Source organism: Schistocerca cancellata, chromosome 4 (genome assembly GCF_023864275.1).
Source record: "Schistocerca cancellata isolate TAMUIC-IGC-003103 chromosome 4, iqSchCanc2.1, whole genome shotgun sequence".
NCBI lineage: Eukaryota > Metazoa > Arthropoda > Insecta > Orthoptera > Acrididae > Schistocerca > Schistocerca cancellata.
Genome location: NC_064629.1, coordinates 780,985,926 through 781,107,821, shown reverse-complemented (window position 1 = coordinate 781,107,821; position 121,896 = coordinate 780,985,926). Strand labels below are relative to the sequence as shown.

At 40.2% G+C, this 121,896-nt stretch overlaps 1 protein-coding gene across 2 annotated transcripts; it reads left to right on the top strand.

Moving 5' to 3' along the window:
• Positions 1–11,811: 11,811 nt before the first annotated feature.
• LOC126184767 (probable cysteine--tRNA ligase, mitochondrial) lies at positions 11,812–121,472 on the top strand. 2 transcript variants are annotated; one of them, XM_049927321.1, is made up of 12 exons: positions 12,163–12,293; positions 28,711–28,793; positions 36,413–36,708; positions 45,461–45,674; positions 60,153–60,286; positions 66,122–66,253; positions 91,186–91,322; positions 91,411–91,536; positions 105,471–105,569; positions 118,905–119,021; positions 120,909–121,004; positions 121,259–121,472. In XM_049927321.1, exons 2-12 carry the CDS (start codon positions 28,729–28,731, stop codon positions 121,331–121,333), a joined length of 1,491 nt encoding a protein of 496 aa, XP_049783278.1. In that variant the 5' UTR covers positions 12,163–12,293; positions 28,711–28,728; the 3' UTR covers positions 121,334–121,472. The 2 variants fall into 2 exon arrangements, with proteins under 2 accessions (XP_049783277.1, XP_049783278.1); XM_049927320.1 differs by lacking the exon at positions 28,711–28,793 and having other exon boundaries at positions 11,812–12,293.
• Positions 121,473–121,896: the final 424 nt, after the last annotated feature.

Sequence of the window (121,896 nt, the reverse complement as noted above, 5' to 3'; positions counted from 1 at the left end):
TTCCGCCAGAGCACTAGCGATAGTTAATACACACACACACACACACACACACACACACACACACACATATATATATATATATATATATATATATATATATATATATATACTTTTCTGTAAATGTCACCCAAAGACACTGCAGAGTGTTGAAGCTATAGGCACCAGCACCCACCACTAGGCTAGGCCCCTTTGGCACCAAACATGGCTTTGCATGCTGGCAGACTGTAGACAGAACATTATGTAATATTGTTTTGTTATTCAGTGATTGCAACTGACTGACACGATCGCCAGTGGAGAAGATGGAGTTAGCTCCTGCCTAGACAGACCATGTCTCCCATGAATGTAACGCTCTGTTGCCTTGGTGGATGATGGTTTTGGACGCTTGTTTCTGTCTACAGTTTATTTTACTGCTGTATACTGAAAAACACTGGAGATTTTGTAGGGTTCCAAGAGAAAAATAAGCTGCAGATGGAAACCCATGATAAGGAACTTCTGCACAGCATCTGGCTTCACATCCTCTATTGGCATCACGTCATCAGTCACGATCACACAATAACAAACAATATTGTGAGATGTTCTGGCTATGGTCTGTCTGTGTAAAAAGTCACTTTTTTTTTTTTGGTCATCAGTCTACTGACTGGTTTGATGCGGCCCGCCACGAATACCTTTCCTGTGCTAACCTCTTCATCTCAGAGTAGCACGTGCAACCTACATCCTCAATTATTTGCTTGACGTATTCCAATCTCTGTCTTCCTCTACAGTTTTTGCCCTCTACAGCTCCCTCTAGTACCATGGAAGTCATTCCCTCATGTCTTAGCAGATGTCCTATCATCCTGCCCTTCTCCTTATCAGTGTTTTCCGCATATTCGTTTCCTCTCCGATTCTGCGTAGAACCTCCTCATTCCTTACCTTATCAGTCCACCTAATTTTCAACATTCGCCTATAGCACCACATCTCAAATGCTTCGATTCTCTTCTGTTCCGGTTTTCCCACAGTCCATGTTTCACTACCATACAATGCTGTACTCCAGACGTACATCCTCAGAAATTTCTTCCTCAAATTAAGGCCGGTATTTGATATTAGTAGACTTCTCTTGGCCAGAAATGCCTTTTTTGCCATAGCGAGTCTGCTTTTGATGTCCTCCTTGCTCCATCCGTCATTGGTTATTTTACTGCCTAGGTAGCAGAATTCCTTAACTTCATTGACTTCGTGACCATCAATCCTGATGTTAAGTTTCTCGCTGCTCTCATTTCTACTACTTCTCATTACCTTCGTCTTTCTCCGATTTACTCTCAAACCATACTGTGTATTCATTAGACTGTTCTTCCGTTCAGCAGATCATTTAATTCTTCTTCACTTTCACTCAGGATAGCAATGTCATCAGCGAATCGTATCATTGATATCCTTTCACCTTGTATTTTAATTCCACTCCTGAACCTTTCTTTCATTTCCATCATTGCTTCCTCGATGTACAGATGTCACATTTGCTGCCAAAGGGGTGGCCTAATAGCAGGCGTTGGCACTAATTAGTTCGACACTCTGTAGTGTTTTTGGATTTATGTCAGGCAGTTGCCCAAGAGGCGTGGATATCACCTCAAGGTAGGGTAGGTATCTGAGCCATAACTGGGCCTCATGTACTTGGTGTTGGAGGAAGAAGGTGCATCTGAAATGCACAAGACGCAATTGCCTGTTTCCTGTTCCCAAATTAAGCTGTCACCCTACAATTAATTAGACTTCTAAATAAAAATTTATTATGTCAAAATCACCTTATAATTACTAAGTTTACATCACCAGTTTTGGCAGTTTATTGATTTTGAAAATGTGATTAATCCACTAAAGGCTTCGTCATGATAGATAAAAATTCAGGTCATGCATTCTGAACATTATGTAACGGTACAAAATATGTCAATGAATTATACATCATATCACCACATGTGTCAACACTCATGTTGAACCCTGCCATTTACAAAGAGCATCTAGTATTTTCAGTTCATAGCTGGCTACTGATTGCCCATTGAAAAAAGCTTAACATTTTTTTCAGCTGTTTCAGCTTCTGTCTTAACACAGCCTAGGGAATTTGCTTTTCTGTGGTTGCAATTCGTGACATTGCAGACTTGTGGAAATGGATCTGTTTTGAATTAGAAGAAACACTCTTTTGCTGTAGCATTCTTCTCTTGTATGTTGGGAAACTTGATGTATGCAGGGGCATGGGATGGATTATGAGACTTTTTCAGTTGTGCTGCTGGCTGTCTCCTTGTCAGTACTGACACATCGAAAAAGTGTGCAGAAGAAAAGTATCTGAGATTCGCAAGCAGCTGATTCATTGGCCAAATAGTCAGTTATGAAAAAAAAATTACATGTGACATATTATGTGAAAACTGAAATCTGATGTTTCTCAGAAATAAGTCAACATTAGTGACAGAGCTTACAGGTTCCTCTAAGCCCTTAAATTGATTTTGACCGAAAGTGAAGATATGTCCTTTAAAAGTGAAAATACTGTCAGACTGATACACAACAATTTGTCCCAAACACCAGAATATTTGAAAATGAAGGTAGGTAAAAGATAATCTTGTTGCCTTTCGACATTTATAAGACTGTTAACTTAATATTTCCACTCAATGAGACAACTCTGTTCCAACACTATCAGGGAGTCTACACAAAACACAACCACTAAAGGTCAAGGGATGAATGATAGTTTCTGCTATAAAAATATTGTCGTTCTAGTAACACAAGAAATTACAATAATATCATAAGGGGAGGGAAAAACTAACATGGTCTATCCTATTATAACTCTTGAACAATTTTTTTCAGTTTGGCTATGCCTATTTAGGCACTGTTTTTGTTACTTAAAAAGAAGTATTGCTTTCCAATACCTTTACAATGATAACACAGGGATACAAATACATTCACCAGCAATTAAATTTAACTTTCTTTCTGTGTGATGGATATTCTTCTTCTTTTCTTCTTTTCTTTGTGCCTTTGTCTGGCATTGGTGCAAGGTCAGCAAGGTTATTAATGGATTTGGTATGATTAGTTAAAGGAGCAGTTGGATGCCATTCCTGTCGCCACCCTCATTACACCCGGAATGGAATATATGCACCCCAACTGTCTGTGTGTAGTGCTATTCATGTGAAAGTGAGCAAAAGTTTTCTAAATGTTTGGAAATCATGTAACTGAGGTGCAACTTGGGTAACAGCCTGGTATTCACCTACTGGAATATGGGGAACCACTATAAACCACATCCAGGCTCGCCAGCACTCCGACCCTCGCCATTAATCCACCAAGTGGATTCGATCCAGGGCCAGTGTATCTCCCAGCCCCAGAAGCAGCACTTTGACATACGTGCCTGTCTGGATAGGTCTGGAAATGGACAGTCTCTCAGCATAAAGCAACCAAATGTACTGATTTTCACTATATTATTGAGGAATAGCATGACGTTTTGAACTACCAGTAAGGAAAAATGCATGTCCCAGTTAATGTCACATACTACAAATAAAATAGGCGAAAGAAGTATGCTGAGGCTCAAGTGTAGACTAACCTGTCAGTCATTTGCTGCAGTTTCACATTCAGAGGACTGAATAGGCTGAATGAAGTTTCCTTCAGCAGGTGATATGCAATTATAAATTCTTCGAATTATTTGACCTATATCTCATTTTCTTACATCTTTTCATTTATGCCAACAATTCTGCAAAACCCTGTCATCACTGCATTATACTACAGTTATTTCTGCCATACTCATCAAGCTTATCCTCCAAATTACCTCTCTTACACAATATGAAACCGCAGATAGCATATCCCAATTTTACATTCCTGTTAGGTGCTATTATACTCTGATACAATGCAGTCCTCATACTTTTCCAAGAATAAAGCAGTTATCCTGAGTTTGTACAATCTTCCCTTGGAGGATAACATGAAGCTACTGAGTAGTCAGAACAGCATACTAGCACTCTATTTTCTACAACGTTCGCCAGTAGTCAAGATAAATAAAATAGTGCCTTAAACTCCTGATACTTCTCAGTAGAAATCAGTTAGAATAGTTCATGACTCCTGAACTCATGTTTTTAAGAACAGTTTGCAAGAGATAACCCGGTATGAAATTTATAATGAACCAAAGGGTAAAATAAAATTTGATCTATTCCATGATGCCACTGTTTGTCATATAGTGTACACACACTACAGAGTAAGAACCAAAGATGATTGCTACAGGAAACCAAACGAAACAGAGATATAACTCATACTACTTCATACATTCAGTACCGATTGTCATTGCCAGTACATATTTCAGAACTTTTTTGACACAATGCACAATTATAAAACATAACTATTACAACAACATGGCAATTCAGTTGTAAAATTGTACTATGGAAAATACAAAGAAATAGTGAAAAAAAGCTAATACATAAAGATTTGAGAATCATAAAATCAAACTGATTCATAATACGAGTAAAGTGTAACAACAACCAAGTTGTACAGAAGACTGGAACATCACGCAAGTGCACAATATATGTATGAGCACTTAGCTTAAAAAGATATTACAAAAATTGATGTCACGTGAACTTTCATAGCAATATTATCAAAACAGGTCAGAAAATATATGACCTCACAGAAGCTTGAGCTAACAGTTATAATACTAATTTCACAGTACCCTCAAACAAGAGTTAAACCTGAGAAAACAAACTTTCTTTATAGTAAGCAAGATGCATTATATAAGTGCAAAACATGTGCATAAGTAGTGCAGCTGAGTATTGTAAACAGAACATGTACATGCTAATTTCATTAATAGCCTATTAATCATGAAATTCGGAAGCAAATTTTCGAAAACCAAAATGTCAGTTTCTCATTATTAATCACAACCTAAAACTGGAGTTTATTACTCTACAGTGCAACACGATTTTTTATTTTGCTTGATTTTCATTGTTCTTCAGATACTTCCTGTGCTGTTTTCCGATCTGTTATTGGTTTTTTTTTCTCCCACATACAGTTTCTTCACAAATCAAGTGAACTTATCTTTCAATCAAACCTAAATTCTATGGAGGGAAATTTCATTGCATTTGAGGTAAACTTTTTTTAGTAAGCTGGAGTAGTTGGTCACACCTGTCACACCCACCTGGTAGTTAGGTGGAACCTTTAGTTCACTGCTGACATACCATAGTATTGTGAGGTTAAATGTGGTTTTACAGTTATTAGAAATGAGTTCCCACAAGTGTTTGAATAATCCAAATGTATACCATTGTGCTTATGGTACCTACATAATTGCTAAGCAAAGAAAGGACATTAATACTTTTGGGCTAAGTATCTAATACACATACTTTGCTATAAGGCTTGGTGATCATGACGAAAGCTGGGCACCACGAAAGGCATGTAGTACCTTTGTTGAGGGACTGAGACTGTGGAAAAATGGGAAAAGGGAATCATTGTTGTTTCAGTTTCCTGGGTTTGGAGGGAGCCACAAAATCATGTATATGAATGTTAGTTTTGCATGATTAACATTGAATGTCATCACACAAAAAGTGAGAAGGATTTAAAACATCCTTACATTTCTTTGGCCTTATGACCAGTTACGTATAGTGAATCTCTCCCTATTCCTATTCCACCCAGCATTCTTGAAGATTTGCAACAGGAGAGCAGTTCAGACAGTGAATGTTATGATAGTGATAACTCCAAGCTGGAAGAACGTTCTGCACCAGAATTGTTTATTCATAATGAACTAAATGATTTAACTCATGACTTGAATCTGGCAAAAGATGCAGTTACATTGCTTGTGTCAAGACTGAAAGTATAATATCTTTTATATCCCAGAGTATCGTTCTCTTGGTACAGGGCCAGAGAAAAGGAAGTAATAAAATTCTTTAAAGAAGAAGACTATATAGTTTTTTGTTGTAATATTGACGGTTTATTGAATTTCATTAATGTCACTTATGATTCAAGTCATTGGAGGTTGGTTGTAGACCTATCAAACCGTAGCCTGAATGGTATACTTTTACTTAATGGAAATTTTTTAGCTGAGTCCTGTTGCTTATTCAGTACAGTGTAAGTAGACATATTAAAAATTCAAAGCTGTGTCGAAATACGTGGAATACGAAAATCATTTTTGATCAATATGTGGGAATCTAAAAGTAGTTGGAATGTTACTTGGTTAATAATCCAGCTAAACAAAAGTGTCATGTTTCATTGTGAGTGGGACTGCCAAGCTAAAGACATGCATTATAAGCCAACTAATTGACCTGAATGAAACACCCTGCAACTCAGTTCATGGAATATAACAAATGAAGCAGTTGTTCAACCAAGCAAGATACCATTACCTCCTGTTTACATCAAGCTAGGATTAACGAAATCTTTCACTAAAGCACAGCAAAATGTTGGTGGCTGCTTCCTGTTCTTGGTAACACGATTTCCCAAAGTATTTTATGAGAAACTTGAAGGAGGAATCTTTGTAGGTCTGCAGATCAGAAATTTAATGAAATACAGTTTGTTTGAAACTAGAATGAACCCAGTGGAAAAAAAAACACTTCGTTTAAAGAAATAGTGACCTACTTTTTCTACAAAAACAATCATCTAAATTATAAAACCATAAGTAAAACAATGTTGCAGAATTTCAAAACATGAGGATGTAACATGAGTGGTAAGCTTAATTCTAGACATTCACATATTGATTTTTTCCCTGCAAACCTTGGTTAAGACAGTGAAGAGCAAGGAGAGTTGCACCACCACCATGTCAATGACTTGGAAGAGAGATATCAAGGAAGGTGGAATGCAAACATGATGGCTGACTATTTTTTTATGCTAAAGAGAGATGGTACTGGTGAAGAGAGACAATCGAGGAAGAGAAGTTTCGACCCAGGTCAGAACAAACTTCATGCCGTGAAATCAGCAAAGAGAAATTAAATTACCACACATGTGCTATATTTTTATAATACTTATTAAATGGGTCACTGTCAGTATTGACAGAGAATGTGCTGATGTCAGCATCAGCACTTCCTTACCTGCAGTGTCATATTACAGCAGAGACAACTGCACATTTCATAGCAGCATCAGCACTTCCTTATCTACAGTGTCATGTTACAGCAGAGACAACTGCACATTTCATAACAGTATCAGCACTTCCTTATCTTCAAGGCTGTACTGGGTATCGCATCCAGACACATGCCAAGGGCATGAAAGGGGTGGGAGGGAGGGAGGGAGGGAGGGAGGGAGGGAGGGAGGGCCTCCACACCCCACACAGCCCGCCACCCCATGTATGCCAAATACAATAAAGTATCTGAATTTCCTAAAATACCAAAAAGTTTATCAACTATGTTTGTATTATTGACTTCCAAAATTCGTTTAAGGACTGGCTCACAAGTCACCTTGGCAAATTTCATTTGAAGCTATACATCATTTGCCAAAGAATATTGGAATGGATAGATGGCATATTTCCTATATATACACTCCTGGAAATTGAAATAAGAACACCGTGAATTCATCGTCCCAGGAAGGGGAAACTTTATTGACACATTCCTGGGGTCAGATACATCACATGATCACACTGACAGAACCACAGGCACATAGACACAGGCAACAGAGCATACACAATGTCGGCACTAGTACAGTGTATATCCACCTTTCGCAGCAATGCAGGCTGCTATTCTCCCATGGAGACGATCGTAGAGATGCTGGATGTAGTCCTGTGGAACGGCTTGCCATGCCATTTCCACCTGGCGCCTCAGTTGGACCAGCGTTCGTGCTGGACGTGCAGACCGCGTGAGACGACGCTTCATCCAGTCCCAAACATGCTCAATGGGGCACAGATCCGGAGATCTTGCTGGCCAGGGTAGTTGACTTACACCTTCTAGAGCACGTTGGGTGGCACGGGATACATGCGGACGTGCATTGTCCTGTTGGAACAGCAAGTTCCCTTGCCGGTCTAGGAATGGTAGAACGATGGGTTCGATGACGGTTTGGATGTACCGTGCACTATTCAGTGTCCCCTCGACGATCACCAGTGGTGTACGGCCAGTGTAGGAGATCGCTCCCTACACCATGATGCCGGGTGTTGGCCCTGTGTGCCTCGGTCGTATGCAGTCCTGATTGTGGCGCTCACCTGCACGGCGCCAAACACGCATACGACCATCATTGGCACCAAGGCAGAAGCGACTCTCATCGCTGAAGACGACACGTCTCCATTCGTCCCTCCATTCACGCCTGTCGCGACACCACTGGAGGCGGGCTGCACGATGTTGGGGCGTGAGCGGAAGACGGCCTAACGGTGTGCGGGACCGTAGCCCAGCTTCATGGAGACGGTTGCGAATGGTCCTCGCCGATACCCCAGGAGCAACAGTGTCCCTAATTTGCTGGGAAGTGGTGGTGCGGTCCCCTACGGCACTGCGTAGGATCCTACGGTATTGGCGTGCATCCGTGCGTCGCTGCGGTCCGGTCCCAGGTCGACGGGCACGTGCACCTTCCGCCGACCACTGGCGACAACATCGATGTACTGTGGAGACCTCACGCCCCACGTGTTGAGCAATTCGGCGGTACGTCCACCCGGCCTCCCGCATGCCCACTATACGCCCTCGCTCAAAGTCCGTCAACTGCACATACGGTTCACGTCCACGCTGTCGCGGCAGGCTACCAGTGTTAAAGACTGCGATGGAGCTCCGTATGCCACGGCAAACTGGCTGACACTGACGGCGGCGGTGCACAAATGCTTCGCAGCTAGCGCCATTCGACGGCCAACACCGCGGTTCCTGGTGTGTCCGCTGTGGCATGCGTGTGATCATTGCTTGTACAGCCCTCTCGCAGTGTCCGGAGCAAGTATGGTGGGTCTGACACACCGGATTCAATGTTTCTTTTTTCCATTTCCAGGAGTGTAGTTAAAAACCAGCATTTGCTTACAAAATATTAACAATGGATTAGAAATTCATATTTGTTGAACATGATTTTTACCTTAAGTACTTTTACACAAACCCTGAAAAAATGAAATAAAATCAAGTCCTGTTTCACATTCAACTTGCTCACTGTCACCAACAGATGGCTGCACTGTTGAAAAAAAGCATACGTTGAAATTTGTACCACAGTTTCTTACTGTCGCCAATAGTTAGCTATACTACAGAAAACATGCATTGTTCGTTTGTTGTATCATGAGTTTACACTGTCACCAACAGTTGGCTGCACTGTAGACAATAATACCTGCAATGATTAAAACAATAATTGTTCCTTTCTAAGTACGATGCTTGCTTTAAGACGCAACACAGTAGCAAATGAATACTTTTCCACATCTGTGATACTTCTCAAATGCAAAAACATTCTTTCCAACAATTCTCCACATCAATGGAGTTTGTCAAGTGTCACAATATTCTAAACTTTCTCCAAAGTACATCTGTAAGTTTAAAAAAAGTGTGAATGCCTAAGGGACTAAACCGCTGAGGTCATTCGTTCTTAGACTTACACACTACTTAAACTAACTTATGCTAAGGACAACACACACACCTATACCCGAGGGAGGATTCAAACCTCTGGCGGTAGGGGCGGCATGATTCATGACAGGGCGCCTCTAACCATGTGACCACTCTGTGTGGCTGCAAGGTAAAGAAAGTAAAGTGTAGTAAATTTATTTTCCACATATACATAGTCGTCAAATTAATACCCAAAAATCTAAAGCATGTGCTCCAATGCTACTTTTCAATACCTAATAGCAGTTGATGTTTCAGAAGGTGAACCTAAGTTATCAATTTTTTCTCATTAAATGATTTTTCTATGGCAAACAATACTGTCCTGTATTTTTTTGTATCTGTGACAGAATTCTAGGAACTGTAGATTAGTGTTGTGTTTTTGTAAAGAACTAAGAAATTTAAGTGTCTTGAGGGAATTTCTTTCTGGTAATATAAACCATAAATATAAAATTTTAAATTAGATTTACTTAAAAGTTATAGAAGACTACCTACATAGTGAAAAATGCAGGGTATGTGCCGTGGTAGAAAAATGGTTTACTTGTATCCTGTACAAAACTAAAACATCATTATAGTATTATGAAAGATCCACATAAGTCTGACATTGTGACAAATTATGTAAAGCTTACAGACTCATAATAAGACACCAAACGCTGCAAAAAAATATAATTGCTCAGTCACTAAACAAAGCCAGGGGTATATGGAAAAAAATCACAAAAGAAACAGGGAAATCATCATACAATAATAGCAGAAGCCTAAAGATCAAAGTAGACAATGAAGAAATAGTAAATCTTGTAACTGTTTGTAGGTCTTTCAACAAATATTTTACCAACATATGCCAAATACAAACAAAAACTTGCAAAAGTTGTCCTCTACAAGCCCTACTGCCACTTAAAAATAAACAGGATTTTACCATTCACTTGTGTCAATTGTATCTTATGACAAAGCAATGAATAGTAAACGTTATAGAAAAATTTGATAATAAAACCTCCACTGATATAAATGGTGTTCAAATTAAATTTTAAAGTTAATGACAAATTAAATGGCCAAACCACTTTGCCACCTAGTCGATTCACTTCTGACGAAAAGCAATTTGTAGTGAGATGGAAAATATCCAGTTTAGCACTATACATAAAAGGACGCCTATAGACCAGTTTGTCTTTTATCCATTTTCTCAAAATCTCTTGCAAAAAAATATAAATTAAATTTATGTCCAATTTTGAAAGAAATTGATCATAAATGGTAGAGAGTTTGAATTGCAGGAAAGAAAATCAATAGTTTCAGCTGCATATGATTGTATAAATATCGTGTCAGTGGGATTACATCAAGGCCGTAATCCTTTTGGTATATTTTGTCATTTGTCAAAACTTTTGATCTAGTTAAATGTGAATTTTTTAATAAGAACACTTGATCACTATGGAAATAGAAGAACAGCTCTCACTATCATTAAGTCACACCCACAAATTAGAATAAAAGCAAAAAAATACAGTTCAAACAAAACAAATATCTCTCAGAATTTTAACAAATAAGTCACATTGTACCACAGGGTATTATATCTGGAACCCTGCTGTTCCTGATGTATATAATAAACTATTTGCCTGTTAATCATGAAAAGCCGTGATTTTTCTTGCAGATGATGCCACAGCATAACTACAGACAATAATTTACAGGATATCACAATGAAAAGGAAAACGTACTTGATTCTACCACACAGTTTCTTGGATCAATAGGCTAATTCCAAATATTGAAGCAACTGAAGTAATACTCTTCAGTAACAATATGAGAAGAGGAATAGCGGGATCATCCCAATTACAACCATAGGATATATATATGTATTTAGAATATAAAAATGTTAAGACTCACCACAGGTACCTGCTTATTTGTGCTCATTCTGTTGAGAAGTTCCACATCATAATGTTGATCATGAATTTGATCAATGGAACAAGTAAGTAAATAATGAACTTTGGTAAGACCACGTTTTTACAATCACTAGCAAATTAAATTGAGTTATATTTGTTCTCCAAAATATTTAAATACTTCCAAAATATTAACTCGTAAAAATCATTAACAAACATTCTATAGACTAATAAAATAACGATATGCAATTTCTAAGAATTATTTGTCAATACTTTCAAAAGAAGAAAATAAATGTTTAATACTTTTCGAAGCTTTGTATACATAAAATATACTTTTGAATGATAAATAGCTAAAAAGTCAAGGTTATTGCAATAATAAAATTCCTGTCTCCACTTCACAATAAAATTTGGACTGAACAGCTACAGCAAAAAGTATGTGTTTGGTATTGTACCAACCAAAGTTCTCATTGTTAGCAATGAAGATTTAAATATTAACTTTGGAAAGGTACTTTGGTGACCATAATCTTTGGTAACAGTTGTTGACAAACATTTGCGAAGCCGGGAGGCGTTGTTGCCAAGAGGCGTTAAATACAGTGTATCTGTATCATGTTCTGATAACAATACAGTAACGTTTGACAAACTTTGTTGTGTTCTTTTACAGTACGAGCGTAATGATGACGAAAAGTGGGACAACAAGTGAACACATTATATAGTGGAATGTAGTATTCATAGGTGTGACGGAAGTTTAATTTTGTTGATTTACTTTGGTGTAGGCCACCATGAAAAAGAAAAATCTTATTAAAATTTATGGAGTGCTTCGACAGCTGCGAAGCTTTTCGCTGAGTGCGACATCTACGAAATGGATTGAACCATCTGGATTTCGTACCCCAGTCAGTGTGTATAACTCTTTAACAAAGTGCAAGGTTCCCTTTATAACTAGAAACAAGAATTTCGTGTACTGGTATTCGTGTGGACCAACAGTATACGATTCTGCGCATATTGGACATGCAAGGTACTTCAGCCTGTTACGCTAATAGTAACAGAGAAGTAGAAGTAGTCACTGACCTTTCTTTTTTTTTTTTTTTTTTTTTTTGTTTTTATTGTACAACACATTACTTCTTTTGCTTTAGAGTCCTGTAGTATTAGTTGTCAGGTATCTCCTGACGTATTTGAGTAGCAAGTCAGCATTATGTGTATCGTAATAAGGTCCATAATCTTTTTTCCACTGCTTTGTACGTTGAGCGTTGTTAGTGATAGATCCCCAAGACTAGAACATTTTCCTGACTACCACAACCAATTCATTCTCTATTCTACCACAAACTGGTTGGAGATTGGTGTCTCATAGAGCTTTTCTCGCTGCAGCTGAACGATCCACGTACAAGTCGTAGACATATGTCGTAAATGATTTTGTTTCAATCACTATTTGGTTTTGAGTAAAAAGTGAAATTTATTCAGTGTGTCGAATTTGTACCCTAAATGAATTTCTCTAGCTGATGCCACTTGTGAACAAAACAGATGAATACTGTGTTCAGTATTTGATGTACATTAAGATAATTTCATTGCAAAGACACATTTAAAAACAAAAGAAAAGAACTAATGAAGACAAGAGAGACGTGGTCATTCTCTTCATGAAACTATTGTTGTTTGTAGATATGCAACAGTGTCACTACACACAACCACTCATGAATTATTGTGGCCATCACCAACACTCAGCCGACAGTAGGAGTCATCATGAGTCATCAAGCTTTATATTATTAGTTTGAGACTACACTGAATTGCAGATTTATGAATGATGAGTCACTGAGTAGAAGTTACATATCAACACAAAATCGTAGAGATTGTTGCAACTTGTGCCATGAGCTATAGGCTAACAACTGAATGCACAATGCAATAGCTACATTTAGCAGCAGCATACTATTTGCCACAGATCTTGCTGCAATGCATAAGCCGTACAAATCATACGTAGATGTAGCCCTACTTGTGGAACAAAATAATAATCTTTACTTGCAGTGATTCCATCCTGTGTAACCACTTAAATGAGTTAATGCTTCTTCTGATCATTATGTCAAAAATGGGATGAATATTAGGAAACAAGAACAAAGATATACAAAATATTAATTATGTAATAATAAAAATATAATTACCAACTCTAGGTACTGTTTCTTCTCCACTGTAGTTTCAAATTTTGAACAATGCAGTTTCATTTGGTCTTAACAGTACCCAAGTAACTTCTCCCTCCTGTGGGTCTTATAAATAACCTGAAGCATTAAAATATTATTAGAGAGGGAAACTGAAACAAGTAGCGAGATTTATATGTCTAGGGAACTTGATAGAGGGGCAGTAGTGACATATCTAAATCAGGAACTTGAAACATTTACCACTGAACAGTAACATGGAGAAGAACTGTGGCTCTAGTTTAAAAGTACAATTAACCATGCATTTTATACAGCTGAAAGTTACATTGTGGGCCCTCCTTGTATTTTTCACAGTATATGTAAAATATACCTGCATAATATGCGTCAAAATATCCATCGAAGGTGTATGCGTCAGCTAATATAGGTTTTATAAATTTACTTTGCAGTTTTAGTTTTATGACAAGAAGTGCATTAAATGTGAAGCAAACATAAACATCCAGGAGTGTTGTCCCAATTTAATTCTCACACCACTGCAAAGATAAGTGAAATAGATATTAGTCCCAGGGACACTGAGAAACAGCAGAAATTATTAAAAGCAAACAAACTGCTAGGGCCTGGTGGACTCTGTATCACTTTCTATATAAAATTTCTGGCAGAATTAGTCCTTATTTTAATCATAAAAAACTGTAGGTCCCTCGGGGGGGGGGGGGGGGGGGGGAAAGCAATGCCCAGTTGCTGGAAGAAAGCGCAGGTTACGTTTCTCCAGAGGTTCCCTGCTAATGACTGTTCAAACTCAATAGTCATACACCCCATTGGTATGCAGCGCACTGTGAGGTTGAGGTTTTTATAACCCTCAAATGGGGCCACCAATTTTTGTAACAGGAGTGGGCATGCTGTTGGCTTTGTACACATTTAAAGAATATTTGTCTCCATGTTACCAAGGTAAACATGAATTAGCAAAATCAGTTTAATCTTAATTCAATTAAGCAACAATAAAATAAAGTTACATTATATGACCTAAGTCAGTGTTTAATTACTAAATAATGAAATATATTTTCATTATATTTCTCTGATGCTGTGTACAAGTTTTACCCCACAGTAACAACTTGCTGAAAGTGTTAAAACAGCCAACCCCTTAATAGGTTGCTAATTATCTCATACAACTGTCTCATTATGTGATGGTGGCAGTAGCTGAGAATCTCGGTCATTTTCTTGCATGGATCATATATTTTTTCTCATCTGGCATGTAGTTTATTTTATATTACTGCTGATAACTTGGACGAATGACAGCACAACTTAGCACTGGGTTAGCTGAAGCAATAATGAAGGAACCCATACCATGGGCTTGCACTTGTAAAGCGACAGTGGAACAGTACAAGACAACATTATCTGTGGTTGGTGCACTTTATATAAATGCGCCTCCTTGAGTTTTAGTAGAAGTTTGTACCATCCTTCCAATCTGGGTATTTAAGGCAAGACCTCCTAATCCCCTGTGACACACAGTGTTCCACCATTGTAGAAGTTTGTACCATCCTTGCAATCTGGGTATTTAAGGCAAGACCTCCTAATCCCCTGTGACACACAGTGTTCCACCATTGTAGAAGTTTGTACCATCCTTGCAATCTGGGTATTTAAGGCAAGACCTCCTAATTCCCTGTGACACACAATGTTCCACCATTGCCTTTCCGCATGGTAGTCACTGAGGAATAGCCAGCCTTACCATTATAGAAGACTGGCAGTACTCAGCATATCCCAGCTCAGGTTTTTCAGACCCTGCCAGGGAAGACTAAGCACCTGGGGGTGTTCACCATTTAGCAGAAGTTGTCAAGAGTCTCTTGTTGACAGGAGATTTGTGTCTTAAACTGGATATGAGCAAGCGTATGCGCTTTACCACTGCTACAGAGTTGTTTTTTGCCATCGGTCTTTCACTTTGCTCACCTGCTTCCCTATTCTGTGGAAAGTAGATCATGATCTACATTCCAGTGACCATTTCCTGATATGGATACAGCTGCCAAAAAGAGTAGTCCTCTAGAGATGGCTGCCATAATTGGTCCTCAGCAAAACAAACAGAAAGCTGTATAGCCTGCTTGCTGTATTTGAACATTGAGATGGCATCCAGAAAGAGGTGGATCATGTCACCAGCATGATCGACCACACAACTGGAGCATCAATTCCTAAGTCCTCAGGACAATTAAGAAGACAGTCTGTTCCATGGTGGGGTGCAGAACGTTGCTCTGCAATCATGGCCCTGCTTAGGTTTAAGTGCAGACCATCTGTTGTTTACCTCAGAGTTTTCCAAGTTGAGAGAGCAAAATGTTGCTGTGTTATAAAAGAGAGCAAAAAATGATTATGGCAGACATGCCTGAGCTCCCTAAATGTTTCCACTAAGTGATTGATTGTGTGGGAAACTGTCAGAAGGAATTTGGACAGAGATCAATGTATGTACAATTACTCTTTTAATGAAGATTGGTACCTTCCAGAACAGCAAAGGAGATATTGCCCAGAATAAAGTGGAACATTTTGCTCACATAAGTGCACTGTGAGACAGGACCAAGCTTTCCATCAGTGTTGAGTAATTGCTGAGAGGGGAAGCATTGACTTTAATTCTATCAGTGTTGAAGGTTACAACTACACTTTCTCAGTTTGGAAGCAGGAGTTGGCTATGTCGGTGTCACATGATACATAACCAGGTCATGACAGCATTCGTTCTACATCTACATACGTACTCCGCATGGTGCATGATGGAGGGTGCCCTGCAACACTACTAGTCATTTCTTTTCCTGTTCCACTGACAAATAGACGATGGAAAAAGCCTGTTTGTATAGCTCCTTACGAGCTGTTATCTCTCTAATCTTATCTTCATTGTCATTACGTATAATGTATGTAGGCAACAGTAGAATTGTTCTGCAGTCAGCCTCAAATGCTGGTCCTCTAAATTTTATCAGTAGTGCTCCTTGAAAGAAATCTCAGCTTCCCTCAAGGGATTCTCATTTGAGTTCCTGAAGTGTCTCTGTATTACTTGCATGTTGTTCAAACATATTGGTAACAAATCTACCACCCCACCACTAAATTGCTTTGATGACTTCCTTTAATCTGACCTGGAGCAGATCCAAAACACTTGAACAGTACTCAACACTGAGTCACACAAGTGTCCTATTGCAGTCTCCTTTTGCAGATGAACCACACTTTCCTAAAATTCTCCGAGTAAACTAAAGTCGAGCATTTTCCTTCCCTACTATAATCCTTACATGCTCATTCCATTTCATATTGCTTTGAAACATTACACCTAGATGTTTATTCAGTGTGATGTGTCAAGCAGATCATTATTAATGATGTATTTGAACATTATGGGTTTGTTTTTTCTACTCATCTGCAATAACTCATGTTTTTCTATATTTAGGGCTGGCTGCCATTCATCATACCAACCATAAATTTTATCTAAGTCATCTTGTATCCTCTTACAGTCACTCAAAGATGACACCTTCCCATACACTACTGAATCATGACCAACAACAACAGACTGTTGCATACCCAGTCCACCAGATCATTTACATATAAAAAGAATAACAGCAGTCCTATCACACTTCCCTAGGGCAACCCTAATGTTAGCCTATCTCTGATGAACACTCACCGTTGATGACAACATACTCTGTTTTGATACTTAAGAAGTCTTCAAGCCAGTCACATACATGGGAACCTATTCTGCATGCTTGTACCTTCGTTAACAGTTGGCAGTGTACCACTGTGTCAAATGCATTACAGAAATCGGAATGTGGAGGACAGAAGCCATTCACTCTCAAGGACATTTATTGTATTCAAACTGAGAATATGCAGCAAACTGATTTTAAAAATATTGGTCCATAAAATCGGTAAGTGGGTCGAACGCTTCTATTCGGTCACTCTTTGACAAATCTGGTGTGGCAGTAGAAGATAGCAGAAGTAAAGCTGAAGTTTTAAATTTCACATTTAAGAAATCGTTCTCGTAGGAGAATCATACAATCGTGCTGTCATTTGACCATCACACAGAGTCCAAAGTTGACGAAAAAGCAATAAGCATTCCTAGTGTAGACCAACAACTGAAAGAGCTGAAAGCAAATAAGTTACCAGGTCCTAATGGAACCCCAATAGAAATGTGAAAGGAATCCTCCTTGATTTTTTAAACTTTTTTTTGAAACAGAAAAATTCACTAACTCATGAAAAGAAGCTGTTATAATCCCCCTCCTCAAACCTGTAAATAGATGCGTGAGTAGTATCAGTGTTTCTCTCAGCAGCTGTGCAGGGAAAAACTCTGAGCACATGATCAACCTCTGTCATGTATGGATCTTAGAATTCAGGCAGCTATTTAGTCACATGCATTATGGTTTCAGGAGATTTCATTCTACCTTGATAACTGGACTATGCTGGAAGCGGCAGCTTTGCTGCGCAGGTGCCATCTAATTTTTGACGTAGAGAAGGCCTACAATATTACTTAAATGCATAATATCCTTGAACAACCTTATGTATCGGTCTTTTAGGGGTGTATTACAGTCCTGCTACGGTCCTTCCTTTTGCAACATTATTTTAAATATATAGTTGGTAATGTTCTATCAGATTGTTTTATACAAGAGAATGGTGTCCCACATGCCAGCATTTTAATGTGATACTTTTTTTAATAGCAACTAATGGTATTGCATCCATAGTAAAGACCCTGTGTAGTGCACAGTATTCATGGATGGTTTTTCAATTTTATGCTCTTTTTTCCAGCCTCCCAGTGACCTTACAGTAGTTGCAACTAATTCTTAAGAGGTTACAGAAGTAGACAGGCAATAGTAACTTACTAGTTTGGCCACACAAACCACAGTCGGCCTTTAGCCTCACCAGTCAGCCTCCTCCATCTTTCTCAGTCCATGTATTCTTCTCCAGCTTGTCCCATCATACTCATATTTTCTCTGATCCTATCAGTCCTCTCCAGCAGTAGTCTTTCCCTCAGTCTGCTGCCTCTGATGTCTTCTTCCACCAACTGCTTGGTGATCTGGCCTTCTCAATGCATTATGTGCCCATACGACTTTAGTCTCCTCTCGCTAATCACAGAAATTTGTACAACTCTTGCAATTCACAGTTTTTCCTTTTTCTCCAATGAATTCCACCCTTCACTATTCCAAGAATATGTCTCAGAATGCTGGCCAGGGTGGCCAAGCGGTTCTAGGCGCTACAGTCTGGAACCGCGCGACCGCTACGGTCACAGGTTCGAATCCTGCCTCGGGCATGGATGTGTGTAATGTCCTTAGGTTAGTTAGGTTTAAGTAGTTCTAAGTTATAGGGGACTGATGACCATAGAAGTTAAGTCCCATAGTGCTCAGAGCCATTTGAACCTCCCCCCCCCCCCTCCTCAGAACAGCATCCTCAAATGTCAGTAGTTTTCTTTTTGTCTTTGTCTGTGGACAATACTGGTTTTAAATTTTCTTCTGAAAAATCTGTGTGTGTTTCTTTTAACCATTCCAGAAGTGCTTTCAGATATTGAAATGAGGGACATGATTTTTAAATTTTAATTTGTTGAGTTTTTTGGGCTTCATTTTATACAAAAACAAACTTGGTTGCAACACTTGAGACATCTGATATCACGGCCTCTCAGAGCACTCAGTATTTGAAAATATGTAATCCACGTAACATGGGGAGTGCACAGAACATGTTTACTTTAGATTTATAGAGCCTTTGTGTGATACTGCCTTGATTATGGTTGTACAGGGTATGGCCCTGTGACTCTGCTCTGCCATCACACTTGAAGATTCTCACTTTAGTCAATGCAAGGAAATCAGGGTTGCCACAGGGACATTTAAGACCAGCCCTATTTCCAGCATCTGTGTGTAAGCCGGGGGACCACTCATGATGCGGCAAGTGTATAAAATCTATTCCATACCGCAGTTGCTGAGCAAAGAGGTGAAATGGTTAGCACACTGAACATGCATTCAGGAGGACAGTGCTTCAGATCCCCATCCAGCAATTCAGAGTTAGGTTAACCTTTAGTAATCTGATCTTGTGCTCCACCTCTAATGACTGGGCTGTTGATGGGATGTTAAACTCTAAATCTTCCTCCCTACTGCAATCATCTGTACACCATATCATTTCTGATCCACCAAAGAAGCCCAATGTGGCAGCTTTTTAATAATTATATGAGAATAATGAGGTCCTTTTGGAAAGATTTTCTATTTTCTCACATGCTGAGATTTTAGTATTGTTAAGAATCACTGGTCCATCCATTTTTTGCCATACCACAACGGAGGGGTATCTGTTGAGAGGCCAGACAAATGTGTGGTTCCTGAAGAGGGGCAGCAGCCTTTTCAGTAGTTGCAGGGGCAACAGTCTAGATGATTGACTGATCTGGCCTTGTAACACCAACCAAAATGGCCTTGCTGTGCTGGTACTGCGAACAGCTGAAATCAAGGGGAAACTACAACCGTAATTTTTCCCGAGGGCATGCAGCTTTACTGTATGGTTAAATGATGATGGCATCCTCTTGGGTAAAGTATTCCGGATGTAAAATAGTCCCCCATTCAGATCTCCGGGCGGGAACTACTCAAGAGGACGTCGTCATCAGGAGAAAGAAAACTGGCGTTCTACGGATCGGAGCATGGAATGTTAGGTCCCTTAATCGGGCAGGTAGGTTAGAAAATTTAAAAAAGGAAATGGATAGATTAAAGTAAGATATAGTAGGAATTAGTGAAGTTCGGTGGCAGGAGGAACAAGACTTTTGGTCAGGTGAATACAGAGTTATAAATACAAAATCAAATAGGGGTAATGCAGGAGTAGGTTTAATAATGAATAAAAGAATAGGAGTGCAGGTAAGCTACTACAAACAGCATAGTGAACACATTATTGTGGCCAAGGTAGACACGAAGCCCATGCCTACTACAGTAGTACAAGTTTATATGCCAACTAGCTCTGCAGATGATGAAGAAATTGATGAAATGTATGATGAGATAAAACAAATTATTCAGGTAGTGAAAGGAGACGAAAATTTAATAGTCATGGGTGACTGGAATTAGAGAGTAGGAAAAGGGAGAGAAGGAAACATAGTAGGTGAATATGGATTGGGGGTAAGAAATTAAAGAGGAAGCCGCCTGGTAGAATTTTGCACAGAGCATAACTTAATCATAGCTAACACTTGGTTCAAGAATCATGAAAGTAGGTTGTATACATGGAAGAATCCTGGAGATACTAGAAGGTATCAGATAGATTATATAATGGCAAGACAGAGATTTAGGAACCAGGTTTTAAATTGTAAGACATTTCCAGGGGCAGATGTGGACTCTGACCACAATATATTGATTATGAACTGTAGATTAAAACTGAAGAAACTGCAAAAAGGTCGGAATTTAAGGAGATGGGACTGGATAAACTGACTAAACCAGAGTTTGTACAGAGTTTCAGTAAGAGCATAAGGGGACAATTGGCAGGAATGGGGGAAAGAAATACAGTAGAAGAAGAATGGGTAGCTCTGAGTGATGAAATAGTGAAGGCAGCAGAGGATCAAGTAGGTAAAAAGACGAGGGCTAGTAGAAATCCTTGGGTAACAGAAGAAATATTGAATTTAATTGATGAAAGGAGGAAATATAAAAATGCAGTAAATGAAGCAGGCAAAAAGGAATACAAACATCTCAAAAATGAGATCGACAGGAAATGCAAAATGGCTAAGCAGGGATGGCTAGAGGACAAATGTAAGGACGTAGAGGCTTATCTCACTAGGGGCAAGATAGATACTGCCTACAGGAAAATTAAAGAGACCTTTGGAGAAAAGAGAGCCACTTGTATGAATATCAAGAGCTCAGATGGAAACCCAGCTCTAAGCAAAGAACGGAAAGCAGAAAGGTGGAAGGAGTATATAGAGGGTCTATACAAGGGCGATGTACTTGAGGACAATATTATGGAAATGGGAGAGGATGTAGATGAAGATGAAATGGGAGATATGATACTGCATGAAGAGTTTGACAGAGCACTGAAAGACCTGAGTCGAAACAAGGCCCCGGGAGTAGACAACATTCCATTACAACTACTGACAGCCTAGGGAGAGCCAGTCCTGAGAAAACCCTACCATCTGGTGAGCAAGATGTATGAGACAGGCAAAATACCCTCAGACTTCAAGAAGAATATAATAATTCCAATCCCAAAGACAGCAGGTGTTGACAGATGTGAAAATTACCGAACTATCAGTTTAATAAGTCACATCTGCAAAATACTAATGCGAATTATTTACAGACGAATGGAAAAACTGGTAGAAGCCGACCTCGGGGAAGATCAGTTTGGGTTCCGCTGAAATGTTGGAACACGTGAGGCAATACTGACCTTACGACTTATCTTGGAAGAAAGATTAAGGAAAGGCAAATCTAGGTTTCTAGCATTTGTAGACTTAGAGAAAGCTTTTGACAATGTTGACTGGAATACTCTCTTTTAAATTCTGAAGGTGACAGGGGTAAAATACAGGGAGCAAAAGGCTATTTATAAATTGTACAGAAACCAGATGGCAGTTATAAGAGTCGAGGGGCACGAAAGGGAAGCAGTGGTTGGGAAGGGAGTGAGACAGGGTTGTGGCCTCTCCCCGATGTTTTTCAATCTGTATATTGAGCAAGCAGTAAAGGAAACAAAAGAAAAATTCGGAGTAGGTATTAAAATTCATGGAGAAGAAATAAAAACTTTGAGGTTCGCCGATGACATTGTAATTCTGTCAGAGACAGCAAAGGACTTGGAAGGGCAGTTGAACGGAATGGACAGTGTCTTGAAAGGAGGATATAAGATGAACATCAACAAAAGCAAAACGAGGATAGTGGAATGTAGTCGAATTAAGTCAGGTGATACTGAGGGAATTAGATTAGGAAATGAGACACTTAAAGTAGTAAAGGTGTTTTGCTATTTGGGGAGCAAAATAACTGATGATGGTTGAAGTAGAGAGGATATAAAATGTAGACTGGCAATGGCAAGGAAAGTTTTCTGAAGAAGAGAAATTTGTTAACATCGAGTATAGATTTAAGTATCAAGAAGTCGTTTGTGAAAGTATTTGTATGGAGTGTAGCCATGTATGGAAGTAAAATGTGTATGATAAATTGTTTGGACAAGAAGAGAATAGAAGCTTTCGAAATGTGGTGCTACAGAAGAATGCTGAAGATTAGATGGGTAGATCACATAACTAATGAGGAGGTATTGAATAGAATTGGGGAGAAGAGGAGTTTGTGGCACAACTTGACAAGAAGAGGGGACCGGTTGGTAGGACATGTTCTGAGGCATCAGGGGATCACAAATTTAGCATTGGAGGGCAGCGTGTAGGGTAAAAATCGTAGAGGGAGACCAAGAGATGAATACACTAAGCAGATTCAGAGGGATGTAGGTTGCAGTAAGTACTGGGAGATGAAGCAGCTTGCACAGGATAGAGTAGCATGGAGAGCTGCATCAAACCAGTCTGAGGACTGAAGACCACAACAACAACAACAGTGTAGCAATATGAATAATAAAGTTGAAATTGTGAGCTAAGGGATTTATTCAGTTGCAATAGATATGTAGTACATTATAGCCGACAAAGTGGATTGTTTGTCTGGGAGGACAACAGTACTTACTGGAACTACGTGACATGCAGTATGTTCATGTTTTTTGTCCTCCTCCTCATTATTTTTATTATTATTATTGTTTATGTAGTGAGTCTTATAGACATTAGTAACTGTGAATTCAAGAAGCAATTAGTCTCTTAATTGAGTGGACAGGATAGAGTACCTGTTAGATTCTATATCAGGATTATAAAACAACTGGCCCCTCTTAGCACAGTAATTTGTTTATTTCCAAAGCAATGGAGTGTCCTTTGTGACTGGAAAAGGTGCAGGTGTTTCAAGTTATCAAGAATTGACAAATGACAGATTCATGGAATTACAGATTTATACCACTTATGTTAATTTGTTGTATGAGGTGCATTCAAGTTCTAAGGCCTCCGATTTTTTTTCTAATTAACTACTCACCCGAAATCGATGAAACTGGCGTTACTTCTCAATGTAATCGCCCTGAAGACGTACACATTTTTCACAACGCTGATGCCATGATTCCATGGCAGCGGTGAAGGCTTCTTTAGGAGTCTTTTGACCACTGGAAAATCGCTGAGGCAATAGCAGCACAGCTGGTGAATGTGCAGCCACGGAGAGTGTCTTTAATTCTTGGAAAAAGCCAAAAGTCACTAGGAGCCAGGTCAGGTGAGTAGGGAGCATGAGGAATCACTTCAAAGTTGTTATCATGAAGAAACTGTTGCATAACATTAGCTTGATGTGTGGGTGCGTTGTCTTGGTGAAACAGCACACGCGCAGCCCTTCCCGGACATTTATGTTGCAGTACAGGAAGGAATTTGTTCTTCAAAACATTTTCGTAGGATGCACCTGTTACCATAGTGCCCTCTGGAACACAATGGGTAAGGATTACACCCTCGCTGTCCCAGAACATGGACACCATCATTTTTTCAGCACTGGCGGTTACCCGAAATTTTTTTGGTGGCGGTGAATCTGTGTGCTTCCATTGAGCTGACTGGCGCTTTGTTTCTGGATTGAAAAATGGCATCCACGTCTCATCCATTGTCACAACCGACGAAAAGAAAGTCCCATTCATGCTGTCGTTGCGCGTCAACATTGCTTGGCAACATGCCACACGGCCAGCCATGTCGTCGTTCGTCAGCATTCGTGGCACCCACCTGGATGACACTTTTCGCATTTTCAGGTCGTCATGCAGGATTGTGTGCACAGAACCCACAGAAATGCCAACTCTGGAGGCGATCCCCCAAAACAATTTTCTCCACTTTCTCGATCATGTCGTCAGACCGGCTTGTGCGAGCCCGAGGTTGTTTCGGTTTGTTGTCACACAATGTTCTGCCTTCATTAAACTGTCGCACCCACGAACGCACTTTCGACACATCCATAACTCCATCACCACATGTCTCCTTCAACTGTCGATGAATTTCAATTGGTTTCACACCACGCAAATTCAGAAAACGAATGATTGCACGCTGTTCAAGTAAGGAAAACGTCGCGATTTTAAGTATTTAAAACAGTTCTCATTCTCGCCGCTGGCGGTAAAATTCCATCTGCCGTACGGTGCTGCCATCGCTGGGACGTATTGACGATGAACACGGCCTCATTTTAAAACAATGCGCATGTTTCTATCTCTTTCCAGTCCGGAGAAAAAAAAACGGAGGCCTTAGAACTTGAATGCGCCTTGTATAATTATGGATCATGCTCTGTATTCCTGTATGATAATGTTTTCTGAGACCGAAATACTGTTCAGCAAGAATCATCATAAATTCATGAAGTTCTGAATTTGTGAAGCCCATACACTCTTGTTGCCAAGACCCAGAATTCTTTGATAGTGTTATGCAAGTTGATGGCATGTTGTTCAAATAATTTATAGGAATGCATCTGGGTCACATCTTCAACAACTTTTGATATTCTGACAGGTGCACACCTTGTCATTTTCAAGGCACAAATGCAGCAAGGAAGTACTGTGCAAGGGAATTTAAAACTTCAGTTTGCAGATCATATCCAGAAAGATGCTACACACACACACACACACACACACACACACACACACACACACACACACACACAAAAGCATCACTACACAACCAAAGATGACCAATGTAAGAAGTTAGTAGAGTAAGGTTTCAGTGTCCATCGTCATTTTTGTTACATGTCATGATGATAATATTGTTCCATTTGCCATAGTTGTGCATTGTATTAACTCTCCTCCTGCCAGTTGCATCAAGCAATATGCTGGTTTCACACATGTTCTTAAAAGGCTCCAATACACTCACCGGAGTTAGATTTTATTTCCAAGGAATTATTTTGGATTCATTTAATGATTGCTTCAAAAATTTTTAAATTTTATTTTAATTGGTTGGTCAGTACTTCATGATTGCAAGTCTGTATGGAAATTTCCTTCTTTAACTGCTCAGGGTGCAAGGGAAAGGTTTAAATTTTGCACCAATGCCCAAGCATTTACCAGTTGTTGGTTTTATAAGTTCTGTTGAACAGGCTGTTTTGAAACTACCTCCTGATGCTGCAAAAGAGGTTAGGATAGCAGCATGCTATGTGTTGACTGGGGCACGTCCACCTAAGAGTAATGCAATGGCAGCTGAGAGGGTTGCTTTATGTTCTCTCACAGTAGATCTGAATATTTCTATTTTACCCGCAGACAAGGGCAGTGCTACAATGGTGTTGGACAAGTAGGATTACTTTCCAAAGCTACAGTGTTTACTGTCTGCTTCAGCATATCGTTGGATCAATGCTGACCCTGCGAAAAGTGTTGAGAGAAACACTAATAAGCTCCTGAAGAAAAGTTCCTTGTTACAGGAGATTATCAAAAATCCTAATTATTATTGTTGTGTCCTCCTTAGATGATATGGTCTTCCAAGATCCATTAGGAAGGTGTTCCTCGCAGGCCAAGTGTGAGTAACGTTGATGCTCTGACATATCATGTACCTTGCTACTCTGTTAAGCTGACACCACCGAGGATATAAGGCCTGCCAACAAATTTGTGACACCTTGCTTGGTGGCCCACATAAACTGATACATCCTTATTCCTGCTGATGCTCATTACTCAGTCATAAAATACTGCAAAGAAATCGTGACTGGAGTGCCTAATCACTTTGCTTGAATTCTTCATTTAATGTTGATAAATTGTACTTAATGGCCCACCTTCCTTTTGAACTTGGTTGTTTATATAAAAGCAGGCCAGTAGTGAATTACTTAACAGAGATGCAGTTTTGTTTATTAATATGAAAGGTACTGATTATACCCTACAAATTTATTCCCATGAAGTAATGAGTGCTCTCGACAAGGGATCTCAGACTGATTCCATATTCCTAGGTCTCCAGAAGGCTTTTGATACCATTCCTCACAAGCGACTATTAATCAAATGGCATGCATATGGAGTATCGTCTCAGTTGTGTGACTGGATCCATGATTTCCTCTCATAGAGGTCACAGTTCGTAGTGATAGACGGTAAATCATCGAGTAGAACAGAAGTGATATCTGGCATTCCGCAAGGTAGTGTCATAGGCCCTCTGCTGTTCCTGGTTTACATAAATGATCTAGGTGATAATCTGAGCAGCCTCCTTAGATTGTTTGCAGATGATGCCGTAATTTACCATCTACTAAAATCATCAGACGATCAATTCCAATTACAAATTCATCTAGAGAGAATTTCTGTATGGTGCAAAAAGAGGCAATTGGCACTAAACAAAGAAAAGTGCAAGGTCATCCCCATGGGTACTAAAAGAAATCTGATAAATTTTGGGTATGCGATAAGTCACACAAATCTAAGGACTGTCAATTCGACCAAATACCTAGGAATCACAATTACGAGCAGCTTAAATTGGAAAGACCACATAGATAATATTGTGGGGAAGGCGAAACAAAGACTGCGCTTTGTTGGCAGGACACTTAGAAGATGCAGCAAACCCACCAAAGAGACAGCCCAAAATTACACTTGTCCGTCCTCTGCTGGAATATTGCTGCACAGTGTGGGGTCCTTACCAGGTAGGACTGACAGAGAACATCGAAAAAGTGCAGAGAAGGGCAGCTCGTTTCTTGTTATCGCGCAACAGGGATGAGAGTGTCACTGATATGATACACAAGTTGGGGTGGCAGTCACTGAAACAAAGGCAGTTTTCTTTGCGGCGAGATCTTTTACGAAATTTCAATCACCAACTTTCTCTTTAGAATGTGAAAATATTTTGTTGACACCCACCTACATAGGGAGAAATGATCATCATAATAAAATAAGAGAAATCAGAGCTCGAACGGAAAGTTTTAGGTGTTCCTTTTTCCCACACGCCATTCGAGAGTGGAATGGTAAAGAAGTAGTATGAAAATGGTTCGATAAACCCTCTGCCAGGAATTTAAGTGTGAATTGCAGACTAACCATGTAGATGTACTAGCCATATTTTCAGAGGGGGGAAGAAAATATAAACACTGAGAAATTTCCTGTACAGCTAATTTCTCTGAGAGTCAGGATGCATTAATTGCTTTTCAAGTAAGTTAGCTGTACAAGAAATTTCTCAGTGTTTATATTTTCTTCCCCTCTCTGGACCATAAGTGCAGCAATTATTCAAAGGAACTCTGACAGTAAGTTATCTTGGGCTGTGCAGCTTGACATTGTAATTTCTTTTGAGCACATCTGGAAGTATGAGTATATGGTATGTGGTAAACAGTGCTTATTAAGTATTCAACAGGAAGTGTATGTCAAATTGTGCCAAAAAATTCAGAGTTTTGTTTCTACCATTTTCAGGAGATTGTACAGCACTTGCACTTGATGTGACACCTCTCACTGGGCACAGTATCATACATTTAAAGAGTAAAAACATTTTAATCTGGGCTCATCTGGAGGCTAGTGACAGGTAGCAAGCAATGAATGTTAAGTAGTAAAACGAAATATTGTCACCCTATGCTCAGAAAAATTCGGATCTTTGTTTCCCAGCATTTTCAAAACACTGTACGCCACTTATGTTTGATTTTACACTGATCACTGAACACATTATGCACTTCATTGAAGAGTAAAAACATTTAGCATTCAGGATATGTGGAAATATGCAAAAGGCAGTAATAAAGCAATATAGACAAAGATGAAAATAAAAAATTATTTCAAGTTGTGGCATAGTGTTTGAAGCTGCTTCTTATTAGAGCCTTGAAGAGGCTGTACAGAAGTTTCATTATTTTTCTTTTTGTAAAAATTATTTGGTACAGTATTTAGTGGTCTATATAATTTTCTTGTACATTTCTGGCACAATATGTCAAGAACAACAATTTGCACACATCACGTCATTATCCATAATTATTTTCAAAATGAGTTCAGCTGCTACTGCTCACTGATTCAGCAGCTTCATGAAGAGATGTGTTACCAGTAACCTTCACAGAGTCAAGAAACTTGTGCAAAAACTGTCACAGGAAATTCATATGGGAATTTAAGACTGCCTCTGTCCAATCATCTAATTAAATTTAACTGCTTATAAATTGTTGTATACCTACCAAGAGTAAAAAAATCTGTGCACTCTGTACACTGAAGTTTCCATATCAATGAGTGACAAAAGAAACCAGCAATGTATGTTAAAACTGGATGATCAGATTCAACATTTTTTTTTAATTACCATAAGTAATACTAAACTTAAAAAATAAGTCACTAACATCACACCCACTGCTCTTGGTATTTTCATCGCAGATACACATCTCTACACTTCCTCAACTTCTTTTGTGGGTACACATTTAGTTCTAAGTTACTCATGAGCCTTAACTTCTTTTTCAGTTTCCAACAACTGCCTAAATGAGATACAACACTGACGTCCCGATAATTATCTATGACGACCAACTTTTGCTTCCAGAGAACCAGTATGGAACTTGCTTGGCAATTTATAACATATGTTTAGTTCCTTACTACATTATTCAGTTACCTGCATTAATCCATAATTAGTAAGCCAAAATGTGAGTTTCTAGGGACAGTTGATACTATTCTCTGAGCTTAAACTTCTCCATTTGTCTAACCAAGTAATAAATGTGTCCAGGAAACTATAATACATGTCTCCTGCTTTATTGATGAGAGGCTTCTGCATTTCTTCTTTATGCTGAATTCCCTTCAGAGGTGTTTCAACATTGACAATGCCCATCCAGATCCTAATCAAATTTATAAATTTAGCTGTACCCTCCCAGTTCTGTGCACCATGAATTGATCGCAACTCTACCAAGCTACTTTCAACATAATAACTGAACACTTGAGTATCCAGTTTAACATTTTGCCTCTCTGAAGTGGAACGCCACACAGCTTTCACTGACATTACATAACTGTATTTTAGCAGCTTTTGGCTTTCTGTATCATATACTTCCCTAATTGCAGCAAAAGATGCATATCTAACAGTATTAGGATTATCAAGGATTAACCAAATCTGGATATCAAAGTGTTTCTGTATGGTTCTTCAGATTTATCCAGCTCTTTCTTATGCACTTAAAAATATGAACAGTGTTGGGCAGAAAAAAAACAGTGGTCTTTTTACTATCTGTTGGAGATGGGTACACAAAAATGGCTTGTGGTCTTGTGGTGGATTTGCAAAATGTGTAACACATTTTCTATTGATGGGATTGTTATCTGCAAAAAGTGAAAAAATTTGAAAGCCAACAGCTTCTACACATACTGCTAATACCCTTACTACATGAAACAAGCTTTCTACATTCTGTTTCTTCACAGGCAATACATTTGCCTTATTGAAAGGAAAAAGAATACCCTGAACCATGAATACATGTGCACTGTTTGCTACATTTACAGTATCCAAAGTCATTCCAGTAATATTTCCTGCTTTCGAATCTACATACGGCTTGTGTGAATCTCATCTAGCATAAGGGTCATGAACAGATCATGTGGTTCCTAATGTGAAACTTCTTCCGTTGAGTAACTGAATAAATTAGGATTACTTGGGTTCACATTTATATTGCAGCTAAGCTCCCTTAATGAATTTGGATGAGGTTCAATGACAGAACCAGCTGACCATAAAAATGTGTAAACATGTGGAGAAAGACTAAACAATATAGAACAAAGAATCAAAAGCTCATAAAATTTATGATGAGCTTTCAATTAAAGAGACAGTGCAGTTTGTGACTTCATGAATGAAACAACCTCCTTCTTACCTTCTTTGACTGGTATCATTTCAAGAAGGGATAGTATATCTGGGATGTGCAAATCACTCTTTCTGCTAATAATTAAGTCTGTACATAACTTCAGTACATTTTCAGCTTCAGTTACACTGCTTATGGTCTTTCATAGTGTGTTGGCAACAGTCTCTACATCCTTCATATACAGTTTAACACTGAGGTTTCTGCGAACTGTTATATACAAATTATCATGGAGAGTTTTCTTAAAGCTAAAATACAGGAACAGTACATAATCTTTCTTCACAACTTTACTCCACAGTTCATTCACTGTAACATTTTCACTTTTTCTCACTATTCATCATAATCTTGAAAATTATTTTTCTTTTCCCCCTTGTTTGCAGAAGCTCTTGCTATGCTTTCACATATAGCCACTTCCAGCCCCTGTCTTCTTTGCCTTGGGTGTTCTTGTTGAGCATTTTGTCTTGAGCTCAAATAACTGGGATAGTTTGCTAATATACAAGAGACAGCAATTTCTTTAAACTGTGGTTCTCCAATTGCAGTGCTTTGATGAATTAGATTACGTGAAATAAAGTATTCTTGATAAATCTGGAAAGAAAGAAAAAGAAAATAATTTCAGAAAAAAAATTTTAATCAAATAATTGTACTTGCACATCATTTGACTGTAAAGATTTCACATTTGTGAAAGCATGCAGTACACCTGTGATAGCAAAGCACTACGACTTCCTTAAAAGTATTTTGTTATTCATGATGCAAAAAAAAACTATTCATCAAACAGAACATTTTAGGACCAAAATGTAGGTATGCCAGGATTACATTTGTAATTACTGTAGGGAGTTTTCATTAAATAAGTTGTTTACAGTGTCACATATAGTTGTGGGGTCCTGTCCACTCATCTATTACTGGGTGCCTAAAGGATGCTGCTTTTCCTGATAGCTGTACAACAATTCAAGCAAATCACATTAATAGTTTTTATTACAATAAAGAAGATTGACAACACTTAACTTTGGATTTACAATGAGTTGTCGCAAGTGAGGGGCAACATGCGAAAAAGTCAGTGTCCTTCACTATCTACAATGTCCGTGCAAATAATGAATATGGTTCACTAATAACAGCTCCACTAGTGTCCGTCTCCTAACTGTCCCAACAAGGCTGGCGGGAGTGGCACTTATATTCTCTTTGTACAGAGGCTGCTCCTGTCGTAGTGCAATCCTAGTCAGCGGGCTATTGGCCATTGTCATATCACAGCCTTCTCTGCTCATGTGTTCATTTTCATGCTGTCGCTTGTCGATACGCTGGAACAATAGTCTTATGTAACTTGTGTACTGTAAAGTTGACACTTATTGAAACACACTAAATCTGAACTATAGAAGTCATTTGCACAACACTTTCAATGGAACTGTGCAGTGATAATGGAGCCTTTGGGGTTATGATTTATTGTTATGTACAACTCATATACAATGAAATTAACTTTGCTTTCTTGTTATAAATATAACTTCATAGTGATTACCACTGGATTGAAGTTCTCCTGTCAAATAGCATGAGTCCACTTCTTTGTCAGTGTGGTGTTCTTTGAAAATTTGAACACAGATATTTTTTACCCAAATCAGTAACTGTCAATACAGCCTTTTACACAACACTTATTTGCCATAGTGTGATGGAAAGCAAGTATTTTCTGCTGGTGGAAAAGATCTATAGTAAGAACAACAGTTTCAGTGACGTACAGCTCAACAGCAATCCACTCACAGTAAAATACTATTCCCTTATTACCAGTATACTCTTTAGCTGTGGGCTGTTTGACGTGATGTCGTGATGATGTAGCAAAATTGTTGGCTGGCATTGTTTTCTCAGAGGTGTCTGTTGAGTCCACTGATAGGTCAGTGTGAGCATCACATTAAGAACTTGGCAGATTTCTTATCTCGATTAGAGGGACTGTGCCTGAATGATTGTGATGTTTCAGTACAAGACAGAGGAATTATAGACATAGGCATGCTGTTGCACCTCAACTGGCCCACTAAATCTCCTTATCTAAACCCCACAGAAAATGTGTGGAAGTATTTAGAACAGTGGGTGAAATCTATCAGTCAGTATTCCATCATTTTGGTGGGTCTACAGGATCTAATCGTCAGTGAGTGGCTTCAACTGGATATGGCATACCTGAAAAAACTAGTGCTTTCTCTTACTTCTGAAGTTGAGACCATTAACAAAGCTACATGGTATTGGTATGATGTCCTCCGAGGGTGATTTTTCTGGTGTTCTTACATTTACACATAAATTTACAAGTAGTACTCGTTGTGTGTGTGTGTGTGTGTATCTACACAAATGAACAAGTGCATATGTACATTGTTAGGCCTGTTTGAGTAGTGATAAAGCCCATGTTTGGAAATGAAAAGTCATGAGATTGAATCCCTAGTTTTGACCTCTCATCTGTGTCAAAATTCACCGGGAACAACGTGTGATTCAGATTCCATGTTATACTGACCTACTACACTAATTAGAATTTCCACTTGTAACTGAAGTGTTTCTATTTTCCTCACTACTATTGTCTACTTCATTATTGTCCATATTTTATTCCAAATTAAATCTAAGTTGATTAATTAATTTCAAATTAATTTGTATTTAATTTACCACTGCTGCTCATTCCCTATAATTTCATTTTTCCTTTTTTTGCTTTCCTTGGAAACTGATTCAGCTCATTGAATAGTGTGTCCCTTTTCCACACTTCCCTTTAGCCAGTCATTCATTCATCAAAGCCTGCAGATGATCGTTAACAAATGTTGTAAACAATCAGAAATTTGACCATCCCTGATAATACAGGCCATAGAGGCCCTTCCTGGCAGCAATTACCAGTAAAACAGCCAACCCTGTGGGCAGCCATGCTAGGACATACCCCAGAGCTGTTTGTCACTCATCCCAATGTGCAATCAAAAACACTTAATTCTGATGAATTTTATAGCATGTTCTATCACTGAATGCCTGTGTTGTTGTTATGTCATACATGTGTCTTAAACTCAACTTCTCAGATTCTGTTCATCCCTCAGGTTGTACCTTTCTAAAGGCTGAATGAATAGTTTATCAAGCCAGTGTTCAAGAGCTTATGTTTGCTCTGATTTAAAATCTAAAATATTAAGTACATGGGACACAAGTGAAAGAGAAATAGAAGTCTTTTGCTAAGTAAATACAGTGAATCAGACAGTTTTAATCTCAGTCTTCAATAAATCACCCAAAATCAGTGTGGTTTCACCTTCCAATCAGTCTTGTGTCAGTGTGAACCTGTTATCATTAAAGAGAAATTCTAATATAGAGCTACATCTAAAATATTGCTCTGCAGCAAATTTAAGGAAACTGTTTCACTCTAATGACGTGAGTATGATAGGTAAAATAGTCCCCCAACAACAAAACTGGCAATTTGCAGTCTGGGGCATGGAATATTAGGATCTTTTAATTTAGTATGTAAATTTAAAAGGAGAAATGGATAAGATTAAGTTCAATATTGTGGGAATTAGTGAAGTGCAGTGGTGTGGAAAACAGGAATTCTGGGTCTTATGAATGCAGGGTTACCAACAGAAAGTGATATAGTGGTAATACGGGAGTTGCTGCAATAATGATCAAGAAAATAGGAATGCAAGTAAGCTACTATAACAGCATAGTGAATGCATTACCATAACAAAGACAGACACAAAGCCAGCACCCACCACAGTTGTCCAAGTATTCATGCCAATGCCTTGCAGATGCCAAAGAGACTGAAGAAATGTATAATGAGATAAAAGAAATGATTCAGATAGTGAAGGGAAATGAACATTTAATTGTGACGGAGGACCGGAATTCTACAGTAGAAACAGGAAGAGAAGGGAAAATTGTAGGGGAAACAAATGTAAGAGAAAGTTGTCTGTTAGAATTTTGCTCAGTAAAAAATGTAATTATCACTAGCATGTGGTTTAAGAACCGTGAAAGAAGATTTTACATGTGGAAGAGACTGAAAGACGCCAGGACGGTTTCAGACGGATTACGTAATGGTAAGACAAAAGATTTCAAAACTAGATTTTAAACTTTGAAACATTTCCCGGGGTAGGTATGAACCCTGGCCATAATTTATCCAGCTTAAAACTGAAGAAATTGAGAGAGTTATAAAACGAAGGTGATGGAACTTAGATAAATGGAAAAAAACACTATTTGTGGGAAGTTTCAGTGGAAGCATTTGGCAGCAATTGACTGATACAGGGGAAAGGAATATGTTATAGAAGGTGAAGCGGTAGCTTTGAAAAATGAAATAGTAAAGACATCAGAGCATCAAATAGTCAAAGAGACAAGAGCCAGGGGCTTTAGGTAACACGTGAGGTATTGAATTTAACTGAAAAAGGGAAGTATATAAAAATGCAGCAAATGAAGCACACAAAATTGGTACAGATATCTAAAAACTGAGATTGATAGAAAGTGAAAATGGCAAAGTAGGAATGGCTAGAGGAGAAATGTAATGCTGTAGAAGAGTGTGTGACTGTGTGAAAGATAGCTGCATCCAATAGGAAAATATAAGAGTTCTTTTGACAAAAGAGAAGCAATTGTGTGAACATCCAGAGCTCAGATGGCAAGCTAACACCAAAGAAAGACAGTAAGGTTGAAAGATGGAAGCAATATATGGAATGGCTATACAAGGGAAGTGAACTTGATGATAGTCTTATACAAAGGGAAGAATCAAGATATGGTGAGAGATATGATGCTGTGATAAGAATTTGCCAGAGCACTGAAAGACCTGAGTTGAAAAAAAAGGCCCCTGGAGTAGATGACAGTCCTTCAGAATTATTGAGATCTTTGGGACAGTCAGACATGAAAGAACTATTCTACGTGGTGTAAAAGATATGAGACAGTCGAAGTACCGTCAGACTTCTAGAAGAATATACTGGCAATAATTCCGATTCCAAAGAAGGTAGGTGATGACAGGTGTGAATATTATCAAACTATCTGTTTAATAACTCATGGTTGCAAAATACTAACATGAAATATTGACTGATGAATGGAAAAACTGGTAGAAGTTGACCTTGGGGAAAATCTGTTTGGGTTCCAGAAACATGTAGGAACACACAATGCAATACTGACCTGATGTCTTATCTTAGAAAATTAGTTAAAGAAAAGTAAACTTATGTTTATAGCATTTGTAGATTTAGAGAAAGCTTTTGGTAATGTTGACTAGAAAACACTCTTTGAAATTCTGAAGATAGCAGGGATAAAATGCAGGTTTTCTGCAACTTGTACAGAAACCAGATTATAGTTATAAGAGAAACAGTAGCCAGGTTGTAATTTATCCCCAGTGTTAATCAATCTGTACAATGAGAAACCTGTGAAGGAAATAAAGGAGGAACTGAAATTTAGGGATTTCCATTGACATTTTAATTCTATCAAAGATGGCAAAGAACTTTGAAGAACAGTTGAACAGAATTTATAGTGTCATGAAAAGAGTTTGGAAGATGAACAATTATAAAAGTAAAAAGAGGACAACAGAATCCAGTAGATTTAAATTAGGTGATGCAGGCCAAAATTACAGTAGAAAATTAGACACCAAAGCAGTAGATAGGTTCTGCTATTTGGGCAGCAAAGTAAGTGAATAGGGCCAAAGTTGAGATAGAAAATGTACACCGGCAGTAGCAAAAAAAACAATTTTTGAAAATAAGAAATTTGTTAACCTTTACTGTAAATCTAAATGTTAAAAAGACTTTTCTCAATATATTTGACCACATTGTAGCCCTAGAGCATAGAAGCTTTTGAAATGGGGTGCTACAAGAGAGTGCCGAAGATTAGATGAGTAGATTGGATCTCTAATGAAGAATTAAAATATCAGAGTGGGGGGAAAATAAATTTATGAAGTGATTCAACTAACAGAAGGGATCATTTGGTAGGATACACCTTGATGAATCAAACAATCATCAATTTGGTAATGGAGGAATGTGTGGAGGGTAAAAATTGTACCCAAGAGGATGTTGTCATCATTAAACTGTACAGTAGAACTGCATGCCCCCAGAAAAACTAACAACTGTCATTTCCCCTTGCATGCTTCCATTCACAGTACCAACATAGCAAGGCAATGTTAACTAATGTCAGTCAATGATCCAGACTGTCACTACTGCAGTTACTGAAAAGACTGCTGCCCCCTCTTCAGGAATCATATATTTGTCTGGCTCTCCACAGATACCTTACTATTATGGTTACACCTATGGTATTCTGTTCTGAATCATTGAGGCACTTGAGCCACCCAAACTAGGATTTAATTTACAGCTTACAATTCTAACAATCCTGTGATTTTTATATTGTACATAATTCCAGGCATTAAACACTGACTTTTTTTTCTTTCTTTGCAGCTGTTACGTGAGGTTTGATATTGTACGAAGGATATTAGCCAGTCACTTTGGAATGAACGTTGTTTTTGTTATGGGAATTACAGATGTGGATGACAAAATAATTAAGATGGCGCTCTCGCAAGGTGAAGACATTAAGACACTGACAAGGCACTATGAGAATGAGTTCTTTGAAGATATGACAAAGCTGAATGTGCAGAGGCCATCAATAACAGCACGTGTTACTGATTATATACCTCATATTATTGCATTTGTCGAGAATCTTGTAACAAAGAAGCATGGCTATATCACCAGTGATGGTAATTTATTTCCAAAGTAAACATTAAGCACTTATTTTTTATGAATAATGAAAGAAGTAAAGGTAACCATATGCCGCATGCTTGAGACATTTAACAGTGGACCAATAGAGAAACTAGACCAAAGATGTTACCATGCTTTCAGACATTTTTCTCATTTGAATCTCTCTCTCTCTCTCTCTCTCTCTCTCTCTCTCTCTCTCTCTCTCTCTCTCTCTCTCTCTCTCTCTCACACACACACACACACACACACAGATATATATATATATATATATATATATATATATATATATATATATATATATATATAATTTTTTTTTCCTTGATGACTTCACTGTCCTAGTACTGCTATCCAATAGAATGGGGGATTATGTCAGGTGAAGTGGAGGGAAGGCTGTAGGGAGTAGATTTTGATGGCCTGGAGAGGAAAGCAGCAAAGAAACAGAGTAGGAATGTGGCATCAGTGATTCTGCTCTGGGCAGGCAGAGAAAGTTGCTTATAGAGGAAGTAATAGAGTGGGCTACGAGCAGAGTGGTAGGCAGGTGGGGGAGGGGGGGCTTGAACAGGGTAAGAGGGAGACCATGTAGACAAAAGTGTGACATTAGATTAGTGTAATGAAGTGGAAGGCATGTGAACATACCCATGAGAAGGGGGCTAGTGGAGACAGAGTACAGGAGTAGGGGGATTCAAGAATCAAGGGATGTGTATTAAGGACATTTCTCATCTATTTAATTCAGAGAAATTGGTAATTAGGGAGTAGGTAGGAAGATGGGACACTTCAGATGCCACAGGTTGTGACACAGCCGTTGAAGTCAAATCTCTTGCTCTTCCCAACTATTCCCTCACCCTAGTCTGGCTACAGTGCCAGGACAGTGTCATCAGCTGGGACAATATAGCAGTGCAAATGTATATGTGTTCTTTGTTAACACTGATGAAAGGCACTGTCCAAAAGCTCGGCAATGTTTTCAGTGTTATTTATGTGCTTGCACGTGATGAAAGATGTAGTGATCACCTTTACTCCTTCCATTATTTGTCTTCCACTTAGGGCTTTACAGTATAATTTTAATTTTTTGACACTGATTACATTAATAATAATTTTCATAATTCATCTCCTGTTGAATTCCTACACAGTTGGTATTATAATAATTTGGTTTCTGTGAAACCAAATTATTTATCCACATTACGTAATGAGCACCACGACAATCCAGAAACTTCATAATTATTTCCTGAAATATACATATGGCAGCAAATGTATCTTTCATTAACCAGTGTCATATGATATCTTCATCGTGTTTTTGTATAGTACAAGTGACTGAAGTGAATGCTTGTTAGTGTATCATTTTGCATTATATTTCATACTTACTCTTACTTTAATATTTACTGTCCTTGAGGTGTACTAGTTAAACATACTGTAACTAGTCCTTGAATGTATTTAAATTCTGTTGTCTTACAAAGGCAGGAGGTGGCCTGTAAACATGACTGCACTAGGCACTTTACAGTAGTTAAGGAATAACATTAGCATCTGACCTCTTAGCTGCCACTAGTTTTAAAAAGGACACTGAAAAACTGTGGTATACTAACAAAATGTTGTTAATTATTGAAGGACAGTTTGGCGAAGAGCTGACCAGAGAAAGAATAACAACTTGCTGCTACTTCCACTTCTGCTTATGCTAAAAGCAGTGATGGTGATGATTTTATCCACATTACATAATGAGCACCACGACAATCCAGAAACTTCATAATTATTTCCTGAAATATACGTATGGCAGCAAATGTATCTTTCTTAACCAGTGTCATATGATATCTTCATCGTGTTTTTGTATAGTACAAGTGACTGAAGTGAATGCTTGTTAGTGTATCATTTTGCATTATATTTACTTTATAATAATTAAATTTGGAAATTAAATGAGGAGCAGATAATGCTCCTTTTGGAAAACACTGCAAGTGTTGTCACTCTTTGTATGCACTTCTGATGCTCAAATCTTTCTGAATTGTGATTTAATTGAACAAGCATATGTGAAGCACTGAACTCACCTTTGGAAGTGTGTGTTTCAAATCCCTACCAAGCCATTCTGATTTTCTGTATTTTCCTTAAATCAACTAAGACAAACTGGCAAACTGTGGGGGTTGGTTTCTTTGGAAAGAATGCACTCCATTTTGTTATGATTAATCTTTAATAGCCTCTTTGTTAACTGAATGTTTAACTGTAATCTTCCTTCATTCTTCAACAATATTTTATGTCCATCCTTCATCTTTAGAAATATTTTCTTCTTGACACATCATGTAAGTGAAAAACTTGCTGATTATAAAATTTGAGAAACCACCTTTCTTTTATTGTCAGCCAAACCCAGTGATGACAAGTTTTCTACAACTCAAAAATCAAACTAAGGTAAATTACAAACATTTTATTACGTTTGTAAAAGATGACATTTACTGTTATTTCTGAAGAGACATTTGGTGTCAGATGCTCAAGCTGTAACAATATGCAAGCTTTTCCTCAGTGTTTGATCATGAAGCTGAGTCTTTTCTACATTTTTAAAATTTTATTTTTTTCATGAAAAAGAAAATAGTTGTTGTGACATAACACTGTCCCAAACTTAGACATGATCTGTGTCAACCTTACAACTTATTTTAAAATGTATTTACATGTAGCTCACAAGAAAATAGTAATTAGTTAATGGTTCTATAATACCTATCTATTAGCATATTCAAAGATATAGTTTTTGGTGGAACCTAAACCAAAGTTGTAAATTATTTCATTTTGTATTCTGTGTGTATAGAACCTCATACCCCGAACCCTGTCTTAAAAATTGGATAAAGCTGCACTATGCTCTGTTGTGTAATACACAAAAGCTTTATGGTGTAGGTAACTTAAGTAATGGAAGACATATTCTGTACCAAGCTGTTTTCCAGCAAATGAAGTTTATACATGAATGCGTCAGTCTAACCATTCATGTAAATCATCAGTAGATCCTTGCTTTGGAGTGACATAGTAGATCCTTGCTTTGGAGTGACATGTGGGCTTTTAAGCGCCTTTTTTTATATACAATGTGACTCCTCAGATTGGAAAAAGAGCCTAGAATTTTGCCTTACCAGATCATCATATTGCACAATGATAATACGTACCACCATATCATGCTTAAACATCTCACTAAAAGCCTTTGAAATGGCAGTTATTCACATTATGGTGTCATACAAAATACCACAATTTACTTCATGTGCTCAGGATGCCTCAGGGGCAGATTATTCTACCCATCTGCCTGGGAGGTATGTTGTGAGTACTCGTGGCTGAATGTGCCCCAGGGGGGACAGTTGGAGATAGTAAAGCAAAATGGGTATTTGTCTGTTATTTTTTATCGTATTTTTCCTGGGCATAGTCAGAACATTATATGACAGCACAAATAAGTCAATGAATACTAAACTTCCCTGGAAGATTTGCTGATCACTGTTGAGGTAAACAAGCACGACCTGCGGCAAAACTGATGAGTATATCATTTGTTGTCAGCAGTCCGATATTTGAGGTCATTCCACATGATAGGTTGACCATATTGGGGCCAGTCTGTGGAGGTAGGACTGCCTAGTAGCTTGATGCCAAGAGTCTGAAGTGCTACCCAGAGGGAGCAAGTTTTCAGAGTTTCCAGAAGGCTGCCCAAATTTCTGATGGGCCATGGAACAGAAGATAGCAAAAGTATAGTGAGATATAGAGAATACATACAGTCTAAATTATTATGAAAGAAAATATTGGAAAATCCTGGATGCAAGACAAGAAATGGTATTGTGAAAAACAACCTCTGAAGCATTGAGTAGCATTCACGCACATAATAAGGTGAAAGTTAGCATAGCTCAGCTATTAAAGTTTGTGTTCTTCATCAGACTGCAATCATACACACACACACACACACACACACACACACACACACACACACACACGTTCACTCACTTGCTACACCTGATTACATTTGGAAATATTTTTCTGTTTTTAAGTTCAACACCCTTTCAGTTATTTTTTAAATAGTATTTCCTTTTTAATTATATGCTGCACAATTCCAAGTTTTTCAAAGCTTTATTGCACAGTAGTCAGTTAAATTATCAGCTGCTCTGCAACATTTGTAACCTGATTTATTCCTGTTTCCTTCCTCTTATTCTGTGTTTGCCGCAACACAGCAGGATTAGTTGATGTTGAACAGTTGCCCATATATGATCTGGCTGTTATATTTTAAATCTGTAGCTGTATCTCTTTCTGGATGTTGCTGTCAATTACGCTTATTAAAATTTTCTGGGTTATTATGCCTTGGTCGAATGAATTTCTTTGAGAACCCCCAATTCTTGTTCTCTTCTGTGGATAAAAAATTGGCGCTTGGAGGGGTGGGGGCGATGGTTCAAATCCCTGTCCAGCTATCTGGTTTGCTTATATGCTTGTCATAGGTAGATTGACATCCACCCATCTGTATTTGCAACAGAGACAGTACAGTATTGTTACCTTTACATGACTGATTTTGTTAGCCAAATGTGCCTACAGGGGTATATATTATTAGGTCAGAAGACAAGTGAAGAATAACTTATTTCATTGGGTAACCCTGAACCCAGAAACATGTGAAAAACAGAATGAGGAATGCGGTAAGAATATCTCAATCATCAGTTGAACAATCACCAGAAGCAGGTCACACATAGTGCTACGTCCTTCACTGGCTGGGTAACACAATATCTGATTACACACATCATATTCAGACCTCCAGTGAGGCAAACCTCCAACTGGACCCTTGCCTCCAGACCAGTATGACAGCCAGTGAAACACAACAAACACAAAGAAATGCAACACCCACCATTGCAGCTCTTATACCTGGGCTCTTACATGATGACACCATCATCAAACGGAAACTCCCATGCATGATATAAAAACAGCAGGCATAGATACCAAAAATAGTTCAGAGCTAACATGGAGACTTCAAACCCAGATGTTGCACTGGACTATATAAAACTACAGAGAGAGCTATGAATCAAAAAATTAAAGTCTAGGGACATATTACAAACCGCACAGAGGCACAGAGACTTATCATAAGACTCAGTCATTCAAAGGTCTGATCAGTATGCTTCCTGTTGACCAAACGGATGGAATGATATGAAGGGCTGAAAACCTATCAACCGCTACACTAGAATTGTGTAATTTGCTATGAAGACCATGCACCAGAAGGTCTAAAGGCCTGAATTTAAATTTAGATCTACAAGAATCTGATAAGATATGATGGTCATCTGTACTTCAGTCCAGCAAAAACTGGGAAAGAATGTTATGTGTATACCAAATAGTCATGAGAACCTTATAGTTAAATGCTCACAGGAAAATAATGTTAATGCAGAAATCGGTGAGCTAAGACAGACTACAGCAATAATAGGGGCAGTGAAACAAGATATCAGACACTTTTATTAACTACTAAAAAACAACATTGGCTGAACACATACTGTAACAGGTCAAATGTTGTTCTTCCGCTGTGGTAGAGGTTGGGATGGCTAAGCTGCACCCTATGCAGGTATTTTAGGTTGGAACAGCAGACTTGGAGGACAGTAGCCAATCAGCCGGATGTCACGAACTGAGTAGAATACTTGTATTAACCACATGATTTTCTGTACATTGTCTGAGAAGAGTAGGCACCCAAGACTTGTGAGCACAGTCTGGTGTTGACCTGTGAACTATGCAGAACAAGGCAGTGAAGGCATATCACAGAGCTCACTCTGTGGTGTTCGACCTGGGCGGCAGTGCTGGGCTGGCAATGGCTTGTGCTAGTGCTGCAAGGCATGTAAGCTCCTACTGTGTTGTAGCAGTGATGGCTGGCAGTCACAGCCATGCTGCTCTGGACCACTTGCACAGCCCTTAGTGCTGGGGGAACAGTGGAGAGTCAGGGTGGCATCGGCAGCTCTGAACTCCTGACCTTGACAATACAAGTGGTGGTTGACAAAGGAACAACAGTTACCCAGCGGATGCTGAAGAGATAAATGATCCAGGCCAATGGCAGCCCAATGTCCCAACTGGGTGATGTCTGTAGTGGATCCCTGGACTGCACGATATCAGTCTGACTACAGTGATCGCCAGCTTGGTTGATGCATTCCAGGACTGTGATGGTAGTCTACTTACAGTTGATAATGACTTAATGCTCATGTGGCTGGATGGGCATATATAAATAGTGCCTTGGTGACTGCTTGTTTTCCTGTTGATACTAATTCCAACCTTTTCTTTTTTTTAATTCAGAATAAACTTTTCCGTGTTCTATCAGGACAAATATCTGTCCTCTGTGCTCCTTGATACTGTATTCACCTGCGTAAGCTGCAGGGTCATAGGAGAGCATCAATGCGTACTTCATGAACCTCCTGTTACAGCTACTCCAATGAAAGACCAACTCACACTCATCATATGTTGCACGCTATTTGACCAACCTAGGGAACATTTGTTGCTCATTTTGGTTTTTCTCACTATCAGTGATGGGATTATTTACTCATTTGGCTCATACCTGAGACAAGCCTTTCTGACACATGCCACTGGTGTAAGTTGACATTACTGTTGTCTTGACATTTGTTGTCACAAGAAACATCAGTGCTTTGTGCAACACAGTTTACAATGATTGGCATGTTACTTACTGTGAGATAAGAGGTGTCCTCAGGTATATCAAAAACTGCAGTACATATGTTTTTGCGTGAACATTTAGCTATGAGAAATATGAGTTCTTTATGGATTTGGCTCAGTTTAATCAAACTTCAGAAACAGGTTCATGTGTGTTAGTGCAAGGAAATGTTCAAAAATTTGACTGAGGAAATGTAACATCCATACACTACATCATAACAGGAGAAAAAACTTGGATATAGTCATATGAACCAGATACTAAGCAACAATCAACTGTTTGGGTGTTCAGAGATGATCCAAAACCAACAAAAGTAATTTGTTCACCAAATGCTTCTGAGGAAATTATTGCTGCTTTCTTCACTTACACTGGATGTGATGCAGTCATTGCTTTAGAGGATGAGAGATGCCAAATAGTATTCAACAATTTGTGTGGTGCAAGTCATCTATGAAATTGAGAAAGAAAGCAAAAATATCGCATCGTTCATCATGATGATTCCAGTTGTCACACAACACATTAGATAACTGATTATTTTAGACCTGAGTTTCTCCCAGTGTATACAGTGTTCTAATAACTTACAGGATTGCAGCCAGTGCTGTGCAAGAGAATTGAAAATGTTAGTTTGTAGAGAGCAATTCTGAAAACACACACTCACTCAAGTCACTCAATCACTCTGTAAACACTAGCGTGTTTGTATAAGGTGGCTGTCTGTTGTATTCCTTGCAGCTGTGGAATGTCATATTTGGTCAAACTATCAGGACTGTGAAGGACTGGTGTACTGTGCATAAGCATCACATCACACTTACAACAGCTGAGCAGATTGGCTATTGCAGAACATTGTCATTATCTGTATGCACTGTGAATGTACATTATACATTTTGTTGGCATCTTCGGAAATGCCATTTTTGACTTTATTATGTTGGTTTGAAAATGGGTCTCAGCCCGAAACTAGTCATCGAATGAAAAATAAAAAAATATATGCAACCTGAACTGGTTTTTTGTTCCATTGATTGTCATGACACTTGGCATTCTGTGGAATATAACAACATGAAGATTCGACCATGCAATTCCAGCTATTGGGATAGTGTTACTAAGAAAGTAGTTGAAATTAAATTAGCGAGTTACCTTACAAAGAGATGCAAGTTTCTTCTTAAATTCTGCATGGAATCCTGCTCACATACACACACACACACACACACACACACACACACACACACACACACACACACACACAGAGAGAGAGAGAGAGAGAGAGAGAGAGAGAGAGAGAGAGAGAGAGAGCATGTGTGTCTGTGGGTCATCTTTCCAGAACTGCTCTGCAAACAAAAGTTTTAAATTCTCTTGCATAGCACTTACTTGCTGCAGTTTTGCCTTGAAAATGATGGAGTTGTCACCTGGTCAGAATATGGGTGGTTGTCAATGACATCACCCAAGTAAATTCTTGTAAGTTATTTGAAAACAGGTTATTTGATGGAGAAAACATAGAATTAATGTCTCACGGCCTGTGTTCACTTGGCTTACCACGTTACAACTTCTTTTCGTTCCCATATGTCAAATAAAAAATGCGCGGACAGTGATTTTCATCATCTCGAGACCCTTTTGAATCCTTACAAAATCATGTTTTTTATGTATCAACATCAGATTGGACAAAATGCTTCCAAAATTGGTTGAAATGCATATAAAAGTGTATAAATCTTAAAGGTAAATCCTTGGAGAACCAATAACACAATTTATGCGGAAAAGTGTTTTCCTTGCATTGTTTTTGTAAAAAGTTAAAAAGAAGGCCCTTGTAATATTTCCATTAATTTGAAAACTCCAGGCAGTCATTTATTTTGTACTCAGTCTCTCAGGATTTTTGTATCCCGTATTTCATGGAGAGAAATATTTGGTTTCTTGAAGATGTACTTTTAACATGACAATGAAGACTTATTGCTGTGTTACACAAAAATGCACTTGTAAATCCATAGTAATAGATGTGACTGGTAGAAATTAAATTATAAATAATAAATAATAAACTAATGTTAATAGTTCCCACTAATGTCCAATGATTGTTGTATAATTTTCTTTGTACTTGTAGAAATTCATTACATGGTTGTCCCTTTAAGAGATCGTGGAACTATTAATGTTAATGCAGGTTTTTGTTTCAGGTTCTGTGTATTTTGATGTTAAGAGCTTACCTGGTTATGGTAAACTTGTTCAGGTTGTTATTGATGAAGCAGAAGAGATTTCTAATTCTATGGAGAAAAGGTCTCCTCAGGACTTTGCTTTATGGAAAGGGTCAAAGGAATATGAACCATTCTGGCTAGCACCATGGGGAAAAGGTCGACCTGGTTGGCATATCGAATGTTCAGCAATTGCAAGGTACTCTTATAATATACTCATTGTCATTTGATCTGACTATAATATACTGTACTGCTCGGGTTAAGACAAAACTGTAGGGAAAGTTGTAGTAAAGGTCTTGAATCAAATTACACACCAATAAGTGGCTTCCAGATGTTCAGAGCAACTTTATATTGCTTACATCTAATGAACACATTTTGAATTGCTTTTGAATATGCAACATAAAGCTGTGGAGTCTGAATGGGTCATGGTAGAGGTGCCAAAACATTCTGTTATGGATTGGGGGTTGGTACACATGGATAAAACAGCAGTCAAGTAGACTGGAAGTAATAACACATTTATTCAGGGTACAGTTACAGGAAGAGAGAAGACTAGCAGGTAACTGTACAGTTCAATATTGGTTACAGGAAGAGAGAACACTAAGCAAGTAACCATGTAGGGAGTTACTAAAGGAGATAACACCAGGCAGGTAACTTGTTGAAGGAGCCTTAGGAGTGAGACTTAGAATGGGGCGTAGATCTGTGAGTTGGTTTCTGCTGAGAGAAGGATTCATCAGTTTGGCAGATGTCAGCACTGGTCAGGAGTTACTCCAGGTGAGTAACCGCAAAGAGCTCTTTGTATGTATCAAAACATGTGGTGTGTGGTAGAAATCTTCTCAGTGACAAATCTAAAGTGTTCAGTGAGAAAAATTTATGTGTGCTACAATAAGAATGCAGTAGAAATGTATTCACATCTGTTGGACGAATGCTATGAAAACAAACTCTCCAAACGGACATTTCACGACAATTAATCTATAAAAAACACACCACATGTCATAAAGAAAGCGTGTAAACCGTCTGAGGATGAATCACAATGATTCAAAACCAAGTAATGGTACCCTTTGAATAAAGGATCTGAAAGTAAATTTATGGCTGGTTGCTGTCCCAACACCATCAACATTTGTCTTCAAACAACAGCCACGGTCTCCATCATGTCACTATATGACAAAATTGCAGTCTCTTGCGTGTTTATTGCCAGAGTGGGCATAGACACATGGAAAAAAAGGGCAGAGCTCCAGAGCATGCATAAGAGCCCAGAAGGGAATAATGGTATAAGGAATGAGGAACGAATAGTCCCGTGGAGCTGAGGCAGCCAGCAGGACGATGGCGGTGAACCGGACCCATTGCAGGCTGGCGGAGCTGTGAGTACCAGACGACCCTGTAGGCCAGAAGACCCCAGAGGCCGGATGACACCAGAGATGGATGGAGGGTGACTGCAGAGGGTCTGATGCAGCAGAATTGAGCTGGAATCCCTTGGCCAGCTGATGTCTATAGCTGTGCCACCCTCGAGATGAGGGCTTGCTATGGCTGTTACATGCATGTGCAACAGGAAGCAGAATCATGTAGCGCAAGGAGGGCTGAAGGTTGTAGCGCAAGGAGGGCTGAAGGTGGATGTGGAACAGATATCAATGCTGCTGGAATGTACTCCAACCCTGTCTCCCAGAAGTTGGAAGACATAAAGAGTAACAGGTGTGAAGATCATTCAGAAAAGGCACAAGAGAGTAGAAGCCATACTAGATCAAGGGAGAAAAACAGTCAGAGGCAGACCAAAGGCAAACAGAGAGCTTGGTGTGAATAACTGATGAACAGAAAAAGGCAGCACTAGAGCCAAACAGGCAAAAGTTGGCAGACTTAGTCAGCAAGTAGAATCTTCACTAAGCACAACTGATAACTAAGCACAACTGAGGGTGAAAATGAAGCTATCATCACCAAACCATGTAAGGGATGAGTCTGGGAGAAGCAGCGCTGGAGCTAGCGAAAAATTCATGATCACGCAGCTACTATTTCTGTCTGAAGAATTACCACTCTCAAGAAGGCAGTATGCACAGCTATAATGTTCTAATGCAGCAGGAAGCAGCATTGGGTGGCTGGAGAGGGTGGCAGCTGGATGGCAGAGGAGACTGGGATGCTAGGATTGTCACCAGTTCTGTTACATGGACAAGAATGGAGCAAAGAATTTGGTGACCCATGGTGACAACAATGAAATGGACAGAGCATCATGGAAACTGTGTTGCCAATAATGAAAAGAGATGTCACAGAGAAGAGTTTTATTCTAAGTGCCCATCTGTTACAGTGGACATGCCTACAAGCCTGTGAGAGTGATCCAAACTTTATCCTCATTGCCAATCTTCAAAACAGTGACTCCATCGGAAAAATATCACCCATGGCTGCAACCTGTAGAGCAACAGGAAGCAGCATCAGAGCAGGGAGGCAGTGGCCAGATGGTGAATGAGAGGAGAATGCTGTGGGGCTATAACTATCCTCGTCACCAATCTATTATGGACTGGGTTTCAGTACATAAAGATTAAACACCAATCAAGTAGACTGGAAGTAATAACACATTTATTCAGGATACAGTTACAGAAAGAGATAACATTGAGTGAGTAACAACACAGAGAGCTACGAAAGGAGGTAACATAATGCCAGTAACTCTGTTGAAGGAGTGTGATGGTGCCCTAGCTGTGAGGCATAGCACGGGCCTGGGTCTGCAAGTTGGTGTCCTGTGAGAGAAGGATTCATCAGATCAGCGGAGGTCAGTACTGGTCAAGATTTACTCTGAATGAGGAACCACAGAGCAGTTGGTGCAATTGCCCCGCGTAACTCGTAGTGAATATTGGCATAATGAAAGACTTTGAACATAGCTGCTAAGGTTCAGTGACCATGTCAGAATTATATTAGAACAAATAAGCCCTCGGTCACAAATATTAAGTCAAAATTGACAAGGTTTCGATGCTACTATGAGCGTTGTCTTCAGAATTAGACTAACTGTTCTAAAACATATTAGGTATATAATACATTAATAAAATTGAAGTTTGTATTGACTGGAAAAAGTTGCAGTACTTACAAGTCACATATTAAAAAAAGATCTAAGCCAGAAAGGCGACGTCATGAATAGTTGTAAGTAAGATATGTTTTAGAACAGTTAGTCTAATTCTGAAGACGACGCTCATAGTAGTGTCGAAACCTGGTCAATTTTGACTTAATATTTGTGACCGAGGGCTTATTTGTTCTAATATATTGGCATAATGAAGATGGCTTCTTGGAGGCCATGCACTGGCCTAAGTACTGCTGAGGCAGTGTGAGCTATTTTCACACACTTGGTTTCTGGAGGGAAATAGTCCCAAGGTGGCTGCACCTGTTGTCATCGACAGGGACGTCACAAGGTGGCAAAAGCAGTGCCTGATGTGGTGGTGTCCTGCATTCCCGGTGATAACAAGCCGCATTGTATGTGTTGTTGTTGTTGTTGTTGTTGTTGTTGTTGTGCTAGGAATTGTTATCATTGAGCTGGCTTGCCAATGCCTGTGCAGGAAGTGGATGATGCCTAAAGCTTAGGCCAACTATGTGACACAAGTGTGCATGCGTTGCCGTACGGTTGTAGTGCAGATGATGTCCCGCACCCGGGTTCCCGGGTTCGATTCCCGGCGGGGTCAGGGATTTTCTCTGCCTCGTGATGACTGGGTGTTGTGTGATGTCCTTAGGTTAGTTAGGTTTAAGTAGTTCTAAGTTCTAGGGGACTGATGACCATAGATGTTAAGTCCCATAGTGCTCAGAGCCATTTGAACCATTTGTAGTGCAGATGTGAATACTGCATCCCTTCTTCCTTGGGGAGAAGGTGGTGGAGCCACTGTGGCTTATGTAGCAGCAATGCAGCATTGGAGTCAATACCTGCCAGTATAGTCATTGTTTGCCAATGCCTACTGTATGGCCATGGGCAATAGTCAAATGAAAAGTGTCATTGCCTGTCATGATGTCAGAATATAATTATGTACCAGATATGTTTCTGATAGGTCTCTAAGCTTCAGTGGTATACAGGGAAAGAAGATCCATCCAAATGTCTATCAGTATCAGAGTACTGGAAGAATAAACTTGTCTATGGTTATGAAGTTGTTTGCACTATGGAGGAATTTAACCACGTAGATTGGCCACGTGATGCATAATACCAATTGTTTCAAGCTTATGGGAAGATTTTAATATGAAACTCACAGCACAGATCTATGAAGGTTCTTACTGGACTGCTGGTTTTTCCCAGAATTAATAAATTAACTCATTTAGCATATGGCTTGGTGCAAACATTTTGTCATTGATGCAGGTTGGGTGACTTACATGTCTGATGTTTTAAGTGTAGCTGTGTCTCAAGTGTCTTAAATGTAACAGTTTTGTATAGGTGAATGTAATGAGTGTGTGTATAGTGTAGTGCTGTGTTTGTATTATTGGTAATGAGAGAAGGGAGAGGGTGAAACAAGGTGCTGGCACATAGCCTACTCATCTCACAACCGAACCAAATGTCCCCAGCTGATAGCTGGATCTCTGACAATGGTGTCACGTGCCCTCACTCCATAAGACACTGTAGAGAGGTTTGGAATTAAACACAGGACTTTGACATAAAGTCTGGTGATCAGGAAGTCTATACCATCGCCTCTCCTCCTTTTGCCAGCCAAAAATTGGTGATGAAATTTTTTTCACCACCCTATTTCAAACCAGCTACCTCATAGTCAGGAGAAACTGCACAAGAGTGCATTTATAACCTGAGCTACAGGTGTCAAGGGCAGAGGGAAAAAAGGGCCAAGGCAAGTGCCAAGGGAAAAAAACCTCTGCAATAGTCTGGACGGGATAGTAAGAGCAGTAGCAGCTTACTTGCTGCCTGCGACAGATCATGCAAGGGTAGGTTATGTTAGTAGTGGGTATCATGCATCGATACTGTGTCAGAGCTAAAGTTCGTTATTGTAAAGGCAATCCAGTGCAGCAGTGCAGTGTGCTGCAGTGAGTCTTCTACCATGCCATGTTGGTGGAGACCTGGCATAACATCAAGCTGCTATTGATCACTGATGTTCGGCATCTTCTGTTTACTGCGTGGTGCAATTCTGCTGGAGTTTTTCCTCAAGCTGGGCCACATGGTTTCTGTGGGGATGTCTATGACAACCTTTTGCACATTGATGATGAGTGCTGCCTTCCTATCTACAGTCTTGACACTGTCTGTCCCCTTAGCTGCTGGCTTCACTGCCATTGCCACAGGGACGAAGGACATCTTCATGGTGCTGTTCTCCTGCAACACTGCTGGCATGGTCACAGGGGCAGGCACGCTAGGAATCTTCTGCTTGTAGGCAGTATTCTACATAGGTGCAGGAGTGGTCGTCGGGGGTTGGCATCCCTGCTGCTGAACATAGGCATTGGTGAAACACTGTACACAGTCACCTCAAGGTCTCCTCGTTCTCTACAGAGGTAGCTGTTTCTGCTGCCATGAGGGTCACTGTGGATTCCTCCATGGCAGTGCGGAAGTTGATGCTGCTGTTCTTCTCAGGGGTGTGAGCTACATTTCAACCGTCCGCCATGGCGGTCATACCCGTGGCTGGCAGGGGGAGCTGCTTCTGCACTGTCCCTCAGCTGTGCCGGGCTGGTTTGTGCTCATCGTCAGTGCCGTCATCGTTGTCTTCTTCTTCTCTGCTGCATTGCCGCAACCACGTCACTGCCTTTGACACGGTTGTGGCTTGAAAAAGCCTACCAGCTGTGCCAGCTGGTGACTTGTAATCCACCACACTGGGTGCAGGTTTCATGCTCGCCAGAGCACTTGACGCACCGCGCTGCGTTGCGGCACTACTTGGTGACATTGCCCTCACGCTGGCACTTGAAGCACTTGGGCTGAGGGTCCATGCCAGACAGGAGAGCTTCTACCATGACAAGGAAGTCCAACAGGTTCCACAACGGGAAGCTGTCAACCTCGCCATCAGCCGTTTGCACGGTCACGGCATAGAGTAGCAGTCTCCTCCTGTTCGTCCAGTTATGCAACCTTGCAGCCGCTTTACCGAGACTGGCATGCAGCAGCCCTTCTTGGAGCACTGCCTCATTGCAGCACCTAGGTAGCCACCTCAGAAATGCCTTGGTCATCTTCGTTCTTCCGAGGGAAGGCATCTTGTCACACGTCGGTGGCGCGTCGACGATATGGGCGGCCACAGTGCTCTTAATCACCCTTCTATTGGCCATGTTCACTGCCAGCACAGAGATCAGTGAGCCTGAATCACCAGTCTTGTAGACCACCTTGTTCTTGGCACAACTTGTAATTAAGTCAAACAGTGCTTTCCACATGCCTCTGCATTTGACATACGTCAAACAGTGCTTTCCACATGCCTCTGCATTTGACATACAAATGGGGGACAGACTATGACTTGTTTTCGTGAGTCTTCTCCCACTTTAACTGAATCAGTGCCACTTTAAATAGTGTACTGTGGAGCTAGACTCATACCTGTCCCACAAGTTCAGCCTTGTGCAGAAAAGAAACTTCTGTAACCATGTGAGAATAGTGGATTTCACTGATGAAATCTTCTTTTCTTGTGCTCTGAGTCACAGTGTCATTTTGGAGCAGTTTTTCAACAATTTCATACTCATCCAATTCAGATTTTTAAAGTAATGGTTTACTTACCTGTGTTACTCATTCTCTAAGAGGATTACATCATGTGTTCTTCATGGTTTATAGGAAATGAGTAAATGTTTGCTTGTTCTGTGGGGAAGAAGGTTTGGGTGCTGAGAGTCAGCCAAGATTGAGACCAGGTTATTATGGAAATGAAGGATGTGTTGCAAGTTGTTGTTTACAAAAACTGGCACTGTGGGGAAGAATACAGGTGGCACAGGCTGTGAAGCAGTAGCTGGAATAGAGCATATTGTGCTCAGCAATGTGTTCCATTACTGGTTGGTAAATTCTGTTCTTAGGCACAACTTATGAGTGACCATTCACTCAATTGGGTAATTGACTGGTGGTCACGTCCACTCAAAATGCTATGCAGGAATTGTAACAGAGCACCGCCATGACTTAGCTGGCTTCACAATGGGCCCTGCCCTTAGTGGGATAGGATGATCCTATGATAGGACTGGAGTTAAATGTGCTGGGTGGGTGAATCAGGCAGGCCTTGCATGTAGGTCTTCCACAGGGGTATGACCCATGTGACAAGGGACTGGGAGTGGGTGTGGCATAGGAATGGACCAGGATATTGTATAGGTTGGGTAGATAGCAGAATACCACTTTAGAAGGGATGGGAAGGATTGTGGCAAGGATGTGCCTCATTTCCAGGCACAATGATAGGCAACCAAAACCCCAGTTGTTCCAGTCTGGGGTGATATTGAGTGATGAGGAGGGCGCTACTTACAAGGGAACCTCCCCATCGCACCCCCCCTCAGATTTAGTTGTAAGTTGGCACAGTGGATAGGCCTTGAAAAACTGAACACAGATCAATCGAGAAAACAGGAAGAAGTTGTGTGGAACTATGAAAAAATAAGCAAAATATACAAACTGAGTAGTCCGTGCGCAAGATAGGCAACATCAAGGACAATATGAGCCCAGGAGCGCCGCGGTCCCGTGGTTAGCGTGAGCAGTTGCGGAACAAGAGGTCGTTGGTTCAGGTCTTCCCTCGAGTGAAAAGTTTACTTTTTTTATTTTCGCAAATTTATGATCTGTCCGTTCGTTCATTGATGTCTCTGTTCACTGTAATAAGTTTAGTGTCTGTGTTTTACGACCGCACCGCAAAACCATGCGATTAGTAGATGAAAGGACGTGCCTCTCCAATGGGAACCGAAAACATTTGACCACAAGGTCATAGGTCAACAGATTCCTCCACAGGAAAACATGTCTGATATATTCTATACGACACTGGTGACGGCATGTGCGTCACATGACAGGAATATGTTGTCGACCCACCTAACTTGTACACTTGGCGTATGGGTAAAAAGATTCTTCTACCTTGCCCGATTTAGGTTTTCTTGTGGATGTGATAATCACTCCCAAAAAGTGATGAAAACATAAGAGTTTGTCACATAAACTGCAACAAATGAATGCAACAGTTTCACAGGCGCACAGTTTTCCCTGTGCTCTGTCAAAACATATGTTTTTAACGTTTTCAAATTTTTCCGTGTGTAGACCATCAAATCCTGCATATGTCCAAGCAATTCTGAACATGTCCTGGAATTTTGCACAGCGAAGTTGATTATATAAAAAATTAAACTTTTCACTCGTGGGAAGACTTGAACCAAGGACCTCTTGTTCCGCAGCTGCTCACGCTAACCACGGGCCCACAGCACTCCTGGGCTCACACTATTCTTGATGTTGTCTATCTTGCACATGGACTACTCAGTTTGTATATTTTGCTTATTTTTTCATAGTTCCACACAACTTCTTCCTGTTTTCTTGATTGATCTGTGTTCAGCTTTTCAAGGCCTATCCACTGTGCCAACTTATAACTAAATCTGAGGGGGGTGCGATGGGGAGGTTCCCTTGTTAGTAGCTGGTCCTTAGGTGTGGTTGGAGGGCTAGAGTTGTGTGATCATAAGGTGCAGAAAATCTATTTATGGACTAGCTTTTGAGGATATTGTTTGTCTAGTGAGACCTTCATCATACTGGGTAAGGGAATTTTCAACACGGCAGATGTGTTGTTCATACATGCTCAGACAATACGGAAGTGTATTTTTGGTGTGGAAGGTTTGGCAGCTATCGAAATGCAGATACTGTTGATGTTTACTGGGCTTGATGGGGACAGAGGTATGGATGGAAGCATCAGAGAGGTAGAGGCCAGTGTCCAGCAAGGTACACTTCTGTTTGAGGAGGATCAGGTCAAGCAAAAGGGAGAGTAGTTTTAGATGCTGTGTAGGAATGAGGGTTGGGTGTCTTGGTTTTGGGTCCAGATCATGAAGATATCATCAGTAAACCTGAACAAGGCTAGGAAGGTTTCCTCTAGATGGCTCATAAACAGATTGGCGTAGGAGATTGCCATGCAGATCTCCATGGCCATGCCACAGATTTATGTATATCTTCCCTACAAAGGAGAATTAGTTATGTGTGAGAAAGTAATTAGTTAAATGCATAAGGAATGATGTGGTGAGTTTGGTGGGATATCACTGGCTGGTCACAGTCTGGTAAATCCTGCATTTGGCTCAGCTGCTTCCGGAGTCTGCCTCAGGGTCATTCTCCCAGTTCATCAGCTGGTTCAGTAGCTGGTCTGTTCGCTCAAATAAACTAAGTCTCCGACTCAATATTTTGGTATAACTACCCTGTGTTCATGTTGAGTGGCCTGCTGGAGAAATGACTCATGGTACTGAGCCTTTACATACTTTAATACTTCATATAGTTTGCTGTCTAAGTCTCTGGCATCTTCCTGACATCGCGAAGTTAATCGGCAAAATCATTAATCCGCCATAAGTGATTTCGTAAGAGCTGAGCTGCATGCTGGTGTGGACCTTCAGGCAGTGAGCCCTGAGCATATATCATATACAAGGTGGTCAGAAACAGTCTGAAAAGCTTATAAAGGTATTTGCAGGGTAGGTTGTGCTGAGACATAATTGTTAAGGAAAAAAATTGATATGTTGCTCTGTTTCAGAGTTAGTTAGCAGTGAAGTTAGTAGCTGATCAGGCCATTGGTTGCACTTATTTAATTGGCCTGCCAGATACAATTAGAATCAGTTGTACTCATAGCATAGATGATAATGTATGAAATTGCTTTGCATTTGGCTTGAGTTTGATCCTTACTACCATCTCATGCCCAATTTTTGTATCATTATTGTGTTCAGTTTTAGGAAACCAAGCAAAGAATGTTTGGTGAAAAAGTGTCCAGTGGGCCGCTTGAAGTTACACATACAATAGTCTGTTGATTGGCTAACTTCAATGCTAATTAACTTGGAAATGACACAATGTATTGAATTATTTCTTAATAATTATTTCTCAGCAAAACTTACCCTACAACATCCTTACAAGCATCTCAGACAATTTCTGAACACCCTGTATATGTGTCCCAGGAGTCATGCTTACTAATAGCCACTGGCGGTTCGTGCAAAATTATACCAGTGTGCTACAATGTGATGGTCTATAGTATTTTGAATTACAATGGTAGTAATCAGAATTAAATAAGTTATATTAATTTTGTGTGTATAAACTGACCTGTTTAAATATATTTAAATTTTATAATTAATAGTTTAACATTGTGAGGAATTAAATAAAATGAGGGGGGGAAAAGGTTGGTATCTACAGGAATCAAACCCATGTCAGCAAATTACCAATCTACACTTCAGACCACTTGCCCACAGTGATAATGCTGCTTTAAAAATCCCTATTACTCTATACTTGCACAATATGCTACATGCTATTTCAAATAAAAGTGCTGACTGTTTGAATTCAGTAATCAGTGGCAAATAATTGACTTCAATTAAATATTTTTTCAGAACATGATCTGCTCTTCCTAAAACCCCCTTGATATTCACCTAAATTACTCTCCATTGTTGCTTCAAGGCTGTTTAGTATAATCTTGAAAAATGATGATGTAGTGAATGTACCAATGAAATGACACCTTTCACTCTCCTGGGAGTTTTTCTGTTTTCCAAGTTTGCTCAAAGATTAATTTTAGTTCTTTTTTTTAGCAGAGGCCATTTCAAACTTTTTGCTGTAATAGTGTTCTCCACTAGCTTTACAAAGTTTTAATAACTTCTCTAATTTCTTTGGTAGATTTTCATGAGTTTTGAGCATTCGAGCTCAAGGATTGGTTCTGGTCAATTAAGATGCTGATCAAAATATTTTGCAAATATTTCAAACTTTTGGTGTTATGTAAGCCAAAGCGGTGAGCCTCGTCCCATGCCCCTCTGTTGTTAGATTTATATTTGAAGTTCATCCACCTAACTCTTTAAATTTCACTTTCCCTCCAAAGATCTTCTGGAAGAGGGTGTCTTTAGCAGATTATTTACAGAAAACTCTTTCATACCCAATTTTCTTATACTCATATGTTTTATCACCATCTAGCCTATAGCCCTTTGACTTATGAGGGTAGTAATCGTAATATATCAAATAATCAAATATATTAATTTTACATATGTAAACTGAATTATTATTTTTAAATTTTTAAATTAATAATTTAACATTTCTGGTAATAAAAAGAAAAAAAGTTGGTATCAGTAGGAATCGAAATTCACAAATTACGTCTTCGCTCTACACCATTTGCCCAAAATGCCGTCATGACATCTTCTCCTTAAAAAGTTGTTATACTCTATGTTTGCACAATACACTACATGCAATTTCAACGAAAAATACTGACCTGGTGCTGTGAGCAATGTAACACATGTAGTACCAGAATGGATGATGTCACATCAGAGGACGCATGGCAGAAAACAGACAGTTGCGTTGCTTCTCTGAGTTGATCATAGTGCAGCTGATCATCATTTCAGCACTCAACACTGGTTTCCACTTATCACGAAGAGAGCACTACAAAACATGTTTTTGTCTGTTTTATTTTCATACCAGCACCCATTCAAAGGGAGATGCTGTAATTTTAGTGCCATTTCCATCTCAAATTCGAAGTGAAATGGCATAATTTTAGTACAGTATTTATAGTTTGCTGTAGTACATTATCTCATGATAACCGGCCGCCACTGCTGCCAACTTAGTGATGTCATGATTGTTCAATGAACACTTTCCACCTGTGATTCCCCTCCAGATAATCTGGCATCATCCTTAGCTTATCAATTTCCAGCAATATGCATACTTTGGTAGTAATTTGGGAGCAAAATTTGTTGTTTCTGTAGTTGATGTGAGGTAGTGTGGCTTACTATGAACACCCCAAACTTTTAATATATGAATAAAACATCAATATGTACTGAAAAATAAAAATTACACATTACTTTGGATCACCTGTGACTCTCTGTTCCACTGTTGTCTCTCTTATTTTTATCATTGTGTAGACTTGGAAATATTAATAACTTTGTGTAATGTTCATAGTAGTCTCATTGCAAGTCTTCTGAGATCTGAGGGCAGAGCTCGATGAGTGACATATTATAAGGAGCGTTCAAAAAGAAACAATCTGGAGGTATAATTACAGAAACCAGTACCTGTATGTTAGAAGTACTGACCCTGCCTGTTGAGACACTTGTCCCACTTTGATACATCGGACCGATGACCCCTCTGTTTGGTTCCCTCCCCTAAATCAACCAACCAACCATGCTCCCATGCAACTTAAAGCAAGAAATTGAGAATCCAAGGCAATTCAAAAGAAAGTTAAAAACATACATCTTCATCCACTCTTTCTGCAAATTATCTTAATATCTAGATTCAAGGATGGAATTGTTCTGCTAGCTACATGGCAAGCAGCAGTGTTTGTTGTAAAGATGCATGACAAATAACAAAAGACTGTAAACAGGGGTTTCTATTTCAGGTGTAGGTAACTATTTTCTTTGAAAAATAGCAATGTAGTTGGCTAAATATCAAGCTAAAGCAGCAGCTATTTGATATAAATGAACAGCAGCATATAAATAAACAGCAGCATTATTGAAACAAGTTACTTTTTAATTTACTTGGTCAAATTTAGCTGTCATAAGCATGAGTAGCATTAAACAATGTAGTGACAGTATGTTGTTAATACAGCTAAATATTGTTTCTCTGATTTGTCGGTCTGTTGTTAATGGATCATGCCATGGTTACAGTCAAAACATTTATACAATTGACATGAAAGTATTTAAAAAAGCAGATAGACCTAAATATAAAAATGAACATTGAAAGTTTGACAGTGCAAGCTGTGTAGATTTTTCATTAAACAAAGGAATAGGAAGTGTTACATATGTAACAATTCGCTTTTCATGGAATGGCCTGAATATATACCTTTACTTGTTCCACATTCCTAAGTTAATCAGTTAATGAGAACAGGCAGTGAACAGTGGACAGGCATATAGAAATGACAATAAATTGCTTACTTAGATTCTTCAAAACTGACAGGCAGAACCAAGCAATTTATCATTCTTTGTACATGCCTGTCCACTTTTCATCACCTCTTGATCCCTCCTCATATCAATATTATATTCCGCCCTTGAATTTCCATTGATAAAGATTTTCTTTTCACTTTCTCTTTTATGTGTGGTATTGTTGTATTGTAAAAATGACTGTCTACTTTTCCATTTAATTGATTTTATGGTAAGAGCTATTTGTAGATCATACTTAAAGTACAGAAGGAGAAATAGTTTAAGAATCAAAAAAGTAGCAACTCATGTAACACCTAAATTTTATGTACCCACTTTTCTTCTAATGCTGAAATATTTTGTTCTGAAAACCTGTCAGCTTTGTTTTGATGTATCAATATTTTTAATTGAGAAGACCCATTCATTTTATTGTTTGCTTCCATTTGCACTTTTAAGCCGCGAGATGAGTTCACACTCATATGCAGCACCACTATAGTAGTAGACTTTTAGCTACCTTTCGGCATTGCCCGGGGTGTACCACTTGGAGGCAGTCTACTTTTACACCCCAAAGAAAGTTAAAGCATAACCCAAACCCAAAATATCTTGGTATTAAATTGGATAGATTGCTTACATTCAAACCACACCTAATAGATACTACTGCTAAGATACGTACAAGGAATAATATTATTCAAAAGCTCACCAATACTAGCTGGGGAGCTGTTGTACATACTCTGAAGATTTCTTCTGTAGCGCTGGTATACTCTGTTGCGGAATATTGCAGCCCTGTTTGGCTTAACAGCAGCCACACGTCTAAAGTGGATACTCAACTAAACAATACCATGAGAACCATAACTGGGACCATTAAATCCACTCCACTACCCTGGCTTCCTGTTCTCTGCAGTATAGCTCCACCACATCTTAGGCGGCAAACCACCTTAGTTAATGAATGACGTAAAATCTCCTCCAATACCAACCTTCCAATCCATCAGGACATTGCCCCAAATCTTTCCCGACTAAGATCTAGAAGACCACCATGGAGAGCAGCTCAAAACCTTATGGCTACGTCTTACAGTGCTATGGATTCATGGAAAATGAATGCTCTCAGACCGGACTATCCAAGAACTGCAATGAAATATCACCTGGTGGAAACCTACCTGGTACAGACCTGCCAAGAAGAACTTGGGTTATACTCAATAGATTCAAAACTGGTCATGGCAGAAGTGGCGAGATGCTCTGTAGATGGGGCATACGAGATTCACCACAGTGCGATTGTGGACATCCAGAGCAAACGATCCAGCACATCATTCAGGGATGCCCTAAACATGCGTTTAAAGGATCCATTTGAGAACTTTATGCAGCCTCCCCTGCAGCCGTCGAGTGGATGGAAAACCTAGACATAGAACTTTAAAGAGACTCTATAGATTCCATATATGTGATTGCTGAATGACCTTATAGCAACAATTTCTATATGATAATTTTATCTTATCTATGACACGATACCTTATTGTAACAACCTGTGTATGCCTACTTTATCCTTAATTGAATGTCCATAAGACGAGACATTATTTATGCGCTATAATGTATGTTGATTTTATCTTTATCTGTCTGTATGTATTTAAACGTGAAACCATTTGTACTTGAAAACCACATACGCTAAATAAATAAATAATATTTTTAATCAACCTGAGTGACATGATTCATCTTTGGCTTTTATGGCAGGCGAATTCATTGAAATCACGATAAAAATTTTCTATGAAATGATGTCTACTTTTAGTGCACTCCTGGGAGAAAGTATTGACATCCATTCTGGAGGTGTTGATTTACTTTTCCCGCATCACGAAAATGAAGAAGCTCAGTGTTGTGCACATCATAGTATCCCTCAATGGACAAATTACTGGCTTCATTCAGGTAAGATTTCCGCTACTTACCAAACTTGTAATGTATCCAAGAATGCCCGGTAATAGTAATTAATTCAAATTTTCATAACTGTCCAGCATATATAGTTCATCCATTTGAAATAACAAAGAATAGTTTCTGGAAAAAATTGTTTTAGTGTATATCTTTCTGTACTTGTAGGCTGAGGCACTTAGCAGGATCTTTTTTTTTTTTTATTTTTAAGGGTTCTGTGGCAATGTAAATCTTTTCAACATACATAAATTGAAGTCCTCTGCTCACTTCTGTCTGTGTGTTCAGCCTAATCTCAAGAACTATTTCAGGGATTTTGATGCTGTTTTCACTAATAGTTGGACTACATTAAATGTGTTCGCAGTTTTGAATATGGACAACCATCGGCTGTATAGAATAGTTGGTTGGTTGATTTGGGAGAGGAGACCAAACAGCAAAGTCATCGATCCCATCGGATTAGGGAAGGATGAGGAAGGAAGTCGACCATGCTCTTTCAAAGGAACAATCCTGGCATCTGACTGAAGCAATTTAGGGAAATCATGGAAAACCTAAATCAGGATGGCTGGAAGTGGGTTTGAACGACCACCATCCGGAATATGAGTCCAGTATGCTAACCGCTTTGCCAACCTGCTCGGTGTGTAGAGTGGAATGACAACAATGAAAATTTGTGCCAGACTGGGACTTGAATCCACATTTGCCGCATATCTCGAGCAATCACTTTACCGTTAGGCCTATGCATGCTTGACTCACAGCCAGACCCAAACTATCATATGTTGTCAACCATGTGCCTGCAACCTGTACTCATACATCCATTATTTATATTCCCATATAGCTGAGACATTTTACCTGAAAGTCGCTTGCATGGTGCCGGCGGATAAATACACTATTGCAGTGTCTGTGTTACTCCAAATTATGATGTAATGTTCATTTGGACATGCATCCATGCTCCAAAGGAACAGACATTGTGGCAACTACAGCCATTACAAAATATGTTGAATGTATTCACAGTTGCAAATATGGACAACCAACAGCTGTAGAATGGAAGGACAGACACTGAAATATTGTATGTATCTGCCAACCACGGGCAAGCTACTTTCAAGTAAAATGTCTCACCTGTACAGAAATATGCATAATGGATGTACGAGTACAGGCTGTAGACACATGGTTGATGACATTAGGAAATTTGGATCTGGCTGTGAGCCATGCACAAATAGCTAAATGGTAAGGTGACCACTTGCAATAATCGGAAAATTTGGGTTCGAGTCCCAGTCCAGCATAAATGTTCATTGTCGTCATTCCATTCTACAGCTGATAGTTGTCCATATTTGCAGTTGCAAATACATTTAACGTATTTAACAATGGCTGTAGTCGTCGAAGTGCCTGTTCCTTTGGACACACATGCATGTCCAGATGAACATTGCATTGTAATTCAGAGTAACACAGGCACTGCAATATCATATTGCTTTGTATAATAGTTGAACTTGCTTACGAGGCAGGTTTGTATTTATAATTTATAAATATTTCATGCAAAGTGGTTGGACCATGATGAATTAAAGTCAACTGCCATTGTGAAATGGGTGCTATTGCCATCAAGAGCATGTACATCTACATCGATACTCTGAAAATGACAGTTAAGAGCCTGGCAGAGGATTCATCCAACCACCTTCACAATAATTCTCTATTTTTCCACTTTTGAACAGCGTGCAGAAAAAATGAACTCCTCTATCTTTCTGGGTAAGCTCTGATTTCCCTTATTTTATTACGATGATAGTTTCTCCTGATGTAGGTCGGATAAGACAGTCCCGCCACAACAAGAAATGCCTTTGTTTTAATTATCTCCACCCCGAATACTGTATCATGTCAGTAATACTCCCTCCCCTATTTCGCAATAATACAATACATGTTGCTCTTCTTTGAACTTTCTCAAAGTACTCCATTAATCATTACTAGTAAGGATCCCAGACCACACAGCAGTACTCCAAAAGAGGACAGACAAATGTAGTGTAGGCAGTCTTTTTAGTATATCGGCTGCATCTTCTAAGTGTTTTGCCAGTAAAACACAATCTTTGGTTCTTCTTCCCCAGAACATTTTCTGTGTGTTCTTTCCAATTTAAGTTTTTTGTAATTGTGATTCCTGGGTATTTAGTTAAATTTATGACCTTTAGATTTAATTGATTTATCGTGCAACTGAAGTTTAACGGATTCCTTTTTGCACTTCAGCGGATGTCATCACACTTAGGGTCACTTGCCAATTTTTGCACAATACAGATATCTTTTCTAAATCGTTTTGCAATTTCTTTTGATCTTCTGATAAGTTTACTAGACAGTAAACAACAGCATCATCTGCAAACAACCTAAGACGGCTGTTCAGAATGTCTTCTAAATCATTTATATAGAGAAGGAAGGGTGGAGGGCATATAACACTATCTCGGGGAACATCAGAAATCACTTTCGTTTTATTAGGTGACTTTCTGTCAGTTACTACAAACTGTGACCTCTCTGATGGGAAATTATGAATCCAGTCACATAACTGAGACAGTATTCCATAAGCAAACAATTGCACTACCAGCTGCTTGTGTGGTACAATGTCAAAAGCCTTCTGGAAATACAGAATCAATTTGAAATCCATTGTCAATAGCACACAGCACTTCGTGTGAGTAAAGAGCTAGCTGTGTTTCATAAGAACAATGTTTTCTAAATCAGTGTTGACTGTATGTCAAGAGACCATTCTGTTTGAGGTTATTCATGATGTTCAAACACAATATATGCTCCAAAATCCTGCTGCATATTGATAATGATGTGGGCCTGTAACAACTTTCCAGTCTTTGGGTACATATCTTTTGTCGAGGGAGCTTTTGTATATGATTAAGTATGGAACTATTGCATCAACACACTCTGAAAGGAACCTAAGTAGTACACAGTGTGAACCAAAAGACTCGTTTTTATTAAGTGATTTAAGTTGCTTCACTACTCCGAAGATGTCTACTTAGCTTCTAAGTTACTCATGTTGGCAGCTGTTCTTGTCTCTAATTCTGTAATACTTACTATGTCTTCTTTCATGAAGGAATTTTGGAAGGTGTGTTTAGTAACTCTACTTTAGCAGCTCTGTGATCGATAATATTTCCATTGCCATTGCACGGAGAAGGTATTGATTGTGTTTTGCCACTAGCATACTTTACATACAACAAGAATCTCTTTGAATTTTTCGTCAGGTCTCAAGACAAAGTTTCATTGCACAAACAGTTATAAACACCTCACACTGAAGTCAGCAGCAAATTTCCTTCTGTCAAAGATTGCCAATATAAGGGATTTAGTGTTTGTTTGAATTTGGCACATTTTTTTGTTGAGCTGCAACAGTGTTCTGATCTGTTTTGTGTGCCATGAGGGATCAGCTCCGTCATTTGTTAATTTATTTGGTATAAATCTCTCAGTTGCTTTCAGTACTATTTCTTAGGATTCAATCTACACCTGGTCTACACTTACATTGTTAATTTGGAAGGAGTGGAAGTAGTCTCTGAGGAAGGCATCAAGCAAATTTTTATCTGCCTTTTTGAGTAGATATATTTCTCATTAATTTTTGATATATTTTTCATTAATTTTTGATATATTTTTCATTAAGTTTTGGAGGATTTGGGAGTTACGGTATTCAGTCTCACTGTGACAGTGATGTGTTCACCAACCCCTGTATCCGTTTTGATGCTCGTTCTTAGCTCAGTATTATTTGTTGCTAAGAGGTCACGTCTGTTTTCACAACCGTTTACTGTTCGAGCGGGCGGATGAACTAATTGCTCTAAATAATTTTCAGATGATTTTTTTATGCATACCTCCGGATTTAAACATGTCTAAAAATTAGATTAACATGCAAAGATTCAAATCCGATCTTTGTTTCTCAGTGCAGCGGCAATGATTCTACATTCGCTCTGAGACACTATTATTGAGATTGTGCAACATTGTCATTTTCATTTTTGGTGTTTGCAGTTTTTGTGCTGCCTATGCATCTTCATGGATCAAGTCTGTGTTGTTCAGTACAGACATGAAGTGGCGTCTAATTGAAAGACTTACACTAGGCCACTGAGCCATATGAAACTATTGTTACCAAACTCTATACATCTATATATTTTATAAGTTGAGGTCCCCCATCATGTTTTTCTGTCAATATGTGAAGGGTAATCTCAGGAACTACTGCACAGTTTTCACTAATATGTACACAGATTTAGGGCAGATTGGGCAGCATGGTAGTTAGCAGCTTCCATCATTGCCATGAGATGTCACTCTGAACACCAATTACATATGGATCACATGACATTTGTGTCTCCTGAGAACTTTCCTGGCATGTGCTGCTTAAACTGTTTAAGTTACATGAAAGTTATGTTATTCAGTTGCCTGATGATGATGTCTGTACTTTAACCATTACTCTATGTAGTGGCCCCTAAATAAAATTACCACTGTGCTAACCAAGATGTCCATCCAAATATGCTTAGTGGTTACTTAAAATTTTTTTAATATTTTTTCAAAAATATTTTAATTGTCTGGATTGTATACATATATGAATTTAAAATATGATGACTTGACTACTTTCTGTTGTTTTGTGTTTACAGGGATGAAATGTAGGCCCTGATATGTCTTGCCATTGTCTCTTACTGGCAGACAGTACAGGATTCTACTGCCCAATTTTACTAATACATTTGTTCTCCCACAGCATCCCACTAGCAACCTATAACTTCAGCAAGGCAATACATCACTTCATTGCTCCTAAAATGTGTTTTGTGATACCCCAGAACACGTAAAACTAATCCTGTTGAGCACAGCTGGAATGCAATCAACATGACATATTGCCTGGAGCCCAGTTCCAGTCAATCCCCATATGTTGTGGGTGCCAGTTGTGGGGTCATGGATTAGTATCACTCTCCAATGCTATGTTTCATGCAGTTCATGTCACTTTGCACTGCCACAGTCATCAGGGCAACAGAAGACGCAGCACACTCGCTGACGGATGTTTGTAAATAGTGAGGAATTTCTAGGGGCCATTTAATATCAAATAAGTTATGAATCTGGTGTGCCTAATAGTATGAGAACAGAATGGAAAACCTGACAAAATTACAAGTCAACCAGTGGATAAAAGTGGAAATCAAGAATTGACTTATTTTTATTTTATTTATCTAGACATATATTGTAAACATACTACAGAGACGTCAGTGATTTATGTTTCTGCTTAAAATGCCAATAGTTGTACTGTTGAATGTAAGTAAACATTGTTTTCAACGTTATTTTCTTCTTTTTCCAAATTTGATAGACTGCCGAACATTTTAACATCTTTCTTAGCAAAGAAGGAATCATTACTTTATTTATTGGCATCATTAGACAGTATTTTCAATTATTATTATATTTTATTTGGAATGCTCATTTTATTTATGTTGTCAGATTTACTTTCATGTCTAGCAAGGTTGTAAGTGTTTGCTCTTACTGGGTATTGACTGAGCAGAGTGGCATAACTGGGCTCGTATTCAAGAAAGCAGGTTTCAGAACACTGAGGGATGTAGCATCCATCTTATCTGTAGTTTTCTTGAATCACCTCAAGCAAACATTGATACAGATCCTTTGAAAAATCCATATATCCTAAACACCTGTTGCTGAAATGGTGCTATTTTTCTGAAGACCAAGATGTTCATGAAGCATTGAACACCTAATTTCATCCATGCTACATAACTGCTGAGAACTTAACAGTTGCATACAATTAGCTGAAATATATGACATTATTGTAAATATGTTGGTACAGTGTTCCATTCCATTGCCAGAGAATTGAAATATTGCACTCCATTATAAAATTTTTGTTTGCAGGTCACTTACAGCTGAAAGAAAGTGGAAAAATGTCAAAATCACTGAAAAATACCATTTCTATTTCTGATTTCTTGAAGGAATACACTTCTAATGAATTCAGAATGTTCTGCTTGCTGAGTCATTACAGAAACAGTAAGTTTTTTAGAATAAAAAGCATTCCACCTTTGTTGGTGTATTTAGTCTCATGCCTGTTTATACTAGAAAGAGAGGAGGAAAATATCATATTATAGCTGGAGGGACACCACATTTTAAAAACCATTTATTATGAAAAAGTAATGTTTGAGTTTTCCTGCAAGTCCATTGTGATTTTCCATGTCTGTGGGAGCATCAGTGAAACACAAGACTATCTGATGGAGAGAGAACACAGACACTGTAATGATCAGAGAAACAGGACAGCTATGCAAGAACCATTGAGTGAACACAGAATCAAGATCTTGTATACTGTACTGCCACAAAAATGCTAAAATAGTTTGATACTATATAAAATCAGATAATGGAACAAAATTGTCTGTCCAAATGCTTGTCAACCATGATAACACCAAAACAAAACTGATATAATGAAGGCCAAAATACTAAATTCTGTCTTTAAAACAGTTTTACTGAAGAAGATCACAATGAAGTGCCTATGTTTAACTTTCTTAAGAATACAAAAATGACATATACTTTACATATGGCGGGAACCTTATCAACCATACACGTGCTGTACGAGCCTCTTCCATTACTTTCTGTTGACTGCATTGTTTTTCCACTCATGTTGATGTTCATCCCAGCTGTGTCCTCCCGGATATTATCTCTGCACCTAATTCTGGGTATTCCTCTTTTTCCATCTGTTGTCGTACCAAATGCTGTTTGAGCTAGTCTACTTTCCATCATGTCCGGCCCAGTTCAATCTTTCTTCTCTAGCACTTAAGCAATGCTACGGTGTTTTTACAGCTCTCTTAATTTTTTATTTTTCTTATTGTTCCATTCCATGTTATTTTCATCCTACTCCAGTCCACAAATGTATCGTAGTTTTTTTTATTTTTAATATTAACAGTATTTCTTCATCTTCCTTTCTAAACATTAATGCTTCACATCCTGATAATGTTACCAGTATAATAGTCAAATAAGTGGCTTTTGAAGTTAGTACTGAGTGATCTTTTAAGATTTTGCTAAAACTGAGAAGTGTTTTTCCATCTGTTAAGTGGTCAACTGTCTTCAAAGTCTTTACAGCCAAAGGAGGATCGCTTTAGATTTTCTTACTTATGACTGGATATTCTGTCTTACCTTCATTAACACGTAATCCTATTATCTCAGCGATTTTGTAATAATTTTGCATTATTCTGATTAATTCTGTTTTGGAACTATGTACTAATGCTGTATCATCTGTGTAGGCAAGTCTAATAACGTATACCTCCCTTGGGGATTGGGTGTACTAAATTCTCTATTGATCTTCCCAAGACAAGATTAAATACAGTAGATGAAAGGGTGTCCCCTTATTTCAGTCCTGTATGGCTAAACAGTAGTCATGTGAACAAAATCAATGTCGAACTTAACAATACCATGCGCATTATTTCAGGAACCATTAGGTCTACCCCTAACATATGGCTACGTGTCCTGAGTCATATACCACCCACAAAAATACAACGAGAAGCAGCCTTGGTCAGGGAATACAACACGATCGAAGCAGATCCTGAACTACCGGTACACATCGATATACCTTATCTGAGTATCAAGAGGCTTCATTCAAAACATCATAGGTCTACCCCTCACATATGGCTACCTATCCTGAGTCATATACCACTCCAAAAATACGACGAGAAGCAGCCTTGGTCAGGGAATACAACAGGATTGAAGCAATCCCTGAGCTATCGGTACTTATCGATATACCTGATCTGAGTATCAAGAGGCTTCGTTCAAGAATTCCTCCTTTTGCTCTCGACAGCCTCATTGGATTTGACATAAACTTTTGGAGAAGAGAATGGCTCCAGATGCTCCACCAGCTTGCCACCTAATGCCTTGTATTACTGAGGCTGTTCCTGGATTTGATCAGCCCCACAAGATCTGGTCAATTCTGAACCGACTAAGAACTGGGCATGGAAGATGTGCTGACTCACTCTTCAAATGGGGACTGCTGTCTTCGCCAGTATTTGACTGTGACGTGCCTAAGCAGACCACCCCGTTCAGTGGAGACTTTGAAGAATTCCTCGTGGCATCCCAAAAATCCATTGAATATATACAATGACTAGATGTTTGTCTGTGAATATATGTAATGTAGAATAACGTGATCCAATATTGAAATGTACTTAAATGCCATACGCTAAATAAATAAATAAAATCCCGTGAACACCCTAAAATTTTCAGTTCCTCCTACAAGTGTCTTTATGCAACCTAAAGTTTCCTTTATACACATTGTAACTAATGTGATCATCTTTGATGGTATTTCAGATTCCCTCATTGTATTCAGGAGTGTCTGTCAGTGGATACTAGATATGCCTTTTTGAAATACAGGGTGTTACAAAAAAATGCGGCTAAACTTTCAGGACACATTCCTCACACACAAATAAAGAAAAGATGTTATGTGGACATGTGTCCGGAAACGCTTAATTTCCATGTTAGAGCTCATTTTAGTTTTGTTCTTCCACCTACGCACAATGGAGCACGTTATCATGATTTCATACGGGATACTCTACCTGTGCTGCTAGAACATGTGCCTTTACAAGTACGACACAACATGTGGTTCATGCACGATGGAGCTCCTGCACATTTCAGTTGAAGTGTTCGTACGCTTCTCAACAACAGATTCGGTGACCGATGGATTGGTAGAGGCAGACCAATTCCATGGCCTCCACGCTCTCCTGACCTCAACCCTCTTGACTTTTATTTATGGGGGCATTTGAAAGCTCTAGTCTACGCAACCCTGGTACCAAATGTAGAGACTCTTCGTGTTCGTATTGTGGACGGCTGTGATACAATATGCCATTCTCCAGGGCTGCATCAGTGCATCAGGGATTCCATGCGACGGAGGGTGGATGCATGTATCCTCACTAACGGAGGACATTTTGAACATTTCCTGTAACAAAGTGTTTGAAGTCACGCTGGTACATTCTGTTGCTGTGTGTTTCCATTCTATGATTAATGAGATTTGAAGAGAAATAATAAAATGAGCTCTAACATGGAAAGTAAGTGTTTCCGGACACATGTCCACATAAGATATTTTCTTTCTTTTTGTGTGAGGAATGTTTCCTGAAAGTTTGGCCATACCTTTTTGTAACACCCTGTATAGAAACAGTATGTGGACGTCTACATTGAATTCCCACACCTTCTCTGTTATTTGCCTTAGAGTGAATAAATGACCTAATGTGGCTATATTTCTGTGAAAACCACATTGGTAGTCACCAATTAGTTCTTCGGTTATTGAGATCAGTCTGTTTAATAGGCATATCACAAGGATTTTATAAGTGATATCCAATAAAGCAATTCCTCTGCAGTTATAGCACAAAGATGGGGCATGTAATTGTGTTTTTCCAGTAAGGTACGGTTTCTGTCTTCCAAATTGTTCCTACTAAAGACTGTAGTTCTAACTCCAGTCGTGATCCTTCATTCTTTAGTATCTTTACCAGAATCTGTTTTAGTCTTTAATTTAATGATGAAGTGGTGACTTGTACATCAACTGTATCAGGTGCTTCAAGTTAAAGCATGATTGTGGATCATCACAGTAGATTATTTGCAAAAAGTATGTCTTCCATCTTTTTGTATGTCACTTTTGTTGGTCAGTATTTTCCCGTATTGAGCTTAATAAACTGTTCTCTTTTAGTAAATTTACCAAAAGATTTTTATATGATACATTGGCTTACTGTGTGATGCTTGAAATCACCCTCTGTGTAGTATCCTGCCCACTCTTCCAATAGAGGGTGCCTAGGAAGCCACCTTCTCAGATTGACAGACAACAATTCAAGAAAGTCACATTAATGGAGTTTATTTCAATAAGTTAAACTGACAATACTTAACTTCGCATATCCACAGAGGTATGTTGCAAGCAAATAGTGACATGCAAATAATCAATGTTCTTTGGTATATACAATTTCAATACAAGCAAAACAAAACAGTTCACAAGCCACTGCTGTAGAGTTAGTATGATGGCTAGTCTTCCAGTCCGGCAGCGGCTAGGTGGTGCGGGGCTAATATTCTCTTTGTATAGATGCCGCTACAGTCATGGTGTCTCCTAGTCAGTGTACTATTGGCTCATGCCATCTCACAGCGCTCTCTGCTCTTGCATTCTTGATCTTCATGCCGGCACTTTTCGTCACACCAGAAAACTGTTTCTCTTATCATATTGTTGTAGTATTCCCTTTCTCTTGTCTTAGGGTTCGTTGTGTTTCCTGGCAGATTTTATAATATGTTTCCTTCAGGATCATATTGTTCCTTTCTTGAATCAACACTTTCCTTGCATCTCTTCTCCCCAACACTTTTTCTTGGCATTTTATGTTAAACCAGATTTTGTTACATTATATATTTTTTTTCTATAGCTTTGTAAGTTACTTCCTGAATACTTTTCTTCAGGTGTGTCTATCTGCTTTTGACATCTCGTTCATCCCTATTAGCCAGTCTAGTCTTTGTTAAGTTACTTCCCATTCCTTTTGTTAACATTTCTTGTGTATTTTATTCTTCCGTATTTCCTATGTTGTATCTAGTAATTTCCACTCTATTTCTGTTTTCATTTTGAGTTTTATTTTTATTTTTGATATTATTAACATGTGGTCTGTGTCACACTCTGGACCCTGGAGGTTCTAATGTCTGTAATACTGTTTTGGATTCTCTTTTGGATAGCTTCATGGTCAACTTGGTGATATCTGTGTCCCCAAATTAATGTGTTTGTACTGAAATTTTGTGCTGCTTAATGTGAGAGCATTTGTCATTGCAAAGTTTGTAAGTTGAACTCACTACAAAGTGGTTGGATGTCAGTGTAGCTTAACTTAAACTTATCTGAACTTTCCTTTTGTATGCTGAAATTGTCCATGGTGGTTTGTAAATATCGTCCTTTCCTACTTTGCCATTAAAATCTCGTAATACAGCTTTTACATTATGCCTGTGTATTTAGTTGTATGTGTGTTCCAGTTGACTGTAGATTTCTTCTTTCATTTCATCATCCTTATCTTCTGTTGGTTCATATCCATTTAGAAATGCAACGTATAACCACTGAGTCTGAATTGTATGATATTGCGTTATTAACATGTTTGAGTTCCTTTATTCAGTCATTTATTAATTTATGAATGTAAAATCTGGTACCAAATACATGGTGTTGACTGCAATCTCTGTACATTATTGTTCCATCTCCTATCTTCAGTGCCCCTGTTCCTTATCGTTTTACTTCTTGGAGAGCTGCCATTTATAGCCTACATACTTCTAGTTCATATACTAGTATTTGGGCACTTCCAGTGCAGTATAGTTTTCTGAGATTCCAAGAACCAAAAAAGAAATCCAAAAGCAAATTCTCTCATCATCGGCTAATTAATTTGACTGCACTCCATTACCCTTGTTTAATTTTTCTTGCTGTTCGTTCTACGATCACTTTTTGAGACATTGCCCATTCCTTCATCATAATTGACAGAATAACATTTCTCTCAGTGAACCTTGTAAGTTTTTATTTCTCCTCTGTGAACTTAAATTCCCTTTCCAAATTTCTCCTTGACTTCCTTTACTGCTTTATCAAATTTGTAGATAACAATGGTGTAGTAACACTGTTCACGTTACGTCGCACTTCACTTAGCGTAGACCGGGACTGTGTCCTAGGCATGCCCGATGTTGACTGACTGCGCACGGCCTGTCCTGCCGGAGTTGTTGTTGTTGTTCTTGTTGTTATGCCGGCAGAGGTCGCGTCCGAATTCTCGCGTGCCCTCTGGTGGACGGGACTCTACTGGCGGCAACTACCGTCCGTGACGTGCCGTGCCGTGCCAATGTGCGCCTCCCGCGATCTTTCTGGTGGCTACTACACTCCTCCTCCTTCGGGGGGTGAAGCCACTGTGATCCACGGCGTCGGAAGGTGGAGCGTCGGGCAGGAGCGATGACCTCCACATCCATTGGATGGCCGGAGTCGAGGGGATCTGCCAACCCTCGAGCTGGAACCTTCGAATACGGCTGGAAGTGACCCACACGAAGAGGCCCCCGTCGTCCCACAACCGGAGCCCAGAACAGAACGGGCGACAAGCTGTCGAACTCTGGATCCTGTTCCACCTCAGGAGGGGCAAGACCCAGTGGCGGGGACGAAGGGGAAGGGACGACCACAGGGGAACTAGCCCCCTGCGAAACTGGGCCGGCTAGGGGGGCCGGCTCTCGCTGGGGCATCTCGAATGACGGCGATGCCGGTGCTGGAGCCACTGGAGGCTGCCAAGGCTGAGAACCATCGCAGTGCGGCAGAGTCACAGCGGGGAGAGGAGGTAACGTCCCCTGTGAAACCAATACAGGTGCCGGCAATGGGGAAGCCGGTGTCCGAGAGGTCGGAGGGTGGGTGTCCGAACGTGGACGGAGCTGATTTTGGTGACGACGTACCACCCGGTCCCCCGCCTGCAAGGTATAGAGCCGGCAGCCATGTCGGTGCAGGACCACCGCCGGTATCCAATGTGGATTGCGACCAAACCCACGGGCCCAGACTGACATACCCAGTGGAAAACCAGGTACTCCGTTTCGTGAAGACTGGCGAGGACCAGGCTGGAGGAGGTGCAGCAGAGTCCTAGGTTGACGCCCATGGAGGAGCTCTGCGGGGCTGCGGTCTCCCATTGGTGTGGTCCGGTATGCCGTCAAGAAAAACGTCAATGCTTCTTCTGCCGGAAATTCGTGCACATACTTTTTCATCTGCGTCTTAAAGGTGCGCACCATGTGCTCAGCTTCCCCATTCGATTGTGGATGGAAGGGGGGAGAGCAAACGTGTCGAATACCGAAGCGCCTACAAAAATCCTGGAAGGCCTACGAAAGAAACTGCGGTCCATTGTCCGAGACCAGGGTGATTGGCAGACCTTCCACAGAAAAGATTTTTGCGAGTGCCTGGATTGCAACTTCTGAAGTGGTTGAGGAGCAGCGAACCACATATGGGAATTGGGAATAAGCATCAATGACAATGAGCTAAAAGCCATTGAGAAACGGGCCCGCAAAATCGATGTGAACACGTTCCCACGCCTGGGTTGCCGGCGGCCATGAAGAGAACGCTGCCCTGGGAGATGCTTGTTGGCTCGCACACTGGGAACAGGCGGCCACCAAGTGCTCAATTTCTCTGTCAATACCGGGCCAGTACACATGTCTGCGAGCCAAGGTTTTAGTACGGGAAACACCCCAGTGCCCCGCATGTAATAACTTGAGGACCTCCCTTCGTAAACTCGCAGGAACAACCACGCGAGGAGCTGTATCATCGGTAGCCAGAAGGAGAACTCCTTCCAAGACCGAGAGACGGTCTCGTAGAAGAAAATAATTACGAAGAGGGTCCGAGGCCCGGCCCGGAGGGCGGGACGACCATCCCTGCTGAATGAGGCGAACTACTTGCCGGAGAACCGGGTCAGCCGCCGTTTCCCTGGCGACTCGAGAACCAGTGATCGGGAAGCCATCAACCGCTTGGCGGGACGCCACATCCAAATGAAAACACATAATCTCCTCTCGATCAAATGTAGGGTCCGGGCCCACCGGAAGACGGGAAAGAGCGTCGGCGTTGGCATGCTGGCCTGTAGGGCGAAAACGAATGTCATAATGGTACTTAGAGAGGAACAAGGCCCAGCGCTGTAGTCTGTGGGCCGCCCTATCCGGAATCTGAGAGGCGGGGCCAAATAACGATATTAACGGCTTAAGGTCAGCGATTAACTGAAACTTCGTGCCATACAAGAAAGGGTGAAACTTGGTAACAGTGTAGACAATGGCCAAAGCCTCTTTTTCCACCTGGGAGTAATGGGCCTGCGCGGGACTAAGCGTTTTCGACGCAAACGCCAGTGGTTGCTCGGAACCATCTGCGTTGCGATGGGCCAGGACCGCCCCCACCCCATACTGCGAAGCATCCGTAGCCAGGACCAACGGCTTATGGGGATCAAAAGTAGCCAAACAAGGGGCTGACGTGAGGAGGCCCTTCAACGAGGTGAACGCTCGCTCGCATGCAGGCGACCAATCAAAAGGAACACCCTTGTGCAGAAGGCAGTACAGGGGGTGGGCTATAGTGGAAGCCCTGGGAATGAACCGGTGGTAATAGGCTATCTTGCCTAAAAAAGCTTGTAACTCCTTCAGCGAAGTGGGCCGAGGAAGGTTGACGATACCTTGGACCAAACTTCCTAGTGGCTGGATGCCGTGCCGAGATATGGTGTAGCCCACATACTCAATGGACGGTTGGAAGAAGGTTGACTTATGCAGGTTGCAACGCAAGCCCACAGACCTGAATTTGAGAAAGAGGGTGCGAAGGTTGTGCAAGTGGTCTGTCGTGCTGCGGCCCGTGACAATTATGTCATCCAGGTAATTAATACAATGAGGGATTGTCGACGTGACATGCTCAAGATAACGCTGGAATATCGCCGGGGCACTGGATATTCCAAAAGCCAACCGCTGGTATTGGTAAAGGCCAAACGGGGTGTTGACGACTGCCAGCCGTTTGGAGTCCTCATCAAGTGGTATGTGATGATAAGCCTCTGACAGATAGATTTTCGAAAAATAGTGGCCTCCCGCCACGGCGGAGAACAATTCATCAGCACGAGGCAAAGGATAGGTGTCCACCACCAATTGGGAATTAATGGTGGCCTTAAAATCGCCACAAAGACGTAATTTTCCCGAGGGCTTCTTGACAATAACGAGGGGCGAAGCCCACTCACTGGAAGAAATGGGAAGAACGACCCCTAGGGCTGTCAGCCGGTCTAGCTCTTCCTTTACCTGAGGGCGGAGAGCCAAGGGGATCTGCCTCGCACGTAGAAAACGCGGGCGAGCCGACGCCTTCAACGTTAAGTGAGCTTCAAAATCTGAAACACGCCCCAGGCCCTCCTCAAAAATATCTGGAAAGTCTGAGATCAAAGATTCCAATGAGTGATAGGGAACGTCTTCGGAGACCAACTGTATGGTGTCAGCGATAGAAACACCGAAAGCTTGAAAGGCATCCAGGCCAAAAAGGTTAGCGGAGCTCCCATCACTGACAACAATAAAAGTAATAGACCGAGTGACTGATTTGTAAGTCACGTCGGTAGTGAATTGACCCAGTAGGGGAATGAACTGTTTACCATAACCGCGTAGACGCCGGTAAACTGGCGCCAACGGGGGCGATCCAAGGTCGGAATACGTTTGTGCATTCAACAACGAAACTGCCGCGCCCGTATCTACTTGCAGTTGTAACCGGCGCGACCGAACCGACACCTCGATAAAGAGTTTGCGTGCCGATGCGTCGGGAGCCTGACCCGATGAAACTTCCTGAATGTCAACGTCCATGTCCTCTGGACTTGCTTCCTTCGATTCCTTTGAGGCTGAGCGGCAAACTTTAGCAATTTGACCGTTTTTATGACATTTGCGACAAACGGCCCAACGCTGGGGGCACTTTGACCGATCGTGATGTAGATAGCACGATGCACAGGATGGCAACAGGGGCCGGCGGCCGGAATTCTGTTTACGCGCCGCGTGGGAGCGGCCTTAACGGCCGGATTGTACTGCTCGCACGTCGTCCACCCCGGACACAGTGGACGCGGCCGCGCCGCCCTGAACCTCCGCGACGTCGCACCACGCCTCCAGCTGTTGACCTGCAGCGTGAGAGACTTCATACGATTGAGCAATGGACAGGACTTCCTCGAGGGAAGGGTCTTCTAACTGCAGGGCCCGTTGCCGGACCTCCCGATCAGGGGCCGAACGAACAATGACGTCGCGGACCATAACATGGGCATACGACTCCCGCGACTGCTCCGTGACAAAATGACACTTGCGACTAAGACCGTGCAGGGTAGCGGCCCATGCCCGGTAAGACTGATGGGGCTGTTTCTTGCATTGATAGAACTCGACCCTAGCCGCCACAACATGCGTGCGGCGGCGATAATATGAAGACAGCAATGAACACAATGCGTCAAACTACAAGGACGAGGGTTCCTGCAACGGCGCTAGCTGCCGCAAAACTTGATACACCGAGGGAGATATCCAAGACAAGAAGAGAGCACGACATACCTCCGCATCGGCAACATGAAACACCTGGAAATGTTGCCGAAGGCGATGTTCATATGCGTCCCAATCCTCCGCCATCTCATCATACGGGGGAAAGGGAGGAGGGAACTGCGCCGGAGCAGACGGCGTGGAGAGCAACGCCGGAAGCACTTGTTTCATGGTGGCCATGAGCTCCGTCTGCTGCGCAACCAAAACCTGCACCAAATCCTCCATGCCGTGGAGAAACTGCGAAACCGGAACAATGACGCAACACGCGAAAGAACGACCCTACTCGTCGCCAATTGTGTAGTAACACTGTTCACGTTACGTCGCACTTCACTTAGCGTAGACCGGGACTGTGTCCTAGGCATGCCCGATGTTGACTGACTGTGCACGGCCTGTCCTGCCGGAGTTGTTGTTGTTGTTCTTGTTGTTACGCCGGCAGAGGTCGCGTCCGAATTCTCGCGTGCCCTCTGGTGGATGGGACTCTACTGGCGGCAACTACCGTCCGTGACGTGCCGTGCCAATGTGCGCCTCCCGCGATCTTTCTGGTGGCTACTACAAATGGCATATCTAGTGAGGGACAAGAGAGAACAGCTGCCTGTTCCTATGCCCCTCCCCCCTTTTCTCCAGAAAAAATATCTTCCAGAACAGAAGTCACACACTACCTCACCAGACAGATAGATGTATTAATTCAGTATTAGTTTGAAGAAAGAAAACAAATATAATGCATATTGACTAGTAGCTAGTGTCACAAAATCTGAAAAATATTATATCGTTTGCTGCATGATGAAGATGAGTTGGTCTCCTTCTTCCTCCTGCCCCCCCCCCCCCCCCCACACACCTGTGCTTTCCATTGCTCTAGTCCAAGTCCAGGATACACGCTTGGTAGATAATCCTCTGCTCCCTGTACTTCATCCCTGATACCTCCAAATTTGAAGGTCTGCATTCCAATCAACGTTGTCAAAAGCTTTCTCCCATTTTATAAATATAGGTTTGCCTTTATTTAATGTGTTTTCAAGCATAAGTCATAGTGCCAGTATTGCCTCATGTGTTGTTACATGTCCTTAAGAGTCCAACTCTTCCCGGAGGTCAGCTTCTACCACTCTTTCCATTCTTTTGTAAATAATGTATATTAGAATTTTGCAACTGTGGCTTACTAAATCCATGATATGATAAAATTCTTACCACTCAGCTTTGCCTCTATTACAGTTTTTTATAGCATGAAGGTATTTCCCCTGTGTCACATATTTTGCGCGCCAGATTAGTTAGTTGTGACTCTTCAGTTTCTCACAGGGTATTTGTTGATCGAACAGTCCACTGCTGTCCAATGGGCGCAATATTTAGGTGATCAGACATGTTGCCATCATCAGATGTGTTGAAGAAGTTTGCTCCTGCGGGTGCATGGCTGACTTATATCCCCTCCCACTGCAATCAGTCCCCTCTGCAGTCCATGCCAGAGGGCATGTGTCAGCAGTCACGGAAACGCTTGCATCGACATCTGTGGTAGCAACGATGTAGTTGCTCTGTCCGCCTTGGTTGCTATATTGTGTTTGCTGGGCATCTTCTTAATTAAACCCAGTGCTGGTTCCCAAAGCTTGCTGAGATTATAGCTGCAGCCCCAATTGATAACATTTTCATGGCTTCTATAATGACACTGTCCCAGTATTTGGAAGTCTACATCAAAATCCTGGTATGTTTGTATTCCTTGCATGATTCTCTGATAAGCAGTCCCCTCTGACTACCAACTTGTAGGGGTACATTAGTCAAATGTGCTGCTGGTGTTCTCAGCATCAATCTTTGATGGTATGCACTGTTCGTCCAATATATGTCTTGCCACATTGGCATGGAACCATACATATATTAGCCTTCTGCAAACTGAGTTCATCTTTGACACTCCCCAGTAATGCCTGTGTTTTATTGGGTGGGTAAAAGACAGTTCTTGCATGGTGCTTTTTCAATATGTGCCTGACTTTTTCCAATAGCCCACCGATGTATGGTATGAAGGCCATGACTACCTCTTCCTTCATGATTTCTTCCATCTCCACGTGTTGTACTGTAGTGGTGGGGTGGAGAGCTTGCTTAATCTGCCACTCTGAGTACCTGTCTTTTTTTTAAAAAAAAGAAAACCAGATCTGAGGTATTCCAGTTCCTGGGGCAGACTGTATACATCTGAGGAGGCAGTCACCCTCAATACTGGTGTTTTTATAACCCCACTCCTCTGTGCAGAATAGTGGCAGCTATCTGCATCCAAATACAGGTCAGTGTGTGTTTTCTTCTAATACACGTTGTGGCCCAAGGTGCCATCTGCTCTTCTCTTGACCATGCCATCGAGGAATGGTAGTCTTCCTTCTTCTTCAGCCCCAATAGTGAATTTGTTGTTGGGATGTATGGTGTTCAGGTGTGCAAGGAAGTCAAGGAGTTTGTCCCTTCCATGATGACAAACATGTCATACCCATAACAGAAAGAGCAGATGGGTGTCTATTTGGATGACGTCAGGACCTCTTGCTCAAAGTGCTGCAGAAACAAATTCACAACCATTGGCTAGAGTGGGCTGCCCATTGTGACTCCCTCTGATTGCTCATAGTATTCTCCATTAAATAGAAGATACATAAATGTTAGAACATGCCTGGAAAAATTGGTGGTCTTCTTGTCAAATTTCTGACCAATGAGTTTCAGTGACTCTTGTAGAGACACTCTGGTGACTAATGAAATGATGTCAAGGCTAACCATGATATGTGAGCCCTTCAGCCTGAAGGTATTGAGGTATTTCACAAAATCCACAGAATTGTGAGTGTGACGTGGGTATTTACCCACATAAGCACTTTCCCAGCAATTGTTGTTGTTGTGGTCTTCAGTCCTGAGACTGGTTTGATGCAGCTCTCCATGCTACTCTATCCTGTGCAAGCTTCTTCATCTCCCAGTACCTACTGCAACCTACATCCTTCTGAATCTGCTTAGTGTATTGATCTCTTGGTCTCCCTCTACGATTTTTACCCTCCACGCTGCCCTCCAATGCTAAATTTGTGATCCCTCGATGCCTCAGAACATGTCCTACCAACCGATCCCTTCTTCTAGTCAAGTTGTGCCACAAACTTCTCTTCTCCCCAATCATATTCAATACCTCCTCATTAGTTACGTGATCTACCCACCTTATCTTCAGCATTCTTCTGTAGCACCACATTTCGAAAGCTTCTATTCTCTTCTTGTCCAAACTAGTTATCGTCCATGTCTCACTCCCATACATGGCTACACTCCATACAAATACTTTCAGAAACGACTTCCTGACACCTAAATCTATATTCGATGTTAACAAATTTCTCTTCTTGAGAAACGCTTTCCTTGCCATTGCCAGTCTACATTTTATATCCTCTCTACTTCGACCCTCATCGGTTATTTTACTCCCTAAATAGCAAAACTCCTTTACTACTTTAAGTGTCTCATTTCCTAATCTAATTCCTTCAGCATCACCCGACTTAATTCGACTACATTCCATTATCCTCGTTTTGCTTTTGTTGATGTTCATCTTATATCCTCCTTTCAAGACACTGTCCATTCCGTTCAACTGCTCTTCCAAATCCCTTGCTGTCTCTGACAGAATTACAATGTCATCGGCGAACCTCAAAGTTTTTATTTCTTCTCCATGAATTTTAATACCTACTCCGAATTTTTCTTTTGTTTCCTTTACTGCTTGCTCAATATACAGATTGAATAACATCGGGGAGAGGCTACAACCCTGTCTCACTCCTTTCCCAATCACTGCTTCCCTTTCATGCCCCTCGACTCTTATAACTGCCATCTGGTTTCTGTACAAATTGTAAATGGCCTTTCGCTCCCTGTATTTTACCCCTGCCACCTTCAGAATTTGAAAGAGAGTATTCCAGTCAACATTGTCAAAAGCTTTCTCTAAGTCTACAAATGCTAGAAATGTAGGTTTGCCTTTTCTTAATCTTTCTTCCAAGATAAGTCGTAAGGTCAGTATTGCCTCACGTGTTCCAACATTTCTACGGAATCCAAACTGATCTTCCCCGAGGTCGGCTTCTACCAGTTTTTCCATTCGTCTGTAAAGAATTCGCGTTAGTATTTTGCAGCTGTGACTTATTAAACTGATAGTTCGGTAACTTTCACATCTGTCAACACCTGCTTTCTTTGGGATTGGAATTATTATATTCTTCCTAAAGTCTGAGGGTATTTCGCCTGTCTCATACATCGTGCTCACCAGATGGTAGAGTTTTGTCATGACTGGCTCTCCTGAGGCCATCAGTAGTTCTAATGGAATGTTGTCTACTCCCGGGGCCTTGTTTTGACTCAGGTCTTTCAGTGCTCTGTCAAACTCTTCACGCAGTATCTTATCTCCCATTTCATCTTCATCTACATCCTCTTCCATTTCCATAATATTGTCCTCAAGTACATCGCCCTTGTATAAACCCTCTATATACTCCTTCCACCTTTCTGCTTTCCCTTCTTTGCTTAGAACTGGGTTGCCATCTGAACTCTTGATGTTCATACAAGTGGTTCTCTTCTCTCCAAAGGTCTCTTTAATTTTCCTGTAGGCAATATCTATCTTACCCCTAGTGAGACAAGCCTCTACATACTTACATTTGTCCTCTAGCCATCCCTGCTTAGCCATTTTGCACTTCCTGTCGATTTCATTTTTGAGACGTTTGTATTGATTTTTGCCTGCTTCATTTACTGCATTTTTATATTTTCTCCTTTCATCAATTAAATTCAATATTTCTTCTGTTACCCAAGGATTTCTATTAGCCCGCGTCTTTTTACCTACTTGATCGTCTGCTGCCTTCACCACTTTATCCCTCAGAGCTACCCATTCTTCTTCTACTGTATTTCTTTCCCCCATTCCTGTCAATTGTTCCCTAATGCTCTCCCTGAAACTCTCTACAACCTCTGGTTCTTTCAGTTTATCCAGGTCCCATCTCCTTAAATTCCCACCTTTTTGCAGTTTCTTCAGTTTCAATCTGCAGTTCATAACCAATAGATTGTGGTCAGAATCTACATCTGCCCCAGGAAATGTCTTACAATTTAATACCTGGTTCCTAAATCTCTGTCTTACCATTATATAATCTATCTGAAACCTGTCAGTATCTCCAGGCTTCTTCCATGTATACAGCCTCCTTTCATGATTCTTGAACCAAGTGTTAGCTATGATTAAGTTATGCTCTGTGCAAAATTCTACAAGGCGGCTTCCTCTTTCATTCCTTCCCCCCAATCCATATTCACCTACTATGTTTCCTTCTCTCCCTTTTCCTACTGACGAATTCCAGTCACCCATCACTATTAAATTTTCGTCTCCCTTCACTACCTGAATAATTTCTTTTATCTCGTCATACATTTCATCTATTTCTTCATCATCTGCAGAGCTAGTTGGCATATAAACTTGTACTACTGTAGTAGGCATAGGCTTTGTGTCTATCTTGGCCACAATAATGCGTTCACTATGCTGTTTGTAGTAGCTAACCCGCACTCCTATTTTTTTATTCATTATTAAACCTACTCCTGCATTACCCCTATTTGATTTTGTATTTATAACCCTGTAATCACCTGACCAAAAGTCTTGTTCCTCCTGCCACCGAACTTCACTAATTCCCACTATATCTAACTTTAACCCATCCATCTCCCTTTTTAAATTTTCTAACCTACCTGCCCGATTAAGTGATCTGACATTCCACGCTCCGATCCGTAGAACGCCAGTTTTCTTTCTCCTGACAACGACGTCCTCTTGAGTAGTCCCCGCCCGGAGATCCGAATGGGGGACTATTTTACCTCCGGAATATTTTACCCAAGAGGACGCCATCATCATTTAATCATACAGTAGAGCTGCATGTCCTCGGGAAAAATTACGGCTGTAGTTTCCCCTTGCTTTCAGCCGTTCGCAGTACCAGCACAGCAAGGCCGTTTTGGTTAATGTTACAAGGCCAGATCAGTCAATCATCCAGACTGTTGCCCCTGCAACTACTGAAAAGGCTGCTGCCCCTCTTCAGGAACCACATGTTTGTCTGGCCTCTCAACAGATACCCCTCTGTTGTGGTTGCACCTACGGTACGGCCATCTGTATCGCTGAGGCACGCAAGCCTCCCCACCAACGGCAAGGTCCATGGTTTCCCAGCAAATATTTAGCAATTCTGATGTTGCTGACTGTGGGGCATAACTGCACCTCATCTTGTGGACCTCGGGGAGTCCATAAAATCTTGGTGGTACAGGTCCTTATGGTACAATTTCTTGATGACCCACTCTGGTAACATAGATTCCTTGAAAAGCGCACTGGTCTTGTTCTCCACCATCTTGGTGGGATCAGTGCTGATCCTCCTGTAGGAGTAATCATTTAGCAGTTTCTACATCGTATCGGTGTAGTCCATGTAGGAGAGAACAACAGTAGCATTGCCTTAGTCAGCAGGTAAGATAACAATCTCAGGGCACACACTCAGGTTCCGAATGGTTGCTCTGTCTTTGCCAGTAATGTTAGACTTCATTATATATAATTTCCTGTGTTACCAAGATTTGATTTTGTGTAGATAGTTCTGTACTCTTTGGCCAGAAATCATGTTCTTCCTGCAACTACAGGTCATTAATTCCCATAATATCTATATTCAACTCTTTTTCAAAGTCTCTAACCTACCTACCTGATAATGTATCTAATGCTCCACACTCCAATCCATAGAATGTCCGGTTTTATGTTGTTGATGACAACATCCTTTGAGTAGTTCCTGCATGGAGATCTGAATGAGGACTGTTTTGCCTTCTGAATGCTTCACCCAAGAGGATTCCATCATTATTAAACTGTACAGCAGAGCTCCATTTCCTCTGGAAATATAATGGCCGTAGTTTCCCCTTGCTTTCAGCTGTTTACAAAGTGGCAGCTTGCAAAACCATGTCAACTTATCTCTCAAGGCCAGATCAGTCAATCAGCCAGACTATTGCCGTGCTACTACTGAAAAGGCTGCTGCCTCTCTTTAGGAACTGTATGTTTGTGTGGCCTCTTCACAGATACCCTACAGTGGCTATCTGTATTGTCAAGGTACACAAGCTAACTCACCAGGGCAAGAAGGTCCATATATGAAGGTTGGAACTTAAATAGTGGCAACTATTTATTCACAACCGATACCAAAGAGTTACATGTTTGCACCTGTAACTGTCCTTCAAAGTAGTTGCTAGCATTGTGTAGAACCCATTGCCAGCGATGTGGAAGGCGTAGTATACCGTTAGCAGAACCTATTCTGTTTATGGTGCGAATAGATTGGTCTACTGCCTGTCGTATCTCTGGAACAGTTCTGAAGCGAATGCCATGAAGTGGTTCCTTCATCTTCGGAATCAAATCAAAATCACAAAGACTTAAGTCCGGGGAATATGGTGGATGGTACAGTAGTTCCCATTCCCATCAACCGAACAGAGCAGCCACAGTTTGCGCTGTATGTTCCCGCGTATTGTCATGCAAAATTATGGGTGGGTTGTGCAGAAAGTGTCACCGCTTCTTTCGCAAAGCTCGTCACAGGTGATGCTCCAAAAAATGAACTGTAGTACTGTTCATTGACGGTCTGCCATGGAGGAATGTAATGTGTTAGGATAACACCATAACAGTCTTACACGAGAATCACCATAACTTTCACCATACTGGGGCTCTGACGCACATTCAACTTTCGCAGCAACCCATAATGATGCTGTTCGTTGGATGGCACTTCAGTTTTGGCTCATACGATGTAGCCCATGTCTCATCCAGTGTTATGATATGGCATAAGAAAGCCTCTCCTTTGCGCTCATAGCGCTCCAAGTGCGTCTGAGCAGCGTAGACCACTCCATTCGCACCATCAACAGTACAGGCTCTGCTAACGGTATACTACACCTTCCACATCGTTGGCAACAGGTTCTACACAACGCTGGTGACTACTTTGAAGTACAGTAACAGGTGCAAGCATGTAACCCTTTTGTATCGGTTGTGAATAAATAGTTGCCACTATTTAAATTTTAACCCTTGTATTAACTATCAAAAGCACTTTCAACTTCAACTCCTCCAATTTGACACTCAAATATGAGTTCCAATTTGTGTTGTTGGAACTATCCATAAATAATACACTGATGTCCAAAATTAAAGCAACAAAAGGAAATTTAGCAAGGCTGCATTTATTTTGCCACAAAACAGTACAGACAGGTGATAACAAAGTAGAAACAATGTAAAGAATACAGAACATAAACAGCTACAACATGCATAACAGTAGACAAAAAAGTTCTTCATTTTTTCCAACTTAACAGATTTGCACACACATTCTGACAACTAGTTAATGTGCTCGCTAAGGTGTGTGACCACCTTTGGCCGCAATACAGACCTGACAACAAGGGAGCATGCTGTGAATAATGTAATCAATGTCATGTTGAGACAATAATGTTCATTCTTCCTGTGGAGCTGCTCGCAAGTATTGGAGAGTGATTGGTGGATGCTGATGTGATGCAACCCATCTACCTAATGTGCCTCAGATGTGCTCTATGGGATTCAGATTGGGAGGGCGAGCATGTCACGCCATGCGTACAGTATATTCTGCTTCCAAAAAAACATCAGCCACTCGATGCTCTATGAGGTCGAGCATTGTCATCCATCAGTACGAAGTCTGGGTGCACAGCACCTCGCAAAACCATACATGAGGGCCCAAGATCTTGTCATGATACCTGTCAGCAGTTAAACCTTTCCAATTCACCCTCACAATTTCATGAAGAGATGTTCGAATGATCAACATGATCCCTGCCTACACCATTAGGGGTTCTCCTTGACACTGGTCTCTTTCCACAATGTTCAGGTCTCAAAATCGTATTCCACATGTTCAGATACGAATCTGTCAAGAACCACTCTACAGACCAAATCGGGACTCATCTGTGGAAAGAACATCGACCCACTGTTGAGGTGGCATGTTGACAACTTCACTCTATTCGTTTCCTTTTGTGAAAGGGGCAAACATACAGCAGGTCTCCAACAATGAAGGCCACTCTGTCGAAGCCTTCTCTACACCGTTTGTTCGATACAACACATCCAGTGGATGCTGTGAGAAAAGATGCCAGCAGCTGCACAGTACTAAGGTGATACCGTTGTGCCCTTACAGCCACATAATGGCCATCTCTTTCTCATGTCATACGTGGTTGGACCTGGCCTGGTCTTATGATACAGTTTTGGTCTCTATAAACTGTTGCCACATCCAAGAAACAACAGAACGATTCATGTTAATAAGCCATTGGGAGACATTAGTTTGCGACTATCCCGCCTCCATTATTCCTGTGGCCCTCCACCACAGGAACTGTGGAAGGTGTTTTCACTGTGCCATACTGCACTTTCTGTGACTGTGTACATGGCAATTGTGGATGTGGAACTATCTAGCAAATGCTACTCCGTTTGATAGATGCCCTGACATCATCGTTGGCGTGGTTTTGCATTGACCGAAATGCCATCTTCCGTGCAGAACATGATCATACAGACATCTGTTGACAGTTTGTATAATTATATCATGAATTAGACACAGGACATGGAAACAGCAGTTTGTTGCATTAATTTTGGATGCCTGTGTACAATGTACCTCTTTTGAGCTCTTACCCATTACACTAATTTTATTGGAATGAATTGGTTGCTTATGATATCGTATTAGAAGAAATGGTTCATGGTCTTCAAAAATTCCACCTGAAAATTAGCCATATAATCTTTTATGTAAAAGTTAACAATAATATTATATAAGCAGGTATCATAATGTATGGGACATTAGTACATGCAATACAATTTTCGCAATCACAAAGTGTTAATGTTTTGCTCTGAGCTGTGCCATTTCAATGTTGAAATTTAAAGAGATAACACCTTTAATTTAAATTTCAGTAGTTTCTCTCACCATTAACTCAAAGTTTGAAAAAAGGAAAAATGTGTATATATCACCACGTTGAGACTCAAGTAAGCTAGCAATTATTAATTTCTCTTAGTCAGTCTTATAGGAGTGGACTCTCCATATAGTTTTGAGCAGTATGGTGTAATGTCTAATTAAACCATCATCATCATCATCATCATTTAAGACTGATTATGCCTTTCAGTGTTCAGTCTGGAGCATAGCCCCCCTTATACAGTTCCTCCACGATCCCCTATTCAGTGCTAACATTGGTGCCTCTTCTGATGCTAAACCTATTACTTCAAAATCATTCTTAACCAAATCCAGGTACCTTCTCCTCGGTCTGCCCCGACTCCTCCTACCCTCTACTGCTGAATCCATGAGCCTCTTGGGTAACCTTGCGTCTCCCATGCGTGTAACATGACCCCACCATCTAAGCCTGTTCGCCCTGACTGCTACATCTATAGAGTTCATTCCCAGTTTTTCTTTGATTTCCTCATTGTGGACAGCCTCCTGCCATTGTTCCCATCTACTAGTACCTGCAATCATCCTAGCTACTTTCATATCCGTAACCTCAACCTTGTTGATAAGGTAACCTGAATCCACCCAGCTTTCGCTCCCATACAACAAAGTTGGTCGAAAGATTGAACGGTGCACAGATAACTTGGTCTTGGTACTGACTTCCTTCTTGCAGAAGAGAGTAGATCGTAGCTGAGCGCTCACTGCATTAGCTTTGCTACACCTCGCTTCCAGTTCTTTCACTATGTTGCCATCCTGTGAGAATATGCATCCTAAGTACTTGAAACCGTCCACCTGTTCTAACTTTGTTCCTCCTATTTGGCACTCAATCCGTTTATATTTCTTTCCCACTGACATTACTTTCGTTTTGGAGATGCTAATCTTCATACCATAGTCCTTACATTTCTGACCTAGCTCTGAAATATTACTTTGCAAACTTTCAATCGAATCTGCCATCACAACTAAGTCATCCGCATATGCAAGACTGCTTATTTTGTGTTCACATATCTTAATCTCACCCAGCCAGTCTATTGTTTTCAACATATGATCCATAAATAATATGAACAACAGTGGAGACAGGTTGCAGCCTTGTCTTACCCCTGAAACTACTGTGAACCATGAACTCAATTTACCGTCAACTCTAACTGCTGCCTGACTATCCATGTAAAGACCTTTAATTGCTTGCAAAAGTTTGCCTCGTATTCCATAATCTTGTAGAACAGACAATAACTTCCTCCTAGGAACCCGGTCATATGTCTTTTCTAGATCAATAAAGCATAGATACAATTCCCTGTTCCACTCATAACACTTCTCCATTATTTGCCGTAAGCTAAAGATCTGGTCCTGACAACCTCTAAGAGGCCTAAACCCACAGTGATTTTCATCCAATTGGTCCTCAACTAATACTCGCACTTTCCTTTCAACAATACCTGCGAAGATTTTACCCACAACACTGATTAAAGAGATACCTCTGTAGTTGTTACAATCTTTCCTGTTTCCATGTTTAAAGATTGGTGTAATTACTGCTTTTGTCCAGTCTGATGGAACCTGTCCCGACTCCCAGGCCATTTCAATTATCCTGTGTAGCCATTTAAGACCTGACATTCCACTGTATTTGATGAGTTCCAACTTAATTTCATCCACACCAGCCGCTTTATTGCATTGCAATCTATTGACCATTTTTTCCACTTCCTCAAATGTGATCCTATTTCCATCATCATTCCTATCCCATTCTACCTTGAAATCTGAAACATTACTGATCGCAGTTTCACCTACATTGAGCAACTCTTCAAAATATTCCCTCCATCTGCCCAAGGCATCCACAGGATTCACCAGCAGTTTTCCTGACCTGTCCAAAATACTTGTCATTTCCTTCTTACCTCCCTTTCGAAGACTGCTAATTACACTCCAGAATGGTTTTCCAGCAGCTTGACCCATAGTCTCCAACCTGTTTCCAAAGTCTTCCCACGATTTCTTCTTGGATGCTGCAATTATCTGTTTGGCTTTGTTTCTTTCTTCAACATAACTTTCTCTGTCTACCTGGGTTCTGGTATGTAGCCATTTTTGATACGCCTTCTTTTTCCTTTTACAGGCTGCCTTGACTGTATCATTCCACCAAGATGTTTGCTTCATCCTACTTTTACACACTACTGTTCCAAGACATTCTTTAGCCACTTCTAGTACTGTGTCCCTGTACCTTGTCCATTCCTTTTCCAGTGACTGTAATTGACTACATTCAACTAACTGGTACCTTTCTGAGATCGCTGTTATGTACTTGTGCCTGATTTCCTTATCCTGAAGTTTCTCCACTCTTATCCTCCTACATATGGACCTGACCTCCTGCACTTTCGGCCTCACAATCCCAATTTCACTGCAGATTAAATAATGATCAGTGTCATCAAAGAATCCCCTGAATACACGTGTGTTCCTCACAGCCTTCCTGAATTCCTGATCTGTTATTATATAGTCAATGACAGATCTGGTTCCCCTGCCTTCCCAAGTATACCGGTGAATGTTCTTATGTTTAAAAAAGGAGTTTGTGATTACTAAGCCCATACTGGCACAGATATCCAAGAGTTGTTTCCCGTTCCTGTTGGCCTCCATATCCTCTCCAAATTTACCCATAACCTTTTCATACCCTTCTGTTCGATTTCCAATCCTGGCGTTAAAATCACCCATGAGCAGAACACTGTCCTTGTCCTATACTCTAACAACTACATCACTACATCACGTTAAACCATACCTGATATAAATTCCAGCATCACAATTTTTTCTCAGTTTCCTAATATGATGCCCACATGTCCATGAGGAATGAAACTAAATAGTGTGCTAGACAGTGTTCTGATAAATGTGTCACCATGTAGTGCTAGGAAAATGCTTCACCTTGAACAGTTTATTTCAAATACAAATAATATTAATCTTTAGCAACATAAATGTTCTGTCTTTATTTTTGTTTTAATTTAGCAGAAATAAGTATATGGCCTGTATGATTCTTACGTTCTGTAGCTGCCCAAGTTAGAACTGTTGGAGTGTTTTATCTTTCATAAAAACAGCACTGTTTTTTCTTTCATAAAAAAGCACTGTTTTTGTCATTTCTCTTGATCTTGGGAGAAATCACTGCTATTTGATAACACTGCTTGCTTAATTACTCTTATTGTCCTTCAGAGAAATGATGTATGTAAACTCATGTTGCAAACTTAATTTCATGTGCACCTTTTAGGAAAGCAAACTGCTAAAAAATGTCTTTCCCAGTCTGACGAGATGTAATTCGTGACCTGTGTGAAATCTCTTCCACAAACTGTGTAGCTGAATGAATGTTCCATTTTTTAATTGCCTTTAGTTTACATCCATCTCCATAGCTGAGCAGTCAGTCTGGTACCAAGCGCCGTGGGTTTTGAATCCGCGCCACACAGCATGGACCTCGATTACCACTAGAGGTCTCTACAGCTGTTGCGCCGCAAGCCACGGCTACGCATGTTCCTGGCTCGCTTATAACATAAGGGTGCCATGGTGGATTACATGGTCCCAGCAGCCAATAGCGGCATGCCTTATTATGTATATAAGTGCCTGCCTCTCGCTCAGCTAGGCAGTCTGAACTCCGTGGAGTCTATTAACCTCTCGGCAACAGACAGCGTGTTTACAGTACTTTGTTTTCATTACAAGCGGGCATTGTGAACTCGTTTGGTTGTCTCTGTCACCCCATTGCTTCTTGCGTGTTGTCGTCATAAGGTCTCACTCAGTCGTCCATCGTTGTTCGTGTCTGTCCTTTCTGTTCGTTTGTTTGTTCGTGGGCCGCTCTCCGTTTGGTCCCACCGCACTTCGTTCTTGGCCACCCCACAACCGTTTCAGTCATGGTTACAACAGTCAGCATGTCTGACTGCCATGCAGAGGACCCGGGTTCAATTTTTCGGTAGTGCCATGGATTTTTCTTTGATGGGAGGACTGGAATGGGGTGCAGTCAGTCCCATGATGCCAGTTGAGGAGCTACTCGAATGAGAAGTAGTGGTTCCAACATCTGAAATGTAGACAATGTCCAGGAGAGCAGTGTACAGTGTGTTCACTCCATCCCCCTCCATAACATTTCCAAGTGATGCTATATGAAAGAGGATGACATGATGGTCAGTCGGCAGCATGTGGTCCTCTGGGCCTGACTGTGGAATTACGTACTTACATTTAGTTTACACATCTGTACAAGTTTTTTTTAAAAAGTGTCCTTACTCATATAGGACCAGTTTTGTGACTTTGTGTGGGTCATAATGTTGGATTTAATTTTAATTTGGGAATACTCATGCTTGGTAGTTTGTTGGCTACTCCTTACCATTGGCTATCAGTCTTTAAGTGTATTAACTCTGCTTTTGGTGTCTTATTTCACCTTTTATAATTTTTCTGTATTTCATAAAAGACAATAATACCTTGAGAGACTTGCTTATTGATGGTAAATTAATACTGTTCTGATTCACATTTGGTTTTAGTTGTAGATTTGTAGTTGAATTTAATACCTTGCTCAGTCGCGAAGACTGGGTTAAAATGATAATGATTTTTGTGAAAGTTACTCATGTTTGTCTCATTAAATATCATTAAATATTTCACTCCCCCCCCCCCCCTCCCCCCCACACACACACCACCCATGTTTTCCAATTTCATAGGAAGCAGAATTTTGCAACATTATCATATCTGAGGTCCCCCTCACATTGATGGGTGGCTTGCTCCAAATATAATTGCATCAATAATTAAAAAAAGGCAATTTTGCCCTATTTAACGTTATGATGTTATAAGGACGCCAGTTTTCTGTAACGGAAGTCTGATGTCATGTAGGTTTAAGTATCACTAAGATATCCGTGTTGTTGTATTCATTGTGGGGGGTCAAATTAAATCTTTGCTTTCATTTGTTGTTCTATTTTAGTGGCTTACTAAGGAAGAATTGAGCATGCGGAAGATTAGTATAAGCAGCTTTGCTCTCACTGTGCTCTTGATGTTATGTTAAAGTTTTCTCAAAGCTTTTTGTATGATTTATTGCTTTCAGGATTAGTGATAGTGATTTTTTTAAAAGTTTACCTATGCTTTTTACAGGCATTGAGTTTACCCACTCATCAATGGAGCACGCTCGAGGAGTGTACAGAAAGATTGAGGATTTTCTTGTAGACTGTGAAGCTTCTATAAATGGATATAAAGATACAGGAGTAATTGACGAACCTGAAGTTCTGAAGGTATATTAGTTTCATTGCTTTATTGAAGAAATTGTAAATAAAGTACTGAAAGGTAAATATTCTCATTAGTGTATATTTTGCTTTTCAGTCATTAGAAGAGGCAAGGATCAGTATTCATTCAGCACTGGCTGATGACTTTGACACAAGTAAAACAACAAGTATTATAATGAATCTGATTCACTTTGTAAATAAAATGCTGTTAAATAAAAGGAATGTAAGTAATAAGTATTATGTTCAGTTTTTATTAAATTTGTTATTAAAGATTATGTTTGTATTTACTTTGTAGAATAGAGAAATTTGTTTGATAATAACTAAACTCATCTTTATTAATATGCAAGTAACAAGTTGAGAGCAATGTCAGAAGAATGTCCACACTTTATTTATTCTCTATTATTGTGTGGTATTATATTCCAGATTATTCCTTTCATGTCACACAATATATTTTTTAATTGTATTATATCAAAAATTCAGTTGATAACACCATTAAAATTGAATTTGGGCGTATTTGTTGACTAGTACATACTTTCACAAGGCATAATTCAAAGTACTGTTGTGAGTACAAGGGGAACTGAATGTTTTAACTTAGTTCGTGAACTGTCACAGCTATTTGTGTAAGTTTCCAAGATTTTAATATAGTCAGGTTTATGTAATTAATTCTGTAGATTGTACAAATACATGGCCATCTGTTGTCTTCTTCCATGACCATGGATATTCATCTCCAACCAATATATAAGATGAGCAGTATCAATAATGAAATTATATGAAGAGGCAAATTGTCTTAAACTGTTATGAAAACTAGTTTTCTTGTTTCTCAACTGGAAGAACAGATGATAATCAGCTGTGACTCAGGCTAGAGTTTCCACTCTCATTAGTTGTACAAGCTTTACATGTCATGCCATGTCCCACAATTTGGAATAAAACAGGGACTGCCATCTTATCTCTACATTCCTTGGTGAACCATCTGTACTCACCATACATAACTTTAGACCTAGTGAACCATTATTTAGCTTAGGTTTGTTTGTGATTGGTATATTCTTTGTAGTTTGTGTGATTATCTTGTTGATGGACTTCAGAATTCTTTTTGTGATACTTGAACTGTGATTAGGCTAAAATTATCAGTTGATAACAATAACCGTGAGTAGACAGGTATACGAGTGATCGTCCCATTGAGGTCTGGCTACTGGTTTCAGTAAATGGTGAGAAATGAAAGATAAAAATTTAAGTTTTCACTGAAGTGGTAAGAGTGGTGAACCCATAATTTTTAAATATATCGCAAGAGCAACTGCAGTAACAGTAACAACAACAAGAACAGATGGGTGTGCAACAACAGCAGCTTCAAAAGTGAGAAAACAGTATCCATTACATATTTATATGTAACAGTAAAAATTTCAGATAGTGCAGAGTCTACTTTGCCATCAAATCTAGCACCAGTTTTCACATTCATGACATTTATTAAGGAGTGGATTACCAGTTCATGAAATTTGTACAAAAGGCCCTGTAACTATCAGATCCAATGCACCTGACATACATCAGGCACCTCAGAATTAGTTTTTCAAAGAAATTAAGGCTTCAGAAGTTCAAGTGTGACCATGCAACTAAAACAAGAAAAAATTTTAACCACTGTTCATCACCAGCCACAAAACAGAGGCAATGTACTAGGCACCTCACTGAGCACACCAGGCTTGAGCACAGACTCAGGCAGACCCTCCACAATCTTTTTCCCTTTGCCCAAAGCCCTAACAGAGTTCGTCATTGACGGAACATCATACATCATTGTAACAGGCAACTGACCACAGTTCATGTCTGCTGCTGTTCCATCCTGCTTCACATGGGAAAACAGTGTACATTTTTAAAACTCAAATGAAGAATATACTTTTGTACAAAAGGCCCTGTAACTATCAGATCCAATGCACCTGACATACATCAGGCACCTCAGAATTAGTTTTTCAAAAAAATTAAGGCTGCAGATGATACCCTCACATGTTACAAAGTACTTACAGGTTCATAACCACACATGGTCATTGCCTTGTGGAAATACTTCAGCAACAGGCTGTGAAACATTACTGAACGTCATCTGGCCAGTACCATATGCACCTGTGTTGTGGCAGTGTCCATAGTTCAAATGGGCTCCCTTATCTGGGCCTCCATATACTGATATTTGGTGTGTTAGATACCTGCCACCATTTGCTGCAGGAATCTGAGATGACAGCTGTTTTTCTTTTTTCAGTTCAGTCAATGGGCAGTCACATGGCTTGCCACCAGAATCAACTGCAGTTGTCATCCTTCAGCAACTTCCCTTTACTGCTCCTGTAGTCACAGCCTCTCCCATACGCTCATTAGCACTGTGCCACATTATTACAGTCACGAGTGACAGTGGGGCAAGAACCAGTGATAGCCGTTTGACATAGTGACCCTGTGAATTTCCATTGTGTTCGTAATGCTCATAAGACTCGTGTATCGAGTGCTGTTTGTTACAGTGCTGTGATGATGGAGAAGGACATTCTGCAAACGTTAGCAGGCAGGGCATTCATTCTCCTGGACTGACCTGGAGTAACCCAAGGTAGTGCCAGCTGGGATAATTTCAAGGTACTTGGTTGTTTAATTCTATTAGGAATTTGTGTCATTTCATGCTAGATGATTGAGATGCCCAAGACAATTTTATTGGATTTTCCCAAAGTTTTCCTTGTTTATTCTTACATCCATATGAAGTAAGAGTGCCACTGTTTATTTTCACACCTCTCTCACATTTTATGAGCATTGGTGGGCTAAACAGCAAAACCTTAACACTTTTCTTTCGCTCAAGATCTTATTTAAGTCAAGTTATCTTGGTTCCACATCAAGCTAAAAAGCTCAATAATGGACAAATGTTTGGAGATAACACCAGATGTCACAGTTTAAAAAAATGCTGAAATGGAAACTGAAACACAAGATACATATTGAGAAAGGATTTAGAAAAAATATTCCACTGATGCCATCAAAAAATTTGAATAATATTTCTTATGTACCAAAGGAATTCTCCACCAGGGTCCAACTAGGGCCATTGTGGAAATAATCATAATATTTTGCTCTTTAATTTCTTTCCGTGCTCTGTAATTTCTAAATATTTGCTTCATTACTTTAAAGAGGTTATATATTTATTTATTGTATGGTGACAGAGAAATATAGGCAACCATTTACAACAAATACATACATTTCTGTACACCAAGTGGCAGCAGTAGAACACACATATTAAGGCATTGAAATCTGCAAGCTTTCAGAGCCAGTGGCGCCTCCTTCTGGCAGAAGGGTTGTAGGGGAAGGAAAAGGGTTGAAGGAAAAGTACTGGTGAGATTTAAGAAATGCGGAGGGTTCAGAAAAGTTGCCCAGAACCCCAAGTCAGGGGAGACTTAACAGATGGGATGAGAAGGAATTACAGTATGTTTTCAAAAATGGCTTATTTTTGTTGTTATACATTTCTATACTGATACTCACTATCTCAAGTTCGTAATGGGTTCACAGCTCTAAGTAAGAGTTGAAAATCCCGTCAAAAGCTTCTGCAGACAAATTGTGAAGGTCTTCCAGTGTCCCTTTGAATGTTCTGAGGAAACATTCAAATATTATGTGAGGTACTATTTGCTCCTTGTCACCAGAGTCACACATTCATGGTAGAACTTCCATCCCCATTGGCACAGCAATGCAGTTCTGATCCAATTCAGTATGCACTAGTGTTGTTGGGGTGGATGAAAACTTCCTCGTCAGTCCCAGGGAGCTTTGATTAATTGACAGTGCTTCATGGAAGATTGTTCTTGCTATTGTTGAAGGCTTCTTGCATGTTGAAGTTAGTGTCTGCAAGCTGATTGCTGTATGCTGCAATGGTTTTCTAGACCTCAGTTGTTGGGGTTCTGGTGATGAAATTTCTGAATGGCTTGGTAATTCTGGATTCAGCCATTGCTGTGATCTTATGGATGGTGCTGAAGTATCACTAAGTACCAATAGCCATTGTATGTTTGCAGGGAAAATACACCCTGCGATGAGGAGGTGCATTGGTTAACTGAACTGTGTGTCAATTATTTTACTGTGACCACTGGTTAGCCAGGGGGAACTGCAGTATTCCGTGAATGAATATGAAAGAGCTAGAGCTGATCTGAGGACTGTTGTAGTGTCACATCAGGCGGTTTCTGTTAACTTCTGGAGTACATCGTTCCAAGTTTTGATTTTAGCTGCCACATTCCAGAGATGGCTTTTGTATGTCAAAGACCTGCCTATGGGCACACCTAGGTATTTTGGAGTATTGCAATGAGAGTTATGTTTGAAGTATTCATCCAACGTCTTCATGTTTTATGTTAGTGTTGCTTTGGCTTCCCTGAAGCTTTGATCCTGAGCGATCAAAGCAATATCATCAGCATAAATAAATTTCCTGGTCTTTCTTTCTGGAAGATCGTATGTATACAAATTTAAAAGGAATGGAGCCAAAACAGAACCCTGTGGGATACCATATATTATTTTGTGAACTCTGCTTTCAGAGTTCTCAGAAAAACTCCAAGTATCTATTGTTGATTATGTTGCTAATTAGAATGGTTAGTTTGTGATGCGGAATGATGCTGATGAATTTGAACAGGAGTTTGTCATGCCAGGCAGTATCGCAGGCTGCATTTAGATCCAAGAGGACCCTCCTGTTTATCTTCTGCTTCTCAATGCCATTTTTGATATGAGTTGCTATTGCTAGCACCTGTTCCTCACATCCTCTTCCTGGTCTAGACTGAGCTTTCCCTATTGGGTCATGTTTGTGATGGCTAACCATATTCTGTTATGAATTAGCCTCTCCAGGAGCTTTAACGTGACACTAAGGAGAGCAATGGGGCAGTTTTCAACTTTAAATGGATCTTCATTTGGTTTTAGTACAGCAGTGAACCTAGTTTTCTTGAAGAGAGGTGGAAGATGACCTGACTTGAGATATTTGCAAAAAGAAGGTGCCCAGCCATTTGAGAATACCAGGACCACAGTACAACAGAAACTCAGCATAAATACCATCAACGCCTTATGTCTTCCTAGTTTTCATGTTCTTTATAGCTCCTATGATGGTCTCTTCCAATTGGAATGGATTGGAAAAACACAGATGTTTGTGGAGCCAACTGTATCTTTACTGTTAAGAGGTGTCTAATTTCTCTTTTGATGTGTTTATCTGTTGTTGACTTAGAGGTGAAGATCATGTAATTGGCCATATCATCTAAATTTGTGTTAGATTTTTGTCGGGTGATGGTGTTTGCTGTATTCAGCTTGCTGTTTAAGAACTAGGCCTTCCTGCTGGACTGAATGTGATCCAAGGAAGCTACAGTTTCTTTCAATCTTTTTTGTCTGCTCTGGTTTAGTGAATGTAGAAGGTCAGAGGCAGTAGCAGGATCAGTACTGTCTTCGAATTTCTTGTGAAGCCATCCGCTGTCTTCATTCCAGCCAGGAGTGTATTATCTGCAACATCCTCTTGGTATGCATTATTTTGCTCCACTTCTCAATACACCAATGAATCTCTATTGTAGTTGTTGAAGGTTGGTTTTATCCATCTTATCTGTTTGTGTGTAAAATACAGACCAGTTGGCTTTTTTTAATGTTCCATCTTGGCTTTGGATAGTAGTAGATGATGGGTATGAACAGTCCTCTCTGGAACAATATTGTACGATGCTAACAAGAAGGGAATCTTGTTATGACTTAGTGGCACACCTCATTGGACATATTTGGAGACTGTGATAAAGGACAGGTCAAGTGTGCAGCCCTTAATCCATCAGGCAGAAAAGAAGGTTGCCTTGCCTTTCACATCATGTACAAATTTGAGGTTTTCTGTTTCCATGCAGTCAACAAGTTTTTTGTCCATTTTTGTCACATTCTTGATGTCCTCAAGGTATGTTGTGGCTTTTGAAGTCTCCAGCAATGATAATTTGTTGTTGTAGAGAGAGCACAAGTGCAGGGGGCCAGTTGCATCCTGGCAGTGTTTGCAGGTTGACTATTGTCAAGTTCCTCACTTTAACTGTGACTGTGAAAATGTTATCGTCTGAACATGATGGCAAGACCTAATGTTGCTTGTTGCATAAGTTGGGCCATATTTCGGATGACCTTTAGTAGTAACAAGCTTAAAGCCTGGAATCTTTCCTCTGCTGTGAAGTTCTACATGGATTTCTTAGAATAAGATGATATCAATTTGATGTTCTTTCTGTATTCTGGATAAACATTCACTCTTTTCCCTGCTTATGCCCTCTATGTTCAGTTGGTAAATTGATATTAAAGGTCCAATCTTTCCATTTGGTCTTGTCTTGATAGTTGCTGTTTAGCACCACAAGGGGAACATGTGCAAAGTAATAGAGACGTAATACTTGCAGATGTGAGGAACAGTGGTCCCCCATTTAAAGAGGTAAGAGAAAGAGATCAGATCTTTGACAGAATAATGTTTTGTAAATAATAGATTTCAGTTATCAGTCGTCCTTTTGAAATTTTATTGGCAGATCTAGATTTCAGCTAGAAAGTAGCCATTCTCAATGCACTACCAACTGAATGAACTGTGGATGAAGCGCGACCAACAGGCATTACATGCATTGATCAAAAATGATAGGGTCAAACATAAAGAAAGCTGTCTAGTATCACAGATGTCTTCTATGCGCTGTGCACTGCCTAATCGTAACATTAAGGGCACACATTGGGATCCGTACTAGGTTGGGTTGACAGAGGAGAAGAGAAGATGCAAAGAAGAGCAGCGCGTTTCGTCACAGGGGTATTTGATAAGCGTGATAGCGTTATGGAGATGTTTAGCAAACTCAAGTGGCAGACTCTGCAAGAGAGGCGCTCCGCATCACAGTGTAGCTTGCTGTCCAGGTTTCGAGAGGGTGTGTTTCTGGATGAGGTTTCGAATTTGTTGCTTCCCCCTACTTATACGAATGTAAAATTAGAGAGATTCTAGCGCGCACGGAGGCTTTCCAGCAGTCGTTCTTCCCGTGAACCGTACGCGACTGGAATAGGAAAGGGAGGTAATGACAGTGGCACGTAAAGTGCCCTTCGTCACACACCGTTGGGTGGCTTGCGGAGTATAAATGTAGATGTAGATGTAGATGCGTGTTCCTTAATGAAGAGTTGCCTGGGAGAGAGATTTTCACTCTGCAGCAGAGTGTGCGCTGATATATGTGACTAAGTCATGTCTCCATAATTTCCTTTCTTCTAGGAGTGCTAGTTCTTCAAGGTTCGCAGGAGACCTTCTGCAAAGTTTGGAAGGTAGGAGACAAGGTACTGGCAGGAGTAAAGCTGAGAGGACGGCGCATGAGTCATGCTTACAGCCGTATTTACAGGCTTTGTCAATTCCTTTGGTAATAATTGGACTGCAAGTAGGCTGATGGGTAGCTCAGATGGTAGAGCACTTGCCCGCAAAAGGCAAAGGTCCCTAGTCAGAGTCCAAATCTCGGTCCGGCACACAGTTTTAATCTGCCAGGAAGTTTCATATAAGCACACACTCCACTGCAGAGTGAAAATCTCATTCTGTATACATTTATGTTTCATAAAGACTATTATTTCTTTCACTGGACAGTCCTAGAATGACTTCATAAATGATTGTGATTATAGCAGCCAAAACCTTTACTTCTGCGCACATGCTCACTGAATGAAAAGTAAGGCCATTTTAAAATACTATAATATTTCTAAATGAGAGGGTAAGAAAATGTGAAGGTCAAAATATTATGGTGGTGAAATAATGTATTCATTAAATATGTTTTGTCATACATGCAGTTTTCATTGCAGGTCATCCATTTATTAAACTTCACTGATTTCCCTCTGCTAAAAGTATGTTCAAGTTGCCTTGCGTGTGAGCTCTTGTACCTGAGTCATGAGTTTCTCGTAACACCACTCCCTAGCCGCAAATTTGATGTCCATGCTGACTCCCTCTACAGCATTGGCATGAACACCATCAGTTTGGCAGTGTTTCAATACAATCACCATCCACTATAAACACAGCTGAAGCACCAGATGGAGTTTTGGATCTGGTGGAAACCTTGCTGTATTGTCCATTGAGGAATGTCTTCATCCCAGCTCCTCTTGCAGCTATGATCTAACACAGTCCAACATCTCTGACTTCTCGATAGTATTTGCATTGCCTCTTCACGACAGCAGAGACACAGGTCTCATCAAGATACTTATAACTGCCTCTTTTGATTGATGCCAATCCCACACAGGCTGGATGGTTACCACTTGGAGGGATTGGTTAAGAAGTTTGCAGTGCAAGCCCATTATCAGACTGTGCTTGATTGCTGGCAGAGTGAAACCATTCTGTCTACTACAGCACTGGGAGGGGGAGGGGTTGGCAAGTCCCTCACCCCATCCAGAAAATATCCCCAGAACTCATTTTGACAGCAGGCTGAGAAGATCTAAGGCCATTGTTTAGGGTCTGGAATGTGGAAATATCCCCTCCCCTACCTATGTTAAATCTGGGATACCCAGGGTTGGAGTCAAGTGCCCTACCCACTAGGCTACCATTCCCTGCCCAGTTAAAGGGGAGAAGGTTGTTGTATCTACACTGGCTAAACAGATGACGTTTGACCCGAAGTCATCATACAGCATCCATGTCCCATTGTGCTTATGAGTTTCTCAGACCTCACACTATGTCAGTGGCCACATGAGCTGATACCGTGGACACAGTTGGGAACAAACGTGAGACCACCAATTCACCACTGCTGCTCAGAATAGATGATCTACGTGCACCACATATAGCATAATTTTTTTAAATTTTTTAGCTTTCTAGATTCTATGCACTCTGCGGGGTTCTCTTATTTACAGGCTTTGTCAGTTCCTTTGGTAATAATTGGACTGCAAGTAGGCTGATCTGTTCAGTTGCTAAAAACAAACCAAAACTTTTGTGTGAATTGATCTATAAGTGTGTGTGTGTGTGTGTGTGTGTGTGTGTGTGTGTGTGTGTGTCAGTCAACCTACTGGTGCTGGTGTACTGTGACGAACAAGTGGGTGTCTGGGTACTCCAGACTTCAGCTATCACCAACTTTCTCCTCTGAATATGAAAATATTTTGTTCATGCTGACCTACATAGGGAGAAATGAGCATCATAATAAAATAAGGGAAATCAGAGCTCACATGGACAGATGTACACTATGGAATCAAAAGTATCTGGAACCTGGCTGAAAATGACTTAAAAGTTCATGGCACCCTCCATCGGTAATTCTGGAATTCAATATGTTGTTGGCCCACCCTTAGCCTTGATGACAGCTTCCGCTCTTGCAGGCATACATTCAATCAGGTGCTGGAAGGTTTCTTGGGGAATGGCAGACCATTCTTCATGGAGTGCTGCACTGAGGAGAGGTATCGATGTCGGTCGGTGAGGCCTGGTACAAAGTCAATGTTCCAAAACATCTCAAAGATGTTCTATAGGATTCACGTCGGGACTCTGTGCAGGCCAGTCCACTACAGGGAAGTTAATGTCATGTAACCACTCCACCACAGCCCGTGCATTATGAACAGGTGCTCAATCATGTTGAAAGATGCAATTACCATTGCCAAATTGCTCTTCAACAGTGGGAAGCAAGAAGGTGCTTAAAACATCAATGTAGGCCCATGCTGCGATAGTGCCATGCAAACAACAAGGGGTGCAAGCCCCCTCCATGAAAAACATGACCACACCATAACACCACCGCCTCCGAATTTTCTGTTGGCGCTACACACATTGGCAGATGACCTCCACCGGGCATTCACCATACCCACACCCTGCCATCGGATCGCCAAACTGTGTACTGTGATTCGTTACTCCACACAATGTTTTTCCACTATTCAATCATCCAATGTTTACGCTCCATACACCAAGCGAGGCGTCATTTGGCATATATCGGCGTGATGTGTGGCTTATGAGCAGCCACTTGACCATGAAATCCAAGTTTTCTCACCTCCCGCCTAACTTTCATAGTACTTGCAGTGGATCCTGATGCAGTTTGGAATTCCTGTGTGATGGTCTAGATAGATGTCTGCGTATTACACATTGCAACCTGCCTGTCAGTCAACAGATGAGATTGGCCTGTACGCTTTTGTGCTGTATGTGTCCCTTCACGTTTCCATTTCACTATGACATCGAAAACAGTGGACCTAGGGATGTTCAGAAGTGTGGACATCTGACGTACAGAGTTATGACACAAGTGACACCCAATCACCTGACCACCATTTTGCTCTCTCACAATGTCTACATCTACACCTACATAATACTCCGCAAGCCACCTAGTGGTGTGTGGTGGAGGGTACTTTAGGTACCACTATCTGATCCCTCCAACCCTGTTCTACTCGTGAATAGTGCGTTGGAAGAATGATTGTTGGTAAGCCTCTGTATTGGCTCTGATTTCTCGAATTTTTTCCTCATGGTCAATATGTGAGATGTATGTGGGGGGAAGTAATATGTTGTCTGACTCCTCCTGAAAAGTGCTGACCCAAAATTTCAGTAGTAAATCTCTCCGTGATGGACAACGTCTCTCTTGTAACGTCTGCCAGTGGAGTTTGTTTAGCATCTCTGTTATGCTCTCTTGCCAGCTAAACAATCCCGCGATGAAACGTGCCGCTCTTTGTTGGACCTTCTCTATCTCCTCTATCAGTCCTACCTGATAGGGATCCCAGATAGATGAACAGTACTCAAAAATTGGGCGAACAAGTGCCCTATAAGCCACTTCTTTTGTGGATGAGTTACGTTTCCCTAAGATTCATTTGAAAAATGTGAGTCTTGTGTCTGCTTTTCCCACTATCTTTTTTGTATGGTCATTCCAGTTAAGGTCACTCCGGATAGTTACACCTAGATGTTTTATGGCAGATGCTGTCCCCAGATGTTTGTTATCAATAGTGTAGCTGTACAGTAGTGGATTTCTTTTCCTATGTATGTGCAATATGTTACATTTTTTTACGTTCAGGGTAATGCACCATTCATCAATTCTCTGCAGGTCATTCTGCAAATTCTTACTATCTTCTGGCGTTACTACTTTGGTATAAACAACTGCATTATCTGCGAATTGCCTTAAAGAGCATCCGACGTTTTCTATTAGATCGTTTATATATATTGTGAACAGCAACGGTCCTATCACACTTCCCTGTGGTACTCCAGATATTACCTTTACATCTGTCAATTTAGTTCCTTTAAGAGCGATGTGTGGAGTTCTATCTGCAAGAAAGTCTTGAATCCAGTCACAGGTCTGCACCAATACTCCCTAAGCTTGTATTTTTTTCATTAAACAGCATTGCGGGACGGTGTCAAATGCCTTACGACATCAGCCTGAGCACGATATAGGTCTATAATTGTGTGGATCTGTCTTATGACCTTTCTTAAAAACGGGAGTGATCTGCGCTTTTTTCCAGTCGTTAGGTACCTTTCGTTGCTCAAGTGATCTACGATAAATTACTGTTAGAAGGGGAGCAAGTTCTTTCACATAATATTTATAGTATCTTATAGGTATCTATCTGGTTCTGAAGTGTTTGTAGCTGCTTTTCAAGTCTGTGATCGGTTATCTCAATACCTACTGAGGTCGTTGGTATGGAGTAACTGGCAGTAGGTGACAGCACAATGCACCTAATATGAGAAACATATGGTTCTGGGTTTTGGGGGTGTCCGGATACTTTTGATCACATAGTGTATGTTAGTTTTTTTTGCATGCTCTTTGAGAATGGAATTAGAGAGAATTATTGTGAAGGTGGTTGGGTAAACCCTTTGTCCAGCACTTAAGTGTGATTTGCAGAGTAGCCATGTAGATGTAGATGTAGCTCTTTAGTCAGACAGTGTTGAGTGCTGTGGACATATTTGACCCCTACCCTACTTTTTTTCCTGGGTATCAGTCAACCAAAAGTCTTTTTAATAATATGACAGCAGCATTCCCAAACTATAATGCTTTTGTTGTGGTATACATTACACAGTCCAGTTACATTAGTGTAACGACTGCCTATGTTCAATGTCACTGTGCAAAACCACTCTCAGATGGCTGGTGGCAACACTAGCTGTGTAGCAGTGCCTAGGCAGCTGTGGTGCACTGTGGGCTGTAGACGACAGGGCTGAATGGTGGCTGTGGAGATGTGTACAGGTGAATAGACATGTAACTCTTGAGTAACTGACGACCGAGGTGAACTGAGGGGGCTACCAGCAGCGTCTCCTCAATGGCCAGTCTGTGAACGTCATTGTATATTGGCCTCGACAGCAGGCGCCTAGTTCTTGTGCCCGTGTCGATTGCTATTTATCGGTGACAAAGACTGGAATTTGTATTTCAGTACTGCTGCTGGAAATCAACTGAGTGGTCACAGGTGGCCTTTCCAGGTGAATCACATTTTATTCTCCATTGGACAGATGGCTGTTGGTGTGTACTTCTCTGCGACAGTCATCAGGAGTGCCCAGGCTGGAGGAGGGAGTGTTACAGTTCACAAAATGTTTTTGTGCCATTGCCTGGGTGTTCTCGTCATTCTGGAAAGCTCAGTGGATAATCACACATGCACATCTCTCCTCGGGGTCCGTATCCACACCTACGTGCTGTTTGGCTTTTCGTCAGCATGATGGCACCAACCAGAAGGACAGAGCAATGTGTCACACAGCTCACAGTGTATGTGCATAATTCAAAGAACGCCAGGATGAGTTTACAGTACTCCCCTTGCGGCGGCGCGGTTCCTTCCATCCCTTTACGACGAACCTGCATCTACCTGTGAACATTGTCTCAGCAGATCATCAGTAGGGAAGCCGAGCAAAACCTACTATACTTCAACGTTAACCAGGCTGCAATTAAAGTCACTAATCTAAATTTCAGGAGAAAGTTTTCAAACGAAATGAAAGTTGGAAATGTCCTTAATTAAGTCTGTCGGTACCTAATGCAGTCACAGTTTTTAGCCACCGACAAATACGCCACGCAGAATTTATGTCTTTTCTCATCATAAAATTCACTAAAAAAATTCTGAAATTTCTACACACCCATCGGAATAATTATGCTGTCACTTTACAACACTTTTGATGTATGAAACACTGCTAGATCCGGCAACTTATCATTTCCATCGGAACTATTATGACACACGTCTGAACTGTTTCATGGCTAGGCTCTGACTCCTCTCTAGAATACTCTTAAGTCTTCTCTACCAGCAGAGAAAGGCGCGCGAAGAATATTGCTTTACCATTGGTGATTTTATTCAACAGCCAACAGCAAAACAACATTCTCCCGCGTCAGTCCGTGCTTTTTATCAATAACCAATCGCAAAATAGTAAACCTAACGACTGCACTTTTTACCGACGTAATTATCTAATATGCTGAAGTTTTGTTTATGCATAAAGTTAGTTACTATTGTTATTTATGCCTGAATTAACTTTCCCTTTACCATAAACTTACGTTACAGATCTATTCTACAAAAATCCCCTTTGTCCACATCCATATGTCTTCGAAATGTTCCCACACTAAATGCCACCACATAACTCGTTAAACAATTATCTTCATATTAACCTTAAACCACACTCACGCATCATTCATACTGCTAAAACACATTTACAACATTTTACATACACAAAAAGACATAATAACACTTTATGAAAATACTAGAACAGTTTATGAAAAACATTCTATTACTTTAGTGCACTCTAGTGGGCATAATCGAAACTAAATTACAGTCCCCTATCCAATTCTGTCCTTTATCGGCTGATACATAAACTACATGCGCGTCCAGTCTCACGTCACCATCTGTCACCATCCAACTCTGAGACACTTCTCCCACTTAACCGCCTCCAAGGCAGGATCAGTATACGACGCTTCGCCTCACCCTGGCCACCAAACTTCACAGATTTAAACTCAGTCGTGAATCTGTGGGATCACCTCTATCGGTCTGTTAGCACCATGGATCCGTTGCCATGAAACCAAGTGCAGCTGCCACAGCACTAGAGTCCCTCCACATCCCTGTCAGTACCTTCCAGATAATCATTGGCTCTCTTCCCGCCAGTCTGCACTGCAAAAGGTGTTTATTAATGCTTCTGATAGGTGGTCCCATTAATTTGACTGGACCACGCATTTTAAAAAATGGTAAAGTATTTCCATGAGTATCATCATCATGTTAGTAGTAAATAACTGAGGTTTTTGTTTTATTTAGCATCAAATGTTTTGAACAAAAATTTTAGTCATTATTGTTAATATTGCACATCATTTTTAATTGTAGGATGTTTATGTTGGAAGCCAGACAGCTGGATTGGTAGCATGCTGCAACTTTATAAGGAACACTATGGAATCATTTGGAGTAACTTCTTCTACAGGACAGGTAAGCTGTTCATTCTTATAACAGAGATGACACAAAAGATTGAAACTGAAATGCTTGCTCTTGAATAATTGCAAAGGAGTTATTTTGCATATTCAGTCAGACTCCCTCTGATTTCTCCCATATAATATTGCACCATGTACTGTTTCTGTATTCATAACAAATGTGAGTCAAGGCAGGAGTTTATTTCAGCAAGAAATTGTGGTGTCACCGCCATGGTCCGTTAGTATACGTCGGACCCACGTGTTGCCACTATCAGTGATTGCAGACCGAGTGCCGCCACACGGCAGGTCTAGTCTAGAGAGACTCCCTAGCCCTCGCCCCAGTTGTACAGCCGACTTTGCTAGCAATGGTTCACTGTCTACATACGCTCTCATTTGCAGAGACGACAGTTTAGCATAGCCTTCAGCTAGGACATTTGCTGCGACCTAGCAAGGTGCCATATTCAGTTACTATAATTACTATCTTCAAGAATATATTCTGAACAGATAATATTGTGAGTCATGTACCATCAAGAGCGACGTTCATCATTAATGGATTAAAGTTAAGTATCAAATTAATTACGTCCGCTTTCTGAATTCTCATTCCTTGTCATGTTCCAGACCTCACGTCAGTATAGTTCTTCCCTCCTCATGCCAGCCTGCATGAGCTAAAATGCATGCATTTCGGTCTCCACTCGTAACACGGTGTTGGCTCTTCTGCTAACACAAAAGAAATACAACTCTGTATTGAAAGATAATGTTCTGCGCTTCACTGGTTGCTAGAACTAAGACTAATCACCATTTTAAATTAAATTAGCCATGAAGGAGGGTATGATACGTAAGATGTGCCAGTGGCCAACTGCACGTTTCTTGTTGCTGTCTCGAGTAAAAGGAAGGACTTATACATATTGTAAACAAAATTGGGTATTGGCTTGAGGCCAAGAGTGACAGGATTTTTGAAACAGTACTGTTTGTGATCTGTTGCATACTTCTGTAGTGTGTGTTTGTAACATATAGGCAAATTGCACCATATATGAACACAACTGTCATGAAGAGTTCCGCATACTATGGGTGTAGAAGTAAACAGTGGCCACAAAAGCTTGCCCGGGCTAATTAGTGTGCTACAGCTGAGCAGCTCACCATCAGATTAACTAGGAGTCTATGAAACATTTGTTTAAAAACAAATATAAAGCTCCAAAATAATTACATTGAATTTCAAATTCCCTTTTGGCTACCCTGATTTTAAATTTTTACTATTTTTAAATATTACTTTTGTCAAATTGTGCTGTAGTTCTTTGTTGATTCATTCCCCTGCCTCTGCCCAATCCAAACTAGTTCTCCACCTCTTAGCAATGTTGTCATAGTGCAGATATTCAGAGATTTCACAGTATTACATGTCTCCAAGTTCCTCTGGTTGGTCAGGAAACATGGGGAGCTCAAATAGGTGGATTTAACTGACTGCCATGTGTTTCCATCAGAAGTTTTTGATAGATTTGGATACAAAAGCTTGCTGAAAAATATTATGTTTGTGTGTGTTTCAGAGAAAACATGCAGAGAAAAAGAAAATTGCCTAAAATTTACTGCTGCTTTTGAATGCATGGGAATAAAACAACAAAATTCACAATAGAGAATAATGTAAAAACTGACTCTCTGTTTTGCGGGATATAAGTGGATTTTGTTTTCTATGAGGATGAAACTGCTAGAAGGGTATGGAAAGTTTTGAAGATCTTGATTGAATTTAAAGTAAGAGTAATGTTAATTTTCCTGTGAAAAGTAAGAAAAATAAATTAAGAATAATGAAACCCATGATTTTGTACGAGGGTTGGAACTTAAATGGTGGCAACTATTTATTCACAACTGATACAAAAGCGTTACATGTTTGCACCTGTTACTGTCCTTCAAAGTAGTCACCAGTGTTGTGTAGAACCCATTGTCAGTGATGTGGAAGGCGTAGTATACCGTTAGCAGAGCCTGTTCTGTTGATGGTGCAATGGAGCGGTCTACTGCCTGTCGAATCTCCGGAACAGTTCTGAAGCAGAGGCTGCAGTGGATGGGCACCACTGTTGTGGGCCGGCCATGGGGATCCAACAGACGTTCAGCACGCCAGAGTCCTCCGATCGGTCCTCACCAGTGGCCATCCTAGTTACTGCTCGCACTGAGGCTGACCCTCCACCTGTGGTTGAGTGGGAGGTCGCCCTGGGGCAAAGCAGGTGGCGAAAGGCTTCCCAGGCAGCCGCACGGAAGGCCTCCCTGGTTTGTCTGACAAACAGGTTCCAGGTGTTGTCTGTGGCTGACACTGTCGCTGAGCCAGATGCTGTCGCCTGTCCTCTTTCAGGAGGGAACCACTCAGCCTGGAAGATCCAGGCAATCGCAGAGGGTGGGATTATTTGTAGTTGGGAGCTCCAATGTTAGGTGCGTTATGGGGCCCCTTAGGGACTTGGCTGACAAGAAGGGTAAGAAAACCAATGTGCACTCCATGTGCATACCGGGTGGAGTCATTCCAGATGTGGAAAGGGTCCTCTGGATGCCATGAAGAGCACAGGGTGCTGCCAACTGCATGTGGTTGCTCACGTCGGTACCAATGATGTGTGTCACTTTGAATCAGAAGAGATTCTCTCTGGTTTTGAGCGGCTAACAGAAGTGGTAAAGGCTGCCAGTCTTGCTTGCAAGACATAAGCAGTACTGACCATTTGCAGCATAGGCGACAGGACCAATTGCAGACCTGTGGTGCAGAACTGAGTGGAAGGTCTGAATCAGAGGCTCAGATGGTTCTGCGACTGTGTAGGCTGCAGATTCCTCGACTTGCACCAAAGGGTGGTTGGGTTTCGGGTCCCACTGAATAGGTCAGGTGTCCACTATAAGCAGGAGGCGGCTACACGGGTAGCAGGGGCTGTGTGGCATGGACTGGGCGGTTTTTTTAGGTTAGAGGGTCTCAGGAAAACACAAGAAGGTCTTCAGTCACAAAGGGTACAGGCTGAACACAGGAAGAACGTACAGCAAACACTGGTATAACAGTTGTAAATTATCGTAGCTGTGTTGGGAAAGTACCAGAGCTCCAAGCACTAATAGAAAGCACTGATGCTCAAATCGTTATAGGCACTGAAAGCTGGCTAAAGCCGGATATAAGCTCAGCCGAAATTTTTGCGAAGAACTTAACGGTGTTCCGAAAGAATAGGCTAAAGACGGTTGACAGTGGTGTGTTTGTTGCTGTCAGAAGTAGTTTATCTTGTCACAAAATTGAAGTAGATACTTCCTGTGAGTATGGGCAGAGGTCATTGTTGGCAACTGGAATAAAACAATAATTGGATCCTTTTACCGACCTCTCAGTTCAGATGATACAGTTGCTGAAAGGTTCAAAGAAAACTTGAGTTTGATTTCAAACACGTACCCGACTCATACGATAATAGTTAGTGGTGACTTTAATTTACCCTTGATATTTTGGCGAAAATACACGTTTAATTCCGGAGGTACGCGTAAAATATCATCCGAAATTGTGCTAAACGCATTCTCTGAAAATTATTTCGAGCAGATAGTTCATGAGCCCACGCGAATAGTAAACGGTTGTGAAAACACACTTGACCTCTTAGCAACAAATAATCCTGAGTTAATTACGAGCATCAAAACCGATTCAAGGATTAGTGAACACAGAGTTGTCGTAGCGAGATTGAATATTGTAATCCCCAAATCCTTGAAAAATAAGCGAAAAATATACCTATTCAAAAAATCAGATAAAAATTCACTTGACCACTTCCTAAGAGACAATCTCCACTCATTCCAATTTAATAATATAAGTGTAGACCAGATGTGGCTTAAATTCAAAGAAATAGTATCAGCAGCAATTGAGAGATTTATACCAAATAAATTAACAAACGACGGAGCTGATCCTCCTTGATACACAAAACAGGTTATAACACTGTTGCAGAAACAATGAAACAAACATGCCAACTTTAAACAGATGCAAAATCCCTAAGATTGACGAAATTCCCAAGATTGGCAATCTGTTACAGAAGCTCAAAGTTTAGCGCAGACTTCAATGCGAGGTACCTATAACAGTTTCCACAATGAAACTTTGTCTCGAAACCTGGCAGAAAATTCAAAGAGATTCTGGTCATACGTGAAGTATATTAATGGCAAGAAACAATCAATGCCTTCTCTGTGCGATAGCAATGGAGATACTATCGAAGACAGCGCTGCCAAAGCAGAGTTACTAAGCACAGCCTTCTGAAATGCTTTCACAAAAGAAGATGAAGTAAATATTCCAGAATTCGAATTGAGAACAGCTGCCAACATGAGTAACGTAGAAGTAAATATCTTCGGAGTAGAGAAGTAACTTAAATCACTTAATAAAAGCAAGTCTTCTGGTCCAGACTGTATACCAATTAGGTTCCTTTCCGAGTATGCTGATGCATTAGCTCCTTACTTAACAATCATATACAACCGTTCGCTCTACAAAAGATACGTACCCAAAGACTGGAAAGTTGCACAGGTCACACCGATATTCATGAAACGTAGTAGGAGTAATCCACTAAATTACGGACCCATATTGTTAGCATCAATATGCAGCAGGATTTTAGAACATATATTGTGTTCAAACATTATGAAGAAAACGGTCTATTGACGCAGTCACATGGGTTTAGAAAACATCGTTCCTGTGAAACACAACTAGCTCTTCATTCACATGATGTGTTGAGTGCTGTTGACAAGGGATTTCAGATCGATTCTGTATTTCTGGATTTCCGGAAGGTTTTTGACACTGTACCACACAAGTGGCTCGTAGTGAAATTGCGTGCTTATGGAATATCGTATCAGTTATGTGACTGGATTTGTGATTTCCTGTCAGAGAGGTCACAGTTCGTAGTAATTGACAGAAAGTCATTGAGTAAAACAGAAGTGATTTCTGGCATTCCCCTGGGTAGTATTATAGGCCCTTTGCTGTTTCTTATCTATATAAACAATTTTGGAGACAATCTGAGCAGCCGTCTTCGGTTGTTTGCAGATGACGCTGTCGTTTATCGACTAATAAAGTCATCAGAAGATCAAAACAAAGTGCAAAACTATTTAGAAAAGATATCTGAATGGTGCAAAAAGTGGCAGTTGACCCTAAATAACAAAAAGTGTGAGGTCATCCACATGAGCGCCAAAAGGAACTCGTTAAACTTCAGTTACACGATAAATCAGTCTAATCTAAAAGCCGTAAATTCAACTAAATACCTAGATATTACAATTATGAACAACTTAAATTGGGAGGAATACATAGAAAATGTTGTGGGGAAGGCTAACCAAAGACTGTGTTTTATTGGCAGGACACTTAGAAAATGTAACAGACCTACTAAGGAGACTTCCTACACTATGCTTGTCCGTCCTCTTTTAGAATACTGCTGCGCGGTGTGGGATTCTTACCAGATAGGACTGACAGAGAACATCGAAAAAGTTCAAATAAAGGCAGCACGATTTGTATTATCGCGAAATATGGGAGAGAGTGTCACAGAAATGATACAGGATTTGGGCTGGAAATCATTAAAAGAAAGACATTTTTTGTTGCGACGGAATCTTCTCACGAAATTCCAATCACCAACTTTCTCCTCCAAATGCGAAAATATTTTTGTTGACACCGACCTACATAGGGAGGAACGATCACCACGATAAAGTAAGGGAAACCAGAGCTCGTACAGAAAAATATAGTTGTTCATTCTTTCCGTGCACTATACGAGATTGGAATAATAGAGAATTGTGAAGGTGGTTCGATGAACCCTCTGCCAGGCACTTGAATGTGATTTGCAGAGTATCCATGTAGATGTAGATGTAGAAGCGAATGCCATGAAGTGGTTCCTTCATCTTCGGAATCAAATCAAAATCACAAGGACTTAAGTCCGGGGAGTATGGTGGATGGTACAGTACTTCCCAGTCCTATCGACCAAACAGAGAAGCCACATCTTGCACTGTATTTGCCCATGCATTGTTATGCGAAATGGTGGGTGGGTTGCTCAGAAAGTGTCGTTGCTTCTTGTGCAAAGCTGGTCACAGATGATGCTCCAAAGATGAACAGTAATACTGTGCATTGACGGTCTATCGTGGAGGAACATAATGTGTTAGGATAACACCATCACAGTTGTACATGAGAATCACCATACTGGGGCTCTGACGCACTTTCAACTTTCGCAGTGACCCATAATGACGCCATTCGTTGGATTGGCATTTCAGTTTTAGCTCATACGATGTGGCACATGCCTCATCCAGTGTTACTATACGGCACGAGAAAGCCTCACCTTCATGCTCATAGCTCTCCGAGTGCATCTGTAACACATCCATTTCTGCATTTCCGTCAAGTCATGCGTAACCCATCGTGATGCAGTTTTTCGCTTGTCCAGGTGTTTCTTCAGTATGGGAAGCACAGTCATATCGCTAATCCAGTTTTGTGGGCAAGCTCATGAATCATATGGGGTCGATCACTGTCCACTAACACGGCAATAGCATGCACTTCTTCTTCAGAGATGCTAGGATGACCTGCCCGATGCATTTCTGCCACAGTTTGCTGACCGTTGAAGGCTTTTACCCAATGTGCCACTGTTCTGCATGGCAGTGCCAATTCCGCGCACACCTTTTGAAGACCTTGATGACACTGTCATGCTGTATGACCTCTGGCACATTCAATCTTGATCCAACTCTGTTGTTCCTGTTTTGAAAACATAGTGACACCATTATGTTAGACCACTCACTCAGAAGTGACTGTATTTTCCTCGACTGCGCGCACACCGGTGACATGGGGCGGACGAGTCCATTTGCTCGGAGGTAAGGTAGGTATGTCAACAACATGTGCTGTCAGCGACAATAGTAGATTCCATTGCATAGTGTCTCCACAGCAGTGTTGCCAGTATTTAAGTTCCAATCTACATATAAAAGTATTGGCTCTGGCCAGTGACAATTTAAAAAAAAACATTGGCATGAAACTTGCAGTAATTCATAAATAATTGTCATTTCTGCACAGGAAAAACTTTTTGGTTCTCGTGTTTTTATAACAACTGCTACATATATCATCTTCATTTTGACTTAAGAAGTTAAAGCTGTCTTCATCTCAGAATCATTGCCAGAGCTTAAAGAAGTGATAAGTAATAGAAGAAATCTTTGTCTTGCCAAGGGTCAAACCCGTACCTTTAAATTTGTAGTCTGACAGTACCCATCAAGACACTCCATTTTGATATACCATAACAAAATGTAATTTACTTTCTGATTACAAATGCAGACGTGTCCTCAGAGAAAATGTTTTTGTATATACCACAAGATATAGCCTGAAAGTCTATTTACTGTTTTTCATTGAATTAACACCTCCTCCATTTCTCATGGCCTCATGTGATGTTATTGGAATTATTAATCCAGAGCACTCTAGTTGTCAATTCTTCTTCCTCTGGCCAGCTCTGCACCAATCAAACGACCCCATCCTCCATTTTCTCTCGATGGCCTCCAACTTGCTTGTCACTTACTGCAGAACTAGTGTAGATAAGCAGAGCAAACATGCTATTCACAAACTCAGGCTTATTTGCCAGTTAACCATATATGCTGAGCGGGTCTATATTTGATGATATTGATAGGGCATTATACTCTAACTTGCTTCTTCTCTGCATGTTCAATTACTTTCACATTATTGAAACTGACCTTCTCCTAACAGGCAAAAATTCTGTTTGCTAATGAATTCTGTTGTCTGTGTAACTAGATAAATGAATGTTTGAATGCTCAATTTTAAGCAATGGCAAAAAGCACCTTGCTGGTGGAGTACTACTGGGGCAACAACATTATGCTGCAGAGAATGTTTTCATGGTTTATTCGGGGGCTACCCATCCCTGTGTGAGACACTCTTGAATTATTTTAGTATTTGTCATAATAGTGGATCTCATAAGTGCTGGGATGTAACAGCTGTCTCCCGAGAAGTATACTGTGGTTGTGATACATAGTACCAAATCTTGTGCAACTCTAATACTCACTACCAACCCATTATACAGTATATGTTCATATGGAGAGTTTTTTTTTGTCTTGATGTTAGGATTTATCGCCAAAAATTTCAAACACATGTTTGTATACAAAGTTTTGTTCCATTGCATTCATTGATAGAATGTGAGAAGAATAATTGTTTATATGCCATTGTGCAAGCAGTTTTTAGTCTAAATTTAATCTGCACTGCCTTTGAAGGTGGAATAACGGGGGGCTTGAAACATTTTCTTTGATTCTGTGCTGAGAAACAGTTATTGGAATTTCCTAAGTAGATTTTTATGCTATATTAGACCTTTTTCTGTGAGTGTCTGTCAGATGAAATCATTCACCATTTCTGCCACACCATTCTGGGAGCCACATAAGATGGTGACCATTCATTCTCCCATTTGATTTACCAATAACTGAACCTCTATAATCATCTCACTTTTTATCACTATGTGTTATTACTTATTTGTTGGACATTACTGACTCCGGTTGTAACTCATTCACTGTGTAATCACCGGCCGTTGTGGAAGTGGTTCTAGGCACTTCAGTTCAGAATCGTGTGACTGCTACGGTCACAGGTTCAAATCCTGCCCCGGGCCTGGATATATTTGTTGTTGCCGGCCGGTGTGGCCGTGTGAACCGAGTGACCGCTACGGTCGCAGGTTCGAATCCTGCGTCGGGAATGGATGTGTGTGATGTCCTTAGGTTAGTTAGGTTTATGTAGTTCTATGTTCTAGGGAATTGATGATCTCAGATGTTAAGTACCATAGTGCTCAGAACTATTTGAACCATTTTGAACTGTGTAATCAAAAGGGTATGCATTGAAAGTCAATTAGCAATCTTTGCCCAAGCTAATTTTTGTGAAGATCTGACCAGATTTTGCTATAGGTTTTATTAGATAGCATCTCCTCATGCATAATCATATCATCTGCAAATCATACATAACCACATTAGCTGCAAAGGTCTGATATTGCATCTAATATTACCCACTAAGTCATTGATATGTAGCATGAACACTAAGACATTATACTGTCATAGCTTTAGATAAAACCTAAATATTGAACACTAGGCTGCAAAAAAATGGCATTTTATATACTTTACAATATAAACCAGGTGCTTGCAGTGTGCTAAATAAAACATGAGAAGATACTCCTATTGTAATATTATTCTACAACTAACATATACCAGATGGTATGGAGTGAAGCATTTGTTCCCTCATGCCATTTTTGAGTGGAACATGCAAGGGAATGCCTAGCAATGTTACAAGGTATCCTCTGCCATGCACCATATCATTACTTGCAGAGTATGTATGTGGATATAGATGTAGAACCAGGTTATAACAATAATGCTAAAGAAGATCAATGTGATTTAATAATTCTTTGTTGCTGTGCCATGCTGCAATATCATGGACTACATCTATTTTGTACTGACATTGACACAGTTGTTGGGGGTGAGTTGAATGTTGTTGGACTGTACTCCTCTCTTTACTCTGTATTGTTTCCTGCATATTTTATTCTGCAACAATAGAAGTTTCATGTGACTGAACTATTGTCAGAGTCTGTGTTGTACGGACCCAAAAGTTTCATTCGTGCTGTCAACATCTCTCAGGGGTGTAGTGAATGGCAACATTGCAAACCATTGAATCTAAGTACAATTTCTGACATTGAGGATTACTATAAACGAAATGGCATTTGTGGCTAAGAACTTTCATTTTAAGAAACAAGACTTCATACATATACATTGATAATGTCTGTCAGTAGAAATTGTAATGGAGTAGCCACAATATGCATTTTCTGTGTGAAATGCACCGTCGAAAAGCCACAGATACATTAGAATGTGAAGAATGAGGACAGCCAGTGCCTTAAAATTCCATAAGAAACATGACATACCAGGAGAAGACCTTCTATTCCTCTGAAACATTTTTAAAGGCAGGAAATATTCACTGAGATTTTTCCTAACAAGAACTGCTTATGTCCTTGATGCAGTTGCTATTCCTGCATTTGTTGCTGTGCCTATGCCAGCTGCTGATGGTTTGCTTACGTTTTCGGTTGCTGCTATTCTTGTTGTAGCAGTAGCACTAGCTGCTGATACCAGTGGTTTTTAGGATCTACATAATTTAGATTAACTAGGTCCATAGTACACTGATGTAGGTTCTGAAAACTCTCAGCCACTTTTGTAAACATATAACATATTATTTATACACAATACAAAATCACATAGAAAAACAGTGGAAAAATACAGCAGGGCTGTTATACCACAACTGACTAATCTGATTAGTATTGCAGGATCATCATTGGAAAGTCAGGCTGCCATAGTTATGATTGTAGTTTCTAACCAAATATCAGCCAAATCCTGGTTTGTAGTAACATACAAATGACATAATCAGATAACCAGGAGACTGAGTTTATTGTCATACAGAACTGGCCCTCGAGTTACAGCAGTGGTGATAAAGGAAGTGTCTACTAACCAAGGATGTGATGCTTATGTGAAATGATTTACTGATGCTGGATTCAGAGAATGCTACTGTTCTATAAACAATAAAATGAGAAGTTTCTCCACCCCTGCCCAATCCAACCTTGTGTTCCAATCTTAATGGTCATATAAAGAAGTTAAACACTATGTGTTGCCTTCCACAGTATTTTCTAGAAATGAAAACATAATACTTTGTCAAAACTATACATTCAAACTTAGAAATGTTTGTAATATGTCTCTGAGACAGACCAGTGCTCTCTCTCTCTCTCTCTCTCTCTCTCTCTCTCTCTCTCTGTTGTGTGTGTGTGGGGGGGGGGGGGGGAGGTGAAGAATGTATTTTTTCTGATCGCTAAACAATTTTCCATCTTTTTTTACATACCTGTCCAGTGTTCACTGCCTCCTGCAGTTGGCAAGTAGTGATTTCTCATCATGTACAAATTACGTTCTGTCCAAGTTCTGCTATGGATATCTCATAAATCGTTAGAATCTGTTGAAATGTGCAAACTGGATTAAATTATGTATGTCATAAATGATGTCAGTACATGATGAGACTACCTAGAGCAGCAATATAGATCATATTGTGATTTGTGTTGCCTTTGACAATTCTGTGTATGAGTTCCAGTATCATGATCCCAGTATTTACCAAAGAGAGCAGCCTTGCAAGAATAATGGTGTTCACCATTGTTCTTGCAAGGCTGCTCTGTTTGGTAGGTGTCAGGGTGGTGATAGTGAATAGCAATGGATGTTTGTGCTAAATTGTTTGTTCTTAAGTATATTCTTCCACAAGACAAACTGTGTATGGTTAAGCATTGACATCTGGTAAGATTAATTATTACCCATTGGGTCAGCATATTTACATACTTATGCATAAAGGTTGTCATCATCATAGACTTGTGTAGTTACAGTTCCAAGTGAAATGGAGAGACATCCAAGTCTATACATCCAGTTAAATATAAACCATCCCACACCATGACATTGCCACATGATAAGAAATCTTTTTCATGAGTGTTTGTTTGATGAGAAGTGTTTCTGGATTCATCTAATGCATAGCATGGCTGAGGTCCCAAAATGACAAGAACATAGGACTCATGGCCAAGACTGCATGTATATGAATTTAAATCACTGAGTTCATTCCCATAATTGAGGCTGCGGAAGGGGAAAAGTGACAATATGTTATACCTGCTTTCTCAGTTTATATGCCAGCTTCATCAACTAATTTGCAAAGCACTGTACTGTGTCTTACAGAGAGAAAGTGAAAGAAACCTACTGTTCCAGAATGAAGTATAGCAGAAGCATTGAATTGGCTGTGACGCATGCACAGATGGTTCAGTTGCTAGAATGTTGCTCAAAAATGTAAAAAATGCAGATTCACTTCCTGACATAATAATTGGTTGTAATTTATCTGGAAGTGTCATTATGCAGTGTTGAGATCATGGAAGGCATTGCCTCATCCTATAATGTTAAAGTTTGTGATCGTTTGATTACTTTAAAAAAAATAGACTCAGAACACATTTTCTGTGCCTTCACCTCCTCCTCCTCCAGCAGTACTGATGTATGCCCTCCTTCTTTTCCCCTTTACTTCTGTACCCCTTCGCCCCTCCTTCTTCCACTACTTTTGTTCCCCCTCTCTCCTGACCATGTTCCTCTCCATATTGCCCCCACTTCATATCTCCCTCTTACCTTACATCCTGTCTCCTTACCTCCCAGTCCCCTAATCCCCTCCCCCACCTTCTCTCTACCCCCTCTCCCTTGCTATCCCTTCTATGCTCCTTCACTCCCTGTCTCCCATATATCCTCCTCTCCCCCCTCTTATTCTTCCCCCCTCTCTTATTCTTCCCCCTCTCTTATTCTTCCCCCTCTCTCATTCTTCCCCCTCTCTCATTCTTCCCCCTCTCTCATTCTTCCCCCTCTCTCATTCTTCCCCCTCTCTCATTCTTCACCCTCTCTTAATATTCCTCCTCTCTCATTCTCCCCCCTCTCTCATTCTCCCTCCTCTCTTACTCTCCCCCCTCTCTTCTTCTTTCCCCCTTCTCCCCCCCCCCCCACTTCTCTCTCCCTTCCCCCTTCAGTCCATCGCCCCCCAGCTCTCCATCTTCCTCCCACTGTCCATTTCCCCCTTCTCTCCCTCTTCCTCCCACTGTCCATTTCCCCCTTCTCTCCCTCTTTCTCCTTATATACCTCTTCCCTAGTCTCTCTCTTCCTCCTCCTGTCTCTTCATCCACTCCCTCTCTTTCCATCATCTTCCTCTACCCTCAAATTCTCCTCAACATCTCATCTCCTCTCCTCTCTTCATTTATTTACCCCTTTCCTGTCCCTCTCTCTTCCTAACCTTTTTTCCATCTTCTCATGTTGGCCATCTCTTCTTCCTCTCTGTTAATAATCACCATTTGTTTCTCATTTCCTTTTCTTTAAAAATAGTGCATTTTTTGTTATTAATGTCTGCTCCTTGCCTGTTTCTTACCATTATCTAATAGCCATGGCACCATTTGTAGTATCTTTGCTTATCTTGACATTTATTTCACAATGCCCTCACTGTGTCGTAGATATCTGTTTCCTTATTTAAGCCCCATCCCCCTACCTTTACCTTACGTAACTTTCCTTAGTCTCATGTCAAGTCTTTTTTCTCTTGAACTTTGGGTTATTTGATTGAGTCAGTTGATCAGTAGATGTAGCTTTGCATGAACTTGTTTTTCAGTTGTTCTTCTGGAGTATGAATCAAATTAGAAGAATTACAATGTGTTGATCTGTGCGTTATTTGTGGCATGCTGCATTATCTGTCAAATGAATTATATCCTGTTTATACTTACAGAGCATATAATAAAATATACTAAGATATGATGTAATAAGTTTTCTTCATAGTACATTATATACCTCTATTAAATACTTCTGTAATGTTTCAATTTATTTATTCTTACAGAAACATAGTGAAACAACAGTCACTGCTGATGTTGGGCTGGTTATCGATAGTGCATTGACATTCAGGAACACTGTCAGAGAATTATCTAAATCCTCACTGAAGGATAAAGATAGTGAGGTAATTAAGAGTTTTGCATTACATACAGTTGTTAATAATTTGTCTGTATGCTAACATGTTGCAGGTTCTCTACACATATTCCAGGGAAAGAAATTTGAAACTGAACTTTTAAAAAAGAGATCTCATATTTGCTTAACATGTTACACTCAGAGTTGTGTGCCACACTTATCATAAGTAAAGAGTGGTCTGGTGGCTAGGAATAGCTTGTCTGCACTGCCATCAAACTTTTGAAAGTGGGTATGTCACACACCAACAAGTAATTCCTTATCTCATCTACAGTGTTGTGTTGACTTGGTAGTGACCCGTTGAGTTACCTTCGTAACTGGTTGATGAGTCGAGGTATCATTCATAAAAGACTGAAGTAGGTGGTAGGAACGCCCATTTACAGAAATGAAGATAAACAAGTAACTTCTAATTATTGACATATCTCTTTGCATCCCATATTCTCAAACATTTTTGAAAAAATGATGTGCAACAGAATATTTAACCACCTTTCTGAGAATAACCTTTTAACGTTGTCTCAGTGTGGTTTCTATAGAGGCTTCTGTACTGAGAAAGCAATATGTGATCTCCTAAGTTAAGTTTTGGTACAACTAAACATGAAATATTACCCTATTGGCATTTTATTATGTGATTTACTAAGGCCTTTGATTGTGTAGATCATACAACAGTTCTACTAGGGAAACTAAAATGTTATAGCATTAAATACATTCTCCTTGCATTTTGGAATTTTATTGTAACAACAGAGAACAGAGGGTCACTTTAAGAAATAATATGACAGAAATAAGACCAAATTCAAAATAGGGAAACATTAAATATGAAGTCCTGCAAAGTTTGTTATTTGACCCCTTCAGATCTTGACCTACATGAATGCTTTGCCTTAAACCCTGAAGGACACTCTACCAGACAAAGCCAGAAGAATAATGGAACAGACTTACAGCTGGTTCACAGCAAATGCCAGACTCCTTAATTTTACAGAGACTCGTGTAATCCAATTCCAACCAAATTGAAAATTCCTTACAAATACCAGAAGTAGCTGTCAATGAGCACCCACTGGATGAGGCTCCATGTGCGAAAGTACTAGGTGTTCAGATGGATATTAAACTGAGGTGGCACCAGTGTGTGGATAAGTTAAGCAAAAAGTTCAGTTCTGCCTTCTTTGCACTTAAAAATCTCACTCATTGTGTTGACATGCAGATAGGTTTGTTAGCATACTCTATATACTTTCACTCACTACTGTCCTATGGCATGATCGTCTGGGACAGTGCAGCTAAGGTTAAAAATGTATTTATCCTATAGAAGCATGCAGTAAGAATATTGTGTAAAGTTAATAACCGAACAGCTTACAGAAGCTTCTTCGGGGACTTGAGGGATTCTTGCAGTTACATACCAATATGTAAACATCCTAATGGTATTGTGTGTGAGTTCAGCATGAACTGTGCAAATCACAACCACAATACTAGAAGTAAAATTTAATTTCCTTATGGATTATGCACTGCAATCTAGGGTTAAGACATAATAATGATAAATAGTTGCTGTGCCATGCAAGTCTGAAACACCCCATTGGCCATGTACTAAGATCAAGGAACTTTAGTGAAGAATTGGTTAGTGATGTATATAAAATAGTACTGAGAAACATGTAATTTTAGTGTCTAGCAGAAGAGGTGGTGACAGTCCAGCTACTTGGACGATGGTTGCTGATCAGGTTTTTATATATATATATATATATATATATATATAAAAATCACATTCTGTGTCTAGAGAGTTGTATGAATATAAATATGAACATGAATCTCAGTACCTGCTATGCAAATGTGATACATTACTGTCTGATTTTCCTGTTATTCATTACCTCCACATAGCATTATATGCAGTGATTATTTTCAGAATCATGCTGAAAAATCAAAAGCAAATTCAGAGGCCTTGCTGAAAGCATGTGACAACTTCAGGGATGATCTTCGCAGTGCCGGCATAATAATTAAGGTACATCAACTTCTGACAATATTAAATGTTACATTCAGCATGACTCTTTAATTCATTAAGAAGCAGACATAATAGAAAATAATTGAAGTGAAGTTTAACTTGGAATGAGATCAGTCTAATCATTAAAAAAGTATTACCAGTATTCATTGTGGCATTACATTATCTGCATGCAAGATAACAATTACAATTGATCTGTGGTTCCATACACACATTCTTTGAATTAGTCATGTAATTATACTGTTTTGGTTTTTCAGGATCATAACAAAAAGTCATCTTGGGTGTACAATAAAGCTGGAGTTGATAGAATAAAAAATACTGGAAAGATGTAAACCGTAATGATTTATGAAACTGTTGTATAATTTGAAACTTATTTATCAGTGTTGTCATTCTGTTACAACACTTAAATCAGATCGACCATTGTAATATTCTGTCTCTTTACATTTATGTGAATTAAAGAACTGAACTTTTGTTTGAGTTTTATGATAGAATATACCCTAAAGACAATTTTATAATTTGTACCACATGAAAGAGTTTGAAACTCACTGTCAAAAGAGCTATCTATAGCAGAGAACAAGTGTAAGATTCAGTTTTACTGTCTCATTTTTGTTCAAAGTAAAATAATTGATTTAAAAGGCAGAAAGTAATTGTGCATAACCTTCTATACCTGAATTAATCCTCAAGCAGAAGTTTTCACCATTATTCTCTGAAGTCAATGCTGTCACCACTTAGTGGTTCTCTTGCCGTATTGTAATTTCCTTGCTGCCTTTGTCATAGATTTTCATCACAATATAATGTGTGGAGCTTGGCTGTAGATGTTTAATTTGTGAGTGAAAAGCCTAAATTTGTGTTTAAAAAAGATTTGTTTGGTTGCATATAAACCATTTGTAAATAT

Bases quoted from the DNA above. Each gene is read 5' to 3' on its own strand.
- LOC126184767 (XM_049927320.1), top strand. From the start codon at position 12,061: ATGAAAAAGAAAAATCTTATTAAAATTTATGGAGTGCTTCGACAGCTG. The intron at 66,254-91,185 runs GTAAGTTTTTTA...TGCTTTTTACAG, and splicing joins GCTGAGTCATTACAGAAACA to GCATTGAGTTTACCCACTCA. The intron at 121,005-121,258 runs GTACATCAACTT...TTGGTTTTTCAG, and splicing joins GTGCCGGCATAATAATTAAG to GATCATAACAAAAAGTCATC.